General features: G+C 49.3%; 5 protein-coding genes across 11 annotated transcripts; 3 read left to right on the top strand and 2 right to left on the bottom strand.

The window, feature by feature from the left end:
- The first annotated feature begins 73412 nt into the window (after positions 1-73412).
- Positions 73413-83050, top strand: PRELID3B (PRELI domain containing 3B). 2 transcript variants are annotated; one of them, XR_007130038.1, is made up of 7 exons: positions 73413-73566; positions 77193-77361; positions 78565-78654; positions 79083-79153; positions 79269-79371; positions 81231-81384; positions 81698-83050. XR_007130038.1 is itself a non-coding variant. In XM_047745276.1 (6 exons), the coding sequence occupies exons 1-6, from the start codon at positions 73535-73537 to the stop codon at positions 81285-81287; spliced, it is 522 nt and encodes a 173-aa protein (XP_047601232.1). In that variant the 5' UTR covers positions 73413-73534; the 3' UTR covers positions 81288-82807. The 2 variants fall into 2 exon arrangements, 1 of the variants encoding a protein (XP_047601232.1); XM_047745276.1 differs by having other exon boundaries at positions 81231-82807.
- Positions 83051-83749: 699 nt separating this feature from the next.
- ATP5F1E (ATP synthase F1 subunit epsilon) lies at positions 83750-87154 on the top strand. Of its 3 annotated transcripts, none has more exons than XM_047745274.1 (3): positions 83750-83910; positions 85399-85525; positions 87037-87154. In XM_047745274.1, the coding sequence occupies exons 1-2, from the start codon at positions 83879-83881 to the stop codon at positions 85520-85522; spliced, it is 156 nt and encodes a 51-aa protein (XP_047601230.1). In that variant the 5' UTR covers positions 83750-83878; the 3' UTR covers positions 85523-85525; positions 87037-87154. The 3 variants fall into 3 exon arrangements, with proteins under 3 accessions (XP_047601230.1, XP_047601229.1, XP_047601231.1); XM_047745273.1 differs by having other exon boundaries at positions 87002-87154; XM_047745275.1 differs by having other exon boundaries at positions 86780-87090.
- A 3609-nt stretch (positions 87155-90763) lies between these two features.
- TUBB1 (tubulin beta 1 class VI) lies at positions 90764-96318 on the bottom strand. Of its 2 annotated transcripts, XM_047745271.1 has the most exons (4): positions 96179-96318; positions 92589-92697; positions 92008-92118; positions 90764-91902 (listed from the first exon to the last, which is right to left on the bottom strand). In XM_047745271.1, exons 1-4 carry the CDS (start codon positions 96233-96235, stop codon positions 90806-90808), a joined length of 1374 nt encoding a protein of 457 aa, XP_047601227.1. In that variant the 5' UTR covers positions 96236-96318; the 3' UTR covers positions 90764-90805. The 2 variants fall into 2 exon arrangements, with proteins under 2 accessions (XP_047601227.1, XP_047601228.1); XM_047745272.1 differs by lacking the exons at positions 92589-92697; positions 96179-96318 and adding an exon at positions 92285-92297.
- An 11884-nt stretch (positions 96319-108202) lies between these two features.
- CTSZ (cathepsin Z) lies at positions 108203-117375 on the top strand. Its single transcript, XM_047744847.1, has 6 exons — positions 108203-108370; positions 108730-108893; positions 113085-113264; positions 115320-115470; positions 115749-115911; positions 116775-117375. The coding sequence occupies exons 1-6, from the start codon at positions 108237-108239 to the stop codon at positions 116883-116885; spliced, it is 903 nt and encodes a 300-aa protein (XP_047600803.1). The 5' UTR covers positions 108203-108236; the 3' UTR covers positions 116886-117375.
- Positions 117376-117426: 51 nt separating this feature from the next.
- Positions 117427-129655, bottom strand: NELFCD (negative elongation factor complex member C/D). Of its 3 annotated transcripts, none has more exons than XM_047744844.1 (15): positions 129512-129655; positions 125714-125829; positions 125387-125496; positions 124442-124551; positions 123278-123385; positions 122381-122533; positions 122024-122154; positions 121197-121362; positions 120764-120898; positions 120193-120332; positions 119098-119212; positions 118627-118722; positions 118410-118550; positions 117935-118064; positions 117427-117842 (listed from the first exon to the last, which is right to left on the bottom strand). In XM_047744844.1, exons 1-15 carry the CDS (start codon positions 129629-129631, stop codon positions 117808-117810), a joined length of 1806 nt encoding a protein of 601 aa, XP_047600800.1. In that variant the 5' UTR covers positions 129632-129655; the 3' UTR covers positions 117427-117807. The 3 variants fall into 3 exon arrangements, with proteins under 3 accessions (XP_047600800.1, XP_047600802.1, XP_047600801.1); XM_047744846.1 differs by having other exon boundaries at positions 118627-118689; XM_047744845.1 differs by having other exon boundaries at positions 125714-125826; positions 129512-129632.
- Positions 129656-140189: the final 10534 nt, after the last annotated feature.

The raw sequence follows: 140189 nt of genomic DNA, 5'->3' as shown, positions 1-140189 counted from the left end.
ACCACTTCTCTCTTCAGACGGGGCCGAGCAGTGACCGCGGAGGATGGCAATCCAGAACACCGACGGGCCCGGCCCGGGGTCTGTCTCCCGCTCAGCGCCGGAGGAAAAGGAACAAGCAGAGGAAGAAAGTTTCTTTTTCCTGAGCAGTCGGATGATCACCTACCGTTGCCACCAACACAGATCACTTTGTGGCAAACGTCCTCCCTCTGCCACTCCCCACACCCAGACCACCGGCGCCGACCCCCGTGGGCAGAGGACACATGCCTTCCCAACAGAAGGGAGGTCTGTGTCGCCTGCTCTTACGTGCCCTGGTTAAGCTGCTGAGAAGTCCGACTTCCACAGCCTTTCAACCAGCCCCCGCTTTAAAGATGTTTCGCAGCACCCCTTCACCTGGTTTGTGTTCTGTGAATGACAAGCCTGATCAGCCCCCAGAAGTGTTCTGGGGAGCACACGCCCGAGCAGAGACGCGGGCGGGAGAGCAAGATCCCTCTGCTGCTCGCCGACCCCTCCCCTGTGTTGGCCCTGTCCCTGAATCCCCATCCCAGCTTTCTAACCTCTCCCTCTGACCCAAGGGCTACTGATGCCATCTGCAAAGCCCCCGTCTCCGCCCACCAGGCAGCCCCCCTTCCACACCAGCTCAGCCTGCCCGCCGGTCGGTGACGATCTCCTTGGACCTCCGTGGGCCCCTCCTCTCCATTACCACACCAGGCCGTGCACAGAGACCCTTCTCCTCCCTTAACAAATGCTCTGACTCGGCTGGGACTGCTTAGGAGGGACAGGGTGTTCAGGTCGGAATAGGCAAGTGGTATTTGTGCATCATTTATTTGCCATTCATAAAATTTCCACACATGGCTGGTGATTTTTCTCTCATTAACAGATGCCCCCAAACTTCCTGCCTCTTGTTCTGTGTTAAACTCCACGTCTGGGCCATCTGTGTGGCTATGCCATTCTACAGGGCAACTGCGTATGGGGGGGACGGAGATGCACCAGCGGAGCCAGGCTTCAGCCCTTGGGCACACAGGAGCTGCCTGGGGACTTCAGGTGACATCCTCCCTGACAGAGACCATGAAGCCTGCCTGGGAGGAAGACACAAAAGCTGCTTTGAAGATTACCAGCTGTGACACCCAACGACTGGAGATAGAAAATGACAGTGGGCATCATCACAGGCACCAGCAAGCCTCCTGGGGAAGATTCGGGGTCCTGTTGGGCCTCCCCAGCATTCCTCGCATGACTCCGAAGGGTAAAGACAGAGTAACAGGACTGTAGTGAAAATAAGAACAAGCCGTTTATTGCAAACTCACTGTAGGCTGGGTGCCGGGCTTTGGGTGCATGAGCTCACGGTGGTCCTCACCCTTTGAGGCCAACCTCATGAGGAGCCCCTCTCATAGAAAGGGTCTAGGAGGTCGGCTGGTGTATGCGCCATCACGAGGTAGTCAATGGTGTCACGAGGACTTGGGAGGCAGGGCTGACCGACTCCAGGCTGGAGCCGTCACCCGCTGCACCAGGACCCAAATCCTAGAATCCTGGGAGACCTTGAGCAGGCCCACCCTCTCTGGGCCTCAGTTTCTCTCTCAGCAGAAGGACAAGAGGAGCAAGGGAGTGGACACTCCAAGGCCCCTCCCAGCTCGGGGAAAATCTAATTCCTGGAACAAAACTTGGCGGAAAGCCACTGCTGACTCCTGAAGGGTGGCACCCGGTGCCGGTCCTTCACAAGGCTCCTGGCTGTGCAGTTCCCTCCCGCGGCAGGGACGGGCCATGAAAAGAGAAAAGCTTCGTGTTGCTCACTTGATAGCCCCTGACTCGAGCAGCCCTCACCTCTAAGAGACTGACAACTGCATGGAGGCAGGTTGTTGTTTGGGAGGGGAGCTTGGCCGGGCTCGTTTCCCCGTTGCCTCCTGCTTCTTCCTATTTTTTTCCCATTTTTCCCTCCTAGTCTTTGCTTTTCCAGACTCAGATTTTCAAACCTGTTGTCAAGGCAACACTAGGTTTCTCTCTTTGCACTCTGATGTCTCAATGGGGGTATCCATAGCAACAAGAATACCTTGTGTTTTCAAAGTCAGTGACCTCCCAACGCTTTGTGGGACTTGTGGAGGTAAATCATGTGCAGACCACTTTTCACCACAGCAACCAATTTAGTGCTGAGCACGCCTAACCAGTGACGTCTGTAGCGGTTAGCTTTCACTGTGTAACAAACACCCCTGCGTCATGGTGACTTAAAGCAACAGGCATTCGTCATTGCTCTGAAGGCCAGCTGGGGGTTGTCCCTGTCTCAGGGGCTCGATCTACTGTGTGCAGGAAGCTGCGAGTGGGTGGGTATACAGCCTACTTGTCTTGGCTGAGTTCTCAAACTTATCTGGGGGTCCTCTGGCTGTAGACTGGGTCAGGACGGCCTTGCATAGGACAGTCAGGCTCCCCTCTTGAGGGTTCTCCATTCTACAGTGAGCCTATGTGTTTTCACATGGAGGTAGCAGGCTTTGGAGGTAGAGGGAGGTAGGGAGGGAGAAGTCCAGGTAGGGAGGACTCTCGAGGCTTAAGCTTAGAGCTGACATGTGATCATTTCCATCGGCCAAAGCAAGTCTTAGCCCAGGCCAGACTCAAGGGGTAAAGCAACAGACTTTTTTTTTGATGGGAGGGACTGAAAAGCCACAAAGAATTGGGTGGGTGACCATTTTTGTAAACGATCTACTACACATCCCTCCACATTTCCTGTGGAGAGATTCAGACACAAGATGTAGCCTTGGCATGGAGGGAATGCATCCCTCCAAGCCACCCCAGATGCCCCCAGCTCACGGACATCTTCGCTGTAGCGCAGAGGCCATGCCCCAGAGTGTCTGGTGTGAAGGGTCACAGTGCACGAGGGGTTCATCAACAGCCCGACAGGGGAGGTGAAAATCCCCTTTTAATGAGTGCTCACCACATGCCCAGGGCTTCCCTCACTTAACAAACATTAGCTTCCTGTTCCTCAAGATTCTCTTGGTAGTAAGTGACCAAAGCCCCCCCCAGATGGGCTTCCTTCCAAAGGAATTTATCAAGCTGGGGAGTAAGGTCAGGCTTAAGCAGGTGAGCTCAGTTGTGACCAGGCTGGGGGTTCAAGGGACATCAGCAGCCACATCTCTTGTCTGTCTGTCCCTCTGATCGGGGACAAGATCCTTTCAAATGGCACTTGATTCGTGAGACATTTGGGCCCCAGTGTAGGAACCCCAACATCTCTCACTGCCCCGGAGACCAAGCGCATATTTGCAAAGGGAACCATTGGCCAAAAGATGGGGGGAAAGAGAGTTCTTGTACCTCAGAACTTCTTGGGCAATGCGCTCTTTTCCATGGGCAACTTGAGGACATCCTGTCCACCACGGCTCCTGCTGGGGAGGGATTAGAGCTCCTCAGAGGCCGGGAGAGAGTTAACCCTCTTCTGAGAGCCTGGATCTGCTGTTCAGTCACCCATCTCCCCATCTCCCGCTCCCTGCTCTCAATGAGTCACCAAAATAAGCTTTTCTCCACCATTTATCCTTCAAAAAAGGAGAGGCGCAGGGTTGCATTTCCGAATAAGCCATGTGTCCCAGCTTGAATCCCCCGGTGATTCATCCACTTCAAAATTCCCGCCTCCCCCCCACTCCATGAAATGTCAGGAGCTGAGTGTTCCCTAATCTCCGGTTTGAAAACCTCTTCTTTACAAGGTAGTTGCTTTCAACAGAAGCAAAAAAGAATATCACAGGGTATAGTCGTGACCGTCTGCAGAGGGAAGAAGCCAGACACACATGATTGATGGGCCTTTCTGGATGCGTTCTTTTCATTATTTTTTGAGGGAACTAGCACGGTGCATCTAGGGGCAGTGACATTGAATTTATATTATCTCGCTTGTGTGGGGAAAGCAGTGGCTGGAAATCGTCACCCAAAATAACCCCGGCCCAGCATCGATTCCTGTGACGCAGTGAGAATTCTCAGTCCGATCTTTGTTAATAAAGCAGTTTCTTATAAAACGTACTTCAGCCCGGCAAGTTCAACAACTATAAAGTCAACCAAAAAGCTGGGTGTCAAAATTGATTTATCTCCTGTGTTTCTAATGCTTTCAGATCATTTTCTAATTCACGAATGCGCTGATTTTCGGTGACGATGTTCCGTTTTTGTCTAAATTTAATAAGAGGAAATTGGGCTGATGAAAGAAAGCCTGAGGCTCAGGAGGCCTCTTGGGTCAGGGAGGGTATTATTGGCTATTTCAGCAAATGGTTACTTTTAATCCAGCTCCAAGCCCTTCATCTCTGGGGGCTTTGTTCGTTTGTTTCTGTTTGCTTCTGTTTGTTTCCTGCTGTAGGTATCCTTCACGTTTTATAACAGGGTTGCGAAATCTCCACATTTGTGAATGACATCGTGACCTTAGAACAGCCCAGAGATGTATCTCCACGTTCCTACCTGGTTCCCTACCGCATCCCCAACAAAGTGTCTGCGACCCAGAGCAGGCTGTCGATAGCTGCTGAATGAACGAAATCTACTTAAAAATGCTCCTTCACTATCCTAATAAGAATTGATAAATCTGGGTAATCCTAAATTCTCCAGGCTGAGTTTTCGTGAAGCACCCCAAAAGAGGGCAGCCTGCTTCTCAGGCTACAGGGACAAAGCTTGAGCCAGAAGACAGACCCTTGGTACATTTAAAATAAATAAATAAATAAATAAAATGCTGCCATCAATCACCCAGTCACCTTCTCTGTATTTCTCAGCATATTGGTCTCCATATGTCAACATACTGGGTTAAAATAATCACTGGAAGGCATCACTTTTGGTGACAGGGCTGGGATCAGGGCTGGCCAGCGGGAAAGCCGCCGCAGGTGCTCTTCTCATCGCCCAGGTCATAAATATTTTGGTGTGTGTCTCTCTCTTGTTTTACTCAATGTTCTCTAGACTGAATTGGGGTCCAAATCCCACACTTGGAAACATAAGGACTCTCCATGAGTCTGGGCTCCTCTTCTCTCATCCATTGGTGCGTCTGCCCCCACAGAGAGAAGGCACTCCAGCTTCAAGAACATCCAACGTCATTGTTCTTCTGGATAGAACAGGAAGCCTCTTACCAGTCCCCTGAAGCTGGCTCAAGGACCCTCTCCACGCAGATTTCATCTGAGCACCAACTCAGGAAGCTCCTGCCACCGGGACATCCAGCATCCTCTCAGGACATCACAGAAGGCAAGTGACCTCTCAGTGGCACGTGGCGCGGAGTTGTGCTTTACGGGCACTTAGCAGAGGACTCGAGGTTGATCTTTCCGGGGTTTCAGAAGCCCTGGGATGACTTTGGAGTGGCTCGTGTCACCGGAAGTGGCATATCTTGACATTTCACACCCTCTCTTGCAAGTGCTGGGGGGCAGGATTTTGGAGGGGGAATGGGCACTTGAGTATCCTGCTGACAATGGGCTCTCAGCTCCTTGGCAGCTCCTTGGCAAGAAGTCCTGTCCCCTCCGAATCAGCTGGGAAATAGATAACGGGACAGGAGCGGAGGTCACCACTGTGATAACCCCCAGGGTGAAGGAAGGCCGTGGGGTCATGGTGTTAGCGCATGAGGACGCTAACCCTCTGTACATCTCAGCCATTCCTACAAAGAACTTGACCCCCGGCCACTCAGCAGGAGAAACCTTGAAAAGACGCCCCCTCCCCAGTCAAGGCTTTCACCAGTCATCTGCTTCCGGAAGGTGCTCAAGCCCACTCCAGCTTCTCTTTCCCGCAAGTAAATGAGTTTAAAAGATTGCAGGTGCATTATCTCTACTAACAACAAAGACTTGGGTTTTTATCTGTTGTCAAGGCAACACTAGCAGTTCTCCCCCTGGCTCCTTCATGCCTAGATATATGTTTCCATAGCTACAGGAAACCCCTAGGTCTTCAAGGTAACACAAACCAGCCCACCAAAACTTTCAGGGCTGGGATTGTGGCTAGGGGCGAAACCGTGCCTGTGACCCCAGAAGCGCCTCTGTCTACCCACTCACCCTGCTCCCGGGGCTGGGGCTCTGCACTCTTCCCTGGTCCTTCTTATCCCTCGCACCTAGGAGCAGCTCCCTCTGTGACCTCTTGGGCCACCGCAGGAATCTGAGAAGTTAAAAGTCAGAGTGGACTCCAGAAAGGGAGAGCCCTCAAAGCACCAGACAGAGTTTGTTACACCCCACTGCCGGCAAAGTACGGGTTACCCTTCAGGGCTGGACACAACAGTGGCCCAAGGACAGGGAAACTGGAGAAACCGAAATGTCTGGAGCCGAGAAGCACCTCACACCAGACTCTGCAACACCAGTTCCCAGGACCCAGGATTCAGTATTTCCTTGGGATTAACTCACCTGGACCTGACCTTCCGGATGTTTCTATGACTGAGCTCCCCGTGTTTTGTCTAAGCCACTGGACTGATAAATCACCTCTTTACATCACTCTGCAGCATGTTTGGCCTTTCCCAAGGTTTTATTCTCTCAGGAATATTCTGGCAAATAGTTGGGAACTGCTGATCAGAGTCTTAGAAGTAAAATGGCGTGTGGGAGTGGGTGCGCGCGTGTGGGAGTGTGCGTGGGAGGGAGTGTGAGGGACCAAATGTAATGAATCCGTCACACTGTCAGAGAGAGAGTGATATGGCCAAGTTCAGAGACCCAGAGAGGAACCCTGCATTGGGCAAAAGAGCCCGACGATGAAACTCTTCCTTGTCAACATCAACATCTTTACCGATGGCTTCTTGCCTCCCTCCCCGCCCTCTGAAGCAGCCACCTGGCAGAGTGACACAGAGGACACAAAGACAGGAACTCCTGTGTTTGTTTACCATGACGGCCATCACTGATGCCACAGCTGTGGGGCTGGCACAGCAGACCTTTGCTCTCTCACCATTCTGGAGCCACAAGTCCAAAAGCAAGATGCCCGCGGGGCCCGCTCCCCCCTGCCCCCCCACCAGGGCCCTGGTCAGGGATGTGCTCTACCCTCGTCTCCGACCTTCGGGGGCAGCGGCTGGCAATCTCGGTGCTCCTCGGCTCCGGGCAGCTTCACCCCCTTCTCTGCCCCCACTGTCGCGTGGCCTTCCTCCCCGCCCGCGGGTCTCCTTCTCTGCGTCACTTCCCCTCTTCCTGGGAGAACACCAGTCACGGTGGGTTCCGGGCCCAGCCTGCTCCCGCGTGACCCCCGTCTCCCCTCTGCGTCTGCAGTGACCCTCCTGCCCAGTAAGGTCACGTTCTCAGGTTCAGGGAAGGACATGAAGTTTGGAAGGACGCGATCCAACCAAGCCCAGGGATCAAGGCCCAGCCTAGGGAATCGGCTGTGTCCTCACCAGGTCTCAGCTGAGCTCTGACCCTTCCTCCGGGAACCTTCTCTGACCTCCCCAAAGCCGAGGGGGCTGCCCCTCTCAGGAGCCCTCTGAGCACGCCGTCCTCCCCGGCACGGTGGCGGATGGTAACCGTCCACCTGCCGGGCTAGACCCCCCCCCCCCCCCCCCCCCCGGCGCCAGAGGGCAGGCGGCTCCATTCGGCCCTGGCCCTGGCCCCTACCCCTCGGGGCTAGGCCTCCGTGAGTGCTGCTTGCCTCTGACTTTAAGTGACAGAAAAGCCAGACTCTCCAGTGGGCGAACACAGAAGCAGATGGACTTTCTGGCCCGAGGGGAAGCCCAGGGCTGGGTCGCCTCCAGGCTCAGGAAGTCAGGGCTTGGCTCTGCCTGGGCCCTCCTCCCGGGTTCGCTGCAGTTTGAGACAAGGAGCGAGATGGCGGCCTCTGTTCGAGAGGGGCATGTCCCAGACTTTCCTGCTGTGCCAGGACGGCTCACACGTCCTCTGGTCGACCAGTCGCCGGCAAGGCCTGGCTTGGATCCTTCCAGACTATGAAGGAAGGATCTGTTCCAGGCCTCTGTCCTGGGCTTGCTGACAACCATTTTCATTTCATAGGACATTGTCCCCATCTACCTATCGGGGCTCAGATTTCTCTCCTTTATTAAGATACTAGTCGCGTGGATGAGGAGCCCACCATATCCCAGCATACCTCATCTTAACTGATAGCAACTGCTGTGACCCTATCTCCAAACAAGGTCACATTCTAAGGTACTGAGGGTTAGGATTTCAACACATGAATTTGTGGGACAGTTCAATCCATGACACCAACTTTGACACTTCAGGGAGGGAAATGATGCCTGCTGCTCAATGGGCTCTGACCACGTGCCAGGCATTGGGCCAAACCCTCAACATCCACTGTCCCATGTCCCTTTACAGAGAAACAACTGAGGACAAGTCACTTCCCTAATTGTCATACGACACTCGGGAACCCCAAGACCATTAAATTCTGACTTCGGGGCATGAAAAGCTGGCTGATGGCACCAGATAACGCTGGATTCACGATGACATGATAGAAGGGCCAAAATGTTCCTGGAGAGAGATGGGTTCAAGAGAAGGTAGCCAGGGAAGGCTTCACAGAGGAGGTGAGATCTGGGTCAGGCCTTAGAGAAAAGCAAAGCAAAGTGTTTGTGCCCCAGAACCAAACCAAGGAAATAGAAAAAAGAGCAGCCATTTTTTGAATTATAGAATAAAAGACTTTCTTTCCTTTTTTTTAAGTTTTATTATGGAAATGACAAAGCATATCTCAAAGTTGAGAGACTAATAAAACAAATCCCCATGCACCCACCATCCAGATTCTGTAATTTTCAATATTTTGTCCATCTGTTTTATCTACTCCTCTTTTTCTGGACTCTTTGAGGCAAATCCCAGATAGGATATTATTTTACCTATCAATACTGTTAGATTACATCGTTATCAGTTGGAGATACTTTTTACGTAAGCAACCAGCGCAGTTCTGCTCTCACGGCCAAGGACATTAACGAGATTATCAACTAATATCCAAGCAGATCCATTTCTTTCATTATCTCAAACATTTCTTTCCACAGCTCATTTACTGACGAGGCTGCAGACACAGGGTACATCGTGCTCTAACTGCTGTAGCTCTTAACTCTGTTTATCCGTCTCACCTTCCCTCTCTCTCCCTGCTCCGTCTGGTTTGGGTTGGTTTTTTGGGTGGGGGTTTTTGTTTGTTTGTTTTTTGGTTTTGTTTTGTTTTGGGGCTTGGGGGTTTTTGTTAGTTTTTGGTGTTTTGGTTTTTTGTTTTGGGGGTCTTTTGGGTTGTTTGGTTTGGGGGTTTTTTGTGGGTTTGTTTTGTTTTTTGTTGGTTTTGGGGTTTTTTTTATGTTTTGTTTTTGTTGTTTTTGTTGTTGTTTTGCCTATTTCTTTGTTAACAGAAATTAGACCGTCTGTCCTATAGAGAGTCTCACGTTCTGGGCTTGGCGTTGCTTCCTGCAGATGGCGCCTCACTGTCCCCTTGCCCGTCGTGTTCCTGCAGACTGGCCGTCAGCTCTGGAAGCTCGAGTACCTCTTTTTAAGGGAAAAACAACCATGAGCTCACACTGATATTTCCAATTCTGGTTTTAAGGTGACAGAGTTTTACTTTGGGATGTATATCTCGTTACTTTTAAACTGAAAGTCTGAGTTCCAAAAGATACGAATATAACACTTTGCTTTAACCCACAGTATCCCTGTAATAGTTTCAAAGTAGCCGTACCAATATTATGACTGAAAATAAGACTTTTGAAAACGACTGAAGATTCATTTACAGTTCCTTTTATCCTTAGGACGTACTCCACTAGGGACAGAGAGTGCAAAGACTGTGTTTTAAAATCATCTGAAATCAGTCTTTCGGCGGGTGTGGTTGGGCACCAATTCGATATTCCCTCAGATTTGTTTATATCAGTTTGCTGTCAATTTTTAAGGGTTTATTTCTATTTTTATTTTTAATTCTGTAAAGTAGGTGTAAGGTTCAGAAATCAATTCTGTAAAGTCAAGTAGGTCCCCACAAGCCTTGCGCCCACTTGTGTTCCCCCAGCTCCTCCCTTCCCACCCGAACACCCATATTAAGTAGTTGCTGACTTACCTTTCCGTTCTTTCTTTTGTTCTTTCTGAAAAATGGAAGCATATACACATCTGTTCTCCCCTTTTCTACACAGAAAGCAGAATACAATCGATGCTATTCTGCACCTTGCGGTTTTCCCCACTCGGTATACATGAGAAGTCACTCCACGTCAGTACGTCAAAATGTTCATTATTTTTTTTACAACCGCATTGTCCTCTGCCATCTGGACTTACCAGTGTGTTCTGCAAGTCCCCTATCGGCATCCATCACCACCTTTTTGCTCTCAAGACTAGCACATCGAGAACTGCTGTGTCTCTCTCTGCCTACTGTGATCTCTGTCGAATAAATAAAATCTTTAAAAAAAAAAAAAAGAGAACTGTTGTGTCTCATGAGAAAAAACACACAATTTCATCACTACTTCGTGGTGCAACTGAAGGATGTAGCGGGGAGAACTCCTCCGGTTTTTACCATTCACATGCGACAATTTGGACAAATTTGAGAGCAGCTCAATGAGAGGCTTCTTGGTTTCGAGAAACAGAACAGGGGTGGTCTAGCTCAGACACTGCCCTCCCCATGACCCCGCAGAGGGGCTCTGTGCAGGCGCCCTGCCTTGGTGAGCCTCGAGTCCCACACGTGCAGCTGGGGGTGCGAGGGCTGTGCCCTCCTACAGGGAGCGCGTCTCCTCTCGAGGTGAATGAGATGTCCCCCCACGGAGCACGCGACACTGCCCTGTGTGCTTGGCAGATCTACATATTACCGCCATCATCATTTCTCCCTCCTTTCAAACATTTCATCACAAAACTAGGAGGCTGCAAGTGAAGGGGGACGATCTCCCAAGCAGGGGAAGGGCAGGCACCCTGGGGTGCTGTCAGGGCAGCAGCCCCCCCCCCTTCTGCTGGCTGCAAGGGCTCAGGGAGGGGAGTGGCTGGAGATGGACGGTTCTGTGCTCCCGGAAGAGGACTCCTCTGCTCTCCCTTCGGAAGCAGAAACACTACCGACACTGTACCCTGGCGGGAGCACATCTAAATAAATATTGACCTTGCCCTGTGATTTCTTGGCCTTCAAAAGTCACCGGGCACCTCCATTCCCCCTTTGCCTTCTTTTGTGGACCGGTCAGAGCCCAAGTCCTGAGTTAATGAGGGCAGCCGTCGGTCCCCGGACCGGCTCCCAGGCCAAGCCATACTCATTCGGACCCTCGGTGAAGCCTGTTCACCCACAGCCCTGCAGAGCAGCCTGGGAGCTCTGGCCCAGGAACATGAAACTTGCCAAGAAAGAAGCTGATTCCTGCCAAGAGACAACATCCAGTCATCACCTCGGCTGACCTCGGTAAGAGCGGGCATGAGGGAGCCGTCATCAGGAGAGGCCGAGACAGAGGAGGCAGGTTCAGCCGGTTCTCCGGATCCCGCAACATGCCCCTCGGGCTTTCAGCTGGGTCTTTGACGTTTTCAAAGTCAGCATGTAATCAAAGGCCACTTCGAGCAGAACAGCGTCCCAGGCCCAAAGCAAAGACAGCAAAGCCACAAGAACAAGTGTGCTCGTTAAACACAGTGAAGTGGTCGGATCTGTTGAATCCCCAGCATCTGCCCAGCCCTAACTGACGAGCCCAAGCCAGGCCTTGCCGGCGACTGGTCGACCAGAGGACGTGTGAGCCGTCCTGGCACAGCAGGAAAGTCTGGGACATGCCCCTCTCGAACAGAGGCCGCCATCTCGCTCCTTGTCTCAAACTGCAGCGAACCCGGGAGGAGGGCCCAGGCAGAGCCAAGCCCTGACTTCCTGAGTCTGGAGGCGACCCAGCCCTGGGCTTCCCCTCGGGCCAGAAAGTCCATCTGCTTCTGTGTTCGCCCACTGGAGAGTCTGGCTTTTCTGTCACTTAAAGTCAGAGGCAAGCAGCACTCACGGAGGCCTAGCCCCGAGGGGTAGGGGCCAGGGCCAGGGCCGAATGGGGCCGCCTGCCCTCGGGCGCCGGGGGGGGGGGGGGGTCTAGCCCGGCAGGTGGACGGTTACCATCCGCCACCGTGCCGGGGAGGACGGCGTGCTCAGAGGGCTCCTGAGAGGGGCAGCCCCCTCGGCTTTGGGGAGGTCAGAGAAGGTTCCCGGAGGAAGGGTCAGAGCTCAGCTGAGACCTGGTGAGGACACAGCCGATTCCCTAGGCTGGGCCTTGATCCCTGGGCTTGGTTGGATCGCGTCCTTCCAAACTTCATGTCCTTCCCTGAACCTGAGAACGTGACCTTACTGGGCAGGAGGGTCACTGCAGACGCAGAGGGGAGACGGGGGTCACGCGGGAGCAGGCTGGGCCCGGAACCCACCGTGACTGGTGTTCTCCCAGGAAGAGGGGAAGTGACGCAGAGAAGGAGACCCGCGGGCGGGGAGGAAGGCCACGCGACAGTGGGGGCAGAGAAGGGGGTGAAGCTGCCCGGAGCCGAGGAGCACCGAGATTGCCAGCCGCTGCCCCCGAAGGTCGGAGACGAGGGTAGAGCACATCCCTGACCAGGGCCCTGGTGGGGGGGCAGGGGGGAGCGGGCCCCGCGGGCATCTTGCTTTTGGACTTGTGGCTCCAGAATGGTGAGAGAGCAAAGGTCTGCTGTGCCAGCCCCACAGCTGTGGCATCTGCAATGGTCGCCCACAGCCCCGTCCGTTGTCCCAGGACAGTATCAGTATCTGGGGGAGAGGAGGGAGGAAAGACCGTGGGCACATCGGAAACACAAGCATGTCTCCCAGATTTCCCTGAGCAAGAGGCCATCCTAGGAGCGGGTTCTGGCCCATAGATCAAGCGGGGGTCGCTGTTGGATTTCCAGGGACCCCCACATCCCCCCAGAAAAAAACGGTCCCTGGGCTTTTGCTCGGCTGGCTTTCCCCTACTTACTGCTGGAAGCAGAGGCTGCCAGAGGTCTGCTGCCAGCGCATCTCGGGACACCTTGGGAGCAAAGGTCAGGAGCTCTGCCCTGACCTTGGGCCTCCCGTCTTTGAGCAGCCAGGGCTCCAGAAACTCCTGGGTTCTCCCGGCAGAGGCGAGTCGGCCCCTACCATGCTCAGGCTGCTCCTGGGTGGACTTTCCGTCACCTGAGGTCAGCTCCCACCCTCACTGGCAGCTCCAAGCCATCAGGGTCAGGTGGATGGCGCAGGAAGGGAAGGGGCCCTGAGCCCCAGGTTCACGGAGCACCTGGCTCGGCAAGAGGCCAGAGAGGCCAGCAGGGGCGGACGCTGGAGGCTGGAGGTGGGGAGTCGTCCCCAGTCTCCCCACAATGCCCTGCCCTTCCCCTCACCCTACTCCCACCCCCTGGGCACTGGGTGTGCCCCAGCTGGTCCCAGCTCCAGCCCGCAGTCCTCTGTCCCGGGCTTTGTCTGGCAGGCGGAAGCACACTCTGCCCCCAGACCCCAGGCCCGAAATCCCAGTCCCCCACAGACCTCAGGAGCTCTCAGGCCAGGCCTGATGGGAGGGGGTGTACCAGCACCCAGGGCCCTTGCCCCTGGGGGGGATAGCTCCAAGCACCGAGTCCCCTGGCCCAACCCCACAGTGGGAATAGGCCACTGCACACCCTTGCACACGTCCTGCGTCTGCCGCAACAAAGGTCCGCAAAGGGGTGACTTCAAACAACAGAAATCCACTCTCTCCCAGCCCTGGAGGCCGGAACCCAGAGTCTGGGCATCGGCAGGGCTACACTCCCCCTGAAGGCCTCGGGGAGGTCCCTCCTGCTTCCAGGTTCGGGGAGCTTCCAGGCTCCTTGGTTCACAGCAACATCTCTAGTCTCTGCCTCTAGGGTCACATGGCCCTCTGCTGTGTGTCCCCCTGTGTCAAATCTCCCTCTGTCCCCTAGGGACACCTGCCATTGGATTTAGGGCCCACTCTAAATCCAGGATGATCTCATCTCAAGATGCCTAACTTAATTACATCTGCAGTTAATTATTTTGGAAATAAGGTCACACTCACAGGAACTGGGTATAGGATGAGGATATGTCCTTTTGGGGGACATAATTCAACCCCCTACACACCCTCCTTTTCCCTCCCTCCCTCACCTCCCAAAGAGGCTGCTTAACACCGGAACCCTCACCTTGGGCTTGACTTGTGGAGGAACCAAACCTGGACAAGAAGCTAGAGCATCACGGAGATTGTGGAGAATCTGATGTCCACTCAGAGAGGAAGGATGTGTCCATGTGGATGACAAGACCTGCTGAGAACCACAGATTAAAACTGATGAAAACTTGGTAAGTCCCACCTCGGAAATTCATAAGGCCCTGTTATGTTTAAGCCCCTCTTTGGCCGCTATACACACTGGACATCAGGGTGTGTGTGTGTTCACAGCACTGTTTTCTGTTTTTTTTTTTTTAAGATTTTATTTATTCATTTGACAGAGAGAGATCACAAGTAGGCAGAGAAACAGGCAAAGAGAGAGGGGGAAGCAGGCTCCCTGCTGAGCAGAGAGCCTGATGGGGGACTTGATCCTGGGACCCTGAGACCATGACCTGAGCCAAAGGCAGAGGCTTAACCCACTGAGCCCCCCAGGCGCCCCACAGCCACCGTTTATGGAACGTTCTCATGTACACAACCTCCTCCGTCCTTACAGGAGAAGAAGCTTGCCTGTCATTTACCCCCAGACGCTCCCGGGAGACTTGAGTGGACCTAGGCTTGGGGACGCAACTAGCACCCGCCCGTAAGACTGAGAGAAGCCGGAAAGAGTAAGGAGCAGAGGCGTGCGGCAGGCAGCAGGTCAAGAACAACCAGAGCTCTGGAAAACTGGACCAGTTAAACGCAGAGAACTTTCTCTAAGCTTCCTGGAAACCAGGGCAAAAAGAGAAACAACTCTCATTGTCCTGGGGCTCTCATTGTCTAAAGAAGAAAAAATAGATATGTTTGCCAAGAAAAGCAAATTTTGTCCAAGTCCTCGCTGTAAGGAGACTTTCATCCCAAAGGCTCTGAATAAGGGGCAAAGAACAGCCTAACTGATGGTATTTTTGAGAATGGTTTCTTAGAAAATGGCTCTTTCTAAACCTAGAGACTACGGATAGAAGCTCGGAGCATGATGTTAAATGATGCGGGCTAGAGCTTTAGGAACAGAGAGAGGAGCAGCCTGTCCGTCCCTGGGGGCCACCTCGTCCCGAATGACAGCCCGTTTAGCTGGGCTCTGAACAGACAGTGGAGACTTGGTGAGCTCTGTCTGATGCCCCGTGGTCTGGGCTGCTTGTTCAGAGACCATCACACGCTCCCGACCAGGGCTTCTCAGACTCAATGAACCCAACTTTATTTAGGGGACATGGTATAGAGTTCCCAACTTTTATTTTGCCAAATATAGGCCCCCCAAAATGCCCCGTGCACTCTACTGTCACCATTAGTTCTTTACAAGGGGGACAGTTTCATACCAGGAACTCAGGTAGCTCTTTATTTTTTTTTTTAAGATTTTATTTATTTATTTGACAGAGAGAGATCACAAGCAGGCAGAGAGGCAGGCTGAGAGAGAGGAGGAAGCAGGCTCCCTGCTGAGCAGAGAGCCCGATGCGGGGCTCGATCCCAGGACTCTTGAGATCACGACCCGAGCCGAAGGCAGCGGCTTAACCCACTGAGCCACCCAGGCGCCCCTCAGGTAGCTCTTTAAATTGAATAAATCCTGTTTAATGAGAAACCGGTAACCTCGTACTTTTTTTTCACTTGTTTCTCCATGGATATGAGAACTTGGTCTCAGACCAACGTTTGTGAAGCCCTGTCCATACCCCACCCCGCACCCCACGCCTGGCCGGAGACGGCAAGGCTGGCAATTGATTGAGGTTGACTCAAAGCCTGTTGTGTTCCTGGGTCCCTGGGGAGAAATAGCCCCAGTGATCCTTCCTGATAGCCCCGTCTTTGTGAAATCCTCTCCCCTGGAGACCCATGACTTGCTTCTAACCCACAGAATATGGCCAAGGTGGTGGGAGGTCACTCCCGATGAGGTTACATTATGCAAGGCCCATCCTGGCAGATAGAGAGAAAGACCCCCTTGCTTCCTTGAGAGGGTGAGCAGCCACACAGAGGTAGCCCACGTGGCAGGGGGTTGTTGTTTCCCAGGGCCACCATTACAGAATCCCTCAACCACCAACATTCCTTTATGTCTGTCTCTATGTCCAGATTTCCCCTTCTCATTAGGACATAGTCACTGGATTGGGGCCCGCCCCACGCATGACCTCCTCCTAACTTGATCATCCATCCTGCTTCCAAGTAAGGTCCTGGTCGCAGTTCCTGGGGGAGGGGCTTGAGATTTGGAGACACGATTCAACTCATAACCACAAAGGGGCATCTTCTAGGACCTGAGGGCAGCCTCCGCCAACACCCAGAGAAAGGCTGGGGCCTCCGTTCTAACACCACGGAGAGTGGGTTTTGAATTCTGCCAACCATCGTGTGAACTTACAAGGAGAGCCCAGACTCCAGGGGGAAGCGCAGCCGCACCAACTACTCAATGACAGCCATGCAAGACCTCCAAGTAGAGGGCCCAGCGAGCCCTGGCTGGATCCCTGCCTGCAGAAACTGTGAGACAGTAAATGCGTGTGCTGGTGAGCCCTTGAACAGGCGGCCATTGACTACCCAGCACGGAAAGCGAACACAGAAGGACCATCTAGCGTCTTTGGGAGGAGGACCACACTGTGTGATGCCCATGGGCGGTCTGAGGCCTTCCTTCTGGGACATGTGTTGATGTATCAGCAATGGTAGCAAGTTCAGTAAGGGGGCAAAGGTCCGAATGTCTCCACTTCACTCTCCTCCCAGTCCATAAGGGGAATCCATAACCCAGGTTTTGCACTCGCCTGCTGTGGTTTTGACCTCAGCGACAAGCATGGAAACAAGCATGGAGCAGAAGTTTGATCTGTGTCTGGGGGGTGGAGCTCCATGACGGCACAGAAGGGGTTCAGACAAGTGAGAATCTAGTGTAAAGCACTCTCCTCTGTCGGGGAAGGGGGCTCTTAACTCCTAGGAGGTTAGCCCACCACTGGAGCATCTTCTGGGCCAGCCGATGGGAAGAAATTGACTGTAACTAGGGACACGGAGGGAAGCCCTGGTGGACAAGGACTGTGGCCATTTCAAGTCAAAGTAAATCCACCCCAGACGTGAGGTCTAATTTCACTGCCTCCGAGGTTTTCAAAAGGCTGCTTAGTACCGTGATCCCTTTACCCTAAGCCTCCAAAACCCCAGGGAAATAACAATAACTTAAAAAAAAAAAAAAAAGAAAAAAGAAAAGAAAAGAAAGAAACTAAGCCAATAGTAAACCAAATAAAACTCTACCAGAACGTTTGCGAGAGAGAAGACCGAGAGAGAAGCTGAGACCAGGATGAAGCCAAAACCCTTGGCTAGCATAAAAGCCACCTGTTCCCATTAGGCTGGCTTTGCAGGAACTCGAGTCCATCCACCAGGTGAGAATGGTCCACTCCGCACCAAGCAGACAGCCTGGCCGCCAAGGGTCTGGGCCAAGCAATGCTCAGCTCTGCCCTGCTGGGGGTGGGGGGGGGCAAGGCTGCCGGGAGGCCTGCCAAGGAAAGGGCCACAGGGTCGTCAGAGCCGGGACCCTCTCGGAAAGGACACTGGGGAGCTCCATCAAGTTCCACAGGAGAAAGTGCCCTGGGAGTGGCATCGGGGAGTTGGTGAGAGACACACTTTCCAGCCTCTGTGGCCTCCGAGCCCTGGGCCTGGGGCTTTGCCCAGTGCGCTCCGCAGCCTTGCCCTTTCATTAGAACAGGAAAACACGTACAAATATAAGACTTTCAATTGGAATTGACTTAGACCTTATCTGGAGGAACATTCTAGTAATCTGGCAGGGATGGTGAATGTGCTACAGAAGAGTTGAAAGGGTTCCCTTCCCAGCTGTCCGTTCTTTCCTGCGCGACTGGAAGGCTGGTTTTCACTTCGAATCCGGTTGGAACGGAAGTTGCGGAGAAGACGAGGCTGAGGCCACCTGAAGAAATGGGAAGGCTCGGGACTGGAGCAGACAGGACCAGGAAGCAGTTTCTCAGCCTCGGCCACACTGCGTTCGGCTGCCGGTGGCCGTCCCGCCCCTTGGAGGATGCTCGCTTCGCAGCCTCCCCTGCCTCTGTCCCCCAGCTGCCGGCCACAGCCTCCCCAGAGCTGGGACAACGAAAATGTCTCCGGACTTGGCCCCGGCTGCAAAGCAGCCAAAGTAAACCTTCCAGCTGTGCTTCCGTCCTATGAAAGAGACCTCACAGCGGCCCTGGGCTCGGAACCTTCAAGAAGGTCAAAGAAGATTGTGATGGGAAATCACTTTCAAAGCTCTGAAGTTCTACACCCTTTGAGGTTATGGGGGGGTCAACCCCTGACCCCTGAAAACGTTTTCATATCTTGAATTTTTCATTTTTATCCTAGAAGCAAACATGAGGTTCTGGAGGAGAGATGATGGTGATTACGTAACAGTATTTAACTGCCCAGATTCCCATATCCAGTGCCCCACGGAACCCAAGGGGAACCAGATGTCACTCTGTGTGTGTGTGGGGGGGTCTGTACAGCGGGGCAGGAGCCCCCAAATCATGAATCTAGTGGGAGCTAGTATACAGAGGCTACACACAGAACCCTCCCCTCCAAGAGAGAAACTCTGTGCTCCCTAACGTCTTACAATCCTTTGGAAGACCCATAATTCCTTTAAAAGTGGGAAGAGGGATGTCCCTCCCCTAAAATAGGAATATTTGGCTCTGGGGATAAAAAGGTTTTTCCCAGATTTATGAGATCTAATTGATACAAAACATTATATAAATTCAAGAGGTACATCATGATGGTTTGATACATGTATATGTTGCGAAACGATTGTCACAATTAGCCTGATTAACACACCTATCACCTCACATGGTCACACACCATGTAAAAGGACATTTAGGATCTACTCCCTTAGCGACTTTCTGTTGTTGCAAACAGCAGGATTTCTTTCTTCTTATGGCTGCGTAATATTCTACTGTGTATATACACCCCGTTTTCTTTATCCACTCCCCCATCAGCAGACGCTTGGGTTGTTTCTGTCTGTCTTTGTCATTGTGAATAACGCTGCCACCAACGCTGGGATTTACAAACACATCCATCCTATGCCAGGGATAAATCCCACTGGCTGTTGAATTCAGGTTGCCGGTATTGTCTTGAGGATTTTTGCATCTGGATTGATCAGCGCTATTGGCCTCTCGTCTTCTTCACTTGTTTTGTGCCTACCTGGCTTTGCTATCGGGCTCAGGAGAACTTCATCGAACGAGTTTTGAAGCGTTCCCTCCTCTTTCACCTTTGGGAGGATTTGAGAAGAATTGGTGTTAATTCTTTAAATGTTTGATAGAATACACCAGCAAAACTATCTGGTCCTGGGCTCTCTTTTGTTGGCAGGTTTGCGATTACCGATTCAATCTCTGTCGTTATTGGCCTGCTCAAATCGTCTCTCTCTTCATGACTTTGTCTTGGTGGGTTGTATGTTTCTAGGAATGTATCCACTAGGTTATCCCGTTTGCTGTCATATAATTGTTTCTGTGACATTCCTTGAAGTAGCTCCCCTTTCATTGATAATTCCATGTACTTGACTCCTCTCCTTTTTTCTTGTTAGTCTAGCTAAACATTTGTCAATTTCATTGATATTGTTAAAAAACCAACTCCTCGTTGCATTGACTTTTTTTCTACTGACTTCCTAGTCACGACTTAATTTATTTCTGCTCTAATGTTTACTATTTCTTTCCTTCTGCTAACTTTGAGCTTAGTTTGCTCTCCTTTTTTCTAGGGTATAAAGGTGTTTACTTGAGATCTTTTTTTTTTCTTCATGTAGGTGTCTATTATTATAAACTGTTCTCTTAGAACTGCTTTCTGGCATCCCATAAGTTTTGGTATGTTGTTTCCTTTATCTCAGGATACTGAGATATGTTTCCTTTATCTCAGGATACTCTCTGATTTCCCTTTCGATTTCTTCTTTGACCCATGGGTTGTTCAAGGGTGTGCTGTTTAATTTCCACAGATTTGTGAATGCTCGCTTTCCTCCTACGATGGACTTCTAGTTTTGTACTGCTGTGGTCAGAAAAGAAACTTGGTACCTTGATTTATTTTTTTTTAAAGATTTTATTTATTTATTTATTTATTTGACAGAGAGAGACACAGCAAGAGAGGGAACACAAGCAGGGGAAGTGGTAGAAAGAGAAGCAGGCTTCCCGCTGAGCAGGGACCCGGCTCTGGGGTTCGATCCCAAGACCCTGGGATCATGACCTGAGCCAAAGGCAGACCCTTAACAACGAGCCACCCAGGCACCCTATTATCTTAATATCTTGATGGTTGTTGACAATCCTTCTTAAGTTATTAAGACAGGTTTTGTGACCCAGCATACGATCTGTCCTGGAGAATGCTCCAGACACACTAGAGAGAAGCATGTGTATTCAGTGCTGCTGGATGGAACATTCTGTATGTGTCTGTTAGGTCCAGCTGGTCTACGATGTTGATTTTAATGTCTCTTCAGAGGAAGCCAATAATCCAGGTTGAACACCCCTTAACTTCCAAAGCTTGTTTTTCAACGCGGATGCCACTAAGGTTTGCTCCTATGGCTCTGTGTCCAAACATGAAAATACTTCTTGGTGGCACCTAAGCCAAAAACATGGACCTCTTCTTTGGTGCCTCCCTCTCCTTCATCCTTCCATCCAACTAGGCCCATGGTCTGTTCATCCAGCCTCAAAGCATCTCTTGTATCTGCCTGTCCCATCTCGTCCCCCGACACTTCCTTAGTTGGACCACCAGAATCACCCGCAACAGCATTCTTGGCATCTTGCTGACCCCTCTCTCCTTGCTTAATTCATCAGCCACCAAGGATCATGTTCCTCATTTTCTGAGACTCCCCACTGCCCTTGTCAATGTTGACTTGGCGTGCCGGAAATGTACCAGTGGTACTACTCAAGATGGTCTTGCATGGCACCCAGTTAAAGAATTTTTTTGTCACAGTTGTGTTTTTCTTTAACCCACTTGTCACTTTCCTGATCTTCCATTTGTAGCTGGCTTGGACACCTCCTTTTGAAAATAAATGCATTTGTTAGTAAATGCCAAAAGGTGGGTTTGTTTCAATAGACACTCTAAATAAGTAATTACATGGGAAGTTTGTAATTCCTGCAAATATGGCAAAATGCATGAAAGACTGATGTTTGGTGATCACTGACCTATAGTCAAGAGCAGAAACACTTGGGAAGTCCTTCATGTTCCAGAGCTTTCCTTCTTCCTGACCTCATCACCTGTCACTCCCAGCTCATTGCCACTCCCTGTTTCACACACATTCCTCACTTAAGGGAATGCTTGGGGTGGTCTTCTACTCAATAAGCTCTCTGCCCCCTGCTTTCTCACAGTGGGCGTCTGAGAAGAACCGATGCAGGCAGTATGTATCCCTACCCAAAACTGTCTCATACACGTCTGGGTTTATTTGTTTACTGTCTCCCCCACTAGAATAGAAGTGTTATGACAGCAGACACCAGGTCTTTTTTCACCACTGAATCCCCAGTACCCAGGACGAGGCCTGGCACAGAGGAGTTGCCCATTAAATGTGGATGCTTCTTGAACTTGTAGTTCCCAAACATGCCAAGCTGCTTCCCATTGCTATGACATTGCAAGTGCTATTTCCTCTGCTTAGAATGCCCCCCCTTTACGCTTTTGGCAAACTCCTGCTCATTCTTCAAGACCTCTTTCAGATGTCACCTCCCCTTTGAAACCTCACAGTTAGGTGTACTCCCTTCCAGATTCCATGGCCCCACGAATATATCTGATAGTCATAAAGACAACAGCCGAGGTGTTCTGAACAGCAATGATGCACTAAGCATGCGGTTAAATGCTTCATAGGGAGTAGCTATGGATATCCCCATTTTATAGATAAGAAAACTGAGACTCAGAGAGGTTAAATCACTTCCCTAATGGACCACAAAGATACTGACACAACCAGGATTTGAACCGACAGGTCAGGCCCTGGTACTCACATTTACCCACAGAGGTAACTGGTTTTCCCTACCACCAACCACCATGGCCGGTATAGTACCATGGGATGACCACTGGTTTGCTTCTCTGGGCTCCCTATACAACAGGAAGCTCCCCAAAAGGCAGGAGCCTTATGTTACTGCTCTCTGTAACCTTACTGCTGGGACAAGGCCCAGCACACAAGAGACAGCTGACTAATGTCTGCGCAGTAATTAATTTTTATTTGATGACATCTCCTTGAGATTTCCTTTTTCATTTCCAAAACCAATATCAGCTTACAACTGAACCAAAACCAAAAACATTCAGCAAGCACATTTATAACCATATGAGCACAGAGTTCTCAAAGTTGTTTGCCATTCCTGATTTCACCCAAGGACGTCAAACACTGAGAATGTAAATGACGTCTGGATTGAAGTCAGAGAGAAGAAGTCACTGGACTGAGGATGACAAACAAGAAAACAACCACAACAGTATAATCTGTCCTCAAGCACAGCATCCGGAATCAGACGGGAAAGGATTAAGTTTTACAGTTGACTTACCTGCCCAGAAATTCAGCCCCTAGCTGAATAGAAAGAAGAAACCAGGCTATTTACTCCTAAATATTTTTTAAAGACCAGATTTTCATCCTATAAAATATGGCAAGAAAAGATAACAAGTTGATTTTCCACTCTGCTAACTGAATTTGGAAGGAGAGAAACATTTATTTTTATCGGTTTCTCATTTGCTCATGATGGTGCTTCCGAGGCTGATGGAAGGAGCTTGTAGACACCCAGTCACGAGGCACAGCGTGTCCCCGGGTGCCGTGAAAGGCCAAGTGAAAATTGCAGTCATTCTGCTCTGCAGAATGGACATTACCTTGCCTCTAGAGAGCCCTAGGCTGGGTTCAAATTACATTTAAACACCAAATTAAAATTTTAACTATAAAAAATAAGGGGATAAACAAGAGAAAATCATATTATAATGTTATGTTGGTAAAACTATGCCTGGGAGAAGGAAGTGGACTTTCCAGGTTGCCACGATGCTCGATGCCACATCCTTCAGCCACAGGTAGCACGGGGCCCATGCGGCATCTGTCTTCATCAAGGCACTGGTCTCTTACTAACATTGATGAAGGACCCTCGGATCCCAGACCCTCTCCAAGTCAAGTCACTGGAGAGTAAATTCCTGTGCAAGTTTTTCTCATGGCAACTAATGCAGGCCTCCAATTTCCTATTTTCCGGAGGACATTTTACATGAGTCTAGAGAAAGGCATCTGACCAAGCTGAGAATAGGCCAGCCACTGAGTTCACTTTCATCCAGATGTTCTGGCTTGTGAGGCTGATGCCTTGCTGGGCAGCTGCACCGAAGTGGGCTCCCTCTTCCATCTCAAGACCTTCCCCATCTCTCCTTGCAGCCCCTCTCTCCTCCCCGAAGGAAGAGGGCCCCAGAACTATTTCAAGACACTGAGGGTTTTGGGTTTTTTGTTTTTTTGGTTTTTTGTTTTTTTTTAAGCAGCATTGGAAAAGACTAAAGGACACATTTAAAAGAAAATTTGGTCTCAGGACTGATTTATGTAAAATAATAAATGGTGCCACTTGGCTGTTTATAGAGTTAGAGATAAAATTAGATTCTAGATAATTTCTTCTCGTGCACATGGGGCAACTCTGATGGATTACTGCCTTCATATGACTTAGAATAACAGTGGCTCATGGAAATTTACAAGAATACATTTCACAGCCACGTCCAATAATTTAGAACTCTACCTTGGGTCCCCAAAACGACTCAAATTTAATTCGGGAGCCATACCTGAGAGAGTAGGCTGATGAAGAGTATGAAGTAGTTAACAGTTTTAAAAAGTTACTTCAGTCCCACAGCTGAGCAGAAGGCATTTCTACCCAAGTTTTCCCCGGTGTCACCCTCACTGACACATTCGTAGCCTGGCCAAGGAGAAAAATGAGCAAGGCATGAGCGAGGAATGATTCTGGGGTTTGAAGAGACACACATTTCATCAGCTGGCCAAGGAACGAGGAGCTTGAATTTTAGAGAGTTGGTGCCCTTGGCCATTTTCCATGTTTTTACAAGAGGTTGGAAATCAGGCAGACCCGAATGTCCATGTCTACACAGGCCTTAAAGTGCTCTTGACACGGGCAGTAGTTGCCCTCTGGCGATAGCCAGCCATGTTGAAGGCGTCAGGGTATGTCACAAACACTCATTGGGTAACGACTATTCCCACGGCACCTTCTTCGTGCTGGAGGCGTACATGGAGGTCAGCCCCAGGCCATGGTCAAATTCAGCCTCTAAAGGAGGGTGCAAAGTGCTCTCACGGGGAAGGGGGGGGCAGGGAGTAGGGTGGGGAGGTAAGTTTAGAGCTAAACCGAGACCTGAAGAGAGTATAAGCTTGTCAGACAAAAGGGGATGGGGATGGAGGGGGTGGGATGGGGCGCAGAGCTAGTACCAACGGAGGGTGAATTTCAGGCAGAAAACACGGGGAGGTAGATGACTGAACTACGGAGCGGGAGAGGGGAAAGCATCGTCAGTGAGACTGAAGAGGCGAGGAGTCGCCAGATGCTACAGGTCCTCCCACCCAGCCCCGTGAGGGACACTGAGCTTCGCGGGAACAACGCGGGGTGACTCTATCCGATGTCCCTGGAGAAAGAGCCCTCCGGAATGCCCAGCTTGGTTGCTGTCATGCAGCTCGGGCTGAAAGCGCGGAGACATTCCCAGTCCCTTCCGATCATCCAGGTCCCCTACGCCCGAGAGGAGACAAGTGGAGAGGCTCCAGAGACATACAGAAGGCACAGTCAACAGACCTGCTGACCGGACAAACAGAAGGAGATGGAGAGCGAAGACGATGCCTGCCTTCTGGCCCCGGCGAGGGCAGGAGGGTTTCCCTGAAGCCGGCACCCACGAGGCAGGTGTCGGGGACTGGTCTCGAGGCCAGTTCTGGAGAGCCGGGCTTGGGGGGATTCGCAGGGCAGAGCCAGGAGAACCTCCTCCAGAAGGAGCCTGCTGCAAGCGATGGGAGTCCCCACCCCCTCCCTCTAGCCCGGGAGCGGACCCCAAACCATCAGACAGCTAAGTTCCGGTGCAACTCTCTTCCGAAAACGACAAGTCTTCTGGAACCACACGGCTTCTAGAAACATCCACGTAGGGCATCAGCTGCACATGCGTGGTAAGAGTGAGGGGAGGGACCTCACTCTAGGGGCGGGACTCCTGCTGAGTCCAGAAGAAGCCTTCCTCTAATGATGGAAGATGGGCAGCAAGGCGCCCGCTCACTCCATCTGCACTGGGTGGCGGCGCTTGGCCCTGTCTGCGCACCCAGAATTTGGAGAATTTACAGTGAACGTTGAGCAGTTCTACACAGCCTCCTTTCTCTGCGGTCCTCTCTCTCCAGTGAGAGGAGGCAGCGTGTGGACATGCTGGCAGTTGTACAGGTCCCTGGACCCCAAACCACCCCCAACTCTGCTCACCCCAGAGATCATCAGTCCGCAAGGGCTTCATGTCTCTTCCTGAGGAGCTCCCGGTTTCATGCCTGCTTTCCAGTCTCTAGGCCAACAATGAACAGCAGAAACTCAATGCAACCCACATACGTAGTTTGAGATTTTCCAATAAATACATGTTTTTGAAGTGAAATTTTAAATGTGGGGTTAGTGTTACTAAAATATTGTATTTATGCCCCTGAATCCAAAGCTTCTTTTTTTTAACTATCAAGATAGGTAGGAGGAGGTCCAAATTATTATCTGCCATCATATGCTCCGTGTAAATTTTTTTCCATTTAAAATTTTTGCTATGACTCTTATCCTGGAGTATTTATTTATGTTTTATTTGTTTTGTGTGTGTGTGCTAAAGCTTCAACATCTGACGTGACTATTACACCTATAACACTTCTCAGTGTGCACTAACCACATCTCAAGTGCTGGAAAGCCACGTGGGACTGGAGAATGCCATGACGGACAGCCCAGCCCTAGACCATGTCAGACTTTCAAGGCCAGAGAGCTAGCAATGGCAATGATGGCCACCGCGTAGGGGGCGGGGTGAGCCCATCCTGCGCAGTGTAACGCGGTAGGTACGTGCTCGGATTCCCCAGCTCCATTCCTGGCACCAGCGCCTGCTACGTGGGGCCAGTTCCCTAAAGTCTCTAGCCACGATTTCATGCTGTGAAATAGAAATCTTAATGCTACCCTCTGAATGTCTGTGTCCTCCAAGATTCTTATGTTGAGACCTAACCCCCGAGGGAATGGTATTAGGAGGTGGGGCCTTGGAGAGTGACTGGGTCTTGAAGGCGGATTCCCCAGGCAGCAGATACGTCAAGTTGGAAAACTGTCCGTTGAATTTCCAATGGGAACTTCCTGGTGACCTGCCAGGGGCAACTGATTTTTATGGCGATATAAAGCCAAAATAAGTCTGCTCATTGGGAGTGTGGGCACAGGGAGGAAGTGGGGATCCCCACTTTCATTTAGCGTCCATGGTTCCTTTAAAAACCAAGATCAGAAGCACCCTGTGGGCAACTGCTTTATCTGCAGGACCATAAATTGAGCAGCTGCAACTCACCCAAGCCCCCATCAAAAGAATATTCGACAGCAACTGGTGAATGCCAGCAGAGAAGCCATCCATACACAGACTCTACAGTGCCAGCAAAGTAGATAAAGGGCAAACAAAGGGGCCTTCAGACATGTCCACATTTAGATAACAAGAGGAAGAAGCTGGGGTTGGTGAATGAACGAGAAGGAGGAGGGAACGGGATGGTGGAATAAAAACATAGTACTCCAACCACTGAGTCCTGGCTCTTGGCTCTCGGTGGCCTAGGCCTTTTGTACACGATGCATCTAAGAAAGGATTTAATAAGCTTAGTTTCACCAACTGTCTCAACAATGTCTTTACAGGCAACTTTGTCCTGGCCCAGGATCCCGTCCAATATCGTGCCTTGCATCTAGTTGTCCAGAAACAACCAATTTTGTCCTTATTACCCTGAACATGGACTTCAGGACTAAATATCCCCTGGTCAGGTTCAAAGATGCTGGAGTGTAATGTAAATGCAGGTGTCTTAAGAGGTAGCAGGGATAACAATGAGCTCTCACCTTGCACCTGTGAGAATGGCTAGAATCAACAGCACAAGAAACAGCACATGTGGGCAAGGAAGGAGCAAACCAAGGCAGGAAGGGCTGTTGGTGGGAATGCAAACTGGGAAATATTTGGAAGCCTCGTATCTGATAGGAGTCAAGTGTCCAGTGCAGCCACGCAGGAAAACAGGATGGAGGGCCCACAAAAAAATTAAAACTAGAAATACCGTATGATCCAACATTTCCAATACTGGGTATTTACCCAAAGGAAACAAAAACATTGATTTGGAAAGATATATGTATGTCTGTGTTTATCGCAGCATTGTTTACAACAGCCAAATTACGGAAGCAGCCCGAGTGTCCATCGCTAGATGAGTGGGTCAAGAGGATGTGGTGTATGTATACAATGAAACAACACTCGGCCATAAAAAAGAACGAAACCTTGCCATATGCAACAACGTGGATGGATCTAGAGGGTGTCATGCTGAGTGAAATAAGTCGGGCAGAGAAACACTAATACCATATGATTTCACTCACATGTGGAATTTACAAAACAATAAACCAGACAAACAGCAACAACCAAAACCACTCTTCAATAGAGAATGCAAATGGGAGATTGTGGGGTTGGGGACCGGGCCATGAAATAAAGAAAGGAGATTAAGAAGAACAAACTTCCAGTTACAAAATGAATAAGCAACAGAGACGAAGAGTACAGCATAAGGCATAGAGCCAGGAAGACGGTAAAAATGTCTGATGACAGACCGTGACGACACACACCGAGATGAGCCCGGAGTGATGTATAGAATTCTTGAATGGTTGTGTTGTACGCCGGAAACTACAATAACACTGTGTCTTCATTATAATTCAATTTTTAAAAAGGAAAGAGGCTGGAAGGAATAAAAAAGAGGCAAGAGGATGTTAAGGAAGGCTTGGGATGGGGGAAGAGCCACCGAAGGTACAATGGAACCTCTAGTGTTGGGAAACCATTGTGAGCCCGAAGATGGCGGTACTCCTGAATCCTTGGGAAGGTGCCTCAGGTGACGGCTCTCTTGGGGTAAACGGTATTCCATGCTGTCATCGGTGTGACCTCTGTTCGGCTACCAGAAATATTAGGGAAACAAAGCCAAGATGACGGTGTAAGGGAGATGACAAACAGACAAACAGATCAATTCACCACCAAGTATTAAGTGACATGGATGCGGAGACCTCCATGCGCACCAGCAGAACTGTGGTGTGTCGCTGATTTGCTTTATTCTGGACACTCAGGAACTCGAAGCTCTTGGTTTGAGTCTCAAAGAATCAGTTCTATTAACGGTTTTACCCTACAGAACACTAGTTTCTCATTTTAGGTTTCTGAGAGGTTTCATCTACCCAACCGTGCATCCTGATAACCTTAGAAGCAGCCCAAATCTTTTCTTCCTTAGGCCTTTTTGGTGAAATATCTCTCTTTGTATCAATTCTATTTGGATAAGTCTCTTTGAGTTTCAAAAATCTAGATCTAGTCCACCTAGATCAAATACAAGGGGGCAAATGATGGCTGTGGCCCCCTCAGCAGGGGTGGATGCTAGAGAATGTCTCTAGGACCGTGGCCGCACAGAACTGGACAGCCAGTTCTGTCTCATACTCATAAAGGGAGTATGAAATGGAAGAATTGAGGGTTTGGTATCCAAAAGCATGGACAGGTGGCCAGAGCCAGGCCACCATACTATGCAAATTGCAGTTTCATTGTTTAAATAATTTTCCTTTATCTCTTGAGAGACCAGAAAATCATTAGGACTGCTTTACTTTTAGAAAGGAAGATCATTAAAGAAATAGATCAGCCCATGTCCCGTATCTTCGTAGATTGCACAGGAGTAACCCAATATATTGGAACATTCTCACAGAAGAACTAGCCTCTGCCCTCCTCCCAGGAAGGGAGCCAACCCTGATACACCCGCGGGCCTCCAGGCCCGTGCACCTGAAGCCAGTGCAACCTGCAGCAAGTTTCCAGGGAAGAAAAAATTAATACTATAGGGTCACCTGGGTGGCTCAGTAGGTTAAAGCCTCTGCCTTCAGCTCAGGTCGTGATCCCAGGGTCCTGGGATTGAGCCCCGAGTAGGGCTCTCTGGTCAGCAGGGAGCCTGCATCCCCCCTGCCCGCCACCCCTCTCTCTGCCTGCCTCTCTGCCTACTAGTGATATCTAATAAATAAATATATCAAATAAATATCAAATAAATAAATAAAATCTTATTTTAAAAAAAAGTCATAGCACTGAATACTTATACAGAGTAAGTCTTATTGTAGGTAAGTTAAACCTCAATAAGCCTGACTCTTAAAAGAGAGGAAAATGGGACAGTATGAAATTGTGAAGAAGGTGAAAAGACAAGCTATACAATGAAGGGAAATATTTGGAAATCTTGTATCTGATAGGATTCAAGTATCCAGAATATATAAAGAATTTCTACAACTCAACAACAAAAAGACAACTAAGTTTTTTTAAATGGGGGGAAAAATTAGTGGTCCTTCATAAAAATTAAACATAGACTCACGAGATGAACCAGAAGTTCTGCTCCTAGGTGTACACACAAAAGAATTGAAAACAGGCATTTAAACAAAACTGTGTGCATGAAGAGGAGTGGTGGAAACCAGCTTCTAGTTATGGAATGAATGAACTGCAGGAATGAAAGGTACAGCAAGGAAATATGGTCGATAGTATTGTGACAGCATTGTGTGGTGACGCTGTAGTGGTCACGATGAACATATAGAGTTGTTGAATCACAATGTGGTGCACATGAGACGTGACATTGTCAACTATACCCAAACAAACAAATAAATATTTTTTAAATGAAGTGTGTAATTTGCACATGAATGTTTATATCAGCACTCTTCACAGTAGCCAAAAGGTGGAAACCACCCAAATGTCCACCAATGACTAGATGAACCAAGTATGGTGTATCCAAACAATGGAATAGTATTCAGCCATGAAAAAGAATGATGTCCTGACACAGGTTCCAACATCCATGAACCTCAAAAACATGCCGAGTAAAAACAATCCAGGCACAGAACGCCACATATTATTTGAATCCATTTATGTAAAACTTCCAGAATTTTATTTATTTTGTTCAAGATTTATCTATTTCAGAGAGAGAAAGCACGAGCAGGAGAGGCAGAGGAAGTGGGAATCTCAAACAGAGTCTATGTTGAACACAGAGCCCGATGTGGGGCTCGATCTCACAACGCTGAGATCACAACCTGAGCTTAAACCAAGAGTTGGACCCTTAACCAGCTCTGCCACCCAGGTGCCACTCCAGAATTTTAAACAGCCATAGAGACGGAATTCAGTGGTGGTTGCCAAGCCTGGAGGGAATGAGGAATGAAGAGTAACTATTTGATGTGTATGGGGTTTCCTCTAGGGGGTGATGACAATACTTTAGAGCTAGATGATGTGACAGTTGCTTAACTCTGTGAATGTACTAACCGTCACTGAATTATCCACTTGAACAGTTAATTTTGTTATGTGAATTTCACATCAAAAGTAAATAAATTAAATTAAATTAAGGAAAATGATTAGCATTACTGATAAAGCTCTTTCCAAAATGTATTAGGCTATTCCCAGCTTTCTTTCTTATAGCTTAAAATCAATAAATGCCCTGGGAAACATGGTGGGGGTGTCTATCGCAGCCCATTCCCAAATTCTGAGCTGCCAGAGCAGGTCACCAGTAGCCTGTTGGGAGAAATAGCAAAAGGAAGCTTGAGCACTCGTTGCCCCTGGGTCATGGAGGTAGCGTCCCTTAAAGAAAGGGGATCAGATGCCCAACAGACACATGAGAAGATGCTCAACATCCCTGATCACCAAGGAGATGCAAATCAAACCTACAGTGAGATACCACCTCTCAACCGTCCAAACGGACGAAGTCAAAAACATGGGAAACAAGTGGTGTTGGCGAGGATGCAGAGAGAGGGGAACACTCATACGTGGTTGGTGGGACGCACACTCTGGGAAACAGTATGGAGGCTCCTCAGAAAGTTAAAATAGAACTATCCTATGAGTCGGCAATTGCACTACGGGGTATTTACTCCAAAGATGCAAAAATACTAAGTCAAAGGGATGTATACATCTCTATGTTTATCACAGCTTTATTTACAATAACCAAGTTATGGAAGCAGCCCAACTGTGCGTTGATAGATGAATGGATAAAGAAGATGAGAAGATGTAGTCTGTACAATGGACTATTACGCAGCCAAAAAGAAGAATGAAATCTCGCCATTTGCAATGACATGGATGGAGCTGGAGGACATCACGCTAAGTGAAATCAGTCAGAGAAAGACAAATACCACATGATTTCACTCATATGTGGAATTTAAGAAACAGAACAAATGAACAAAGACAAAAAGAGACAAAAAATACAGACTCTCAGCTATAGAGAACACACTGCTGGTTCCCTGGGGAGCTTGGGGGCAGGGAGGCGGGGGAGAGGGACAGGTGATGGGGATGAAGGAGCTCGCTTGTCATGATGAGCACCAGGTGATGTATGAAGTGTTGAATCACTATATTGCATGCTTGAAACTAATATAACACGGTATGTTAATTAAACTGGAATTAAAGTTTAAAACTTAAAAAAAGGAAGAAAGAAAGAAAAGAAAAGAGACCAGATACCCTAACTCCTTACCATGTCCGTGACACTCACGAGGCAAGGCATTCTCCCTGAGCCTGGAAGGCTCTAGAATCCTTGGCATTGACCCGACATCAGGATTGTGATTTAAACTGCAGTGCTTGGGAGCACCTAGGTGGCTCAGTCGGTGAAGTGTCTGCCCTCAGCTCAGGTCATGATCCCAGGGTCCTGGGATCCAGCCCCGCATCGGTCTCCCTGCTCAGTGGGGAGCCTCCTTCTCCCTCTCCCATTCCCCCTGCTTGTGCTCAATCTCTCTCTCTCTATCTCTCTCTGTCAAATAACTAAATAAAATCTTAAATATAAATAAATAAGTAAACTGTAATGCTTGTAAAAATTAATTAACTAATTAATTCATTAAATTTAAAACTGCAGGGGTTGTGGTCCTAGACAACACTCTCCAGCCGCCCTCTGAGCTGAAACCTTGGGAATTTGCTGCAAGGAATATGGGGAAAAGAATGAAAGAATTCTAAAAATAAAACCTGCATCTCCTGTCGGGGGTGGGGGGGTCAACAAAGGTCTAGGAGTGCTCCAAAGCCAGATCATCCAAGGTGGATAGAGAGATATGTGTTCACTGCTGGAGATGAGCCAGCCCCCAGCGGGGACATGGAGACTCCAGAGAAACAGTGGGCAGAAGGATACAAGAGGTGGACAATGCTGGTTCCCACTCCGTGCTCCCTAAATCAATGAGGACACTGCAAGGACGTCCCAGAATCCAGCCACCAAAAGCATAATAAAGTGGGGAGACACCAGGGGCCACCAAAAGACACATGGTCAAACTGACATGCATCAGGAAAGCAAGAAGACCTAGAAAGGTGGGCTCCAGGGACAGGGGGCAAGTGGGAATATCCATCTTTGCCCATGACCTTGGCTTACCCAGGGCTCTGGGGGATCCAGTGAAGCCAGAATCATTCAAAACAAATTTCCACCAAAAGTGGCATTAGTAGATTGCAAGTAGCTTGGAAGAAGAATGGCTTGTACTTCTGGTTCCACTTGCCCCTGAATGTTCAACTGGGATGAAACTCAGAAGCGATGTCCAACCATGGTGGTTTAGCTGGGAGACAAGCAAAGAACAAATCAAGATTTAAAATGGTTTTCCCGGGTCAAGGATGGGCCAAAATTAAGAAGACATGTAACAGGAGTGAATGTAAAGAGTTGGGTTTCTTTCTTTCTTTCTTTCTTCCTTCCTTCCTTCCTTCCTTCCTTCCTTCCTTCCTTCCTTCCTTTCTTTCTTTCTTTCCTTCCTTCCTTCTCATAAATACAATTAAAGGGTAGCAGCAGGTCTGCAAATGGTGTGAAGTGCCCACTTTGAGCCAACATTGGATGGTCATCTTGTCAGCTCATCTTTGGGACAGTCCTGCAAAGTAGCAGCAGGAGAACTGAAGGCGGAGGAGGTCAGGAAGCTCGCCCAAGGTCAGAGTGCTAGTATGCCGCCAAGCTAATCTCAGTCCCCGGAAATTCCAAACTGTACTCTCCCATTGTCCACAGACACTTCCTCGCAGGGTACACCTGAACCAAAGCACAATGCATGTCAGAAAGAGTTGGGGTTCCACTCAGCTGTAGGGTGTTAAAGCCTGTGCAGATCCAAGGCTACATCTATTAAAATAGAGGGTCCCAAGCTGAGGGGACATAACCATCCCAATGCACTTCAAGGATCCACTAGAGCATATGAGGGTCTGGCTTGAGAAGGAACTGAGAGCCTCAGAGTTGGGATTATTCCATGTCAAGATGTCTCTCAAGTTTCTGAGTAGAATCCTAAATCCAGGAATCTTCACTGACTACAATGGCCCCTGGGGAAATCTTAGAAACGAGGCGCCCCCTGGTGGTGCTCTTTACCAGGGAGCGTGGCCCATTCCAGAGCTTTCTACCCACCTACGGAGGTGTCCCAAGCAATTCATTTCATCTTTTTTTAAATTATGTTGTGATCATTGAAATTACCTTCATCGTAACCCGGATGACCGATGTCTTACACATCAGAGGATTTTATTAGAGATGTATTACAATTGCATCCCAAATCCAGAAACTAATAGTACAACCCAAAATTTCAGCTCTTTTCCATGAGATTCTCATAAGAAAATTTTTTTAAAAACAAGAGAATGCAAGCCCATCTCCCACTCAGTATAGGACTTCTCCAGCTTTATTTCGATCAACATTATCAGGATGCCTTTGACAGGAACATCTACTTCAGAGAGAAGAACGCTTTCCCCAGGGAGGTTAATCCCTTCCTACAAGTACCCAGCATTTTCGTAGCGGTCTTTAGGTAGTCTTCAGCTCCAAGCGGTGTCTTATTATTTATATTGTCCATTGTTCGTCCTATTTATTCTCTGCCTCATTTATTTTTATGGAAATAACTTGCAGAGTATTTAGTTCTGATGAATGATTTTGCTTATTTGCTTTTGAGCATTGATCAGCCACAAGTTCTAAAATAAACACGTAATTTATTCTGAGTGTAGAAAAGTAAAGAGATGTAAAATTAATTAATTTGCAAATTCACTACCATGGGTGATTCTTAAAGTACATATAAATCATCAGGATTCTGAATGATTCTATAAGCTAGGGGTCTACAGACCTTTGCGTAAAGAGCCAGAGAGGAAATATTAGAGATTTTGCAGGCCAGATGATCTCTGCCACAACCCCCTAACTCTGCTGTTGGAGCACAAGAGCTTCCCCAGACAATATGTAAGCAAACGCATATGGCTGTATTCCAATAAAACTTTATTTACAAAAACCAAGTGGTGGGCCAGATTTGGCTTGCAGGCCAGAATTTGCTAAACCCTACTATGGTGAACAGGTGTTTTTCCCATTGGTGCCTTCCATTTCAGGAAACACTCATAGAATATACATACGAAGAATGTCTAGAAATAATACGGAGTTCACAATTCTATTCCTATCACACTAGTATTGACTCGGTGCTTTCTTGATTATTAAAAATATTTATAAAGAGATTAAATCTTAAAATTATGAGTGCATCAATAAATCACATAATACCTTGTCATATGGTACATAAGTCACCTCTATCATTTATTAGCAAAAATTTACCCACTTCTTGTTATTGTCTGGCTAGCCTCTGAACAGACATTAAAATGATGAAAATATCATTCTCTTCTACTCATGGGGCTTCTTACTCTCCCAGGCATGCTCTATTCATCATTTCAAAGTTTTAGACAAGTACATGTTTTTTAAATTTTCATTCTAGTGTCTGTCTTGTTCTATATAAAACCTTCTGAAGAATCGTACAAATTTTATTGGAAGGCTTAGAGGCTTTCTGGTTGATAAATGCTTACATTATTCACATTTAATTTAATTAGTGTTTTGAAGGAAGTGCTGTAAAATCAGATTTAGTGTTTTTATGCCATTTGAAATTTGTTTCCTGTCCATTTCATGACACCAGGAATCAAGGCTCTTATTTTTGAAAGCCGTGCATGTAGCTGATTTTGATGTTTTAAAAATTATCTAAAGGATAAGACCCCCCCCCCAAAAAAAATCAAGATTTGTGTCTTTTTTTTTTTTTAATTTATTTGTCAGAGAGAGAGAGGGAGAGAGAGCGAGCACAAGCAGACAGAATGGCAGGCAGAGGCCGAGGGAGGAGCAGGCTCCCCACCAAGCAAGGAGCCCGATGTGGGACTCGATCCCAGGACGCTGGGATCATGACCTGAGCAGAAGGAAGCTGCTTAACCAACTGAGCCACCCAGGCGTCCCAAGATTTGTCTTTTGATTTCCCTTTTTTACTGTTAGGTTATTGGATTTTTAGCTGAATCTTCATTTATATGGAAGATTTTCATTTTGATCGACGTTTTTCCCTCATAATATATTGGAACGTCTGTACTTTGGACTTACATACTACAGAGTGACCCAATTGCTTTATGAATCTTGCAGGTGGGCTGGGGAAGTGATCCGTGCGTCAAGCAGATTCATTTCGGACGCAACTGTGCATTCACTCCGCCCGCGGGAACGTTCCATCTCACTTCTCTTGAACCAGAGAGTTGTCAACCGGGGGTATGACAATCCCACTACAGATCTAGAAGACACCAGCACAGAACATCTTGTTCCAAAGGTTCTCTTTTTCAACACCAGTGACACTTCCCTGGGAGAAATTGGAAAGTGAAGTGAATAGGAGAAAAAGGTAATCTGCCCCTCTGTAAATAATGTTACGAGGCAGGCCTGTACTCCCATGGTAGTTTAGAATTTTCTGTGCATCCTATGTCCGTAACTAAAGGAGTTCTGGAACTCAACCATCTTTGCATCTCTACATGACACTATGCTTTGGTTTTCCAGAGTTAAATACGGGTGATGGGTTGGCCAACCCAGTACCCCAAGGGAAGCCTAAGAGGAAGGTTAAAATCTAATAAGAAACGGGCATTCATCATAGGTCCCATTAGAGCTCAGTATCCAGAATTAATTTCATAACCAGAAAGAGTCCCAGGGGCCACCGAGAGCCATGGTCATGTCTGCCATAGAAGATACTTGCATTATTCTGCCTCTCAGCCATTGGAGCAAACATGTTTCCACTTCCTTTTGCAATGCCTGACCAATGTCAGAGTGAGATGAACTGATGTATTACCTGGAAAGGAACATTAAAAATTGTAGCTGTTTCATTTGGGTTGGTTTTGTTTGTTTGTTTGTTTGTTTAGTCGTATGGATGCTGCTGGGCGCCCAGCTGCAAATCCACACGGCCCAGCGAGGCAGGACTCTTCTCCAGGCCGCGGTCTCTGCCGACACAAGTCTCGAAACCCTGCCCGGGCCTCAGCCCCTCTTCTCTCAGGGCGGGTGTTGGTTTTGGCTGAGATGCAGTATGACCTCGCCAGGTTCCAGCATTGCAGGTGAAGCCATTTATGGCACTTAAAAAAAAAAAACAAAAAACACTGAATTTTAAATAATTTTAATGAAGACGCATGCTCCCCATGCTTCAGTACTGTCCGGACTCCTCTCGTCCAGGCCCCACCTTCACGATGGTGGCCGTGTTCCCACGATATCCTCTCTCCCATGATTTACTTTACATTCTCCCCAGAGCAGACTTACTCATTTTACCGAAATAGATTTATTTTCAAGGGAAACCACCATAAAAGGAAAAACCAGGACCGCTCACCTGGAACAGAAAGTCGCCTTATGAGCCTGTCGCAGTCTTGGGCCCAGGGGCCCTGCCTAGTCCTCCCCACATGACCGAAGGTGCTCCCGGAAGGCCGCATGCTCAAACACCAAGTGCTCCTGGCCCTCCTCCCCGACTCATCCCAAACCTCTCTTACTCCTTGGCCCTGTGAGCAGTGCCCTCCTGAAGCGGTCTGTGTTGACTGAACATTTAGGAAGGAACTTAGGGAGGACGTCCCTAAGAACCCGCCTCCCACCCCATCGCTCTCCTCTCCCCTCTCACCCTGGACAAGTTCACACCTATGTCCTCGGGCAAGTTGTTGAAACCCCTTGGACTTCAATTTTCTCATCTGTGAAGCGGGGACAGTAATGGTCTGTTGATCGATGGAGAGAACGACTTGGTGCCTGTACAGTGCTCAGAACAGTCCCCAGGATTTGGTAGATGCTCAAGGTGAGCTCACATCCATCTGCCATTTTGTAATGTGCAAGTCGGCGCGGCCAGCCAGTGACCGCGGGAGCGGCTGTAACGTGCACTTCCAGATTCACTCGGGCTCCTCCTGGGAGGGCTGAGATCCGAGCTGCGGCTGTGTGCCATTGCTGTTCCGGGCACGGGGCGTCCCCCTTGGGACCCGAGGGTGAGAACAACAACTTTCAGTCCACCAGGCGCTGGCCACCTGGCCTGAACTGTGGTAGAGATTCTTCCAATCCTTGTCAAGTGGACAGATAGCAGACTCCACTAATAAAAAAGAAAACCAGATGGGATGAAGGAGAACCCTCGTGATAACGATTAGTGACATCTAGACAAATAATCGCTGACACAGACAGAAGCTTAAAGAGTTGTAGTCGCTACGGACAAGCAGAAAAACTGAAATTTTCAAAACGCATTGAAAGAGCTCATTCTGTCAGAGAATAATGTCGTCTCTCTCTTGGTAATGCAATTGCTAGTCATGTGATCTCCCTGTTTTATGTTTGCATTTTTATCGAGTTTCCTTAAAGCATGAAAATGTAGATGTTTTCATTTGGGTAGCTTTCTTTAAACTGCAGTGTGAAACAGAAGTAGAACAATGGTAAATAAAATGTCATATTTTATTCCATCTTGGCTAAATTGATCACATTTTTATATACTTATGAATAAGAGAACAAGCTCTCTTAATGATGTTAAGTAAATTATATTTTTATTAAAGGAATATTTAAATGCAGTATGTGGGTTTATTTCCTTGATGTGATGTTTTCTTCTAAGGATATTTCCTTTGCGTGCGTCGCAATTGTGTTACTGTAATTGCCTCAATATTATCTCAACTAAAAGGTTTGAGTCTTTGAGCAGAATCACAGTGGAGCAGTCTGGAGATCCAAACGTGTTTGTTCAGCACGATGTATCTGGCTTCTCCCTGTGCTGTGATGTTTCACAGGACATAATTCACTCAAGAGTACAAACAAGCTCATGGAAAAGTTGGTCCGGCTATTCCTTACTTGTAGGGCGGGTGGCGCTCTCTGAGTCCTGGACCTGATCCTAGTGTTTGACTCCTGTTTTTATTATATTACCTGTACATTTTTTCCTTTTTTTTAAATGGCTTAGTCTTTTTTTTTTTTTTTAAGTAAACTCTGCCCCCAACGTGGGGCTCGAATTCTTGACCCCGAGATCAAGAGTCACACGCTCCACCTACCGAGCCAGCCAGGCGCCCCTAAACATTTTTCCTTAATACGAAGTATTACATGCTATTTATGACATATTTGGAAATACAGATATGAAAAGAGTTAAATCAACCCTAATCCCACCACATAATCCCCTAAATCCACCACCAAGAACCATCGCTATTAGTGGTTCCAAGTACAGTCATATACATAATATGTAATACACATATAGATATATTGCAGCAAGTATAATTAATTGCTATATCAATTTTTTACCTACTTTTACACTTTTCCCCCCTAAATATACGATGAGCATTTTCCCTTAGCATGAGATATTTTTCTCCATCACCATTCTTTTATACTGAGGAAAAATTCACAGAACATAAAGTTAACAGTTAACCACTTTCAAGTGAGTTCGGTGGCATTTAATACAATTGAAACGTGGGATAACACCATCCCTCTGGAAACAAGCCATTTTCACCACCCCAGTGGAAACACTGGACCTTTGACCCATCACTCCCTGTCCCCTCTTTCTGCGATCCCTGGTAACCATTGGTCTGTTTCCTGTCTCTATGGATTTACCTGTTCCAGAAATTTCATGGAAATAGAATCATTCGACATGGGAACTTTGTATCCGGCAGCTTGTACCGCGCATCCTGTTTTTTACTTTCATCCACTTTGTGGCGCGTGTCATTCCTTTTGACAGTCGAGTAGTACCCCATGGCTAGATCACACTTCGTGTGCCCATTCTTCTGTTGATGGACATTTGCGTTGTTCCCCCCTTTTGGCGATTGTGAGTAATGCTGCTACGAACCCCCATGGAATGGCGTGGACTTATTGGGTTGTACAGCCATTCTATGTTTAACTTTGTAAAGAGCTGCTGAACTGTATTCTGTGCTGGCTGACCCACGTTACCTTCCCACCAGCGGTAGCTGAGGGTCCCAGTTTCTCCAGTCTCTACCCAACCTTTTTGATGATGGCCAACCTTGTGTGAAATGGCATCCCATTGTGACTCTGATCTCTACAAGCCTCACAGCCTCACTGTTCATGCCTGCCTACCATGCCTTTGTGTATGATTGATTCTCCTAGTGCTCTGGTGGTGGATACGTAATAATTTTCTGCTTTTATAAACAATGCTGGAGTGAACATCCTTCTCTCACAGTCTTTACGCAAATTCATGATTACGTTGCGAGTATACGTCCCTCAAAGTGGAATCGTTGGAGCAAAACCAGAACCAAGGATTTGGACACATATTGACAAATTGCCTTAAAGAAATTTTGACTCAAACTTACACTTCCTGTCATATCTGACCTTTTCTTTGGTAAGTCACTCATTCCTGCCAAAATATGTAACAGGTTTAAAAAAAAAAAAAACAAAACTCACTACATTTATTAAAACCTCCCTGAACGGATCCCACATAAATCATCATTAATTTGCACATGTGGATTTCTCTCCACCATTTGGCTAAAAAGGACAATGAATATTGTCCTTTAAAAGTATTTGAGCAATATTACACCTTCTTAAATATACATGAAAAGCCCTTAATTGAGGCAGTTCAATTTATAAACAAACAGTCAAAGGTAACCACAAGGTTGTTCAGTTTAATGACTTGACTCATTGCTTTGATTAAATCCTAAAACTAGACAGTTTGCTTGTACAGTCCAATGCCACTCCCTGAAAATTTATTGGTCCCATTCTTTTGAGACACCTGTTCTCCCCTCTGCTGTGTGACCAGTAAATGTCAGATTCCTTTAACCCTTTGTTAAGGTGATGACAGTTTATGTGTCTATCACCATCGGACCATAAAGTGCCTTTTTGGTGATGGTCTAATTTCCCTTTGTGGAATGTAAAGTACAGTTACTCATGATATTGATGACCTGTGTCACTATTTACCAAAGAAATACCATCTCATGCACCTTGAAAGTCCTACGTGTAATTAGAATTTGAAGAAAAATATAGCCTATGAGTAAGATGAATAGCAAGTTTAATTTTTTTAAGTATCTGCTTTTGCTATTTCTAGGGTATTAGGAATAAATTACAGCATGAGAATTTGAGTATCCCCACTTCCAAAAAAACTTACCCCTGAATTGGTGGTATTTTTTTTTACAGCACATTATTTTATCAGAACAGTGTCCAATCCTTCTGGAACGACTTTAAACTGATATGGCATAATAAGGTAAGGCCCTATTTTCAAAGGAAAGTGTTACTATAATTCCAGGAATGTGCCGAGGCATAGAGTCAGGCAAACTATTTAGAAACATTAAAATAACCAATTCACAAAGATGGGAAGAAAGTGAAAGGTATTAAGGGGAAATTTGTAGCCTAGATGCACGGCATTAATAATCATTATGGTCATAATGAGCAAATAATTTCTGCCCTAGGGAGAGAATTTTTGATTTTGTGAGAGCAAACAAAATGATTTATAACTCATGCTCCCAATATATGAACCCTCTTTGGGACATATCTACTTCCCAGTGTCACAGATGGTCTTTCACTCCAGATGGGAACCAGGTAAAGACATCAACTACGAGACAATTTTTACACAGCTCATCAGTTTCAACTACTGGGACCTAATTAATAACTCTCTAATTAATAACTAATTTTCTGATTTCTATTCTAAAACAGTTTCCTCTTTATTAGGATTGAAATAAAGAACAACTGTTACTCTTTATATATTTGGTTTGGGTTTTTTTATTTATTTTTTTTTAAGATTTTATTTATTTATTTGACAGACAGAGATCACAAGTAGGCAGAGAGAGAGAGGGAAACAGGCTCCCTGCTGAGCAGAAAGCCCGATGCGGGGCTCCATTCCAGGACCCTGAGATCATGACCCGAGCCGAAGGCAGAGGCTTAACCCACGGAGCCACCCAGGCGCTCCTATATATTTGGTTTTATTAAATGTTTCAAGTTCCTAGTATTTTGTATTGTTAGTGTATTGACTTACATTGAATTGTTATTTTTTAAGACTATTTATTTGTTTATTTGAGATAGAGTGAGAGTAAGAGAACGCAAGCAAGGGGAGTGGCAGAGGGAGAGGGAGAAGTAGGCTTCCCAACGTGGGGCTCGATCCCAGGACCCTGGGATCAAGACCTGAGCCTAAGGCAGATGCTTAACCAATTAAGCCACCCAGGTGCCCATACTGCATTGTTACTTAAGCTGCTTCTACTGACAAAACCATTTAGATTTTTTTAAGATAAATGTATTCCAAAAAAGCTCATATGTTTTTGAAGAGTTGGTTCAACGAGCTTTTAAAAAGCATGGTTGACAAAATCAGAATTTCCTCCCTGACCTAGTGGACATTTCTGTCTCCTCCTCCCCCTTCTTTTCCTCCTTCTTCTTCTCCTTCTTCTCCTCTTTCTTCCTCTTCCTCCTTTGTCCCTTTCCTGTTTTTCTCTTCTTCTCCTCCTTCTCCTTCCCTTCATCTTCGTCCTCCTTTTCCTCCTGCTTTCTTCCTCTTCTTCCTCCCTCTCTTCCTCCCTCCCCTTCTCCACTCTAATAATACCTGCATCAAGAGGCCCCTGCCTCCCAGAAGGGAATGGAGGCGAGGAAGTCAATGAGCCCTTCCCAGCAGCCAGGACACGGATGCTCACCCAGTTCCAACCAACCGCTCGTTCCTGTCCATGGCTTTAAATTTTTAGGGAATGACCCTAAGTAGTAGGTTATTAGGCAGGATGGCAGGAGGGTCAGGAGCTGAGGGGTGGTGATGGCAGGTGCGCAGGCAGGTGACGGTGGGGGAGGTCCAGCCAGATGCTCCCTGCAGGTGAACTCGGCGTTCTTAGCTTCCCACTCCCACACTTCTTGCTCCCTTTCCAAGACGATTTTGCCAGCCCGCTCCTTGGTTCTGTGAACTGCTGATGTCCTTCCCAGAAATTCCTCTTCCTTTAAGTTAATCAGAGCCAGTTTCCATAGTTGGTAATCAGAGCTCTTGATTGATATTGTGTACGTCTCTGCTTACAGTTGAGGTACAAATCTCGGGCTTATCACTGATTGAATCTATTAATAGAGAAGACATTTGAAATGCAAATTCAATAAATATTTGTTGAGGAACTGTTCTGTTTAAGGCATTATTCCAAGGAATGAAGAAAGGCTAAAGATATTGTCAAGGTTTTTCTTTGAACCCAAAATCTAGTGAAGACATACACAACTGTTCACGCTACAGGGCAGACCATGCAGTCCTACAGGTGAGGTAGGTGAGGCCCAAAACCTATGGGCCTGTAGGAAAGAGAACATCATTCTCATTTGGCTGACCCAGACTCTGGGGAGGAGATGCAGGTGGAGCTGGACCACACCTCTGTAGGTGTGTCGGAAACTATCACCACGTTTTCTTATCTAGACAGTGATGCACTGAGAGCTCACAGAGCATGTTAAAAAGGAATAGTTCAGGGCGCCTGGGTAGCTCAGTGGGTTAAGCCTCTGTTTCGGCTCAGGTCATGATCCCAGGGTCCTGGGATCGAGCCCCACATCAGGCTCTCTGCTCAGCGGGGAGCCTGCCTCCCCCTCTCTCTGCCTGCCTCTCTGCCTACTTATGATCTCTGTCTGTCAAATAAATAAATAAAATCTTAAAAATAAAAAGGAATAGTTCCTTGAAATGATAGCATAGTAAGTCAGAAGAATCTTGAGCTAACACCCAGTGGCCCATGGAAGTCACTAGAAAGAAGATAACACCTGCCCTTTAGTGGACACCATGGTCCTGCACTTCCCAGATGTGCTCCAGGCTCCCCGTTCTTGCCCCCACCTGAGCTAAGACTGGAGGTGCTGAGACCAGCTGCCCAGTGCCATCACACGAAGAGTAAAACCTTCTTTCAGTGAAAGATAGGTTCTAGGGCTGAAGGTTGGGTGGGCCATTGTTGTGCCATTAACTCTTCTGGGCAGCACGGGCATTATTTTGAAAGCTCTCAGAATCTCCCCGGGCGTCTGGGTGGCTCAGTCATTAGGCATCCGCCTTCGGCTCATGCCATGGTCCCAAAGTCCTGGGATCGAGTCCTGCATGGGGCTCCCTGCTCAGCAGGAAGCCTGCTTCTCCCTCTCCCATGCCCCCTGTTTGTGTTCCCTCTCTGCTGTCTCTCTGCCAAATAAATAAATAAAATCTTTAAAAAAGAAAGAAATTAAGTCAGTTCTCAGAATCTCCCAAAATCCAAGTGCTCTTTGCCATGCTATACTAGCTCCAAAAAATAAAAGAAAAGAAAAGAAAAAGAAAACATGAGAAGTTTGAGTTTAGTCATGATGTCCTGTACTCTTGGGCCATATACACCTAATTCCAGCTGACCATACTGTATTTCAGCAATGTAAAAATGAAGCCATTTCTTTAATTAACATACTACAGCAAAGGAGAGAAATATTCCGGAATAATTTGCAAATTGTTACCATATGTTACATAGACCAAGAGGGGATACCTGATATTCTCTATTCAATATCTTGATATTCTGTATTTAAAATTTACTTGCTTGGAAAAAACAGATTTCCTTTGTAGGAACAAGAAAGTAAAATTTCAATGTTTGCTCTAAAAAAAGTGCCCCCCTCAAACTGAGCATGGGCATGCAAATCCAGACATAGGATCGAATGATAAAGAACAGGCACCCAGGGGGCGCCTGGGTGGCTCAGCGGGTTAAGCAGCTGCCTTCGGCTCAGGTCATGATCTCAGGGTCCTGGGACCGAGCCCCGCATCGGGCTCTCTGCTCAGTGGAGAGCCTGCTTCCTCCTCTCTCTCTGCCTGCCTCTCTACCTGCTTGTGATCTCTCTCTGTCAAATAAATAAATAAAAAATCTTTAAAAAAAAAAAAAAAAAGAACAGGCACCCAGGAGTCACAAAGACCCAGGTTCTAACCCAGGTATTGCCACTGACTAGCCATGTGACCTCCCCACTTTACAGATGACAAAGCTGAGGCACAGGGACCTACTACCTGGCAGATGGAAAGGCCCAGCAGAAACCAAAACAGTCTGACCCCAGATCCTATAGTCTCCACCCTCTTGACAGTCACAATGGTGTTGAGAGCTTACTTCCATCTTGTATCCCCTTATTGGGTTTCAAAGGATAAAGGGACAAACTGAGACTGCCCATTGCCCCTGTGATGTTTTACACAGTGTAACTGGGGGGGAAAAAATCACATAATAGTTGGGGGGGGTGTAATCTTCCTCTTTTCTTCAATTTTTCCCTCCAGTTCTCCCTAGCTCAGAAATGGCACTGCCAGTAGTGCCAAGTCAGAACCTCCATCATCCCTGATGCTTCCCTCAGCCCCAGGGCAGCTGTGTACAGGTATTCAAGCTGTGCACTGTACCACATCTAAAGGGCTGCCATTCACACTGTGGGCTAACTTACATGAGAACGAACAGGTGGCACAGAGATGCTGGGTCTCCCAGATAAGTTGTGGTACAGCAGAGAGTCCCCTCCTGGGAAATCGCATACCTGCATATGCTAAGGGGCATGCATATGCATGTACTTTCTCTGGGCTGTTCTCATCCCTACTGCCCTCGGCTCCCCACACCCTCACCTGACTTGAGCCTGACTTGGCGTTCTCCTAAGGAGCAGGGAGAGAAGGAAGACTGAGAGGGAGAAGAGCAGAGAAAGCTGTGCCTGTTTCCTCTGACCCCCTACGCCCTCATCCCCTGTCCCTTCCCACCTCAGGGCATCCAGCCTCCACGCCCTCTCCTGAACCTGCTCCCTCCTGCTGGCAGGAGGCCAAACCTGCTCCATCCTTCAGATCTCCGGTTAAGAGGCACGTCCTCACGGACCCAAGCTGATCCATCTCTGGGAGCATCCGTGTCGCCCTCTGCCCCCTGTTGCCCTCCCAAGACCTATCATGCTCTGTGATCAATGAAGTGCTTGCTTGTTCGAAACTCCTTCTCCTCGTAGAGGGCAAACTCTGTAAGGGGTGCCATTTCGGTTTTGTGCTACTATCTAGTCGGCACATAGTAGGTTCTAGGTAGTTACTAGCCGAATGCACAGAGGATTATAGTAGAACACTAGAAAACTAGAAGAATCAGCTCTTAGGAGAGGCTTACTTACTCCTCAGAACTTTGTAATTCCTTCCTAGAAGTTTCCTTTGGAGAAAAAAATTAATAGATGCTCCCTTCACACGGCCAAGGTGTTTATAAAGACGGCAAATCTGAAGGGTATGAACACAGGACCGGAATGAAAGCGAATCTGCTAACCCTCGTCGTGTAAATCCATGATCCTCTCTCCTCGTTTAGAAATGAAGACAGAATGCAAAGAGGCCTCCGTCTGCTTCTGAAGTTCTCCCCTTTGAATTCTGCTACTAAAGTAACACCTCTGTCTTCCATATTGGAAGAGGAAGCTGAAATGAAGGGGGTCTGACTCTTCACAAAGGTGTTATAAATTAGTAAGTAGAACATGGTTGTGAGCTGGTAAGTGTGAATCAGTCTCAATTATTTAGGGCTCTATTTTTCTGTTCTGAGACCCTCTCCTTGAAAAGGCACCAAAGTGAAAAATCCATTGTATGATCTCCTCGGGCTCTGTGGGAGCAGGAAGAGATGAAACGGATAATATCGACAAATCTCACACCTTGTTTTTAAGAAATACAGTATTCTTCAATTATCCAAAACGTCTAGCATGTACTTGGAGAATAAATGAGGCCATTTTCAAAATTATAGGTGAATAAAGAGAGCTCCTTTCTCATCAGAGCTTGACAATAGAGCCTGCACTTTGAAAGATTTTTTTAAATGTACCCCATAGCATTCTGTTCAAGTTACGAAAGTCGTTGCCGTGGAGCTTCTAGATGGGGCCAGGTCATGGAGTGCATTATCCTGGGACAGTATGGTTAATTCAGATGATTGATAGCTTGATCATTACTGATTTGTCATGGTCAAGGTAACTCTCTGCAATGCATAATTTGGGTCAATTTTTGTTATTATGGAAACTCTATTTGAAACTCCAGTGTCAGCGTAATTATGAGTCAGCCAAGTTGGATACTCTGTTTCAACAAGTGCTGTGAGTCATTTGAAATTATGTATCATTCATAAGCAGAAAACTTTTTAAATTCTGTTGTATCCCACCTACCTGTGACATTTTGATTCTCTATAGAGTGGGAAAAAAACAGTATACATTGTAATTTGGTGTCTATTTTTCAGGTAATTGACTTAATAAGTTGAAATGAAATCGTGTGCCTCCCAGTTTACATAAGAGATGTGGAACTAAGCACTAACTTTCTGAGAGTAGCATCAAAGTTCAGCATGGTAATTCTGAAAGTTGTGTTTTTCTCCTCCCCATTGGTGTTTAAAAGCTGGGAAGAGATCCACTAAGTTTTCCTATCTCAGAAGCACTCCAGAGTTGATCAGAATCAAGTACATTTCATAAATGTATATTGCATTTTAAGTGTAAAAGCATGTACGTGGAGGACTCACATTTGATAAGATGCACACTCTGGGGAATGCTCCTACATGCAGACCAAGGTAGCCGGCATTTCCTGTGGTCCTTCATTTTAATGCATTCCAAGCTTCCCAGCACAGAGCACCGATGTACTGCTTCACCGAAACCGGCTTGATTTGTATTCTTACTCTATAAGAATTCAAGGGATCAAACCATAATGCCTTCCAGACATAAGAAGAAGAACCACGTTTTCAGTAGAATATTTCTCAGCTGATCTGAGTTGTCCTTTGCTTCTTTCTGGGAGGTAGAAAAAGGCATACATCACCTTCATGTAATTGACATGACCAAGTTTGCATTCCGTGTCTGTAGATTCCATCACTGTCATCATGAACTTGTGAGAGCCTTCCCACGCCTCTTGCCCTTCCTAAGGCAGCGCATCCATTCCTGGACCCTTATCCTTCCTCTTTGCAAAACTGTGCTTGCTCCCTGACCGGAGAATTGTATTTTTCTAAGCTCATCTTTCCCTGCTCTTACCTCTCCCACTCACCTCCTCGAGAAAGAGATTAATGAACTCCTGATAGCAATTCCACACACACAACAGATTGCTGTGAAATTCCATTTATGCCTTGTTTTTCTTAAAGATAGCACTATCAAGCAATGTAGAGGATCAGGCCCTCTGTGACCAAGTAATCAGAAATTCCTCTGAGCCTGAAATCACCCTGTTTGGAAGAAGCCGGTAAGTGAAATCAAAGACAAAAGACATTACTCTACCAGTCTGGGTAACCAGGGGCAAAATGTCTTGAAGGAGGAACAATGGCATTTATTATCTGACTTAAAACCTACGGCAGAGTAAAGGGTAACTTTGAAGTTGCACATCTCATCAGTTAATGTTCCCCTCCTTACCCACCCCCCACATCCCCCCAACCTACCACCCACGCCCCCCACCACAATCACCAGATCCCCAGCCAGAGGTGCTGTGATCTCTGCCTCAGACTGTTAACTGCCTTCCAGTTTATTCCGAGCTCCCCCATCCCCACCACCAAGTCGTACTTGGTCATTGGCACCCTTGGCGGCCAGTCCAGGAGAGTGGTTCTTCTTCTTACCCAAGAGAAAGGGGTTTGTTTGGAAACTCCACACAGGAGGCTTCATAGAGGCACAAGAGCCAACATTTAAGCAGCAGACGAAGACGGAAGAGAAAATTACGAAGAGGAAGAGAAGCCAACATGGGCTTCTCGAGTCTGGGTCTCAGGAGTGCAGAAGGGCCGGGGACATGGGGACTGTTCATTTCCTAGTCACAGAGTGCAGCCAAGGGGGTGGCTGAAAACCACGGAATGTACGTTGGATTCAGGATCCCACGGCTCTGGCGTCCCCCACAGCTCCCAGCCTTCCTTGGCTTCAAGACGTGTCCTTCCAATGTCTGCCTCCATCCTCACTCGGCCTTTTCTCACAGCCCATCCTGTTCACGCAGAGTCTTCCTCCTCACCCAAATAACCTCATCCTAACTTGACGGTGGCTGCAAAGACCCTATTTCCATATAAGGTCCCATTCCTAGGTGCCAGGGGTAGACTTCAATATACATTTGGGGAAGACACAATTCAACCCATAACAAGTACTCTGGGGGAAAAGCATGGAATGCAGGTCTGGTCACCTGAGAGGTGAGAGCAACCTCCCGGGGGAGCCAGGATTGGAACCAGGTTGAAGTGAGCCAGGCACTCACCTGGGCACAACGTGTAGAGAGGCACCAAAGCCTCAGTATACAAGTAAAGAATAGTTTAAAGCAAAATACTTCAAAGTAAAAAATAATGCAAAAAAAAAAATCCAAGATGAACAAAACACCACCCTTTGAAAGATGGGTTGGGTGGTGTTGATTTTGCTCAGAGTCGTGGGTCCGGTGTGGCTCTGCACTGTTACCAAGCAGCTGAGCAGCCCCCTCAGCTGGTAGGATGAAGGCCCGGAATTGCCAGGGGCCATTTCTCACACCACAGGGAGAGCACAGATTGAGGAAGAGACTGGTGGAGATAAGGAAGAGCCCACAGGAGAAGAGGAACGATGTGGCTGCCATGTTGGACTTCCTGAATCTGGCCCTGCCTCCTTCTACTGCCTCCTTCATGATGACAGATACAGATCCCCCTTTACAGGACAAGGGTCAGTAAACCATGGGGATGAACTATTGCAGGAAGGCGACCACCGTTTATCTTACTTCTAGTGAGAAGTGAAAAACCCTTAAAAATCAGCTTTGGGGATTTAGCCCATTTCCACTTGGGGGACTTTGCCTACTTCCCAACCGCATCATTTAGTTTTCCTTTGTCAGGCTTCTTACTACAGTCAGAATCCTTTCTCCACCATCTTTAGGTCTCCTGCCCCTGCAAGCCAAGGCTGGGTTAACATCCAGCCCCCACACACGTGCTTTCATGACAGCTGCAAGGACTTTGTGTTTGCTCGGAACACTGGCAGCACATATAAATCTTTCCATCCGTTTAGCCCTTTACTGCATAATTCTCTAATCCTTGCAAGTAGACTAAAAATGAATTCCATAAATTCATGGAGGTCAAAGTTTATGTCCCAGTATGTTTTTCCCCATAGCACCAGAATGAGAACTGGACGTCTACAGGCTTCTCAGTAAATCTTCTGTTTGATTAGGAATTGGAGCTTTGATTTTTTTTTTCCTTTTTTTTTGTGAGATATGCACACTAAAGCAACACACAGCCAAATGCTTATAGTCATTTACAGGAGAATCTCAAAGCCCTGTTTTTAAAGTGAATTATCAGCTCTTAGCTTCTATTTTATCACATCCCAATGTTCATGCTGTGTTCCGTGAACAGCTTATCCCTGCATTGGCACGACTTCCACAAAGGACCTAGACATTTTTAAACCCATAAGTAACTAATCAAGGAACGTAGGTCAAGAGAATTTATTGTTTATTTTCCATGATAGTTTGCCCTCATCAACTATTTTAACCGAAAACTTTTTGAAAGCAGGCTTGGTTTCCTAAAAAAGTTTTTTAAAAGGAGCCCAAAACATTTACTTCCTCCTTTTCTTATCTGCGGTATTACAATGAAAAGCCAAAGGTTTTCGGGAGTCTGCTGGACACTTTCACTGATGAATCCTCTTGAAAATATCGGTAGGGGGGAAAAAAATCACATGCAACCTTTCTTGTTTTATCTTTTAGAAGAAAGCCTCTTTGGGAAAATTATCCTTTTTGAATAGGAGGCTAAGAGAAGTTGGTTCGGGTGGGAGTTTGACAGTTTCTGATTCATTTGTTATTTGGGAAAAATAAGCTGTGTGTCACATGTGGGAGCTAGAGAATCCAAGAGGATAGAAACCCGTGGCGGAGGGGGCCCATTTCCAAGACAGCCCGGGACACCGCCGGTGCCTTTTCCACAGGTGTAGGGAAGGGAAAGGGCATTTGCTGAAATCAGATGCTCTTAAGAGCCCAAGGATCTGAAAAGGCCACGAGCACCTTTTGGAGAATAGTGTTTATGTCACTGCACTGTTTCTGTCTCCTAGGACAGCCATCAGAAGGCACACACACTGAGCAAATCCAACAACAGAAATGTCCGGTCCCACTGTCCCCGAGGCTGGCAGGCCACGATGGGGAAAGCAGGGCCACCCTCCCTCAGAAGGGGAAGGATCTGTTCCAGGCCTGTCCTCCAGCTTCCCGAGTTTGGCTTGCTCTCCATGGCCCCCCTTGACTTGTAGACGCCTCACCCCTCCTCTGCCTTCAGCTTCACGAGGCCACCTCCCTCTGCGGGCGCCTGTGTCTATATCCAAACTCACCACCCCCTCACCGTGGAAGGATAGGTTGGTTTAGGTCTTACGCTAATGACCTCATCTCAACTTGACCATCTACAAAAAACCCCATTTCCAAATCAGGTCACATGCATGTGGTGGGTGGGATGGGGGGGCAAACTGTTTCTCTGTCAAGGGCCAAATAGTAAATATGGGAAGCGTTGGCGGCTACAGCGTCCCTGCTGCAGTGACCCCAACCCCCTGCGGTTACAGCATTGAAGTGGCTATGCACCCTAGGCACGCAAAGGGGAGGGGCTCCGCACCAATAATATTTTCTTTATGGACGATGAGATTTGCATTTCATGTAATTCTCACATGTCACAAAGTATCATTCCTCTGTTGATGTTTCCCAACCATTGAAAAACACAGCCACCCTCCTTAGCCCACGGGCTGCACCTGAAGGCTGGATTTGGCCCTGGGACCATGGTGCTTCGGAGCAGCCGCAGGCTTCTTCCCATAGGATTTGTTACACGGAGGTATATTGATTCCAAAATATGCCTGGGGCAAATCAAGAAGCAGGAATCTAATCCCTGTCTGTTGTGTGCTAGCAAAACGATTCTCAGAGACTGTCCTGGGCTGGCAGCAGCCTTGACAACCTTTTAAGAAGGGAGAAATCAGTAGAAGCCTCTGAATGCTCAGAAAATTGAAACGCCGGAGACAGCATTGAAAACCAAGGAAATAAACACCCCGCTCAGGTTAAAAGAATGGTTCATCATGTTTCCCATCAGGGAGCTGAAAATGTTTGGGGGGAAACGCATGATATCTTCCATTGAAATGCCGTTCCCAGACAGCCATGTCTGGAATGAACAGGAAATCGAAACAAGTCATTAAATGGCCATCAGAAATCTTTTATGTGAAAAGAATTTTTGCAAGTTTGATATCCGGTGTTTGAGCCTCTAATGAGAGCAATAAATGAAGAGCTTCATTGTTTCTTGGGTACTAGGGGCGAGAGATGAAGACACCCCCGGTCTGGGTCTGAAGGCTTTTTTTTTTTTTTTTTTTTTTTTTTTTTTTGTCTCCTCTGGGTTCCAGTCTGGGCTGAGAGAGCGTGAAGACTGAGTCAGACTGTCACCACCTGACACACACCCCCCTTCTCCCGTTCCCCCCCCCCATCCCTGCCGCCCCCGGCCGGCCCCTGCCCTCATTTCTATTCACCGAGATTACTAAACTCCTTGCTGACGTCCGTAACAGCCAGGACACGCAGGAGAGATTTTAACAAGTCCGTGTTCCTTGACCCACCTGGATGGCTCACTGAATACTTGACTTTTATCATTGTTGGCGTCATGCTGAGACCAGAAATCAGCTGCCAAATTTTGAAAGGATAACATTTCAATAAAAATATCTTGATCAGAATAATTTTCCATCAGTCTTGAGGTTTCCAAGCAATTATTTCCCGTTGTATTTACAGCCGATGTCAGTAACCATTTAAAGAGACCATTGGGATCTTAGAGCTGCAGCTCTCGGTAACTGAAAACAGATGAGACCGAGCATTTTCGGGTTTTAAGGAAAAGATAGAGGTTAGACTCTTTTGAAACCCAAATAAAAATATGTCCCAAGATAGCTCGTTGTTTTTTTTTTTTTTTTTTTTTTATTGAGATATAACATAGAGACAGTACAGTGCCCAGAACTTAAGGGCTTGGCTACGAAAACCCTTTAACTCACACCCATCATTGCTCAGGTGAAAGGCAAGATCGGGGTAACCCCTCGGACCCGTGCGGGTCAACGCTGTTGGGACTGTAGCCAGTCCTATCAGCTGTTTGATTCTTTCTAATTCATTTTTAAATACCTCATCTTCTCATCGTTTCCTCCACATTTGGCTCTTTTCTTTAGCATAGGAGGCATTATTTTGAAGCATTTTTTGCTCTCTCCAATGCCTGGGTCCCCTCTCTCTGCTTGTTTTGTTTCTTTGATCTCCTCGTTTATCGTAGGTCACATTTCTTATTTTGTCTATCATGGGGTTATTTTTTAGTATATGCCAGATATTGTAGGCCAGCCACAGCAGAGTCTCTGGATTATGTTATTTTCTTCTGAAACATGGCTCTTAAGATATTTCTAATTAATATTTTATACTCAGGAAAGTAAAAGCATTACTCTGTCATTTAGGTAGAATATATCTGACTTGTTATTTATTCTGAGTCGTATCTTTGTTGTTTATCCTTTAGCAATATTAAAGGTTGAAATTTTTCATCTAATAGATGGAATCAATTGTTCAAAATAGCTTGGAAAGAATGCAACCCTTTTTTCTTTTTAATGCTTCCTTTTTAAATCATTCTAACTCATGGCAGACTCCTACTTGTTTCAGTAGCATAGCTGTTTATCATAAATACATTTTATGCTTCTGAGTCCCTTTAAAGGAAAAGGGCAAAGACTCTCTTCTACAGTGAGACATAGAACGTGGCCTCCCTCTGAGAAGTCATGAGACTTCATTTGAAGAAACAATTATCTTTTTAGTCCCCCTAGACCATTATAAATCAGCTTGGTGATAATTAGAGAATTAGAGTCGTAATGTCCAGTCATATTGTCAGATTCTTTACCTTCCTTGATACCCAGATAATTGTCTTTTAAAAATGCAATGCAACCTAAAGTTTTTTGTTTCGTACTCATCATTTTGTAATCCCAGCCGAGGTTTCCAATGGATTTGTGCCTCTCTCTGTACAGATGGAGCTGGATTTTCCCTGCAACCATTCGTTCACAGCCTTTATTGATATAAGTTATTCCAACTGTACCCAACAGCATAAATTAATACTTGTAGCTGTCCCTCATTTGCAACTCACTGATAGTACCAAGTGCAGTAGGAGAAAAGAAAAGGTAAAATAAAATGTTCTTATTTTCTGTATCCCTTTGCTGATATACTATGGAATTCTACCTTGATGTGTTGTCATATGGTAAAATGAACCTGAAATGAACCTAGAATGGGCCTCATTAAAACCACGTTTCCGCCTCCATCTTACAATTTATGGCAACATCTTGATAATATGCAAAGACTAACAACAGAAACCGAAATTAACTTGTTTGTTTTTGTTATCAAGTTGTTTCAGGTTATTTTTTTTTAAATAGGCCCTCTGATCTTTCCTGTACTACTTATCATTTTAAAAATTAAAGCTAGCTAATTTTATCAAGAGACTAAAATTTAAAACTATGCTTTAAAGCAATACACTGTTTAATTATTGCTTGGTTTTTTATAAATAGAACATTTTTTATTCAATAGGTAAGTCCTGTTTTTGCATTTATTACCACAAGCTTGTGAATCACTAAAAGAAAGCAAAAAACCTAATTTCCCACAGGTGATTGTTTTTATTATTAATGTTACAGAATTGATTTTTGAGTTTAGAGCTACTGAGGTGGTCTGACTAGTTATTTAGGATTTATTAAATGCCAGCTGCGCGTCCAGCTTTGGTGCTGCTTAAATGTTATTTTTGCGATTATAGCCTTCTATACAGTGCCCGCTCAAGAACGTAGCCCCCTCGTTATGCAGAATACACAAAGACTTTCCTTGGGGGGTGTGGGGTTATTTGGAGTAGTTAACTAATACACTTCTATTTTCCATCAGAAGAAGAAAACCAATTAAATTAATGAAGGATAGTGCTGCTTAAGGCAGGCGAGCCATGTACGAATAAACCACCTGGGCGGTCAAGTCGGGGAACGTTTTTGTAATCACAAAGCATACATGGATCCTTTTGTCTTCGGGGTTAGCTCGGGCAGCTTGAGCAATGAAGGCTCTGTCGTCCAGACCCACTGATACCATGACCGCACACGATTTCTACTGCGGATCCTCCAGACCGATGTTGTCTGTCCTAGGGCAGGAACCTGTCATCACACCTGCTCAGGTTACTGCGATGGGGAAGGAGGCCGGGCGCCTTCGCTGCTCCCCACCCTTCAAGGACATCTTTGGGTTGTTATTAAGTTCCCTCTGTTTCTGATGAGTTTGTGGATACCTAAGGCGCTTGGATCTATTTCGATCTGTAACTTCTGCCTGGCTTGAGGTCGAGGGCAAATTACTGGCAGGAAGCAATATGACCTTCCGTCGTCCGCTTGTTTTCTCCCCATCGGATCATTTTGATTCACAGAGCATTTCACTATTTTTAAAGACTGGCTCCGGGCCTGACGTCAGGGTCCCTGACCCGCGCCCCTCCCGCAGCGGTGACTCAGCCTCAGCGCCCGCCCCCGCCTGCGGAGGGGGGTCTGCGGAAGCGCCCGCAGAGGCCAGAAAGACTCGTGGACCCCCCCAACCCCGGCCCCCGCCGATCACCCACCGGAAGGCGGAGGGGGGGCGCGTAGCTGGGACTGGCTGCGGTGCTCGTGGCTGGGAGCTGCGAGGGGCGGCAGGGGGGAGGGCGGTGTTGCGGGGTCTCTGAGCTTGGGGGAAACCGAGGCAAGGACAGCAGAGCCCCACGCCCCCGCCGCTTCCCTGCCAGTCCCATCTTTTCCCACCCAAAGTGGGGAGGGGGGTTGCGGGGAGGAGACGGGGGTTGGGGTGGAGGGAAGCATCCCCGAGTCCTATTTCCAGTCGGATTTTTCTGTCGCTTTGTTTACCCTGCTGCACGGAAAAGGGAGGTTATGCCTATTACCTTGGTGGTGTCAGATTTGCTGTTATGCATATTATATGTAATCATTCTAAAGTAATTTTCTTCCATTTGGGCCTTTTAGTGTAAAAAGGGGCGGGGGAGGGGGGAGTCTGCTTACACTGTTTGCCTTGGGAAATCTGTCCGCTCCCCAACTCCGTGGAGAACCAGGAGGGAGAGTCTCTGCAGATTTTACGTTGTAACATTGTATCTTCCCCATGGGTAACACAGCGATAGCTTTCTGCAAAATAATACCGTTCGTTTTCACTCCACCACTCACCAAAATTCTTTTTCCTGTTTAAAATTTCCTGTTTAAAATTACCCAGTTTTCATGTTCTACGAGTTGACCTGGGCGGAGGTTAAGCAGATGTATGGGTGTGTGAAGATTCATTGAGAGTACACGCAAGTCACCTTACTCTTTGGAAGTTATACACAAGACAAAAAAAAAAATTTTTTTTTAATAAAATTAGCTAATTTTTCCTCTTTGTACAACAACCATGTTCTTTCTCATTGTTATTTTCTCGCATACCTAATATTTCAAATCATTAGGGGAATTTTTAAAATTCGCCCAGAATCCCCTACTGTAATAAAAGTTTGTTTTCCCTATCTGCTTTCACTTTGGACATGTAGTTGTAATTGGGAAGTATATGCTGTTTTGTATTCTGCTTTGGTTCCCCATGTAATATTTTATCAAATATTTTTCTGTCTTTCGTGATCCTCATAATTTTCCATTTTAGTGGCTGCAGACTCTTCCGCTGAGTGATTACAACACTGTTTGCTCAGTCACTCCTCCTGTATTGGGCATTCGGGGGACTTCAGATCATTCATTAGAACAATTGCCTTCCTCCTGTAAACATTTTTGACATGCATTCGTCCATCCATCCAATGGGTGGAATATTAATTTGAGCCCCTGTTCTATGCAGAGGGCACAGAAAGGGAAGGCAAATGTGCAATCTCCTTGAAGGAGCGCTGAGAGCGGCGCCGCCGCACCGTCAGAACCGCGCATCGTAGCCTGTTCGTGTGTGCTGAGACCCATGGCATCATCGCCGCAGGACAGTCTCGTCCCCGGATATAGGTCCAGTTGGACGCGGAATGGATAGCTGGGCTTGCCTTCTTCAGCCTGGGACTACTGGACCAGACCCTGGTGTTTGAGTGAAAAAATACAGACGTTATCTGGTTTCATTATCCCAAGGAACTTGTGAGATAGGTATTATTGTTCCCGTGTTACAGATAAGGAAACTGAGGCTCATACCCAAAGGTACAAAGTACCCTGGAAATGCAGCCCTTTTCCATTTGCCTGTGCACCATGGCTTTTAACCTTCACTGCCACCCTGTGAGATACATTACGATAATCTCATCTTTGCAAATGAGCAAACTGAGGGACAGAAAACCATTCCCAGGATCACTCAACTTAAAAGTATTAGAATCCAGATTCAAACCTAGAATTTCCGACTCAACATTCCATATCCTCTTCATGACTGTGGTTTTTCTCAGATGTAAGATCACAAAGAGGCAGAAACATTCTTACTATTCTATTTCTCATATTGCTGATATATTCCTTTTATTTCTGTTTGAAAGAAAATTACTGCATGAAGCATACACAGTTACCAGTATGACTTCAGCTGTACCAGCAGCAAAGGGCATTATCTTTTTTTTAAGATTTTATTTTATTTTTATTTTTTAAGATTTTATTTTTTAAAGTCACCTCTAACACCCAATCAGGGGAGGGAACTCATTACCCCAGGATCAAGGGTCGCACACTCTACTGACTGAATGAACCAGCCAGGCACCCCAATCTTCTTAAACGCTTTTGCTCATGTGAACTATTTTAACAACACCTGAAGCTATCTCACTTAGCGTTTCTTTAATTCATAGGGAAGCCCAACCCTTTCTCCTGTTTTACTCCCTGCTCTGCTGTATATTGTCCACTTATGAAATTTGTCTCTTTGTTTATTGGACTCTTCATTATATTGGTATATCAAAGTGCCTTCTTTATTTTTTTAAAGATTTTATTTATTTATGTGACAGAGCGAGAGAGCACAAGCAGGGGGAACAGTAGAGGGAGACGGAGAAACAGGCTCCCCCTGAGCAAGGAGCTCCACACGGAGCTCGATCCCAGGACCCTGGGATGATGACTTGAGCTGAAGGCAGATGCCTAACCATCTGAGCCCCACCCCGGACGCCCCTGAAGTGGTGTCTTTAAATATTAACCCTTTGTCATATTTGGCTCCCACACTTTTTCCCAGGTAATTGTTACCTTTCTGATTTTGTTAATTTTCCTTTTATGAAAGTGGCATACAGTCTAATAGTAAAATGTTGTTTCCTATATTGCGTCAGCTCTCAGAAAATTGTATCCCTCTTCTAAATATCTGGTTAGAATCAAATACCTTTGTGTAATGTGCTAAGCCACCTGGCACTCCGTGTTGTATAGAATATGGAGCAGGGGCACCTGGGGGGCTCAGTCAGTTAAGTGTCTGCCTTAGGCTCAGGTCATGATCTCAGGGTCCTGGGATGGAGCCCTGCATCAGGGTCCCTGCTCAGTGGGAAGCCTGCTTCTCCCTCTCTCTCTGCCCTTCCCCCTGCTTCTGCTCTTGCTCTTTCTCTCTTTCCCTCTCAAATAAATAAATAAAATCTTAAAAAAAATAGAATATGGATCTAAAGCATATTTCCCAATTTCCTAATTTAAGCCAAAGCTAGATTAAGCTCACACCCACCAGTACAGTGGCACCCGGTGGGAATGGCCAGGACCGTTCTCATGTTCATGTCATAGTGTTGACACAGCTCATATTTTGGACCTCCCCTAGAATGTTACCCAATACCACAGATTAAATTATTGATTCGTTCATCACATTTTGTGACACTTTCTCAAATAGCTAAAAATGTACATATCGGTGTGTTTATTTCTAGCTTTTTTTCCCCAATAGGGGAAAATTGATGTATTTGATTTATTTTTCTACACCACTTGGGTAGTCTTTTAATTATTGTAGATTTATAACATAATTTTTTATGTGGCATGGCAGAATAAAATATTGTGGCATGTATACAATTTAGGGGACAGAGAAATATAGGGGGAGTATATTTATTTTTGTAAAATTTACAGGAACTATGAGAACTTAACTTTCATTGGCTTCATGGTAAATTCACCTCTGTCATCTGCCTATTTTCCACTTGTTTAAATTGTTTACATTTTTATGATCCTTTTATCCTAATGAATTTTATAATTATTTTCTTTGGTTGTTTTCATTTGTTCTATTTTGCATTACCTAGGAATTTTAATTCAACTTGGGAAGAAATATCATCCTTGGAAATTTTATTCTCTTCTACAAGACAACATTGTTCTGCATTCCATTGTCTTCTTTTGTCCTACAGTACATTTTTCATTATTTTTCATAGTCTATTTCTTGTTACATTTATTCCCAAGTAATAAATGTATAATTGGTTTCCTCGTTGTAATTTCTTTCTTGTTATAATTAATGAGATGCTAATGCTGGTACATTAGATTATAGACATTTTATATCTGACATTTTGCAGGTTTATTTATACTTTTTATCACCTGAAATTGGATATTTTGTCTCTATGGGCCCAACATGCATTCTTCTTATGTCTTAATTTTGGTTCTTAATTTATTGAGCAGACATTCCAAAACAATATTAAGTTAAGGCAACACCTAATTTTATTCTGCTTTTAAAAAAATGTCTCGGGGCGCCTGGGTGGCTCAGTGGGTTAAAGCCTCTGCCTTCGGCTCAGGTCATGATCCCAGGGTCCTGGGATCGAGCCCTGCATCGGGCTCTCTGCTCAGCGGGGAACCTGCTTCCTCCTCTCTCTCTGCCTGCCTCTCTGCCTACTTGTGATCTCTGTCAAATAAATAAATAAAATCTTTAAAAAAAAATGTCTCTAGGGTTGTCCATTGACTAAAACATTGTCTCTTCATTTAAAAAAAAATTTTCATATTTTAAGAAAATAGACTTCTAATCCTTTCTTTAAAAAATGTGTACTTGGAATATGTGTCGAATTTTTTAAAATTACATTTTAGCATGTATGGGAATGACTCTATGTATGGATTTTTATTTAATTCACTGATGTCTTATAATACTTTTTAATTGAACCATCCTTGCATTTCAGGGATACATTTAACTTTATAATGCAATGCCCATTTGGTAAGGCTTTATTTAAGATTTTCCCATAGATATTCATGACATTTACTGCTTGTATGGAATGTTACCCTTGTCAGAAATGTAATAGGTGTTTCTCTGTTAGGAATACGTCTTATAACATGGTATTATCTATTTCCTAAGTTATTTTTAAAAATTCACTAAGATTCAGAGACTTTTGTCTTGAAATTGTAACAGTTTTATGACTTTCTGATTTTCCCCTGCTGTTATCAATCTATAATGATTTTCTTTGTGTTGTGTCAATTTTAGGAATTTTTATTTTGAATGAAATTACCCATTTCTTTGAGAATTACAAGTACAGTAACATCCTTACAGGTAGTTATTTCTTATAGTTATTTCAATGCATTTCTATTTCTATTCTAATTTCTATTTTTATGTATTTTTTTAGTTTTTCTCTATTAGACTTATCAGAATTTGTCTATATTAATAATGTTTAAAGAATCAACTCTTGCTTTTGTTGACTTGTTTTTCTCTTTCCAATTTATGATTTTCTATTTTTATTTCTTTGTGGTTTTTATGCTCTGTGATATTAAGTTGAATTATTTATTGACGTTTTCTTTTTAATTTTAACAATAAAACATGTAAAGGTTTATTATCATTTCTCTAACCTTGATTTTGATATATGGTATATTATTATTATTTTCTAAATTGCCTGTTACTGAGTTCTTGATTTTCCCACTGTCTCACTTGCCCTTCAGGAGATTATTTCAAAATATCAGAATAATATTTTGTTTGTTGGTTCTTAAGACCCTTATTTTCAATTTTTACTTGTATTTTGGTTATAATAGCCTATAAAACCTGGGATGAAATTTATTGATCCAATTTTACGTAAACTAGGAAGTGATAAGTTTTGTGTAAGTGTTCATCAAATAAGTCTAAAGACGTTATACCCCATGTATAAACTACAGAACTTTGTTTACTTTTCATGGCTTTGATTATAAGGAACTCAATGCTCCCCTATAACAGATTTTTTGCTAGTTTTTACAGGAAGTTCTTATATTCTTTGCTTTGTGTGTTTTGTTGCTTTGTTATTAGGTGCATATAAATTGATAGTTATTATATCTTAAGTATGTACAGAGTTTATCTTTATATAACCACATATTTATTTAACTTCATATGTTTTATTTTGAATTACTTGATATTGTTATTGCAACCCTTGCTTTCCTATATTTACTATCATTGCCATATCTTTATGGAAACACTTAATTTTAGATTGTACGTGTGACTTTTTACTAAGTGTCTTATCCTTGGGCAGCACCATGTTGAAATATCTTTTAGAATCCCTTTTGAGCATCTTTGCCTCTTAGAGGAATTTCCACACAGTATTTTTCTTCTGGTTTTAGTTTCACTCTTTTTCCTTCTATAAAAGTTTTTAAACTTTTGGTTGAATTTGATTCACCTGAGTGATCATTTTCATAGCTGATATTTGCCTTTCTTTTAAGCCACTTTATAAGGATTTTAAGAGAATGAAAGGAGAGAAGATCCCTGGTCCTCCCTATATCCTCATTCCAAAAGAGCATAGCATCATCTAATGAAATTTAAGCACTTCAAATTTCCAAACTCCCCTCCATCACCTCCACAAATAGCTCTCTTTTTCTATTTGGGTTGTGTTTTCTGGAGTTCTATAGCTGTTCATTTGTCTTCCTTCAAATGCCTATTCCTATTTCTTATGTTTCAGTCTCAAGACTTATTATTCTGGTACAATATTTTTAGCTATAATTATCATATTTTAAATTTACTATTCAAGTTCTTTTTTGTCCCCCAAAAATGCCATATGTAAAGTCATCTTACTTTCCCCTCAATTCTTCTACACAACTCTACAGTATCCTGTCCTTTTTTTGAAATTTCAATAAACCATAGCCTTTTATTAATTCTATTTCATGAAGAACTTTGTGGAAAAAATGTTCCAAAAGCCAAATCCTTCTTGTTAATGAATGCTTTATAAAATATCCTTTCTCTAAAGGTCACTATTATTCTTGCACCAATTATAGTATTAGTGTTCACATAAATCATTGAATTATCACCTCCATTCTTTTCTAGTACTTTCTCACCTATTCTAATGGAAAATTTGTCCTGAGTAAATGATAAGTGTAATTTAAACCCTTCTTCATTTAACACCAATTTCTTAAAAATGTCACACTTACTTTTAACAACTATAATAAATAGCAATATTAGATTAACTCTCTTTAAAACCAGTTTTGTAACTGGTAGTTTTGAGGCATTACTTATTCACTAGTAGTGTGTGTAGTAGTGAGAAATAAAAAATTGTGGGAAATGGATAGCAAGGAGAGAGGCACAGAGGAGATGAATAGTAACCAGGAAGAAGAACCGTAAGATTAATAAACAAGCATTATTCTTCGTTAATACCAGAATTTCCAGCATTGGTGCACCCCCTACTGACTGAAGTCCAAAGGAGTCTCTTTTAAAATATATAATGCATGTCATAAATCAATCAAGTTACTCAGGAAGAGTCTTTATTTTCTTCCTAAGAAACTTTGCTGGATCTTCATTGGCTATAGGGTAACACCACAACTCAGTAACATGTAACTCAAAGCCACTCCACATCTGAAAGAAATCAATTTATTTACTAACAGACATTTATTTTTTTTAAGATTTTATTTATTTATTTGACAGAGAGAGATCACAAGTAGGCAGAGAGGCAGGCGGGGCGGGGGGGGGGGGGGGGGCGGGGAGGGCGGTGGGAGCAGGCTCCCCGCTGAGCAGAGAGCCCGATGCGGGGCTCGATCCCAGGACCCTGAGATCATGATTGAGCTGAAGGCAGAGGCTTTAACCCACTGAGCCACCCAGGAGCCCCCTAACAGACATTTACTAAGCGCCTAATAGAAACCCTGGAAGAGGGCGCCTGGGTGGCTCAGTGGGTTAAAAGTCTGCTGTCAGCTCAGGTCATGATCTCAGGGTCCTGAGATCCAGCCCTGCCTCGCACTCCCTGCTCAACAGGGAGTCTGTTCCTCCCTCTCCTTCTCCTCCTCCCTCTGCTTCTCTTCCCCTCATGCTGTCTCTCTCTCTCTCTCAAATAAATAAATAAGATCTGAGATCGTCAAAAAAAAAAAAAGAAAAGAAAAGAAAGAAAAGAAAAAGAAACTTGGGAAGACATATAAATGAACAACACAGAATCCCTGAGTCTTAAATTCTCACAGCAGAGACAGACAAGGACACAGGAGCTTCTGAGCCTCCCGTTCTCTACTCCCCCTCCGTGCCCGCATCCGCCATGACAAAGCAGAGTGCAGTCTCCACCTGGAAATGCAGTGAACTTTCACACGCGCCTAAGGTCACCCACACTCTTCTTTCTCCCTAGAATTTCCTGCTACCTCTTCTCTCCCCTTGAAAGGCTATTTTTCCTCTTCATGATCCAACCAACAAATCATTCTTCAAACATCTGAGTTTTTCTAATTTTACATTATTACAAATAATTCTGAGATCTAGATCTTTGTCCAAATTCCTGGATATTTTGTTGCAGTAGATTCTTTCGTTGGGAATCACAAAGACAAAGAGGAATGTTTAAGGTTCTGCCCAGGAGCATCGTACGACTTCCTTTACTGAAGTTTCCTGTTACGTTTCTCTGAAATTATTATGATTCTCCTCCTATAGGTCCTATGTATCTCTTGTTAAGATTTCTTCCCACACGGGACGCCTGGGTGGCTCAGTTGGTTGGGCGGCTGCCTTCGGCTCGGGTCATGGTCCCAGTGTCCTGGGATCGAGTCCCATATCAGGCTCCTTGCTCGGCGGGGAGCCTGCTTCTCCCTCTGTCTCTGCCTGCCTCTCTGCCTGCTTGTGATCTCTCTCTCTCTGACAAGTAAATGAATAAAATCTTTAAAAAAAAAAAAAAGATTTCTTCCCACGTATCGCATATTTTGGGTTATTTTGAATGATTTGCCATCATTGCTTATCAAGTATCTTTTGCTGGTATGAAAGGAAGCTATTAACTTCTGCAATTTTCAATTAATTTTAAATAAAACTTTAAAGGTTGTATCTGTATCAGCTTTTCAAATAAATCACAACCGCCCAAAGTAAAATTTTAGTAGGTATACAACCGACGCTATGTGCTAATAAATCCTGTTAAAAATGTAAATACCTGGGGTTCCTGGGTGGCTCAGTGGGTTGGGCCTCTGCCTTTGGCTCGGGTCGTGATCCCAGGGTCCTGGGATCGGGCCCCGCATCGGGCTCCCTGCTCAGCGGGAAGCCTGCTTCCTCTTCTCTCTGCCTGCCTCTCTGACTACTTGTGATCTCTGTCTGTCAAATAAATAAATAAAATCTTAAAAAAACAATGTAAATACCTGAATGTACCCGTGCTGAGACACCAGTTGGCTGATGTGAATAAGTGAAATTATTTGAGGATTTCATCTCATTCAGAGTTGTAGTCAATACCAGCTGAAGAAATGGGGACCCTCTGAAATCACTTCTCACAGAAGGCATTTTCAACGCTATTACTCTCAGTGACGAGACAAACTCAGAAAAGGGGAAAGCCTGGATATGCAGATACAGTTTTACTTTATTCCAACAAAGACTTTTCCTGAATTCCAACAATTGTCAACAAATGGGTTCTGTTACCTCTGTTTCCCCATCTGCTAGGTGTCTGCAATGTTTGCAAGAAAGGCCTGTGTTATTCTAAGATCTCATTATGATATATCAGCCCGCAAGTTCTCGTAAACGTTTTCATTGTTGTTCAAAGAAACATGCAGGCCATAAAAGGGGATGTTTTCTGCTGGAGCAAATGCTTCACTTTGCAGTCTTAGCCTCCAAGAAAAATGTCTTACTTTCCTCTCTTCCATGATGGTTTAAGTACATGCACTTGTCAAATATTTCTCTGATGAAAAGTGGAAGTGGGAGCAGCAGGGCGGATGGCGGTACGTTTTGGCATGGAACAAACTGGCGGCACACGGGGAGAGCGGTATGCGAGCAGCCTGGTTATCTTCCCGTCCATCGCTCAGGCACGTCTTCTAATAGGGCCGCGCACTGCTTTACTAAGGACATATGGCTCAGCATTTCCTTCCGGCCCTGGGCCCGGGCAAACAGCTGTTCTTTCAAAGGAAGGCATTTTGGGCTGTGGGCACATCCCTCCCTCCAGGCCTGCTCTGGGCCCCCAGCTGGGCTCCTGCTCTGTTTCTCTCTGCTCTGGCCTCCAAGACCAGCCTCTGAGACTGACCCAGAGCTGCTGGGGGCATGGCGCAGACTTGCGCACTTGTTGGTTCTCCCCCCCGGCCCCCTGGGCTCTTTCCAACTTATGGACCTTCATGGTGTGCCTTGCAAGTTCCTAGTTCTGAGAATTGTCCAGTTTCATAAGCCTGTCTACACTCTTGTTGACCCCGTTGATGAATAGGACATGGCATCACCTGCTGCTGGGGCTGGACTTTCTATCATGTCTTTATTCACTCATCAATGGCTTATTGAGCAGCTACTTGACGTCTGGCACTGTGCTCGGTCAGGGCTAAGCACTGGACACACAGCTGTGACGAAGACAGACATTCTCTCCAGAGTGTTCTTCTGTGCAGCGCTCTCCCCAGAACAAAGATCAAACCCCTGGGTTCTTGTAGGCCTCTGTACCCCTCCAGTCCTAAATGCTGGGGTTTCACTTGCTTTGTAGTCTAGAAGGGGATGAGTTCAGTTTCTACTTCATGGAAAATTCACTTGGCAAATTTCCAACATGATGTTGGATATGAACAGAGTTTCTGTTCTCTCAGTCAGTCAGGAAGCACCCATAAAGATAGAAAGGTCACACTCTTTTGCTTTGTTTCCGCTGGTTTGTTTGGGAGAAGGTAGGAGAACATACGATGGGAATGGGAGTGGATATCTCGATAGCATCTCTTCTTCAAGATTTCCCAACAGGATGCTCAGATGAATCAAGAACGTGCCTCCCCACAGCCAGCAAGACTGGCCTCCCAGTGTTCTGGTCTCCATCTTGGATGCCAATAATCCAATTCAGTCTTCCTTTTGTTAACTGCCTGAATCAGCCAGTCTGGGTATATCATGGCAAAACAGAAGACAACAGGTTCCCCGGTGAGCACAGGAGAGATATCTGCTGGCCCTCCAGGCCCTTGCTATTGGGCTGTCTGGTATAGAGACCCCCAGGCCTTTGGAAAAATACCATCCGAATATTCCTGTTGGACCCATATTCAAGAACCTTCCATCCATATGCTCATAAGCTCCTCAGTGTACCCCATACCTTGAATCTTCTGATCCGTCGCCAGAGGCGTTATCCATTGCGCCACTGGCCCTGTGCTTGTACCCCACACCTTGATGCTCTCTTTCTTTACTAGGAACTGAATCTTGACCATGAACACATTTTCTTTTTTTTAAAGGATCAGATCAGCTCTTACAAGATGGTTCATGGCCAACAACTGACTTTTCTTCCACCTTTCCACCCTTTTGTGCTCGATTTTAATACAATTTCAACAATACGCCCAGAATGTCGCACTTCTGCACCACGGACCTTTTAAGAAGATGATAATAAAGGAGAGGTTGACTGGACTGCAAATTCTCTGAATAGAATCCGGCAGGCACTCATCGCACTTCTGGTCAAGTGGAAAACATTCCGGCTCGCCCCCACCCCTTCTTGCAGAAGGAATCAGGGTAGCCTGGCAGGTCGGACTCTGGACTGCCAACCGTCGTGCGCTCCTGCGACTGGCGGGGCCACCTACCACCTGGCAGCCAGGAAGTGCATCACGCAAGTAATTAAGCACGAGTCCGGCTGGGAAGCGCAAGGCACCTGCGATGGGAAAGGCACTGCGATGTCTCGACCCTCCTTGACTAGTGGGGATAATCGCCCCAACTGCCTTCCTGTGCAAGGTGTCCCACTGGCCAATGAGCAGGTCTGTGGGATGTGCTCTGGGCTCTACCCTTGAGAAAGACCAGATATTCATTAAGCTCACAGCACTGCCCAGCACTCATTATGAAATGGGATGGACCCCGGCGCGGGGTGGGGGTTGATCTTTTGAAACGGTAGTCAGCTGCACAGCTTTCAGGAAGCGGATTGTGGCTGTAATTGTTCTCTCCCTCGGTGTTCACGCTGTTGGCCACTGAAATGTTATATCTGAAAGGTCATCAAGATAAAGTCAAGCAAGAACAGGCCATACAAAAAAGGAGCTGTCTGAATCCGACCCAGGCCGAGATGCAGCTGGATTTGTAATTCCCCGTTTCCAAGGTCCCCTGTGGATGGGGTACTTGGAAGGGGAGAGCCCCCTACAAGGCCTCATCTGTTTCTGAATTGGTCCATTTGCCTCCAGCAAAGATAGAGAACTAATTTGCCTCCAGCACAATGCGGGAGACTGCCAAGCTCCACAGACAGCAAAAAGCCAGGCTCTGTCTCCTTTCACAAACCTAATTACGCCTCTCAGAAAGGGGGTGAATCTCCGTGCAGATTGTACCCCCTCTCGTTTTTTTGAGACAAGAGGCACGGAGTTAATTTGCTGTTTTGGCCATGGTCACCAAACAACAGGCCACTGTCTGGGGTGACTTCAAATAAGAAATGTCCTTTACAAGGGTTTAAAAAAAAAAAAAAAAAAAAAAAAGGAAAACGCTCCTAAGTATGGCCACGCAGATGTTGCCCTGAGGGGGTCCTTATTCTTCAGACACCAGGTGTGTGGCCCGCGCAGCGCCTCCACCTGCCCGTCTCCTGATGGGGTAATGGGGACCGAACAAAGCTCGTCAGACGAGCATGAATGGTCGCAGAAGCTGCTGGTCACAGGGCACGTGGGCCACGGTGACATTTCTATGCTCCCGGGCAGGACCTCTGGCCAGGCGGACACTTTTGTGCAGGGAGTCCCTGAAAAGCAATCTGTCCGCCCAAAACTGCCTGCCAGGGACCAGTGCTCGTTTGGAGATGGACGGCCTAGCTATGGGGCGACCACCAACCGGGACAGATCAATCCAGCTTGGAGGAAGGACCTTTGATTTCTCAGGCCAAGGAGTTACTGGAATCGTCCAAGTCCTCCTAGGAGAAGAGAGTCGTTTCCTATGATAGGAGTTTGGGCGTCACTTGGTTAGATCCTTAGGTAAACAAGGGGGGGAGCATATGGATAGGAAGTTATGCTCAATTACCCGAAATCTTCAGTTGCTAATGGGAGTGAAATAGAATTTGACTGAGACACTTGCCTAATTAGAAGTAACGTGAGATCCCTGACTTGGGGAGGGGGGGGGGGGGGGACGTGGGACTGGGATCTCGGAGGTGTATGCTCCTCCTGCTTTCTCCCCTCTGCTCTTCCAAGGCGGGTGGAATCCCCTCGTGCTCCCCCACCGCAGCCCCGCATGGGAGAGGCCGCAGGACAGGGGAGTCTCGGGCTGGGGCAGCCTCCGGCTCTCGATTTGTTGAGGGCCACGGGTCAGCAAGTGGAAAGCTGGAAGTGCGCGAGGGGGAGGGCATCTGTCAGCCTCGGATCCCCCCCACCCCGCACCTCCTCCCTCCACCCCTACCCTCCGCCCACACTCCCAGCATCTCCCCCGAACCCGGCCTGCATGTCAGCCGCCCCCGCGCAGACCCTCGGGAAACCCTCACTCTGTAGCGTGTAACTGATGCCCAATACGCCCACTGAGTCCGCCTGACACCGACCCCGAGACCCGAAAACACGGAGCGCGGCGGAGGTCTCAGCCTGGGGACTGCGGGGAACGTGGCGACCTAAGCCCGTCCACGCCGCGCACAACCCTTCCCTGCGGGCGATGCGGACCGCGATCTCGCTTCTCTGTCCACCAGGAGACACGCGCGCACAACCTGGGCTCAAGTCAGACTCTGGGCAAGGCCTTAGGACCCAGCACGAATCAAGGGTCGGTTCCTCCACGGTCTTTCCCACCGGCGGGGGCACCCGTCACGCGGTGGCGGGAGAGGAGACCCTCACGGAAACCGCCAGTGAGTCCAGCGTCTCCCCATGGGGTCTCCCAGTCCCCAGCCACTCACACGACGGCCTGAGGATGCTCGTTGGCTTCGAGATCTACGTCCCTTTGTGCGTTTTCTCTTCTCAGCGGCGAACTGCCTTCGTTCCCACGGAGGCACCGCGGGCGGCTGCGGTGTCCAGTGCCGCGGGGGTGCCTTGACCATGCCCCTCCGCGACCTGCTGAGATCCAGCATCTTCTCCCGCAGTTTCCTCTTCACTCTCGTGGTTGTGTTCAGCCCGCGGACCACCAGGGAGAGGCTAACCAGCGAACACGGGGGCCCAGCAGGTGACGCGCCAGGCTAGTGTTTGCCGATGACTTCGGCTTCGTCGTGCGCGTTCTCCTGTGCTGATGATTCCATGATTCCACGCGGCCGCCTGACAGCAAGGACTCAAAAATGAGAAGCTACGGGAGACGCTCTCAGTTCATCTAACAGAAGCTGCTACAGTTTGAATGACTGGATCTGTCCCCAGCCCCACCCCCAAAGTGCCATGCTGAGAGCTCAGTGTCCAGCGTGACAGTGTTAGGAGGTGGCCCTGGGAAGGTGCTCAGGTCACTAGAGCAGAGCCCTCAAGAATGGGACTGGTGCTCCTACAGAAGAGGTCCAAGGTGGCTCCCTTGGCCCTTCCTCGGGGGGAGGACACAGCAAGAAAACAGCGACCTGAACACACTGATGTCCTATTCTTGGGCTTCCAGCCTCCAGCCTCCAGCCTGCAGCCTGCAGAACTGTGAGAATAAGTTGTTGTGTAGAGAACCCCCAGCCTGCGGTATTTTGTTACAGCAGCCGGAACAGACTAAGCCGTAGACACACACACACACACACACACACACACACACACACACACACAACAGAAGGTGCATCTTGAACGCCAGCAGGAGCGTGGAGGCAGACACAAAGGGCTGTGCTGAGTTCGGGAAGAGGCCTCACGGGAGAATATTTGCACAGTCTCAAGACATGAGTAAGACTTCAGGGCAAGCAAGGGGAAAGTGCTGACCAGAGAACAGCGTGTGCGAAGTTCAAGGGTGGGGAAATGTGTGGCCCTGCAGGGGACAGCAAGTGACTGATGTAACCAAAGGATTCAGTTGAGTTGGGGGATGGAAGGACAAAAGATCGAGTCCAGGGGCACCTGGGTGGCTCAGTGGGTTAAGCCTCTGCCTTGGGATCAGGTCATGATCTCAGGGTCCTGGGATCGAGCCCCGCATTGGGCTCTCTGCTCAGCGGGGAGCCTGCTTCTCCCCCACCCCACCCGGCTGCCTCTCTGCCTACTTGTGATCTCTCTCTCTGTCTGTCAAATAAATAAAAAATAAATAAATAAATAAGATCTTTTTAAAAAAAATCGAGTCCAGACAGAGTTCAGTTGAGTTGGGGGATGGAAGGACACAAGATGGAGTCCAGACAGAAAGACTGGGCCGATTCTAGGAGCCTGGAAGCTGCGGCTGGGGCCTCCACACTGCCCCACTATGGGCATTTGTCGGCAGCTACTTCTTGGCTGCCCCGGACTGTCTCTGTCCTGGGTGTTCACAGCATCCCTAGCGTCTACCTCCTAGACACCAGTAGCAGCCCCTCCCTATATATGACCACCAAAAAGTTCTCCGGACACTGTCGCATGTCTCCCAGAGGAAATCACCCCTAGTTGAGAACCACCGTGTAGTATAAGCTCTGTGTGGATAGGAACGGCCTCGAACAGGTGATCTGGGGCTATTTGTTGAATGAATAAGGGAGCAAAGGCAAGAAGGTTAGAAAGAGAAAGAATACATTTCTGAGCGCAGAAGAAATACAGAGGATTAATTAGAATACAAAACTTTTTTTTTAAGAATATTTTATTTATTTGTCAGAGAGAGAGAAAGTACAAGCAGGGGGAGCGGCAGGCAGAGAGAGAAACAGGCTCCCCACTGATCAAGGAGCCCAATGCAGGGCTTGGTCCCAGTCCCCTGGGATCACGACTGGAGCCAAAGGCAGACACTTAATCGCTTAATCGACAGAGCTACCCAGGAGTCCCGAGGATATAAAACATTTAAACAGAAGTGGAGGCAATTGGAAGAGGTCCACGGTGAATTCAGAGATCAAGGTGATTGCCCAGAGGCTCCGAGGAAAAGGGGGGTTTGCAGTTTGCAGAGGATGAATAAGAGTCAAAAAAGTATAGAGAGGGTCGCCTGGGTGGCTCTGTCAGTTAAGGGTATGCCATCAGCTCAGGGCATGATCCTGGGGTGCTGGGAGCAAGCCTCCAGGCAGCTCCCTGGCTCCCTGCTCAGCGGGGAGTCTGCTTCCGACTCTTCCTCCGCACCCCACCCCCCACCCCGACCACTCGTGCTCACACTCTCTTGGTTTCTCTCTCTACCTCAAATTAATAAAATATTCTTTAAAAAAAGTATAGAGAAAGCTTGGAGATGGACCTCAGAGTACAGCATCCCCACTTTGGAGTATATGAAAGACAGTAAGAGCCCACAGGCTTGTTGTTTTTTTGTTTTGGTTTGGTTTGGTTTTTTTATAAATTTTTTTTTAAGATTTTATTTATTTGCCAGAGAGAGAGAGAGAGAGAGACAGAGTACACACAATCAGGCAGAGAGGCAGGCAGAGGCAGCGAGAGAAGCAGGCTCCCTGCCGAGCAAGGAGCCCGATGTGGGGCTCGATCCCAGGACCCCGGGATCATGACCTGAGCCGAAGGCAGTGGCTTAACCAACTGAGCCACCCAGGCATCCCTTGTTGTTTTAATAGTTGGGAATTTAGTGTATATTTTTAAAAATACCAATTTTCTGTTGACAGTAGCTCCATAAGTGTCTTTGCAAAGAAGCTGATAGAAAAAAAATAAGTAACAATGGGGCAGGTTAGAGAGAATGGGGAAGATGGCGTGTGAAGTTTAGAAGGACATGAAAGGAGCTGGGGCACAGTTGAAGTTGAGGCAGGTGACCTCAACCTCCTGTCCTGTTGGGCCTGTCTCAGGGTCCCACCACCAGCAGTCCCCAGTAGCCTCGTATTCTGCCCACCATCTTCCGTGAAGCCTGCCCCAGTGACTGCAGCTCAAGGCCCTGGTCTCTTCGCTCCAAACACCCAATCTTCACTTTAAATATCTTCTAGCAGTTTCTTGATTTATGTTTTGCAACCTTAGCCAGAAGTTCCTTGATGGTTGGAATCACACCTACATTCTTCCCTCCCACACTCCACCCTCCATCCCCAGGCACAGGGAAGGGCCGGAAACCGGCCTGTTAGGTGTCATCCCTGCCGTGAGTGCCACCAGAGCCAGTCACCTACTTAATATCAAGTCAAAGGAATGACCTGCTAATAATTTCCTTATTTCTGTGACAGGCACAGTCAGTGATACAAATCTTAGGTATTTAAAAACCAATCATTTGTTTCCTCTGAGTGTTTCTAAATGAGTCTCTGGGAGATAACCTACGTCAGGGTCTTGCTCTCTAAATCCAAGTACGAGGTGGTATCATTTTGACCTTCGGGAAACACATAGAAAAGATACTTGGGTCCTAAATCTCCATCCTTCCATGCCCCTGTCCCCATCACTCACTCCAGCTGTAGCAAGTAAAATGACTAGACCGATACAGTATGAGCGGGGGACAGGTGTCATTTCATGTTCATGACTTTTAAGAACAGAAATCTTGAACTAGAGGGAAGAATAGCATTCTTTAAAATAAACAGAATAGGAATCCTGGATGGTGAACAGCTTCACGGAGCTCCAGGAATAGCAGGGGACAGGCTGTACTGTGTTGTCGGGTCCTGAACCAGTGTTTTAAACACCTGGCAACATTAACTTCGCATCTTAATCAAGGCTGAGCCGCTCTCAGGCACCTTTAAAGCATTACCTCCCCCAAGAATTCACTCCAACTTTCACAGGGCTTTTTTTTTTTTTTAAGTCCTAGGTACCACAAATTGCACTTAGCAACTACCCAACCATATTATTTCCTTCCTGCCTAAGGTAATTTTTCTGTTTTTCTATATAAAGGACTTCAGCTATTTTAAAAAAATTATCCTCCTTTCTAAATTAACCTGGCTTTTGTTTGTTTTTAACAATCGAAGGAGCTAGGAACCAGAATGAGGCAGTGCCTCTAACTGGCTTCTAAGTAACCAGAGGTAAAGATTTTGTTCCACAGCCATCATTTAAAATGGCAAATTGTTCTGCTAGGGACAGGGACAGGGACCGGAGGGGGAGGAGGGGAGGGAGGGCTTAACTTGAAAACTAGGCCCTGCACTTTGTCCACTGGACAAGGCTGACCTGCATACGGTGTCACGTGGCATTCCTGCCTGCCCCTCAGTTCTTAGTCATTCACTCACTTAGGCAGCCAATAATTATGTAGGCGCCGCAGTCATTGAACAAGTCTGGCAAGAGCCTCACCCTTGAGGGCTTGCATTCCAGTAGAAGTTAAAACAGATAAATATGTGATTTCAGTAATTCATTCATTCCACAAATAATTATTTTATTTTTCAATAAATAATTACTGAACCTTTACTATTTACCAGGTACTGAAAATCATTTATTGGGCAAACAGGAAAGATCCTTGCCTTCAGGGACGTACATTCAAGTGGAAGTTAAACAAGTAAGAATCTCAGAGAGTGATGCCTGCTAAGAAAAAAATGCAGTGGAACGTTGTGATGGAAGATCTAGGGGTTGGAGGATGGCTAACGAAGAGTGATGGGGGGAGCTCGCTCTCAGGGGTGACGTCTGAGATAAGACCCATCTACGAACTCAGGGCCATGTTTTCCCTTCTGTTCCAACTAGTACCCAAGCTTCCTAAATACACCCTTCATTCGGGCATTGGTCACACAGCCTGGTGTTAGTTTCTGTGTGTCTACGTCTTCCACCCACCCAGAGTCGTAATTGCTGGGAGATAAGAGGAATGAGCACAGAGCTGGTTGGCTGGTTGGTTGGATGACTTCGGGGTCCCCACAGTCCAGGCTGAGACAGGAGGTGGCTGGCTGGTTGGATGACTTGGCGACGCCCACCATCTCAACAGAGACAGGCGGTGGCTGGTTGGTTGATGACTTGAGGCTTCCGCAGTCCGGGTAGAGACGGGCAGTGGCTGGTTGGTTGGTTCCTTGGATATATTTGGGGACCCACAGTCCATGTTCAGAGTTCTAGGAATGTTCTAAGAAGGCGCCATGAACATCTGCTCAACTACACAGCACAGTACTGTCCGTGTAGGCGGGCCTACGGGCCTGGCAGCGCAAGGGAACTAGCACGCGAGCGAAGCATGGCCAGGACGCCCAGGAACCCTCTGGGCCCGACCCAACTCTGTGCAGAGGTCAGCGCTCCCGGCGCCGCCCGCGAGGGGGCGGACAGCCGGCCGCGTGCCGCGCCTGCGCAGCACAGCGCCCACACCGGCGGCCCCGGGCGCTGCCCCGGAACTGCGCCGGCGCGTTGCGCCCGGCGCTAAGGGGCGGGGTTTCGTTGCGCCGCGCGCTAGGCTGGGGCAAAACCCGGGCCGGGATAGGGCGTGGGGCAGCGCGTCGGGACGTCCCTCGCGTCGGGCCCGACGGCGCGTGCGCGCTGCGCGGCCGACGGGGTGTCTGGGGGGCGGGGCGGGGGCAAGTGTGGCTTTTCTGCCTTATTGTCCCCTAGCGCCGGCGGGACACCGCGCAGGCTGCCGGCATCATGAAGATCTGGACTTCGGAGCACGTCTTTGAGTAAGTTTGGGGCGTGGGACGGGTCGGCGATGCGCACGGGCAGTTCGGGCCCGGAGTGGTGGTGAGGCCGGGGCGCCCCTCAGGAAGCTTCCAGGCGTCGGTCCCAGTGGCGGGGGGAGCTGGGCCTGAGTCCCACGGAGCCCGGGTGGGCGGGGACTCGAGGGCTGCGGCCCCCGCGGTGGAGAGAGCCCGGGACTTCCGGCCTCGCCGCCGCCCCGGCTGGGAGGGGGTCCGGACACGGGCACTGGCGGGCCGGCCCCGGGGAGGTCCCCGGGCTGGTGGGGGCCTCGCCCGGCACGAGGTCCTCGACTGCACCCGGGGTGTGACGGGCCCTTGGTGCCCCTCCCGGCCGTGCCGAACCCGGTGGGACGGGGACCCGCGGATTCGAGCAGGAAGCGTGGGTGCTGTCGGGAGTCCGGCCGCCCCGCCGCCTCGGGGTGGAGCGTCGTCCCGGGGGAGCTCGGGCGACCGGGACGCGAAACTTTCCTGGCATTTCGTGACCTGAGGAGCGGAGCCTTGTGGCAGTGGGATTCCAAGGTCCAGCGCCGGCTCCCGCATACCGACTGACCTTGGGCTGCCCGTCGTGGGAGACGCGGAAGGCGGTGGTGCGGGGGCCCGAGCAGGGCTTCGCGGCCACGCTCAGTGACACCTCTTGGTCGGAGAGGTTCTTAGTGACACACTTGTCCTTACGGCTGGGTGTCGGTGACTGAGCCTCGTCCGGGTCCGTGATTCCGGATGCGAACGAACGCGCGTGTAAGCGGCTGTGTCTGGTCTAATCCTGGCGTGAAGGAGCCGCGAGTCCTCACAGTGGACGGACGGCCGCCCCCCCCCCCCCCACGGGCCCGTCCGCCCTCCCGTCGCTGATGCGCCGGGTCGCCCAACGCCCGAGCTCCGGGGTGATTGACGTTTGGGTCCATTTCCGAGCCCTGCGCCCTGCTCCGCCCATCTTGCCGCCGTTGCCACACTGTTCTGATTTCCGTAGCTTTACAGTGTGTTTTCGTTTCACCGTTTGGTTATTTTAAACCGTGTTCCTGGGGGCAGTTTTAAAGGACGTTTTAAACCCTGCGTACTTAGTGACTCAGACTCGTGCAAGAGCCCACGGGGCCCTGGGAAGCGTGGAACGTTAAAGTCAGGGGAAGATTCCTTTTCCCGTAGTGCTCACAGTCTCTGAGAGTTTGTCATCTCCCTGGCGGTCTTTGTCTGGTAACAGTCTTTCAGCCCTCGGGCCACAGACGCTCCTCGCTGGCCGTCAGGTCCGGATGTCAGCGCTTCAGAAGTTCTTTGAACTTTGCATCTCCTTTTTCTGTCTCCCCTAAGGCACTTCTCCTCCTGCTCTCTCTCCAGCGTTCAGCGTCCGTGTTCAGGGACATCCTGGTAGTGGCCTTCTTGTCTTGAATGTCATCAGTGACTCTTAATCTTTTCGCCACAGACTCTCTGAGATCCCATGAAAGCTCTGGGATCCTTCTCTCGGAGACAGACACATTCAGACAAACGCTGCACGTGCCCTGGGAGCGGCAGCCCTGATCCCGATTGTCCCCCAGTCCTCTGGGCTTTTCAGTCAGGATTTCAGCTGGTACATGCGTACTTAGGGCGCCCGGATCTTACCCTGGGCTCCAGCATCTCTGAAACCTCAAATCCGAGTTTTCAGGTCTTACCAGACATCTCTGCTCACATGCCCTGTGGGCTCCTCAGACCCAGTCCTGGAATGGAAGTGACCATCTCCCCTCCCAAATCTTACTGTTGCCAAGTGTTTCTTAAGGACACGGCTGTCTACAATATCAACGACCTCATTCTCTGTCTTACCCATACACGTTCAGCACGTCCTTCTGGGACTCCATATAGTTGGCATCCAGGGGAAGCCATTCATTGGTTCCTTCAACAAGTAGGAATGCCCACTGTGTGCCCGCACTCTTCTTTGATCGGTTACATACCGGGAGGTCAATCAAGACGTTGTTGCTGCCTGGCTGGAGTTAAGTATACCTAAATGTCCGCCTCCCTCATCTTACAGGCGAAGATACTGGACAGGTGGGTAAGGTTCTGCCTGCCCTTTGGTGTCCTTCTGAGTATCTTCTGGTGAAGGGTTCGGATTAATTGCTGGGAGACTCTTAACATGCGTCCTTTGTAATGTTTGAACTAATTATGTTTCATAAAGCAGTCTTAGTTCAAGTTAACGCAACACCAGTGTTTTCAAGTTGGCTCAAAGTAGAGAAGGACTGTGTTACAAATAATACATGCCCACCCCGAAGCCATGTGCAATCATTAATTTTTTAGAGGGGATGGGGGGAAGAGATATGCGCAAGGAAGCCAGCTAACTAGTGTATGACTAGACGGAGACAGGGACAGGGTTCATCTGATTTTCATTTTAGATAGTTGCCTTGGTTACAGTCTGAGTGCTCGGCCTGTATCACTTCTATCTGTGGGGAGTGTTCAGATTTACAGAGTAGCTCCCTTACATACCTGCATTGATTGCTGAATAAGGCTCGAGATTAAAAACTGAATGAGGTTCATTTATGTAATAGCAAAAATGAAAGCATTAAAAATAATGTCGCTGGTTGTCCACGGTTCTGGGAAATGAATGGTGTTGAGATTGTCCCTCTGTTGGCAAGAAGTAGTTGTTGGGCTTCGTTCTCTGAGAAGTTGAACAGGATTAATGGCCTACCTATTTTGCCTTTAGAAAAATAAGTAATGCTGTGTGGTTTATCGGTAAGTGTGGTTTGAAACATTCTCTCCAGATCTCTTTTCTCCTTTCAACGAAGACAAGAGCGCAGATCGGGTGGCGTCAGACCACAGGTGGGCTCAGTCACCTCCAATACTCATTGTCCTTAATAAGGGGCTCTTTTGAAAGGGATGGCTTTTGTACTGCCGTCTCATTCACACAAGTTGTGAAGTGAACAAATGTACATCACATGGGCTTTTTCAAGAAGATAATTTTAAGAGAGCATATGAGAAAAGAGTATATTAGAAGCGCCTTAAAAACACTTCATGGTATTGAGTGACCTTTTCAAAAGAAATCAGAATCACTCCTTTGGGGAGAGCAATGGATAAAGATTGACTGGAGGGGCCACTGTTATTTATTACCGTAATGTAGAAAAAAATATATTTTTAATTTACAGTATTTAAATCAGTAATACTTGGGATCTTTTTGTAATCCCTAGAAGAATTTACGGTGTCTGTAAGTTCTTTTACTTTCGTTACATCTTTATAGCTTTATGGAATTGGGGCTGGACATAGTAATAACAATGTTTTTCTGCTTGTGTTCATAGAACATATTTTTTTGAAATGCATTTTTGTGAATTAGTGATTCTTAGAAACAAAATTTACATGTGAAAGTGAACGTGGGTAAATAGGAAAGATTGTTTAAGAAACTCTAATGCGTTATAGGCTATTTATATCTTCATAGACCTCAGTTGTACCATACAGCCTGTGTGCTGGGAAAATACTGAATTCTGTACATATTCAAAATGGAAATTGAGCTCCCCAAGTCATGTTTTAGTCAGTGTTTCAGAAAATAATTTGCCTAGTTAAGTTAATTAAACTTCAGCTGTAAAGAATGACGGGATGGGTCGTAAACCAGTTTCATTTCTGTGCGCATTTCCACGTGCTGGGTTTTTCGTTCATGCCGGCAGCCACCCGTGGGAAACCGTTGCGACGGCCGCGATGCAGAAATACCCAAACCCTATGAACCCAAGCGTGGTTGGGGTTGACGTGCTGGACAGACACGTGGATCCCTCCGGAAAGCTGCATAGCCATAGACTTCTCAGCACAGAGTGGGGACTGCCTTCCATTGTGAAATCTGTAAGTGTGTCTTTACTCCTGTGGAAATGTGACTGCTGCAGAGAAGTTTTCTAAACCACATTAGAATTTCAGATAGGTTGTGGGAGCCGATTCTGAATGTCATTTTTGCATCAGTTCAAATTGTATTATAATAAACTTGAGTTAGGAGTGTATAATGAATTGGAAATATTATTACAGTCTTCACGAAGGCGCCTGATAAAACCTTCTGAAGGAAGCCAGCTAATGCCCTGTAATCTAAAAGGAGTTCTGCTCTGCTCCTCCTGCTTCTGCTGGCCACTCCAGACCAATAGTAAGATCTGGAAGCCACGGGATGGTGGCGATGGTTAGCGGACAGGGGCTGCGGTCAGTGATGGGTCCTGACACTAAGTGAGGAGCGTGTTCACAGGCTCTGCTATGCCAAAGTTGCTCCAAGGTCTGAGACTCCTCCCTATACATTTAAAAACAGGAATTCTATTCCGTTACACGGGAGCAGGCTTTAATGAGCCAATTTAACCAGCGAGAAACTGGAGTGCCAGAGGATCACAGGGTGAAGGGACTCTGGTATGATAAGCAGACTCCGTTTTCTTTCTCCTTGGGGAGGGTACATCCACTCAGAAAACTAAAGGACACATTTTTCAGCAGGAACGTCCTGATTCCTTCCTTTGTGCAAACCACTGTGTGAGACGGTCGGGACACCGAAGTGAGCAAGGTCGGGAGGTTGGCTGGGGTTCAGGCGCAGGAGCGACGCTGGGTGGGATGCATTATTATCCTCCATCACGAGATGGCTGTTTGTCTGTCTGGAGAACGAGGCCATGGCACCCTCTCCCTCAAGACTACTCTAGGAAAATATTGACATATTCTGGACCTCTCTTTTCTCCAGATGCCACATTTACCCCAATATTCTGATTTCCACATTTCAGGCTCCGGGCTCCATTGTCACACCTTGGCGGTTTCAGGATATGCTTTATTCTGCACGCCTTCCCCCTGGGCTGGTCGCTAACTGCCTCTGGGAAGGGTTTTTGTATCTGGCAGTCTCATCTCCTTCGTGGTGTCTGTTACCCCTCAAATGGGCCTCCTTTCTGACCTTTGATTCCTCCTGCTTTTTTTACAAAACAGATTTTTTGGTTCAAGATAATAACACGTTTTTGCCTTCATACAAGATACTGATACACTTGTTGAGAAATCCCTCTTCCTCTGATTACTAATTGTGAATGTTTTATTTAGCTCATCGGCGCTGCAAGAACTAAAACATACGTGCAGGAACATTCCGTAGTTGACCCTGCAGAGAAGACGATGGAACTTAAATCCACTAACGTAAGTGTGGGCTCCCTTTTGTTTTGATTTTAAACTAGAAGCTTAATTTTTTTTTCTCTTTTATAGTTGATGTACAGGTGAATACAGGCTCTTCAGCGTAGCTTAAGAAATCAGTGGTGATATGCTGTGTTTTTCTTTCCAGCTCCTCCCTGGAGCAGTGAGGCCACTTCTTGTATCTAGGGGACAGCACCCAATAAGATGAATTTGGGATCATGTGCATATTACTGCTGTCATGCTTTGGTTATATGTATTATTTTTATAATAAAAAGGAAGCAGTGAATAGTGAAATTTAAGTTCTGTATTTGCAGTGATATCAAAGTGGTTTATTTGTTATTTGTGTTTTTACCTAGCAAGATTTTTGGGTTGTGAATTAATTTGCAAATGCTTTTCATTGTGGTTTCTAAAATGATTTTGTTTTCATTCTGTAGATTTCATTTACAAATATGGTTTCAGTAGATGAGAGACTTACATACAAACCACATCCTCAGGACCCAGAAAAGTGAGTAAAAAATGTTTTGAAAAACTTAGAGGGTGTTTTAGTTTTTTTTAAATCATATATTTCTTTAAAAAGATGAAAGGTCATTCCAAAATTGTGTGAATGGGTTCTGTTCCAGAACTGTTCTGACTCAAGAAGCCATAATCACCGTGAAAGGAGTCAGTCTCAGCAGTTACCTTGAAGGACTCATGGCAAGTACGATATCTTCAAACGCTAATAAAGTAAGTCACACTGCTCCCTGATGCTTCCTCCTGGGTTTCTTGTCTTAAAAGAGCTTAGTGCTGAACATGTGTGTCCTGGCAAACTGACTCTCGGCCGTGGTGCGCTGAGAACCCATCTAGGCTGTTTCTTGCACTGGCTTTGCAGTGCAGCACCCCGGGATTTGTGCGCAAGCCGTAACTCTTACCAGCCTTCCAACTTGGACAATTAAGTCAACCTTTCTGTGCATCAGTTCCCCATCTGTGAAGTGGAGATCAGTTAGCCATCTTAGCAGTTGGGCTGGTAACTCTCATGAAGAGTAAATGAGATAACATACGGAATGCATGTGCCCAGGGCCCAGCACGTCGGAAGTGCTTGGTGATATGTCATTGCCACTGCTTAAAACACCAGTTCTCAACCTTTTTCATTATCCTCTCTGCCCTGCAACCCTCAGTTTCGTTTTAGGCATTTTTTACTCTTAACAACCACCATGAAAAGTATATTTAACACCATGAAAAGTTTTTAACACCATGGATAGATGGATGAAAGGATGAATATACTATGTACATAGAGAGTGAGATTTTTCCACCTCTCCCCACCCCCAACTAATTTTGCCCCTTGGAGAATGCATGATTTAAAACAATTTAAGTTTAGAGAAAGAGATTCTTAATGCACTCTTATTATAACACATGTTTAATGTAATCAGTCATTCAGCAACCAAAAGATACTTACAAATGCCAACTCTGTACCAGACAAAGTGCTAGGCTAGACTAGGGATACAGCAGGGAACACTGCCCTCGTGGTATTAAGAAGGCAACTTTTTTTTTTTTTTTTTTTGAGATTTTATTGATTTGACACAGAGAGAGATCACAAGTAGGCAGAAGAGAGAGAGGGGGAAGCAGGCTCTCTGCTAAACAGAGAGCCTGATGCAGGGCCCAGTACCAGGACCCTGAGATCATGACCTGAGCCGAGGGCAAGAGACTTAACCCACTGAGCCACCCAGGCAGCCCGTAAGAAGGCAGCATTAATTACATCATTAGAAAAAGAAAAGTAGGGGCGCCTGGATGGCTCGGTGGGTTAAGCGTCTGCCTTCCGCTCAGGTCTAGATCCCAGGGTCCTGGGATCAAGCCCTGCATTGGACTCCCTACTTGTTGGGAAGCCTGCTGCTTCTCCCTCTCCCTCTGCCTGCCATTCCCCCTGCTTGTGTGCTGTCTCTCTCTCTCTCTCTGTCAAATAATAAGTAAAATCTTTTTTTAAAAAAAAGGAAAGGAAAAGTACACAGTAAAAGTATTTCTTGAGTGTTCTGTTGAGTGCCGAATGAGGGGCGTGTTGGTTGTTAGGGGTGTGCCAGGAAGCCTCTCCCGCAGAGGGGCTGCATGTGCAAAGGCCCTGAGAGCGGAAGCAGGAAATGCTTCTTATTTCCTCAAGGACTTGCATGAAGCACCAGGAGAGAGCAGTTGAAGAGGAAGTTAGGGAGACTGCATCTTCCAGGGCCTCATACAGGACTTTGCTTTAAAATAATGGACCAAAAAAAAAACCCAAAACCAAAAAACTGGGTTTGACCTTTTGATCCCCCAAAAAAGGATCACTCTAATCAGAAATGAAATGGTCACGATCATTGAATTATAGATTATTTTGAGAACATCTTTTGCGTGCAAAATAAAAATGAGTTTATAGATCAATTTCCAGTTGCCCAAGGAATATCGATATAATATTTCAATATTCGATAGTAATATTAAGAAAAGAACAAAGACAGAAACCATCCATTCTGGTGAGGTTTAGTTATATTTGTATATGCTCCTTGTTACTTCCTGATGTGCCGTTTATTTGATATGTGCTTTGCTCTCACTTGGTAACAATACATATGTTGGGTTTTTTTAAGGGCCGAGAAGCAATGGAATGGGTAATACATAAATTAAATGCTGAGATTGAAGATTGACTGGCTTCGGCGAGGGGGAGCATAAGGACACCGATGGCAGCAGCAGCGTTTGTGGAGAAATGAGGATGAAAATCAGTGCCCGACATCTGCCCCCCAGGTCTCTGCAAACTGGCCGTGTATTTATTTGTTATTTAAAAAATAAAACTGTATTTTAGATAGAGGGTTTTTTTTGTTTTGTTTTGTTTTGTTTTCTGTTTTTGTTTGTTTGTTTTTAAATAAGCCAAAGAAAAGCTTTAGGACTTCTAATTAAAACAAAGAAGGTTCAGGGTCTCTAAATAAGCGGGATCGTCTGAGAGTAGTATTGTTTGAAATGACCAGCTGATTTTGAGGATTCCAGTATTTTTGTGAAAATTTAACAATTTTTGAAAAGTACTTGGGAAATCATACTGCCATATTAAATCTCCTTTAAGGTAGAATTGTAAAGCTTTTCATGCATTGGAACTCTACCTGGCTTTGGACCAACCCCAGAAAAAAGCAGAGCCACCTAAACACCTACAGGTACCCTGCTGTGGTAAGCTGCAAGAGCTTGCATGAGGAAATGCTCTCTGAAAGGAGAAATTCTAGTTTGAGAAAGCATATTAATTTGTATAAAATAATTTGCCCTTCTATAAACCACCCTTAAGAACCACAGTGTTTTTTGTTTTGGTACTTAAATGACATTTTTGGAAATGAAGATTATCACTAAAATAATACAGGACTCCAACAAACAAGCAAAAAGGGATTTTAGCCTGTTAAAAGAGTACTGTATTAATTTGCCAAAGTTGAGTGACTTAGGAAAGGTATTACCTTCCTTGGATTTGTACTTTATGACTTAGTATGCTATACCGTGGGCTGGTGACGTTCACTGAAAAATAAAGTCATTACCCAGATTTTGCAGCACTCTACACTGAACAGAAGAACAGCTGTTCACATCCTTTAGCATTTCACATTTGCCTAACTTATAAATTGCCATGTGTCAAAATCATGGCTCTGTAATTGCTAAAGCATGATATGTCAGGTTATTTGAATATAATTACTTTTTGAAGTCATTGTGACCACAAAACATCTTTTTCACATGAAAAGCTGTACGTCATTTGAAATTACTCAAACGATGTCTTTCTGAGGCATAAATCCCAGGTACTTATGTGTTTTAATAATACAGTGCAACTGCGGGGGATGGGGGCGGTGGGGAGAAAAAAGGAATAATAATGAGAAGAACAGCATTGACCTAAACCAACCACTATGTGAATTGCTTTGCAGCTTTTATTTGTGGGAAGTCGATTTTGGATGCTAAGGGGCAGCTTCAGTCTGGAGAACAATCCAGTAAATGTATTTCATATTGTGTAGCAAGCAGTTACGGACCAGGAAAGACCGTCTTTGATACTTGCAGTTGTTGCACACAGAGTATTTTTTGTTAAAAGGTGATTAGCTCTTGCCTTTATCTTACTGTGCTAATGTAATAAACTCATCAGGTTTCCTGTAAAGGAAACCAGTTAGTATATATACATAAACCAGAGAAATGGTATAGCACACTAGTGTTTTTCTACTTAAAATGTTGTTTAGCTTAAGACTTCTTAGGACATGTGTAAAAGCAACTTCAATAAGGTTTTTGATTATTTTTTGTAACCGGACATGGTTTTTACAAATGAAATAACATTTCAATTAAACAAAACATAGCGAATACTGATCTTTGATTAAAAAGTTGCTTTGTATAATTTCTGTAAATTATACTTGTTCTGAAAAAGGTGTAATGCCCTAATGATAAAAAGATTTCTAAACAACTATTTATCCTGTTTGATTTTTTTTTATCCTGCTCTAATAATAAAATTCTAGGAATTTTCATTTTCCAGTGTAGTGAAGTAGCTGATAGTTTGAAACCTCCGTAGCGGGCAAGCAGATGTCTTTGGGGGGGCTGAACAGGGACAGGGTCTCCAGGTTACACTCGGCCTGTGGGGCGTCTGACCCCACCCAGCATTAACGGTGGGAGTTAGGTGTCTAGTTTCTGAAAACTTCTTGTAACGATGCGTTCCCTGCCCTCAGCTTCTGTGTACACACGCGCTCCTGCGCCCCCCGCCTCCGCCCGTGCCGCCCAGCCCAGGCCGTCGCACGTCGCGGGTGACCCCGGAGGCCCGCGCGCTGTCTGGGCCGGCTGTGCCGTTGCCCGCTGCCCCTCGGGGGTGGGGGCCAAGTGCTCCCCGCCGACGCCGGGGCGCGGCCATGACCTCGGGCTGCGGGAACAACCCTGCCCCGCGCGGCCCCCAGCTGCCCCTTCGCCCCGCCGCTTCGCCGGGGCTACTACGGAAGCCCGAGGGGCACACGCTCGGGGCAGCCGCGGAGCCAATCGGTGGGCGCGGCCGGCCGGCCCGCGCGGGGATTGGTACCCGAGGACCCCGCCGCCCGCCCCCATTGGCTCCCGGCGTCGGGGCGATTCCGCGGCGGGGCAGCAGGGGCTGCTCGGGAGGGCGGGCGGGGCAAGAGGCGGCGAGATTGGCAGGTCCGGAGTCCCGCCTCTTCCGGTTCCCAGGCCTGACCTTCCTGCCGCTGGGCCGTGCGCCGAGCCGACATTGAGGCGTCCCCGTGATTCGACCCCACGCGCCCACCCTTGCGACATCATGGTGGCCTACTGGCGACAGGCTGGACTCAGGTAGACCCGCTCCTCGGGGCTGTGGGGAGCCCGCGGCGGGCCCGGGGTCGGAGGTCACGCCCCGCGCGGCGGGGGTGGGGGTCGGGGTCGGGGAGCGCGGACCCAAGATGGCGGCGCACGGCCGGGTGGGGGCGGGGGCGCCTCGAGAGCGCGGCGCGTGGGCGGTGGGCCCAGCACATGCGGTGCCCCCACCCCCGGCTCCGACGGGGCGCCAGAGCCCGGGGGCTGAGCCCTGCACGCGTGACCCCGGCCCGGGCCTGCGTGACCCGCACACACGCGTTGTTACTGCACACAGTCTCGGTGCACGGCACAGAGGGCAGTGGGGACCCTCGGAAGCTCACGCGGGGAACCCGTTTGAAGACACGATCTCCAGGGACGGGGGAGCCGTGGACGCCGCCCTCACACGTGGTGGCTTCGTGCAGCCCCTGGGCCATGCACCTCGGCCTGGGGCGCTCCCCGCGTGACTTGACTAGAGTCGCCCCTTCGTGGGGTCAAGCACAGTTTTGTCCGGGTGGAAGGTGGACGGTCCGGTAACAGGGACCATTTCCTAAGCACCTACTCGGACAGGTGTGGCGGCCCTGCTCGACCGTCCTGCCAGCCGTCGGTGGGGCAGCATCAGCACCCGGTTTCATCCTCTTGTGTCTGCAGGTGCATGAAGTAGTGGAAAAGCTCGAGCAGCCTTGAAGGTCAGCCCAATTAGTCAGCACCCCGGGAGGCATTGGAACGCCTGCCTCTGGCCCAAAAAAACAAATCTGAAACATGAGAAAATAGACAGTAGTACTTCCCACCCGCTTCCTGTTTTCAAAAAGTGTAAAAAGTGAGCTGACATTTTTTGGAAAATAAGATGTTGGTGGGGAGTCCATCTACCAAACAGGAAGCAGGCTGTTAGATATTTTATTAGAATTGAGGATGTTCTGTAAGGACTTTTTGGTTTTATTTAGAAACCTTGGTTGGGAAGTGTCTTCAATAGCAGACTTGGGAAACAAAGTCCAGTATTTTCAAGAAAACCTTTAAATAATCAGAACTGTTGAATTCAAAGTAGTTCTTTCTTAATTGTATATATTTTACCTTGTAAGAATAGTATAAGGAAAAAATTTTAAGTAGAGAAATTATATTTTTATTATTATTGTACTTACAGCCTCTCATAACATTTAGTCTTTTTCTTGTGCTGTGAGATTTTTAAGAATCACTAAGAATCTTTTATTTTAAATTAACATATATGAAAGAGAGAAGATGGTATAAAGAAGAAAAACCAAAGATGACCCATTCTAATATGTGCTAAAACTTTGGTACATTTTTTTCTGGCCTTTTTCTCTCTGTAGATTGCTTCTGGCATTTGTCATTTTTAAATCCAATTCCACGATAATGTACAATCAAACCAAAATTTAAAATATGGAAAAAGAAAAAAACAAAACAAAACCAGTAACAACGACCAGCCTGGCTGGATCATTGATAATTAATTTTATATCATCTTTCATTTCCTCCCAGCTACATCCGGTACTCCCAGATCTGTGCAAAAGCAGTGAGAGATGCACTGAAGGCCGAGTTCAAAGCAAATGCTGAGAAGACTTCTGGCAGCACCGTAAAAATTGTGAAACTGAAAAAAGAGTAATCTGTAAGTTACTGATTTGTTAGAAGCTTGCACCTTAAGTTCTTAGAGCACTTTCAAAACGAAGCAGTTCTAGTTTTGAATTCTGTCCATTTTTTGGTCAGTCAGTACATTCAGATGTTAGTGGGTAATGGCTTAAAGCATACAGGTGATAGGAGTCCTGTGGCATCAGAAAGGAATCTCGTTTCAGGCCCTGACAAGCAGAAGTGATTGGCACATTGATTTTCAGCTCATTTAGCAGTGCTTAGGGGGAAAGCCACCTTACTTTAATTAAACCGGTTTCATTTGTCTGCACAACATCAAATAATTCGGAGGATAAACTCCCCACTTTTTGTCATTGCTGTCGGAGTTCCATAACGGTTCAGGGGCATGACAAATTGCAGTTTTTTGCATCTTCATTTCCCCCACATCTGCTAATGTCCTCACAAATGACTACTTCCTGAGCGTGAGGTCTATAAGCATAGGCAAGGGTCCTGCAATTTTATGAAGCAGGAACATGTGCAAGACCCTGCAGGGACAACTGTTTCTGCTAAATTTATGGTTCTTTCCCAGGGCTTGGTTCATTTTACTTCTCCAGAGATGTGAGCCATGTAGAGTTATGTCCTGTGCCGTAAAAGACTCTTGTACAGTAGATCAGTTCTGACTCCGTGCTCCCAACTACTAAAGTGATTTGATCTCTGAGCCTCTTTCTTGACATTGTTATTTCAAAGAGAAGCAAGGCAAATAACTAGAGAGGTGTTTTCCAGATTTCACTTTCTTGTTTTGTTTAAAAAAAAAAAAAAAGGCGTCTGACCTGTAGAGACAAGGAAATGTGAGCAGCATGGATCGTTCAGCACCTCGTGGTTATGAGCAGTTTTACTCATTGGAGCTGTCTCCCCTAAGCACTTTTCGTTTCCATTTTGAATTAGTAAATATTTTATTATGAGTCTGAAGATGCGGTGTTTTGAATGTCTCCCTTTTTCTAGAGGTGCTCTGTCTCAGCTCATCATTCTAAGTAATGAGACCTGGTTTTACGTTGGGTGGTTTGGTTTTAACACTGAGCTGGCTGAGAAAAGCACGGAGCCCCTGCAGCGGAGCCAAGCCAAACTCCACATCGAGCTCCTTCAACCTTGTGATGTCCTTGGGGTCAGGATGTAGTATCCCACTCCAGTAAACAACACAAAACCGCTCTCCCCCTGTCCTGCAGGGGATGCTCCCGCCCCTGGAGCACAGGGGACTTTCAGTGTTTTCAAAAAGCAGACTAGTTTCTTTATTGCCCAGAGAGTACTTGGTGCGACTTAGAAGAGAAGTTCCTGTTCAGCTAAGGCCGGGCACGTGAACCAGCAGTTTTTACAGCCAAGAGTCAAAGGTCAAACATGAACCATGTGAAGTGAGGCCAGAGTTAGATTACACAGTTAGTGCAGGGGAGTCATTGCCATGTTCATGTTGGATTTTTAAGAAAACACAAAGGACTAGCAATTGTTGAATTTTCTTTCCTCCTAGACCCTGGGTAAAGCTTGAAATGCTACATTTTCCAAGGTGAAGATGCGTGGGTCCAGGTTACGACAGATTGAAAACGATCTCCCTGCATGGAAAAAAAATCCTTGTTTTGTTCTAGATTGACAATGCCAATAAATTAAAATATGGTTCACTCTTGCTGTTGGTTTTTGTTTTCCTTTGGACTTTTTCTTCACGGGAGCTATCTGCACCTGCTGGATTTAGGACCTTAGGAACTGCCTTTGCTTAAGGTTGGGGGAAGCAGGTTTAATATCTGGTGAGCAGAGGGAAACAGAAAAGATGTTTTAAATGTGTCAGGATAGAAAGTTCTCTTTTTCATATCATTTGACAAAATTAGCGTCTCGTTGAGGCTCTCACTGTCCCTTATCTTCAACTTGCAGAAGTGGCGGGTGGCTTAGTACCCGAGGCCTGGCTCTCCCGCGCAGCTGGCTTAGCCATTTGCCTAAATGACAATAATTACCAAAAGCATAGATTAGAAGAAAAAAATAGTAGATTGCAGTCTTCATTTTTTATTGTACATTTAAAACCTGTGGAGAAGAACTGCTAATGTGTTTCAGCAAGAAATGTGCTTCATTGTTTTGTAAATGAATCTCTGTCCTGAGAGCACTCCCTGTGGGAGGTGGGAGACCGGCCGAGCCGCCCAGTACCTTGCTTCTGGAGCTGACAGCCCCGCTGAAGTCCCGTCTTTAAGACTTTTGCCTGCACGTCTCGGGCATGAGGATGGCAGCTGCCCCATGGTGTTTGCACAGTGACTCTCTTCCTTAAATGCTCAGGCGTGAAGACTTGCTGCAAGTGTCTTGTTTTTATCTTCCTTTGAAACTTGGAAGCACTCCGCTGAGTAAGACACCCACTGCAGAGTCAGCTGCTGGATCTGAGCTGTTCCGGAGAACGGAGAAATAAAATTTGAACGGGAAATTTTGAGGCACGGTTCAGCTCCATACCAGCACCAGTTCTCCCCTTGGTACTTGGGCCAACAATAAGTTTGGGGGCCCAAGCAGTGCCGTGCTGAGGAGGTGCCCGAGAGAATGTCTTTGTTCTCAGCCTTCTGCAGGCAATTTCCTGCCCCAGGACACTTGACCTGGAGGTTTTATTTAATTCTTGGCCCAGGACAGGCAAGGAGGAGCTCCTGGATGGAGTCTGAGAGCCAGACCACGGGGCAATAGCCACTTGAGGGCTGCCCCCCGCCCCCCCCCGGGAGCTCTTGGCCTGGGCCAGTCTGCTGTTCTAAAATCAGGGCACCTCAGCCGTCAAGGTACTAGGAAGGATCTTTCATTACAAGGATAGGAATCAGTGACTCTCAAGGCTGTCAGGCCTTTTTCATAGACGAACAAAGCTGATGGGCAAAGGGCTGAAATTCTTTGCAGCTGGGTAACTAGAGAGAAGTCATCGACAGCAGATAGGGTAATTAAGGTGAGACTTAGGGCCACGACTGGTGATGGGGAAAGGGGTACAGCAACTAGATAAAAGGCAAGTTCACTGCCCAGCAGAGATTGAGCCTCTCTCTCTGCTTAAAAATCCTGAACTGATACTGGGAGAAAGTAAACTTCCCAGTAACAAGGCCTTCTGGTCACCTGGCAAGACTACTTTGTCCAGACGACCAGGGGACCCTGACCAGACCCGGCTATGGGTATTACACTAACTAGTTGAGTGATTTTTGAGGGATCATTAATCTCTGCTCGTGTAGGGTCCTTGTGTGTGGAAGGAAGTGGACAAGCTCTGAGATTCTGATCCCGTGTCTCTGTCACTAAGACCAGTATCGCCATGGCAACCATACCGCTAAAGGAATAGGCTCAAAATCTGAGGGGACAGATTTCTCTTGGTTTCTAGTGGGTTTTTTTGTTTGTGTGTGTGTGTGTTCTATTTCTACCATACAAAAGAGTAGGATGGTGAGATACATTTTGAAATATTTTTAACTACTCAAATTAATCAGTCTGGGTGGTTAGGCTCCAAGAAAAGGAATTTATTTAGTCTGAAATAAAGCAATTTAGCCATTTAAAATTGAATTTCCTTGTACTTTAATGATTACTATTGAGCAAACAAAAATCTTGACAGCAATATAAATCAGCAGGGTTTTTTTAATTTAGATCTGTATCCTTCCTTGTATCCATTTGATTGCCTTTTTAGATTTGAGAAGGAAAGTTCTAGAGGAAGCGAGTGTAAATTCTTATAACATCAAAAGTCATAAGTCTTTTTAGCTTCTGAGAAATTATGAACTTCAAACAGTATATAGTTACATTTTCTTAATAAATCTTTTGCTTTTAGTGCTTGAGCCACAAGAAAAATCTGTTTAAAACGTTTTTTCTAAAGTGTAAATAGGGGGCATGTCACGATGCCGACGCAGGACCTCATTTTCTCTCTGTATATTTTCGTCACTTCTCACCATGCACACGTGGAGTGACGTTTCTCGAATGAGCAGCCAGTGTCCTCCATCGTCCTGCTTCCTTGCTGCAGATTACAAACACGAATTGGGGAGACGAGCACCTAGTTGCCTGCAAGTAAATATTTCCTGCAGGGAGGGTCAGACCCTCTTCCCATTGCCGGCTGCCCATGGAGAGCTCAGTGGTAATTCTAGAAGGCCATTAAGACTCTTATGGCCCTGGAAGGCATGGCTGTGCGTATGTCAGAAATAGGTAAACCGTAATTAGAAAGTTATGGACGATTTGATTACACTCCTGTGTATCTGGTCCTGTCGTCGTAATGTGAGCAGATTAAACTCGGGTAATGGTCAAAGCTGTGTCATCATGCAAACATTTATGGCAACTTCTGCAAATTAATTTGAACTGTAAAAGTTCCCTAATGAGACAGCGTCCTCCGTGAGGAGGAAGGACACTGCGACACTGCAGCAGCGGCCGAATTCCTGCATTTGAATCGTTGCCCAGTGCACCCGGTGCCCTTTCCCAAAGAGCTGAGGCTACCCAGCGCTTCCAGGTGTTTATGAATGAAAGTGAAAAGGGCATTTTGAAAGAGTCTTTACGAGGAAAACCGAAAATCGTGATTAATGAATTCCCAGAATCCAACACCCTTTAGAAACAGGGTCTACAGTACACAAACGTCTGTGCTAAAAGCTGGCTATTCAGAAATAAAGAGCAGAGGATCAGGCTTGGTGACTTTAGCCCATCACGGGTGGGGGCATGAGTGGCCAGGTATTTTGGTGAAAAGCACTGCCACTTTTTCTTTTTCCAACCCCTTTTCCCTTTCCAGTTAGTTCGCTGACGTGCCCACAAGGTCTACACGATTCACCAGTGGATGCTGACTCACACTTGCCTCGGCCACACAGCTCCCCACGTACCAATTAGTCACCTGGCTTTCAGGAGGCCAGCGAGCATCAGGAGGTGGGATGCTGGGCAGCGCGCTCGACAGAAGCTGGGGTTTGACTTTCAGCAAGGGGCGCTCGACAGAAGCTGGGGTTTGACTCTCAGCAAGGGTGCCACGCGAGGGTTCCAGGGTGCTCTCAGCGCCAGGAGAGGGTGGAGAGTGGACGTCAGCCTTGCACCCTGCGCCCACGTCCTCTTGAAGCCACGCGCAGCGCTGGGCGTGCAGTCACTGCCGGAGCAGCTCCGCTAAACAAAGGCGCTGTGCTTCCCGATGAATGCGCTTTGCTAATTAAAAAAACCAGTTAGTAGAGCGTGCAGCGCATAGCGAAGTCTTTGACGGTTAGCGAATGCCCGAAGGCCCCCAACGCCCCCAGCTCCCTCCCGGGTCCCGGTCCCTGCGCCCCGCGTGCGTGTGGGCACCGGGTGGCCGCGGTGCACCCGGTGGGGAGCCGGCGGGCCCGGGCTGCTGCCGACCTCACAGGGCCCCACGAGGCTCGTGCGGCGCCCCTTCCGCCTCCATCTCCGCCTCCCCCGCGAGCTCCCCGTCGTCCTCCGGACCCGCTCTGGCGTCTTGCAGTTGCTGGTACTCCGACACCAGGTCGCGGATGTCGCTCTCGGCCTCGGCGAACTCGCCCACGTCCATGCCCTCGCCGGTGTACCAGTGCACGAACGCCCTCCGCCGGAACATGGCCGAGAAGCGCTCCGCCACGCGGCCGAGCAGCTCCTGCACGGCCGTGCTGTTGCCGATGAACGTGGCGGCCATGCTCAGCCCCGGGGGCGGGATGTCGCACACGGCCACCTTGACGTTGTTGGGGATCCACTCCACAAAGCAGCCGCTGTGCCGCGTCTGCACGCTGAGCATCTGCTCGTCCACCTCCCTGGTGGACATGCGGCCGCGGAAGATGCAGGCCACGGTCAGGTAGCGGCCGCGGCGCGGGTCGCAGGCGGCCATGGCGTTGCGCGCGTCGAACACCTGCTGCGTGAGCTCGGCCACCGTGAGCGCGCGGTACTGCCGGCCGCCGCGGCTGGTGAGCGGCGCGAAGCCGGGCGTGAAGAAGTGCAGGCGCGGGAAGGGCACCATGTTCACGGCCAGCTTGCGCAGGTCGGCGTTGAGCTGGCCCGGGAAGCGCAGCGACGTGGTGACGCCGCTCATGGTCAGGGACACCAGGTGGTTGAGGTCGCCGTAGCTGGGCGCGGCCAGCTTGAGCGTGCGCAGGCAGATGTCGTAGAGCGCCTCGTTGTCGATGCAGAAGCAGGCGTCGGCGTGCTGCGCCAGCGGCGGCAGGGACAGCGCGGCGTTGTAGGGCTCCACCACCGTGTCGGACACCTTGGGCGACGGCAGCACGCTGAAGGCGTTCACGATGCGGTCGGGGAAGTCCTCGCGGATCCTGCTCAGCAGCAGCGTGCCCATCCCGGACCCCGTGCCGCCGCCCAGCGAGTGCACCAGCTGGAAGCCCTGCAGGCAGTCGCAGGCCTCGCTGGCGCTGCGCACGGCGTCCAGCACGCGCTCGGCCAGCTCGGCGCCCTCCGTGTAGTGGCCCTTGGCCCAGTTGTTGCCGGCGCCAGAGTTACCTGCGCCGAGGGAGGCCGCTTACCGGGCTGCTGGGGGCGGGGTGGGGGGTACCACGAGGAGGCACCCGCCCCTCCTCCCGAGGGACCCCTGCCGGGACAGCCTACCGTAGATGAAGCTGTCCGGATGGAAGAGAGCTCCCAGTTTGCTGGATCGGATGCTGTCCATCGTCCCGGGCTCCAGGTCCACCAGCAGCGCCCGCGGCACATACTTCTTACCTGTATAGAAAAGTAGGAAGAAGTCAGCAAACTGGTGTTTTTCTAGAAGTTAATGTTTCATCAAAACAGAACCTTGTGATCCCTGTCGGGAGAAAGGTATTTCTAGAAGAAAGACATCTGAAGTAGTACCCTTGACCCCCAACAAGTGCACAGATCTGTAAGATACTTTGGAAATACGTTATCCATCAGTTTCCGTGCTGCTGTGTTGTCTGGCCAACGACCGAGACCCTGCCTCCGCTCGAAGTGATGCCAGTTTTCATTTAAGATTTTCATCTAAACAGGAAGGTTGGTGCTTGGGCAGCGGGGGTTAAGACATGTATCTAAACCACTCAGTGCCTTCTTCCCCGGGCCCTTGCCCCACACCGGACCCGGGGACCCGCCAGTCTTAGGATCCCGCTGTACCTCCTGGACCTCACCCCGCCCGGGCTCCCGGGGCAGGAGAGCACCGCCAGCAGAGCACCGCGTCCTACCATGGGCCTCGTTGTAGTACACGCTGATCCTCTCCAGCTGCAAGGCACAGTCCCCGCAGTAGCTCCCGGCCACGTCGATCCCGTGCTCCTCGCCAATCACCTCCCAGAACTGAAAGCAGCAGGAGGGGAGGTCCGTGTACGGAGGGACCCCAGAAAAGGGCAGGAGGGTACCCGTGACCCAGCGGATTGACCGGAGTGACAGGAAGGGAGGGCTGCTGGGCCTGCCCCGAGGGGTCCCTCTGACCGCCCCTTCCCCAGACGCGCCTTCAGGCCCGATTTGTCAGTGCCCACTCCACGGGGTAACTTGCTCTGGCTGCCAGTAAACATGAACATGAAGACTGTGTTTTATACCCACCTGAACGCCTTAAATAAAATGCCAACACACCAAATATTAAATTGGATTTTGCTCCTACTAAATGGAGGCTGTGGTAGACATTAAAGCTGTCGTTTTACAACTCACATCAGACCAGGTATCTCTAATTTCACCTTCTAGTGCTTCAAGCTAGTACAGTATAGGTCCCATTAAATGAAAACAGACTGAATTCTTATCTGATCTCACAATAATATCTCCTTCACTTGGGGATTTATTTTCATGCAGTTTTCCAAAAAGCCCATAACTAGGACATCCGGGCCCAGGTTTTAGCCACGTGCATTTTTCATGATCAGGTCGGCACACAAGTCCGATGATACACAGCTCTTCCGACTGTTGGAAACATATGACACTTTCAGTCACACATACAGTATTTATTAATATAGCTGTGTGCAGAGCTCTTAACATGGAAACAGTTTCTGAGATGGCCCCTTCCATTGCCCTAGAGAAGGACATATTCAAGTGCAATGAAAATATATTCATTTATGTTAAAATCCCCCAGGGTGTTTTCCTAGCCATATCTTAGAAGTGATGGCCCTGCTCTGGCCATGGTCTCATTAACCAGACTCTATTTTATAGTAAATTACCAGCACTGTTCAGAATCTGAAAGAATAAATTTGAGGCACCTGGGTGGCTCGGTTGTTAAGTGTCTGCCTTCGGCTCAGATCATGATCCCAGGGTCCTGGATCAAGCCCCGCATTGGGCTCCCTGCTCAGCGGGGAGCCTGCTTCTCCATCTCCCACTCCCCATGCTTATGTTGCCTCTCTCACTGTGTCTTCTATCAAGTGAATAAATAGAATCTTTTTTATAAATCCTCTTTAAAAAAAAAAAAAAAGAATAAATAAGTTCTCTAACACCGCAAACTAAATGTCTCTCACAGTTCTTATGGCCCCAAATAATAAGTCACCAGGGCTCTAAGGACCAGACAACAGGATGCCAGAGGAAAAGCTAAGACCCTATCTGGACGCTGCACTTCCTCTCCCACGCCTCCCTCCCGATTATCTTCCCACTTCAGAGTGCCGGGGCTGGTGCCTCCCACTTCTCTCTGTGTTCCACTTAGGAACATCTCATCACCGCAGCACAGAAAGACAGCAACTTCTTTTCAAGCAGTGATATTCTTTGCCCCAGGTCTTAAACACCTAGTTTTAGTTTTTTAGACTAGTTTTTCAAAGCCGCCTTATTCCCAATAGCTGAAAGTTGGAAACAACCCATGTGTCCACTGACAGATGCGTGGATAAACAAAGTGTGGCCTGTTCTCGCAATGGACTGTTACTCAGCTGTGAAAAGGACGGGCATCTGGACACAGGCTGCAGTGTGGCTGAGCCTTGAGGACATAATGCTCAGTGACACAAGCCAGACACAGAAGGGCAGATATTGTGTGATGTCACTTCTATGAGGCCCCTAGAAGAGTTCAGATTCGGGGGTCCCTGGGTGGCTGAGTAGGTTGGGCATTTGACTTTTGATTTTGGCTCAGGTCATGATCTTGGGGTCATGGGATAGAGCCCCGTGTTGGGCTCTGGGCTGGACCTGGAGCCTGCTGGAGCTTCTCTCTCCCTCTACCTTTCCCCCCACAGCCCCACCTTCCACTCACACTCTCTAAATAAGTAAATAAATTTTTTAAAAATTCAAATTCTTAGACAGTAGAAGGATGGGTGGTAAGGGCTATGTGTGTGTGGGGTGGGTGGAGAGTTAGTATTTAATGGGGACAGAGTTTCAATTTTGCAAAAGGAAAGGCATTTTGGAGACTGGATGCAGAACATTGTGAAGATACTTAACAGTATTGAACTGTACACTAAAAAATGACGAAGACAATGAATTTTATGCTGTTGTTTCACCACAATTTTTAAAATATAATTTTTTAAAGATTTAACTATTGGGGCGCCTGGGTGGCTCAGTGGGTTAAAGCCTCTGCCTTCGGCTCAGGTCATGATCCCAGGGTCCTGGGATCGAGCCCTGCGTCGGGCTGTCTGCTCAGCGGGGAGCCTGCTCCCTCCTCTCTCTCTGCCTATTTGTGATCTCTTTCTGTCAAATAAATAAATTAAATCTTCAAAAAAAAAACCTTTAAAAAATTTAACTGTTAACTTTAACTTTAATTAAATTTAATGCAATTAAAACTTTTTAAAGATGTATTTATTTGTTTGTATTTGTTTACTTTAGAGAGTGAGAGTCGGGGTGGGGGGAGGGCAGAGGGAAAGAAGGTTTCAACAGATTCCCTGCCGAGTGCAGAGCCCATGTAGGGCTCCATCCCATGACCCATGAGATCATGACCTGAGTCAAAACCAAGAGTCGGATGCTCACCAACTGAGCCACCCAGGCGCCCCAGTGCAATTACATTTTTAATGCCATTCCTACTAGTGAAATTTTGAAATGGCAAAGGGAACCATCAGATGGCTGTTAACACAGTACAAGTGTGTAAAACTAGGGTTGAAATTTGGGTAGGAGATCTGTTGGGCTGTGTCATCTCTCAGTGTCAGCCGCTGAATCCGGCACTGTGTACAAAAATTTGGGTGGGGAGGAGACACACTCATGTATAGTCCAGAGAGCGCATATTCATTATTTTGGTGACTACACCCTAAAACGTTTAGGGTTAGCTCTTTAGTCTCTGATAGCTTACTGAGTGGGACAGATGTGGATCTCTTCAAACTTTGTAACATAAACAAGGGAGGGGATGGAAAGGCATCTCAGTGATATCATGTAAAAAGTTGCCCAATAGGGGTGCCTGGGTGGCTCAGGTCATGATCGCAGGGTCCTGGGATCGAGCCCTTCATCGGGCTTTCTGCTCAGCGGAGAGCCTGCTTCCTCCTCTCTCTCTGTCTCTCTGCCTGCCTCTCTGCCTACTTGTGATCTCTGCCTGTCAAATAAATAAATAAAATATTTTTTTTTAAAAAGTTGCCCAACAAACTTTAGGAAACTGTTTTGGGACAAACTACCACCTTTCGATATGAAAGTTCATTGTTAAGGTTGTGAAAGTAAACAAGGTTCCCCCGTACGAGGCCTAGGTGGCATGGCAATAAAATTGACATGAATTCGGTTAACCCTTGTAGCCTGTGCTACCTCCTGCGTCTCCTTCACCGCGGCCATCGGTCAACGAAGCCAAGTGTTCAGCGAGTACATGCGATCTCCTGGGCTTGCTGCCCTCCCCGCTGACTGCGGATGTGTTCTTAGTTGGCTACCCCAGGGACCGTAAGAAAGCTAGTCCTAGTGATCAAACTTTCCTTACCTTGGCTCCGATCTGGTTCCCGCACTGGCCGATCTGAATGTGTACGATTTCACGCATCCTTGCGTCCAAGTGTAAGGTCTTCACGAACCGTCAGTCTCTGGGAGAGCCGCCCTTGGCCGGTGGGAGCCCAACTTGACTCTGGTCACTGAAGCTTGCTCAGCTGGTCCCTGTGTAACTGACCCAAGGGTGTGTCCATCACCCAGAGGCCCAGCCTCTACTCTCTTCTGCTCTCTGCCTGTCACCCTGGTGAAGGGGGTGTCTCTTCCTCTCCCAATACAGATTATTGCCTAGTCACTTCCTAGACTTCAAGACCAAAGACTGCCTTTATGCACAGAGCCTGGAGGTCTCACACCAGGTGTGCTGCGGCAGACTCTGGACTCCAGCACTGGCTTGGGACTCCCAGATGATGGGGCTCATGGCGTGACAACCAAGCCACAGCTCCCAGCTCGTGGGGTGACAGGACCACCTCCAGAGAGCGCTCCCTGAGCCGGCCAGTTGTGTTATTAGGAACCCTCTGTCTAAACTCACTGGCTGACAGATGAGGCCATGACATCCCAACGTGTGAAGTGACTTCATCGTCACACGGCCTGTGAGAGACATCCCTCCCCGCTTTAGACCCGGCCATGGCTCCCGTGTCTTCAGCTCTGTTTCCTGAGGGGTGGTCTCACGGTCACTGGTAGCACTGAGCTGTCCTTTGGGGGAACATGGGTAGACAGTTTTTATTTTTATGTTGTCTACTTTCATGTTAATAGGAAAAAAAATAATTAGTATTTATAACAGTAAAATGTTAATGAGAGGAAGTTTCCTTTGAACTTGGCCAAAGTTGTAAAGGCACGTGTGATTCTTCAGCATTTGGGAAGAAAGCTGTCAAGAGACAGAATCTCAACTCCATGGCTCACCGTCAAGGCCTCTCCCAGCGTGGCCCCGCACTTCCCCTCCAGCCCCTTTCCCGGACTTTGGTCCTCAGAAAGCCGGTGTTGTCAGGGCCCCCGATGCCTCCACTCTGGGCCGTCAACAGGTTTGGGGCCACCTGCCTGCACCTTCGCACCAGCGTGGCTCTCCCCCTGCCCTACGTGCCAATTCTGCTCTTCCAGAAACAGAGCTTCTGGCCATGCCAGGACCTCTCCCCTGAGGCCCCAGGACAGCAGGCCGCCACCCCAACAGGCACCTGCTTCTCCAGGCCTCTCTCCAGTGTTTGCCAAGCTCCCTGGGCCCCCACCCTCAGAACAGCTCCAGTAGGGACCTGCCGTGTGCCGAGCACACACTGGGAGCCAGGGATATGGAAATGAAGGAGACTGATGGGGACATGGCCCCCAGGGTGTGGATTCAAAGGCAGGACTGCAGGCACTCGGACCTGAGTCCCTGGGCGCTCCCTCCCCTGACTCTGACCGAACGGACAGGTGATGGCAGCTGAGGGGTCCGCCCTGCCCATCATCACCGTGAATGACAGGCAGCTCCTAAACCCTGTGCACTTTCCACAGGCCTGGTGAGGCCCAGGATGGGAGGTCAGTGATCCAGACCAGAAAGTCACTAACTGCTCTGTAGTAGCCTTTTTACTGGAAAAGAGCCTCCACTTTTCCCAAAGGAGTTCAGGTACAGAGTGAAAGGCGCTGGAGTGTTCCTGCAGGAGAAAATCAACATGGATGGGGAGGAAGGACTTTGTCCCGCGGGCGCCAGCCCAGGGCTGCTCCTGTCCACTGTCCAGTGACCTCATGGGCCACATGCAGAACGAGAGCTCCACGTGAGCCTGGGTCGGGGACACAACCAGGGTAGAAGTTGTCGTATGGGACACGACCAAGACAGCTGCGAAATTTGAGTATAGATCTTGGGGATTAAATAATCACATTGTATCCACATCGTATTTCCTGAATTTGATCATGGCTGGGTTACACAAGTGGAAATTCTTCTTTTCAAGAGATAGTAGGAAATATTCAGGGTCAACAGTCCCCTTGCCCGCAGCTTGCTGGCAAACCTTTGGGCAAGAACAGTAACAATGTGATGAATGTGGAGAGGCGGGTTAAGCGAATGCGGCAAAACGTTAACGATTGGTGCGTCTTTGCAAACGCAGTGCGAGACTGATACTCTTGCAACATCTCTGAGTTTGGAATGTTTTTCTACTCCAACCTGAATGACCACATGATTACACCTGCTTCTGGTCCAAACCCCCCACCCCACCCCACCACGACCTTAAAGAGAAGAAAGTGTCAATTCAAGAGGAAGAAATGTGCATGTACCTAGCAGGATTTTTTTTCACAAGTTAAATAAATACATACACAGAATAAACCTTTCAGCTTCCATGACAGTCACCCCCTCACTCCACCCCTACCTCCGCCTCTTTGCTCTTCCCTCTGGCCCCTCACCTGCCCTCCCAGCACCCCCACCGCCCGGCTTGTCAGATCCCGGGTGGGAGCCCCGGGCTGGTGCCAGAACCTAGTTTACAACTACCACACGGGGCTCCCCGTGTTTGCTAATTACGAATCCTCACGCCTTCTCTCCCCGAGGCCCGGGAGCTGGCCCCGGAGCTGCCCGTGTCCTTTCACCTTTGTGTCCCCAAAGTGCCTGATACAGGAGAGGGTCTCGGGGAATTGCTGGGTGCGCACCCGTAGCTGCGCCGGGCCAAGCAGCCTTGCTCAGGATGGCAAGTTTTCTTAAAGCCAAGAATGTATTTATTCACGAGTGTGCCCTGACGGGTGGAGGGGGGCATGGTGCCTGAGGACTTTTTTCTCTGGCCCCTAAGAGGAGGTCCAGGCTGAAGGTATAAACTGTTCCAAGAAAGCTGGATGTCGGGAACGGACTGCAGATGGGGAGATGGCGTGAGCTCTTACCGGGAGCCATGGCTGGCTGGGCTGCTGAAAGGGGCATTTTTGACCTTCCTGTGTTCATTCTTTGCTGTATGAGAGGGATCTAGTGTGTTGGGGGTCCCCCCGGCCCCCGCCAAACCTCCACCCTGGAGCACATTCCTCTTGGTCATCTTAGTTTGCTCAGGGAGGGAAAGGGCCAGATTTCCAGATGGGCGCTTAAAAGGTTTTTCTGTTAATGGGGCAGTTGGAAAAAAGAAAAAAAAAAAAAAAAAGGTGGAGGGGGAAGAGAGGAGAGGAACCCTGTTTGCTTTGATTTCCCAGCTCCACGGGCAATGTTGACTCAGTCTGGGTGGCTGTCCACTGTGAGGGGCGGGACAGGTCTGGGCAAGGAGGCTTAGCAGCCCCAGCCACTCAGGGAGGCCCACCTCCTCCCGAAACTTGAATTTTCCCATCTGTCTTATGGGATGATGGCCCTGAGTCCCAGGCTTGTTGGGAAGACAGAGCATGCCAGGGGTGAGCCCCCGATACCCCTTTGCAGGCAGTGTTTTTCACATGGGCTTTGCAGGACGGAAGCAGATGTGTGGACAGCCCCACTCACTGGACACCTAGGAACCTACCGTGTGTCAGAGCCCAGAGCGCTGTGCTGGGGCATCAGAACTGTGTGGACAGAGCAGAGGGGCAAGTAATGGGTCCGCACCATCTCTAGTCTATTGTCCTCATTTACCAAGGGACCTGCTCCCCGGAGGAAGGAGCTCTCCTCTGCCTGCCAACTAGCACAAGCCAGGGCAGTGCCGGAGGTACGTGCCTTTCCCAGACCCAGAGAAATGGTCCCTTTCCGGGGTGCAGGTAAACCGTCCCTTGAGAGACCGGCCTTCCTCAGGGTCTGTTCTCAGCCAGGCTGGTGACCGCAACCCTGAACTGCAACAAGGAATTAGAGGCGGCCGTCTGTGATGAGTGGTAAACGCCTTTTCTCTCCACGAGGAAGGACCGTGGCAGAGGCAGGTTGGGAATGAGTGCTCAGGGCTGATTTAGTGAGCACTGCCCAAGAAGGCAGAGGGCAGGAGCGAGAGCTTCCCTGAGTGGGCATGATGCTGCACGATGAGAACACCGGGATGAGGAAGAAGGACAACCAGGCTCATCCTTTGCAGAAACACCGTCTCTCCCCTGGTGGGCCGTGGCCGTCCGTCTATGAGAAGACAGTGGGAGCGAGCCTTTTCCTGCACGACACTTGGCTCTATTATGGGAACAGGAGGAAGATGATAAGGAAAACCAAGTGTCACCCAGAAACCCGAAATCGGCTGCTTACAGACTTCCCCCAGGAGCTGTCCCTCAGTGGTCAGACGGAGCTCCCCCACCTCCACTGGGCAAATGAAATATAATTATGAGAAAAACAGAGGACTCAGAGATTTCATTGATTTCATCCGCCCCTGATTCTTCTACTTCTGAGTGCACCAAAGTTCCTTGAATAACTCAGAGAAGATTGTTGAATTATAGTGTTTGCTTGTGATTCAGAAGCAGAAATTTTTCCAAATGTCTTAGCAAGAAACTGACATCTGAGGGGCCATTATGAGTGAGTCAGCGGGTGTGGGCAGACCATCAGATGAGCTGAGCTCTACTCTCGTGTACTCTGCCCCGCTGTTCTCTTACTGTACAAGAAAGTTCTGGGAGGATGAATAAGTAAGTGCAGGAGCAAAGACCTCGGAAGGTGTTGCTGGTTTTCCCTAAGCAGAGCTGCCGGGCCACACGCAGGTCAGAGCCCCACCCCCAGGCCGCAGTGCTCTGTCCCACCCCCACCACGTGGACCCGCTGGGCTGCCCTCCTCTACTTCCCAGCCAATGTGTGAATGCTGTGCCCGCCTCTGCAGGACACCGAGAGTCCGCATCCCAGGCCGCGGGCATCTCTGGTTTGCAGGAGGAGCGCGCACAAGCTCGAGTGCGCACCGCGGCCGGAGCAGGGCTGATGGGACGCATTAACCTTTTCCACCGCATCTCTCCCGTCTCCCAAAGTGTGCGGCTCCTGATAAGCAATGTGCTGTGGCAGGAGCAGAGATAAGCAAAGTAATAGTTCACTACCCGGAGCTGAAATCAAACATAAATATATACTTTTTGAAGCCCGGTGTTTGTCCAAGAAACCCCTGTTGTAAAGTCTCAGAAATCCATCCGTTTACCCGACAAATATTGGCTGAGTACTATTTGGGGGCTCGAGGGACCCTGGAAGAGTGGGAGGTTTGGGCCCTGCACCCCAGGGACACGGAGCAGGACAGAACCACCCGCTTCCAGTTGGCCTTTGCCAAGTTCTTGGTCATCTCACACGCACTGCCCCCTTGGGCCTGCTCTTGAGCAAGGCGACGGCTCTCTCCTTTGTGCAGTGGAGTCTAAGTTTTGGGGAGGGAAAGGGCAAGCTCAGATCCCAGGATAACATGGCAGAACCAGAGACAATCACAGGTCGTCGGGCCCTGACATTGAGAGGTTCACGCTGAGGAGTCAAGAAATGGGCTGACCAGACGGCCTCCAGCTGGACGTCCAAGGTGTCCGGACTGCACAGCTCACCTCTCTCCTCGCCTCTGGTCTGTAAGTGCGTTGGTCCCCTAGCCCCACCTCCCAGGTATGTGGCCCCACCTGTCCACTCTCCCTGCCCCTCTGGGAGCATCCCTGCCAGCTCTCCCGTCTGTGACCGCGGGAGCCCCTACAGCATCCCCCTGGCTCACCCGGCCTCCTTCCATTTGTCCCTCCCCGTGGTCACCAGAGGGATTGCATGAAACAAAACTCAGACCTTGTCCACTGCCTCCTGGGGAATGAGCTGTGCCCAGGATAAAACCAACCCTCTCCGCCCTCTTGCCACAGCAGATGTGTGGTTGTTCAGACCTCTGATAGGAAGACACCTGTCAAGGGCACACAGAGGGGGCGAAGGAGAGCCAGATGCAGGCCTATCCTAGAGAGGAAGGGAGAGAGAGGTGGGCTGTATAGGGCAGGCAGCGTGCGAAGTATGGCCTGGATTGTAAAGCTCCAAGCTGTGGTTCCCTACAGTTGCGAGGTCTGGGAGGGACATTTAGGGTCCTGTTTGCTCTACAGTGACTTCCCTGCCTACCTGCTGGCCAGCCACCTCCGCGGCTGTGCCCCCCACCGGCTTCTTCCAGCTGATCATGCTTACCCTTGTGTGTGTGTTTCAAAGCCTTCGCATACATTCTTCCTTTTGTTTTAAAAGTCCAGCACTTTCCATGGCTATGTCCTCATCATTCAATCCCAACTCCTTGGAAATGTATAAGAATTGTCCCTGACACACCTGCACCCCAGGGTCTGCAGTAACATCCCCCACAGCTCAGCTGTGGAAAGAGCCCAGATGTCCCTCAACAGGTGAACGGAGAAAGATGTGGTATATGGGGTGCCTGGGTGGCTCGGTCGGTCGGTTGGGCATCTGCCTTCAGCTCAGGTTGTGATCCCAAGGTCCTGGGTTCAAGCACCGCATCGGGCTCCCTGCTCAGTGAGAAGCCTGCTTCTCAGGCTCCCTCTGCCACTCCCCCTGCTTGTGCTCTCTCGCTCTGTCAAGTAAATAAATAAAATCTTAAAAAAAAAAAAAGAAAGAAAATACGGTGTGTACACACGCACACAATGGAATATTATGCAGCCATCCTAAAATGAATCTTGCCATTGCAATGACGTGGATGGAACTACAGGCATTACGCTGAGTGAAATAAGTCTGTCAGAGAAAGACAATTATCATATGATCTCTCTGATATGAGGAAGATGAGTGACAGGGCGGGGGGGTGGTTGTGGGAGGGAAGGAGGGAAAAAATGAAACTAGATGGTATTGGGAGGGAGACAAGCCATAAGAGACTCTTAATCTCATGAAAAAAACTGAGGGTTGCTGGGGGCAGGGAGGGATGGGGTTGCGGGGTGGTGAACATTGGGGAGGGCATGTGCTATGGTGAGTGCTGTGACTTGTGTAAGACTGATGATTCACAGACCTGGACCCGTGGGGCAAATAATACTTTATATGTTAATAATTAAAAAGCTAGACTAGAATTAAAATAAAAATATATATAAGTATAAAAAAAGTAACAGGGAAACAGGTGAAATTAGTTTTAAATATGTTATATGTTATTTAACCCAATAAACCCCAAATATGATTCTTAATGTGTAATAAATTAACGGTAATAGTAAATCAATAATGAAATAATTATGTAAACAAACAAAAAGAACTGTCCCAGACCAAACTCCCCAGAGGGTGGTCTGTCCCCAGCATTGCTCTATGGGACTCAGCACTGCTGTGTCCCCAGGCCTGGGACAGTGGTCGAGCACAAACTGGGAGCTCAACCAGTGTTGGCCAACCACCCGACTGGAGAGAGCAAGCGGATTTGACCCGGTGAATGCCCAAGACCCCTCTGGTCACGGGCCGCTCCTGATGGCCATATGTGACCTGCCCAGCAACTCTGATGCATTCTCAAGGTGTGGCTGTGGGTCAGCCCCTCAAATGTGGCCCAGGGAGCCACGTTTCCTCCCAAGCAGACGTGTGCAACCGGGAGAGGCTGTGGTGATGATGACATTCAGGGACAGTGGCAAGAGAGGCTACATGTGCCCCTCACTACCCCACTGAAAGGCCTTGGCCACAAAGGCGTCTGGGAAGTGACAGGAGTGCGGCTGGAGAGGGGCTGCAGCCGGCAAGGAAGCCAGGGTGCCCAGCAAAGCCAGACTTGTCAGTGTCCACCAAAACAAACGCACTATCCAGGATGTGGCCAAACTCAGGAGTGTGGAATAATAGGAAATGTGTGCGGCTTGGCGGGTGGGAGCCAGACAACATGGCACAGCAGGAGGAAAGAAAGGATTTGGAGGCAGCTCCACAATAAATGAAAACTCATCTCGTGTTGTTCTTCTTCGGGGTGAGAGAGGGGCCAGCCCTGGTCTGACCGTGGGGTCTGCATACTCTTCGCCTCAACGAGGGGGGAGATCACCCTTATTTTTAGAAATGAATTTTTGTGTTGGGGCGTTGGGTCACACGTTTGCCAGGAGACTTTATGGGGTGAAGAGAAAAGGACTGACACCTGCCCCCCACAGGCCTCCTGTCCACGGACGGCAGGTCCCTGGAGCCTGTCTTCCCACCCGTCAAACAGGGTATGAGCCTCCCACCTCACCTCCACAGGGTCGTGCCAGGGATCAAACAAGGACAGACATTTCCCAGAGTGGACCGTCTTCCAGAATGTCATGACCTCCGCCTTTAAGCCCCATCAGGGAGCAGGGATGACCTGGTTATATCCAGGAAGATAGACCTCAGGCACCCTTGTGTGTGTGTTTCAAAGCCTTCGCATACATTCTTCCTTTTGTTTTAAAAGTCCAGCACTTTCCATGGCTATGGCCCAGAGAGACAACTTTGTCATGGTTTTGGGAGAGCCTCTGAGCTCTCGGACATCTGCTCGAGGCCGCTCCAGACTCGTCGCTGCTGGCCTAGAGGAGCTGAGAGGGCAGTGCCAGGAGCCAGGAGCCAGGCGCAGGCCCCGGGGGCCTCGGAGATGAGGGGGGCTTGGGGCCCTGCCCTGAGCCTCCTCCAGCCCAGGGCCAGAGGAGAAGGGTAAGTCATTATCTTCAAAATGCCCTTGGGCTGGGGAGTCCGGTGGTTCTGCTCTGAGGAGAGCAGGGCCTGAAGGTCGACTCCACTGGGGCCTGGGGCAGGGGTTGGGGGCATCTGGTTCAAACAGGTTCCCTGGCATGTCCTTCCTTCCTCGTGGTCCCCAGGAACCTTGCAAGCTTGCCTATGAGCCCTCACTCGGGCCCCGGGGCCGTGTGCGCTGGGCCGCCAGCCCTCGGTGCGTCTGAAGGGCCGAAACTTGTGTTGGGTTGTATCCCTGGTCATCCCCTTGACGGAACACTTTTAGGAACCTCTGCTGAAAGGAATCCACCCCCGCCCCGTGCCCGTAACCCCTGAAGGGACGCAGCCAGCCTGCTCAGAGAGCGGTCAGCTAGGCCAACAGGCTCCCACGGACCACAGCCAAGTTCAGAGGGAGAAAGAGCCTGTGGTCCTTGGGTCTGGGCCATCACAGGGGCTGCAGACGCTGAGTGATCACATCAGACCTCACTTCCTTCTTGCCTTGAAAGTTGTGGTTTTACAAGTCCAGACTCCCTCCCGCTCCCGGTGCCCTGTTTTCCATCATTTCCTGGGTGTGAGTTGCTTCTGTGTCAGGAAGATCCTGGTAAGCCACCACCGGTGGGCTCCGGAGGTCCTACATATTACCAGTCTGAGAACATTCCCGCCTGTTAAAGGGTTGAATGCTTCCTGACCTTCTTACCTGCAATGTCGTGATGTATAAGAAATGTTTATTTGGTCATTCAGATGATCACAATATATTTCTCATACATATTTGGTCTTTGTCCACAGTTTATGACTCGCAAGTCCCTAAACCCTTGGAATTTTGAAAGTGGTTAAGGGCGATAAAGATGGGGAGATGGGGTTTGGGTGGTTTGTTGGTTGGTTGGTTGGTGGGTGGTTTTTTTGTTTGTTTGTTTTTTCAAGATTTTATGTATTTATTTGACAAAGAGAGAGACATAGTGAGAGAGGAACTAAGCAGGGGAGTGGGAGAGGGAGAAGCAGGCTTCCCGCAGAGCAGGGAGCCCAATGTGGGGCTCGATCCCTGGATCCCAGGACCATGACCTGAGCCAAAGGCAGCCCCTCAATGACTGAACCACCAGGTGCCCCTGTTCGCTTTTTTCTTAAGCAGCCTCCACGTCCAGCCTGGAGCCCAGTGGGGTTTGAACTCATGACCCTGAGATTAAGCCCTGAGCTCAGATCAAGAGTCTGAGGCTCAACACACTGAGCCCCCAGGGTGCCCCAAATTGTCTTTTGTTATATTGATAGAAGCGACTTTGTACCCTACCCAAGATGGGCTCTGGTAACCCAGAGGGCCCACTGTATGGTTAGTGGGTTACAATTTCTGATCCCTTTAACCCCCCAACCTCCTCTGAGGAGGGGAGGGGCCCCCGGAAAGGGCCTCGAGGCCCCACACCCTTCCCCCTTCCTCGCCTTAGTTCAGTGGCTGTTGATTCTTATCCTTTCATACTCCGGTAAGTGTGAGTATCTCCCTGAGTTCTGTGAGCCGCTCTGGCAAATTAACTGAATATAAGGAGGGGGTCTTTGGAACTCCCAGCCTGTAATAGATCAGTCACAGGTGACAACCTGGGGCTCACAACCGGCCTCTGATGTGGGGGTGGTCTTGCAGGATGGCGCTGTGGGGTCCGGAGCCGGACAGTCTGGACTGCGCTGAAATCTCCGCCCGCCAGCTAGTACCTGAGAATTGCTGGGTACTCGGGGGCGAGGGGAGGGGGACCCACGTCTCATGCTGGCACTGGGTCAGGGAACCTTTAAAGACCACCCCTCTGTCTGACCCCAGGCCGCAGCAGCCTAAGGATCAGTCAAGCCCAGCAAAGAATCTGCAGGGCCTGGAACAAGCTGAGAATGTGGGCCTGGGGCAGGCCAGCGTGGGTGCTGAGCCTGGGGCCTTCTGAGCACAGGGCTGGGGGTGGGGGGCGCCCAGGGCATCTTCAGAACAGCCAGTTCTCCCAGTGGCTGTGTGAGTTGTGTCCGGGGTGGGGGGCGAGAATTCCTGTCCCCATTCAAAGGCAAATGGGACATCCTAATGCAGGGGAAGGGGACAGGGGTCCGGCACTTGAGACAACGACGGGGCGCTAAGAAGAGCAGGTGTCTGGTCACTAGACGACTCTCCTGCCCCACAGATGGATCGTTCAGATAAAGTTGATCTCTGCTAATAACCCTCATTCTGGGAAAGACCTTATTTAGCTCCTTCTGTGGAGTTGGGGGAGGGACAAAGTCTCTCTTGAGCCCTCAGGGTGTCAACTACCTTCAGCTCTGAATGCGCTTCATGCCAGAGTGGCCGTTAGGTGACCCGCCCTCGGCCCCTGCGGTGGAAAAACTTGTAAGTCAGCACATTTCCCCCCCAATATTAGGGATGTGGCCTTGGACCTCACAGCCCAGCCATTGCAGGGGAAGTGCTGAGTGAGCCCTCCCCATCCCTCTGTTTGCCTTGTTGTAGAACACCTGACTGGCCTTTGCACCGTCTGGACCGTGACAGTCTGGGGGTCCAGGAGGCTCTGCAACAATATTTGTCACCCGTGGTGTTGTCACCACTCTGTTCTCAAGCAAGGATGGGCTTTTAGCTTCTTCTTCAGTGGGAACCAGAAGTCCTCCTTTCAGGGAGACCCCACCGGGGACATGAGAGGGTCAGCCATGGCTTCCTTCCCCACATGGGTGACCTGACTCACCTTAGTTGACATGATGTGGAAGGGGAAGTCTGTCCACATATCTCACACCCAGAGCAGAGCAAAAGGTTCTGAGGCCAGGCCAGGGGCACCTGATGGGGCAAATCCACCTCTGCGGGCCTGGATTTAGTGCCCCCCCCACTTCACCCCGCCCCGCCCCCCCACACCCAGCTCAAACTTGAGTGTTTCCTTGGCCCTTCAGGAGCAGGACTACATTTCTGGACTGGTAAAGCAGGGCCAGGTCTTTGCCAGACCGGCCTCTCAGCACCGCTGGGGTCCTGGGGCCTTCTCAGCCCTCCCGAGGTGCTCATGGAAATGGCAGGGAGCCCATGGGCCTTTGCATTCCGGATTGCCAGCTTGGCTCAGGCAGAGGAGGGGCCGCAGGAAGGCGCGAATGCCCATTCACTCAGTGGAGAGCGGAGCAAGGTCATTTGAGGACCCCACGCTTGTGAGGACCCTGGAACCCAATGCCTGGACCTTGCCTTCCAGGAAGAAGGAGGCTGTGTCCAGCCTGCACGGGTGACTGCCCCTCACGAGGAGCAAGAGGGAGGGAGGGAGACACTGTCAAGTCATAAGACCAAGGCCTGGGGGACCCACTTCTGCTTTTGGTTCCCCTTTTGCCCATGACGTATTTTGTTAGCGGGAAAGCTTTTCAAGCATCTTGGGGGTTGGAATGTAGAAACAATTATTTATGAGCCATGAAATCCTCCCTGAGCGGCCTTTTCTAGACGGGTCCCCCCTTCCCGCGCTGCGGCGGGTGAGTCCCCCTCCAGGAAGCGCCTGGGCCTTGGGGAAATGGGGCCCAGAAAGCCAGGCCGGGGCCGGGGACCTCCAGGGCGGGGCGGCCGGCCAGCAGGTGCACTGCGCGGGCGGCGGGCGGGGTCAGGGTCACGGCCCGCGGCCGGCTCCGCCCCGGGGGTGGGTCACCGGGCGCGGCCACCTTAAGGCCCGGGCGGGGCGGGGCGGGCGCAGCGCGAGGCCGGCGGGCGGGGAGCCATGGCGCCGTCCGGGCCGCTGCTGCTGGTGCTGCTCGTGCCGCTGGCCGCCGCGCGGGCCGGGCCCTACTTCCGCCCGGGCCGGGGCTGCCGCCTGCCCCTGCGGGGGGACCAGCTGTCGGGGCTGGGGCGCAGGTGGGCTGCGGGCGGGTCGGCCCCACTGGGGGCTCCTGGGGGCCCTGCCTCCTCCCCGGGGCTCCAGGAGCCTGGCGCCGCCCTGCCTCCCTTGACCTTTGAGGGTCAAATCGGGCCGCTGTGTTGGGGGGCACTCTTCTTTACGTTCGCCGGGTTGGACCAGCCTGGCCTGGGGCCTTTGGGGCGTTGCTGGGGGAGCAGTGTGGTTCCTGCATTTGGGGGTGCCCTGCCTCCTTCACGTCCTGGGGGGTGGTCTCCCATGGAGCTGGGCTCCCCTGGTGATTCCCCCGCTCATCCCCCGCCCTCATCTTGGGGGAAGGGAGTGGGCACTGATTGTGTTGGTGCTGATCTCTTCCCAGGACCTACCCCCGGCCACACGAGTACCTGTCCCCATCCGACCTGCCCAAGAGCTGGGACTGGCGCAACGTGAACGGGGTCAACTACGCCAGTGCCACCAGGAACCAGCATATCCCCCAGTACTGTGGCTCCTGCTGGGCCCACGGCAGCACCAGTGCCATGGCGGGTAGGCTGGGGTCCGCAGCCCCTCCTGATTGTGGGCTGCCAAGGCCGGTCCGGACGGCCTCCTGGGCAGCACAGGAGGCCACCGCGGCTGTGATTCTGTGCGGGGAGTTTCTGAGCCGGGACTGGGCATGCGGTGGGAGGTGTCTGAGCCGGTCAGGCCTCGGGGAGCTGACCTGTGCCCCCTGCCGCTCCTCCCCAGGCAGGGAAGGCCAGAGTGACTGATAGAAGCACGATCCTGTTTCCATCACACAGGGTGGGCCTGCTTGGGACCTGACGCCTGGTGATAATGTGGCTCGTGGGTGCCTTTTCTGTCCCCAGAGCTTGTGACCCCCTCCCCCCTGCATTTGGGATCAAAACAGAAATCCAGACTCACTCACCCCACCCCCCGGCCAGGGATGTGCTCAAGTAAGTGAAACTGCTTTCCAGCAGCACTTCATATGTGAGCTGCAGGCCCGTCCTGGGCGTGGGATACTGAGCAAGGCTGGCTGGTTTTCTCATCTGGCCCTGAGCCGTCTGGCCACAGTGAGGGGAGGCCTTGGGAGAGGACGGAGGAGAGACGTCACCCAGGCTCAGGCCTTCGATCAGTCCCAAGCTGGCCTGGTAGCGTAGGGGAGGGGCTCTGCCATCTCCAGTGGCTGCCCAGGGGTCCCGGAGTCTGCAGAGGCACTGGCTGTGCAGTGCAGAAGGGACTCTCTGGGAATCTGGCCCCAGGAGGGCAGGGGCCCACTGCCTCTTCCCTGGTGGGTAGCTCACTGGGCAGGCCTGGTGTCGTCACGTGAAGTGGGTTAAGAACAGGGTGTCTCTGTAGAAGCCTCTGAGCTGCCCTGTGACTGTTCCAATTTTGTAGACGAGAGAGCTGAGGTTCCTGGCCAGGGGGTCAGGAGACTTGGCCACGATGGGAGGTATAACCCAGGGGGCTGGACTTTGGGCCAGGACCTCTTTTGGACTGCCTTTAGGTTGAGCAGAGGGTGGGGTCTGGACTCGAGGAGTGGCCAGCTGTAGCTGGGGTGCCCAGTGGGGTCTCCCCTTAGGGACTGATAAGCAGACTGAGGCCCCCATTTTATGGTGTGAGAGCCCTTGAGGGAGGCTGGGGATGCCGGCTGCCTGAGATGCAGATGGACTGGGGTCCCTGAAGGGTGTGGAGTTAGAGACTGAACCACCGAAGCCACTGGGAGACCTCGGGCCCGGCGGGCTGACGGGGTGTGGGCAAGCCTTGAGACAGAGGGTCAGGGCACAGGCTGGGCCAGGCATGGCGCTCACAGTGAGGAACTGAAAGAGGGCCTTTGTGGCATCCCTAAGGGTGGGGGATGGAGGGAAAGGCCGAGAAGGTCAAGAGGGCGGGCCCGGACCTTGTTCCCTTTCTGGATGGTCAGCCCTCCCGCGTTTCTGGAATGGACTCTCTCTTGGGCAGACAACTGCTTCTCTCCTCTTTCTCCTCGAACCTCTTTCTCCCCGAGCAGCAGGGCCCTGCTTCCTCTTTCCCTGAGAAAAAAGATGCCCCTGAGAGGGGACTTCCACGGGCAGTGGCCCAGCTGCCACCTGACGCAGCTGCTCCCAGCTCGCCTTCCGTCCTGTCCCCGGGTGTCCGGCACCCAAACCCCTGGCCCCGTGCCCTGTGCTGGGCCCCGGGTGTCACTGTGAACAAGTGTGGGGGGGCCTTCAAGCCTGCGCCCCCTCCAGCTGGACTCCTGGGAGGGTGTCTGCAGCCCCTTCTTCCCTCCTTGAGCCCACTCCAGCCTTGCTCCCCCTCCCGCTCTGTGGGCACCATCCTGCCAAGATCACCTGCGGGGGCTGCCCCGCGAACAGGGCAGTGGTCCCCCGAAGGCCTCGGCCTCAGCACCTGTGCTCCCTCATCTGTCTGTGACACGCTTTCTCGGCCCTTTCTCTCAGCACCGGGGTCTCCTCCTGCCTCCGGGCTGTCCCCCCATCGCTGTGCCCACTCCTCACCCTCCTAGTTGTACTTCTGTGCGTCAGGGTCCCCCGGACTTGGCCTTCAGGGGCACCCCGCCTTTCCACCAGCTGCCCGCTCTCCCTCTACTCGGACACCTGACTCCTCAAACCCCAGGCTTTCCGCCCTTGCTGGGTTCAGCAAGTCAGGACCCCAGCCTTCCCAGGACCCACACAGAAGCCTCGCCTTTGCCCCTGAGGCAATCCTGGGCCAGACCGGGTCAGCTGTGCCTTCCAAGTGTGTTCTGCAGCCCCGTCGCTGCACCCCCACTCTGGAGCCCTGGCTCCCGCACCTGGCCCCGCCCTGCCTGCTCCGCTCACTCCCTCGCCCCCCACCATCCCCTCCGCTGGACGCAGCCTGCTGAACCCCAGGTCGGAGTGCGCTGCTGTTCCGCTTGGAACCCTCTTGAGATTTCGGGCAGGTAAAACCCAGAATGCTCACCTCACCTACGAGAGCCCCTGTAAGCTGGCCCCTATCCAGTGTTGGGACCCTGTGCCTCAAGGCTCTGACGGTCTCACTGGGCGCCAGGTGCCGGCGTGGGGAACGGCCTCATGCGTGGCAGAGCGGAGCGGAGCGGGAACGGGATGGGTGTGGAGGGGCGTCCCTTGTGTTCGGGCCACGTAAGGAGTGTATTAGACCCTCGGTGGCTGGGTGGGGCAGGGATTGGATACGTGATTCAGCCGTGGACCGGGAGGCCAGCAGAGGGTGGGGAGTGGGCTCCCCAGAGGCATGGGGCATCCGAGGGCAGATGCGCCCCAGGAGCCCAGAGCAGGACGTGCTTCCGGGGGATGGAGTGGCCCCACTGCCCGCCGCTGCTTGGGGGGAGGAGTGGGCGGAGGAGCCCTGGTTGGGGAAGCAGGGGTCAGCGCTGGCAGCTTCGTGGGAGGAGAGTGGAGGCCAGTGAGGTGGGCTGGGCCTCAGGGAGAACGGGGCTGGGAACGGAGAACCGGAGGGCTGTCGGGAGCCTCACTACGCAGCGGACAACTCCCGTGTCGGGACGAGGGTGCATGTGGGACGTGCAGGGGCTCTTTGCTGCTGTTTCCAGGCTCGCAGGCCCGCACGTGTGTGCAAGTGCTGATGTGGGAGAGAGAGACCTGGGTCCACGTGGGCCTAGGGTTGGGGGCAGGATCAGGCCACCTGTCGTCCCAGGAGGTGGGGTGGGGACCCAGAAAGCCCGTTGGCCGGTGGAGAGAGGAGGGGCCTGTCATTGAGTTTTCCAGTGAAGTTTGGGGGTGAGGGGCTGGGCGAGGTGAGAGGGGTCACTGTGGGCCCCTGAGAGAGCCAGGCAGCAGGGGCCTGTGGTCAGCATGTCAGCAAGCATCTCCCAGGATGGGGGGACACCCTGTGTGGCCACAGCGCGTAGGGAGACCTGGACCAGTGGAGGTGAAGTGTTTGGAGATGGCTGTGGGAGAAGGGGCTGGTGCCAGGCCTTGTGCGGAGTAGGGCGTGAGTGTGGAGATCCTCCCTTGGGGAAGCTGCCATGGAAGCGACCTCCGGGGGAGGGAGTCAGCAGCCAGAGCTGTTTGTGCCCTCAGTGGGGCCACTGATACGTGCTGAGCACCTGCTGTAGGCATGAGAGCTGCGGCTGGGACCGAGCGCTGCAGGAAAGGAACACGGGGAACTCTCGGGGGGGGCGGGCTTAGCAGGTGACAAGGTGTCAGTACAGCTGGGGAGGGCCTGAGAGGTGTGGGTATGGGGGGTGCGGAGGCTGGTGACCTGCAGCCAGCAAAGGGGTGTCTGCAGGAAGGGGCTTTCTAGGCCAAGGAGCGGCCAGGAGACAGGGAGGAAGGTGCAGCGGGTGGCAGGGGCCTTGCTGGGATTGCTGGGGTGTTCCAGAAGGCCGGGCCGGGCGTGGGGGGAGGGCTGGTCAGAGAAGCAGGAGTGGAGCCACAGGAGCACCGGCATCTGGAGCACCCCCGCCAGGACGTGGGCGAGTTGGGGGAGCCGGGGGGTGCTGCTGGTGTGGGGCGTGCCCCAGGAGCCAGGACCGTCCTGTTTCTGGCTTGGTCTTTGGACCCGCAGCTCTCGTCCTGCCGGCTCTTCTGCAGGTGCTTCCTGGGCACGTGCAGCTGGACAGACAGACCCAGCCCTGCCCTCGTGGCAGCCAGGCAGGCAGGGTAGGCAGACATACCTGTGCCTGGAGGGGCCGGGGAGGCCCCTGGAGCGCCGAGACTCCCAAGCCTGGGTCGAAGCCCCGGCCGGGCGGGCAGGTGGGCTGACCAGGCGCGGTTGCTGTCCTCGCAGACCGGATCAACATCAAGAGAAAGGGGGCGTGGCCCTCCACCCTGCTGTCCGTGCAGCACGTCCTCGACTGCGCCGACGCGGGCTCCTGCGGCGGGGGCAACGACCTGCCGGTGTGGAGGTACGCCCACGAGCACGGCATCCCGGACGAGACCTGCAACAACTACCAGGCTAAGGACCAGGGTAGGCCCTGCCCGTCCCGCACGTCCTCCTCCGGGGGAAAGTGGGGCTGGGGGGCAGGGGGAGAGCCGGATAGAGGTTGGAGCCGCCGCCCCCAGTGGGGCAGGGAGAGCAGGCAGGTGCGGAGCCTGCAGTCCTCGTTGGGAAGTCCGGCCGGAGACTCGGAGGGGGTGTCTCCAGCCTTGTGCCCCCTGTGGCCAGCACCGGCCATGGCATTTGGGTTCTACCATGCTGGCATTTCGGTGCTTTCCCAAAATGGGCCCTCGTCAAGGCAAGAGCACATTTTCTAGGAGTGGGTGAGGACGGCGGGCCAGCAGCTAGGTAGATGGAAGCCTCCGAGCGCGGCTGGAACCCGGGATCGGCCTGCCGCCCAGCCTGGGCCGCGCACGTGTGGGTGCACTTGGAGTGGAGGTTCTGTGTGGGCCAGCAGAGCCCTGGCCTGGAGTCTTGGGAGTTGGCACAGTCCTTCTAGGCTGCTCCCCTTAGAAACCAAAGGAAAGAAAGTCCAAACCCCAAACCCATAATTGGCAGTTTGAAGGCACCTGTCCCTGTCTGAGTGCCCTCTTGGCCAGAGCAGAGAGCTGGGGTGAGCCCCATGGGCCATCGAGAGCAGTGTTGGAGGAACCGGAGCTCAGGGGGCTCTTCACCCCCACTCTCTCCTTCTACCGAAGGCTGAGCTCCAACAGCCCCCTGTGCCTTCTCAACGCCCGAGCAGGCTCTGGGCGCCATCACACACCCACAGGGTGCCCCCGCCTTGCCTCTAGACCATACTGGCCAGCCAGAGAGAATTCCCCCAGACTGGTTGGGTGAGTCTTGTTGAAGTGGTAAACACAACGAGGGTCAGAGAAGCAAGGAGAGGCCAGATGAAGGGGAAGTCTCTGCAGAACTGGGAATCAGGTGGTCCCCGGGGCCATGCCTTGACCTGCACTAGTCTCGTCCGGCCTAGAACCCCTGGAACCCATGTGACAGGACCAGGTGCGACTGAGCAAATGGCTGTTGGCAATACACGGTCTTGCCTCCGTATCAGCAAATGTGGCCACATAGCCATCCCTTTCCAGTTGTATTGGGCACAGGGCATTTGGTGTCCCAGGGACAAATGAAACCAGCAGCTTCGTCCTTAAGGAGTCTGATGTCCTGGGGGCGGACTCTGGACAGATGGGAAATTGTAACAAGTCGGTACCCCAAGAGTGATAAAAAGGCAGGATGGGGGATGTCAAGGGCCTGGGAAGGATGCAGGGGATGCTGGGGTCTTACAGAACTAAGAGCCTCCCCCCCTTTTTTTTCTTAAAGATTTTATTTATTTGACAGAGAGAGCACAAGTAGGCAGAGGGGCAGACTGAGGGAGAGGGAGAAGCAGGCTTCCTGCTGAGCAGAGAGCCTGATGCAGGGCTCGATCCGAGAACCAAGAACATGACCTGAGCCAAAGGCAGCCACTTAACTGACTGAGCCACCCAAGGCACCCCCGCCCTTTTTAGCCTAATTCTTAATACCTCCCCACATTAAAAAAGAGAAAAATGCTTATTTTTTTTTTCTCTAAATGTATTGGCCTGTTCACTAGGCAGCAATACCATTATCTTCTTGAAAGCTAGTAATTACACTCTTTTCAGCTATGGAGTCTTGTGAAAAGACCCGTTCTTGGCCTTTAAAGGAAAAAAAGGAAGCTAACTTTTGAGTGCCTACTAGGTGCCCATTGCTGTGTGTCTGTCTTTCCTGCGGGGGGAAGGGCTCTTCACAACCGTCTCACAGCCGGACAGAGCGCCCTTTGGCAGCCCCCGATGGCGAGATGATTGCTGTTAGTGACATCGGCGGGGACGCCTGGGTGGCTCAGTTGAGCAGCTGCCTTCGGCTCGGGTTGTGATCCCGGGGTCCTGGGATAAGGGTCCCATGTCGGACTCCTTGCTCAGAGGGGAGCCTGCTTCTCTCTCTGTCTCTGCCTGCTTCTGCTCTGACAAATAAGTAAAACCTTAAAAAAAAAGAAATGGGCCAAGTGGAGAGAGGGTTGGGACGTGGGTCTTTGTGACAGTGGCCTCATGCGGACTTTGCCTGCTGTCCCCCCAGAATGCAACAAGTTCAACCAGTGTGGAACATGCACGGAATTTAAGGAGTGCCACTACATCCAGAACTACACGCTCTGGAAAGTGGGTGACTACGGCTCCCTCTCCGGCAGGGAGAAGATGATGGCGGAAATCTATGCCAATGGCCCCATCAGGTAAAGGGTGTGCGGGGGGGGCTGCGGCCGGGTCCCTGAGGCCCCTTTCCTGGCGCGGCTTCAGCGTCTGCAGGAAAGCTGACACTCACTGGACGGTAGCAAGGGTGGCACACTTATACCACACACACACACAGACACACACACACGCATGAGGGAAGGACAGCGTGAGTTCAGGCAGGATGGTCCCCACGCACGGTCCCAGGCGGCCCCCCAGGACTGTCAGTCAGGGGCTAAGTTCTCCCCACCAAGGTGCTAACCCTTCAACGCCTCGCGCTCAGCTGCGGTATCATGGCCACGGAGAAGATGGTGAAGTACACGGGAGGCATCTACGCAGAGTACCAGGATCAGGCCTACATAAACCACGTCATTTCTGTGGTCGGCTGGGGCGTCAGCGATGGCACGGAGTACTGGGTTGTCCGGAATTCGTGGGGGGAACCGTGGGTAAGATGTTCGCTGATACCCCCCTCCCACCAATCCCCAGTTTTTACTGGCTTTCTAGTCGAGAACCATGGCCCCGAGCAAACGGACTGCTCACGCCAGCCCACGGGCAGCGCTGGTGACATCGGGGGCAGGGAGGGCGGCTGTCACCATCCTAGAGGTCACGGTGTGTGTAGCCGTCTGGCGCCAGTGGCTCCTCCCTGTCCCCCCCACTCCCCCCCCCACCCCGTGGCTACCAACAGTGTCTGCAGACACTGCCAAGTGTCTCCTGGGGGCCCCCGCCCTGGCTGCGGAGTGGCTGTTCTGGAACTTTCAGTTCAGCTCCAGTGTTGCTTTGCAACTGTCTCGTCCTTTCTGCTGTCAGTCTCGGCTCTCCTAACAGTGTTGAGTTTTTTCAGAAATACTTTTGAGTTGGGTTGCAAGTCTGGGGGAGATAAATTAATTGCCAGAATATTCATTTCTAAGACTCAGTATTAACCATTAACGGCTTGAAACACAGAAATTCACTACTCTGAAGTGGGGGAGAGTGATTAATGTTGAAGTGATAAAATGTCTGTATTCCTGATGAGAGGACTAGACACCGGGGATATTTGCAGGTAGTCAAGTCAGCTGGCCCGAAGAGTCCGCATTCTGGCTACACTCATTTGCCTCTGGCTTATAGGGCCGGGCACCCTGCTTGTTAAATATTAAACCAAGTAAAAGTATTTCACAGGAGGTATTTCTGAGTTGGGTCCCACACAGGGACAGGAGCAGCTGAGCAGGCGTCAGGCCTGAGGCTGTGAGGGCGGAGGGTCAGCGTGCGTGTGGACGGCTGGAGCCGCGGGAGACGGGGGTGGACAGCTAACGTGTGACCCCTCTTCCCACAGGGGGAGCACGGCTGGATGAGGATTGTGACCAGCACCTATAAAGATGGGCAGGGCGCCAGTTACAACCTCGCTGTTGAGGACTCCTGTACGTTTGGGGACCCCATCGTTTAAGGGACAGGTCTCCCCAGAAGAGCAGTGTTATCGTGAACCATAATCAGGGGGTCCTGTCGCTCTGGGCACTGGGTTGGTTCCACCACGGTCTGAAGGGACTGGGGACTGGCATCAAACGTGTCTGACAGCTGGTCGTGGCCCTGTGTGCCGAGAAGGGGCGCCTGTCGGCACACAGCCTGCCGCGGCACCGGCCAGGAGCGCACTCCTGGGAGTCTGCAGCGGGATGGCTGAGAGCCCCGTGCCGGCCACTGCCCTGCCCCAGAGTGTCCGCCTGGCCACGGTGTGATCCGCGAGGCCGTAACGATGTGACTGCCAAGCTCCTCCATCCCATAGGGTGTTTTCGGTCTGGCAGCTGTGGTCCGTGATGTGGTGCAGAAGGACGGACTTCTCTCCAGTTCTTATGTTGCCTTGGGATCAGTGGTGGGGGTGGAGGGAGAAGACGGCCGTTGGAGATTGCCCAAGTGATGAATAAAGTATGTGACCCCCCAGAGGAGAGCCTGTGTGTGCCTTATTTACACACGAGAGTAATGATACCAGGACCGCCACCTGCCAATCCAGAGAAAGGCTTTTTAATTTATTCTTGGAAAATTACGACAATGCCAATAAAAGATCAATTAACAGTTCTTGTGAGAAGAGTCACCAGGGAAGGTGGTTCCTCTACAGATCTCAGGTTCTGAGCTTCCCGCCACCGCAGGAGGGACCCAGCTCCTGTGCTGGGGGCGAGGAGCGCGGTCAGTGGGGTGCGGGGGCAGCTCCGACTCAGGGGAGCCATCTGCACTAGCCACCGTATGAACACCCAGCTCCTCCCTCCACAGCCCAGTCCCACGATGTGGACTGGCCTCTTCAGCAAGAGCTTCTGGAAGAGCTTTCCCGCCGCTGGGCTCCCGGAACATTCTGGGTCAGCTCGGGACGACAGTCAAAATTAGTTCACGAGGATGAAGTTGGACTTGCAGTGAGCTTTCACAGACAAAAGGACAACAGGCACAGGGTTAGAAACAAGGTGAACAACCGGGAAAGTGGTAGCAAAGAGCCACGCATGGCAATCCTACCTATGAATTCTGTCACCGGGTCATGTTCACCTTCCGTTTTAATGGTCCCGGCAATGCTGTCGTTTTCCAAGATGGGGAGGAAAAGCTGCACAAAGTCAGAGGTGTACGGAGGAGCGATGACATCCAGCACCTAGGAGGAGAGAACACTGGCTCACTCCCCGCACAGCCTCTGAGCATGGTCCCACCAACACCTGATGAAATGGCAATGAGTTTGGAAGAACCACCTTCCCTCCCCACCCCTTCCGCTTCCCGGTGACAAGAGGGTCTCCAGCACTAAGACGGCCAGGTGATTATGGAGGTAAAACATAGGAAATGGCTCCTGCAGGCGGGAGGGGCTGGTATCTAATCACCCCGATCAGCACGATGACCAGAAAGCACAGTTCTCAGAGTCAGGGACAAAATGAACTAAATTTAAGCCCAAAGGCACAGCTCGTGTTAAAGGTATGGAACCCGAAACAAAAGGCCCGCTGCTGACCTCCGTTACAAAGTAGCGAATGAGCGAGATGTCAGTGTCCAGCTTCTCCAGGCACTTGCGGATGTAACTGACAACAGGAAGTACATGACCTCGACTCAGCAGGTGAACCATCCTGTCCAACAGGGTCTTCTTCAACTCAAGCTAGGAGAGCGGGGCGGACGGGCCGTCAGGGCGGGCCCTGGCCCAGCCTCCGCGACGCCCGGGGCGGCCGGCTCACCTGCTCCATCACGTCCAGCTGGGAGTGCTCCGTCTCAAAAAGCTTCACGAGCAGCTGCAGCACCTGCGGGTGCAGGAGCTGGTGGCAGGTGCTGATCTGGAGGCGCCGGGGGGAGCCGCACTGAGCCCTGCGCCCGCAGCTCCAGGCTCCCCTCAGTGCGGAGCACCCGCAGCCCGGTCCCAGCCGGCTCCTGGTGGGGGCCTGCGACAGCGGCCTCAGCACCCAGCCCGGGGCCCCGCCGGCTGCTACACCATTCCGCAGCCTTTCAAAGCCCTTGCGGACAAGTGGAAATCTATGGAGCTAATAAGACTAGTTCCCTAAGAGGAAAATCCTCGTGGAGGGCAGAACGCGGCCGGACGCGGCCGGCCCTGCACAGAGCAGCTGCTGTACTCAGCAGACGTCCGGGCAGGATGGGCCCGAACAGGACAAGAGACACACAGACGGCTGCCCCAAGCCCCGCGGCCCTCCTACCTCGTCCAGCAAGGCCAGGTGCACCGGGGTGTGGTCGGTCTGCAGCTGGAAGTACCTGGGCTCAGACACGGTCCAGTCCACCCACTTCAGCACACCCATGGCTACCACTGGAAACCTAGAGGCACAAGTAAGGCACAATGCTTCCTCTACATGGAGTTTAAAACAAACAAACAAAAATCCCAAAAAACAAAAAACACCAACACTAAATGGCTGGGCAGGTTTAAAAAACCACCGCCAGGCCGTGTATCCCAGCAAGTCACTGCCCATACGCCCGGCCAGGGAGATGCTTGTCGTGAGACAGTCTGCCGAGGCAGCATCCTCTCGACACCATACGAGAACCCCAGCTCCCTTACCGGCTGGCTTCAAACCACTTTACTGGGCTTTTTTTTAAGATTTTATTTGAAAAAAAGAGAGAGAGAATGAGAAGGGGCGGGGATCAGAGGGAGCAGCAGACTCCCTGCCGAGCAGGAGCCTGATGTGGGACTTGATCCCAGGACTCCAGGATCATGACCTGAGCCAAAGGCAGTCCCTTAACCAACTGAGCCTCCCAGGTGCCCCCACTTTATTGGTAGAGAAGGACAAGACCATTGATGCAAAACACTCAGGGAGCTCGGATTGGGTTGAAGTTCTGTTTAGCGAACTCTTTCCTTGTCCCGAGCACAAATCACCAGGGGAGAGACTCCAATACCCAAGGGCTCGCCCTATCTGTGAGCTCTTCTAACCACCGTGTGCGCTCGTACCACCGCTACGGTCACAAGTCCCTTTCAGCTAAGCAATACCTGGTCAGCCTAACGTGTACTGTAAACAGACCCTTTCTTTCCAAGCAGTTTTTGTAATTCTGGTGGGTCTTCCTTTTTCTGGGGCTAATTTACGAACAGACTTCTGGCAGGGAAGCACCTGACAATTACTCATGCTGCTAAAACAGACCAATATACAGACCTATACACCTTTTTAAAAAAATACATAAAATCAGTAAGTATCTCTGAAGCTTTTTTTTATTTAATTTTTTTTTTTTTTTTTGAGCTTTTAGTAAAATGAAAACCCAGACCACTCCCTCCAGAAGGATCCAGTCTGAACGGGCTGGATTTTGCTCACCTGATGCACTGGTAAAGCGTGCTCAGCTCCGCCACCAGTTCCGAGGCCCCTTTGTTCTCGTTACAGCACAAGTTGTGAACAGTCTCCACGGCTTTGGACGTGGACTTCAGCTCGTCCTTGTTGATGCCCACACGCTTGTTCTGAGAACACACACACGAGCCCGTGAATCCCGATGGCGTGTGTCGCTTTGCAGGGGGGCGGGGGGTGATCTGCTACTGGCCACCTCTCCCCGCAGACCCCTTCCCATCCCTGGAGTCACGAGTCAACTCAGCCACCACACTCCACGGTCAGCCGGCTTCCAGAAACAAGCCAGGGAGGTGGGGCCTGGGGCTGAGGGAGACCTGCTCGGTTTCTCTGGCTGCACTTTCCATTCTGGTCTGAACACATGTTACAGACGCTGTGCACATTTCCTTGAAAACTTAGCACTTTGACTATTTCATGCATGAGCACTAGAAGAGATGTTTCTGTCCCAAGTGGCTCATCACTTCTTATAGCCCAAATTCCCAAATAATACCAGAGACGAAGCTCCTTGCCTCCTGAAAAGCCCAGGAATTCTCAGAACTGACAGTACCTTTTTCCAGGTCTCAACGACGCTTGCCGCATAGGCCAAGATATGGATGTACTTGTGCTTGTGGTCCTGGTTGATTCTGGCCCCAGGCTTGAACAGCGACTGCATGAACAGGCCCAAGAAGGCCGGCACCCGGATCTGAGGGACACACGGCGCCATTGGAAAGGAATGCATGCAAGAGAGGTCCGGTAAGTCCACATACACTTATGGAAGCAGTGGGGGCATGCCCACTCACACCCACCCTCCCATGCTCAACCAGCAGGTGTCCATGTGTGCGAGGGCTGAGGATGTGATGGGGAAGGATGAGGAAAAGAACAGAAATGTTTCAACACTGATTTGTACTCAGGGACTTAAGAGAAACAGAGGCTTTGCAAAATAACCCTTCCTATTGGCATGGCGGGTACCCCAGCTTATTACTAAAATGAAAGCAACTCACGAGTTCAACAGGAGGCGGGTCCATGCTTGTAAACATCTTGAACAGGACTGTGATGTCGGCAGGATTCAGGGCTCCTTTGGACAACATAGCCCCAAGGGCCTGACAGGCCCTGGGATAGGAGGCAGCTGTGCCCAGTGCTAGTGTGATCTGACTGGCATCATGACCTCTTGATGAACAAAAGCATATATCCCATTGTTAAGAAGGCGGTGCCCTGCCCTGCTCTGCCCTCTCCTTCTTCCTCTGCCTCTTCCTTTTTTCATCCTGAACACTTGGGAACGTCTGGGTCCCTCTGTTTCTTGTATTTCTGTCATTCACCAGGAACCTGACCAACCCATAAAAACAGCCTTTAGAGCTAACTGGGAAAGAAAGACTGGACGCAGCTCACAGACTTTCCAAAAGGAGCCACACTTTTAATGTGTTATTAATACTCCGTTACTGGAGAATAAAGCTCATGAGGGCTCATTTAGTTCTATAAGATACAGACTACAGCATAACAGTGAGACTACTGGGTAACTATTTCAGGACCACCATTATTGGCTACTGATGAATCCTAGTAAATGAGAATACAAGTTCACAAATTCAGTGAATTAAACAATCATCAATTACTTTGCAAAATACTCATCAAAGCCAAACTTCAGAAAGCAAGCTCTCTACAGCTACTGAAAATTACCCCGACTTTCCCAGCTGTACTAGGTAAAAGGAAGTTTATCTGTCAAAACAGGAGGACCCCGAGTCTCTGGTTGTGGAGGAAGGGCAAGGGGAGCGTGGGGAGAATTTCGTGGGGAGCACTGAGTTAGGACCAGGGCTGGCAACAACACGGCCCTCACTTCTCCTGGGCGAAGCGCTGCACCTCCTGGGCGATCCTGCGCACGGCGGAGCCCCCCTGCTCCTCCTGGGCCAGCACTGACATCATGGCCTGGGCAAACAGGTACGTGTGCTCCCCGTGGCATACCATTTTCTGGAAAATTGCAGGGAAGAGAGTTTGGGGCTTCACAATTGCAGCACTGACAAACGTTGGCAAAAGAGCCAGACCCCCAACCTCTCCGTATGCAAACTAGCTGTGCTGGGACAGGTCTTCTGACCTGCATTCTGTCCACAGGGAAGAAGCATTTCATTCATGTCTGAATGGGCATGGCTCAAAGCAGCCTCCTTCTAGTCTGAGATACACAAAATAAAGGACTTACGGCAAACTCAGGGAGATTTTTTTCAAGGTTTTCCTCTCCTCCATCCAAAATCGTAGCTAGAGAGGTACGGAGTACTCTGGAGAAGACCTCCAGCTGCTGGCAGGCTGTGGATACGCTGGTTATCTCCCCTTGGTACCCCGCATCAGAAATAAGCTATAAGACAAAAACAAGAAACCGAACAGAGCGTCGACGGGCAGTGAGCGCACCCCACAAGCTTGCCTGCGGTGTTTGCGGTGAGGGGCCGGGCAAAGGCTGCTCTCAGCTCTCAGACCTTTATTCCAATCCTGGCCTTGCCACTGACCAGGACTGTGGCCCAGACTAACCATCCTGTCTTGGTTTCTTCCTGTGTCACATGAAGGAGACAAACCAGGCATTCTTTCTCTCTCTTTTTTTTTTTTTTTAAAGTAATCTCTGAGCCCAATGTGGGGCTTGAACTCATGACCCTGAGATCGAGAGTCACGCGCTCCAAGAGGCAACCAGGCACCCCAAACTGGGCATTCTCAAAGATTCCTCTCAGTACAACCAGACTCTGTAAGTATGTTCCTGCCAAATTCTGAAACACAGTTCATGTTGGATCCAAAAACACAGATACGGGGGCGCCCGGCTGGCTTGGTCAGCAGAGCATGTGACTCCCGATCTCAGGGTTGTAAGTTCAAGCCCCACACTGGGTGTGGACATTACTTAACAACAAATTCTTTAAAAAACAAAACAGAAAAACCAAAAACCCCACAGATATATATTCTATGGTTTTCTTTCTAACTGTTCAGACTTACTGAAGTGGTGGAGACCCTAGCAAGAAAAGCAAATATGAGGCTGCAGAAGAAACAGACCACCTCGCCACCCAGCCGAGCCCTCGCGCATCAGCACTCCCACCTCTACGACTCTGGCGCCTCCTACCTTCACGGTGAAGTTAAGCATCAAACAGTCTGGGTGGGCTTCAGCCAGTTTGTAAAACAGGTCTCTCCATGTGGTGTGTGCGATCATTTGTTCAAGCCAAGCCGGGGTCTGCCGACAGACAGACAGACAGACGGCAGCGTAAAAGGTCAAGCTCGGGCTTAAGTGAAGATGATAGTGTGTAAACAGCCGTCAGGCGCTCCAGCTGGAAGGGCCCCCGAGAGCATCCGGCCCCGGCCCTGCAGTCCTGGCAGAGGAAGCAGCCCCAGAGCCGGTGACACCACCCGGGAGGCTAAGCCGCAGCGCTAGGGCCCTGAAGGCCCACTCACGGCTTCCGCAAGCCTCTGCTGCACACGAGAGAACAGGGAAGGTGCTTCTGGGAGACACACAGGAGTCTAGGGAGGCACACGGAGAGCGGGGCTGCAGCAGACGCACGAGTGACACACATTCATCGTCTGCGTGCCCCTGGCAGGAGAAGACTCCAGGAGCTCAGCGGTTTCGTCCGTCACCAGGTATGGTGGCCACAGCTCCCCTCCTGTGTGACTAACAGACCCAAGGGCTGACTCTGGGTCCACCTCCCATGTGTCCCAAGGCCAGGCTTCCCACTGGACACTCCCAGCCACCCACTGAGTGTGGCAGGGCTCCTTGGGCAGGCCTGTGCCCTGGACACCTGGGGCTCGGTTACAGGGGAAGGTGGTTCGAAGACGCCCCACTGACACTGCGGAAACTTCCTGAAAACAGCACTGTCACCTAGGGTTCTTCGCCCCCAACCTTCCTTCCCTCCGTCCCGCCTTCGGGAGCCCCATCTGCATCCCAGCCCCCCACCCCTGCCCATCTCCTCACCCACACACTCCATCATCTCCCACACGCGGAACCCCCTCCTGGTGTCTTCCCCCTGGGGCACCTGGACGACTAGCACAGTCCATCAGCCTGTGCGCTAGTCTGCTCTTCCTCCTCCCCAGATCACTGCCTGGGCGCCGCTTGGCTCGCGAGAGCTCCCCACCCTGCGCAGAGCACTGAGAGCGCAGCTCTGATACCACACAGCTCGTCTCACACCCTGATTTTAGGACCCAACTGTTCACATTACTCACGTAACAGCACGCTCCACTGTATACGTGGAACGAGCCAAAGATCCTAGGGATTAGAGAACGAAGACAGACTCCTCACCTCTCCTTCTTCAGTGAAAATAGAATCTGCTTTGCGGGGGTCAAAATGTTTGATCAATAAACTCTTCAAGTGATTTTCCACCGTTTCCTGGACCTGCACGGGTTCAACACCTGCAAGAAAATGAAAATAACCAGGTGGGAAAAGGCAAGCCATCGGCCCGTTGCTCTGCTTTAGGAAAAGTAGACAGGTCGGAAGTCTGCGTGTGAATCCAGGACCACAGAACTGCTTCTGACCACTTGGAAGCTGGGACGTTTCATAAAAATTACCGTTTCTTACATATTCAATGGTAAGACTCAGAAAGGAGCACAGGGCGGAACACACAGGATGTCTGCCTACACAGAAAGGAGCAGGGCATCTTGGCAGCATTGGTAAGGACAAGGACAAATGCCAACACGGACAGGCGGGAGGATGGAGAGACAGACCCTCCACGGCGGGAGAGAGCAGAGGGCAGCCACAAGAGGCACACCGTCTCTCAGTGCTGCGGCAGCAATGAGCCCCCTGCCTCCCGGGCAGAGCGACCCCCTGCTGTCGTTCTCACCTGGCTCGGTGGACTTGCAGGCTCTGCCTCGATCATATTAACTAAAAGCCATAATCATACCCAGTCCTACGTTATCCATCAATTACGCTGGCTATAACAGATCTCTTAAAAATGACACACTGAACATATACACGCTGTATAATCCCGTAATTCTACAACATGGTAGGGCAAACAGCTCAATGAGAATCACATTCGCAGGCTATCTGTAAGCCTCAATTATTGAATCAAAGATGAGAATCAAGCAGATGAAGATGGTTAAGAAGCTCAGCTCCGACCTACAGAAGTCTTAAAAACCAGGAAAGCAAACAAGGCCTTTCCAATTCGCCAGCGTTGTAGCGATGCAAAGGTCTGTAAGAAAGGCAGGCAGGGGAAGTGGCCAGCCAGGATGGGGGCCACCCACAAAGCACCTGTCTGAATGAGCCACTCAGCCAGCAGGTTCACGGTCTGGGCCACGGCCGTGTAGTTCTCAGATAAGAGTTGGATAACGTTCTCCGGAGACCCTCCTGCCTGAAAATACCTAGAAAAAGTAACAGAAAAGCCATGGCACTCAAATGAATGTAGATGGGCATGGGGATCCATGACAAGAGAGCCAGGATATTCAGATTTTTAAAGGAGGGGGGGGGACTAACAGCCTTCCGTTCCAAGACCACATTACTCTCACTTTCGCACCCTGTCCTCCGGATCTCTGAGTTGCCCCCAGCCTCCTCCCCATACCAGTGCCTTTTCTCACACACCTCTTCAGAGTGTTAAAGATGGAGGGCTCCATTATATAATCCCGGGTAGAGAATTTATGGAGGCATTCTTGCTGGACCTCCGCATCATCTTCTCCCTCTCCATAATCATCCTCCTGCTGGGGGAAAACAGCCAAGCGATGTTTTCATTAACACAAGTATCCCATAATCTCACCTTCAATCCGCATCACCCTGTCCCTTTTGAAAGTATCACATATACATCATTTCGTCAGCTTCCATGACAAGTCTCACGAAGTGGGCGGGACAAGTAAGGGGCAGCTACGAAAATGGATGGACTTGTGCCGTGCCCTCACCCGGGCACACGTGTGCACAGTGGCCACACAAGTCACCTAAGCTGGCGGGGTGGCCGTTTCCTCCTCTATTAAAGGTAATAATAGTGACTGCTCCCATCCGTCTGTTGTAAGGACTCCGTAATCTAATTTCTGGAAGAACTGAGCAGAGTACCTGACATTTAGGAAGAATTCAATAGATACTAGTTATCATGTTCACGACTATTTCATATGTGCCCTTTAATGCTTCCCTCCAACAAAGGCTGATGAAGCGATTCCTGAAGGCAGAAGCCATCAATACACTGTTAGAAAGTGAAGGTCACAGACTCGCCTTGCATCGGCAGGCCTGGCTGGAGACTAGTCCCTGTTCTGGGCAGAAAAAATCTTGGGCAAGTCACCGAATCTCAGAACAAAGCTGGGTGGTGATGTGAGGACGTCAAGGTCCGTCCAGCACGAACGCTGACATCCCAATGAACAAGCAGATGCTTTGTTAACACTTGCTCTGTACTGAGCACCGTACTTGTCACCAGGACACCTGGGCCATATAAGACAAGATACCGCTTTTTCTGCCAAAGGACTTCACAAACCAGGAGACCAACCTCCAGGTGACTGACATAATGGGGTAAGACCTGGACCAGGAATCAGCAAACTACGGCTCAGGGCCAAATCCCATCCTTCTGTTTTTGTAAATAAAGCTTTATTAGAACCCAGCCATACCCATTAAAAAAATTTAATTTTACGTTTTGTCCATGGCTGCTTTCCCCTGTAACAGGAGAGTAAGCAGTTGTGACAGGGACCTGCAGAGCCTAAAATATTTACTATCTGGCCCTTTCAAGAAAAATCTGCCCACGCCTGGTCTAGACTAACATTCTGCAGATACTGATTTGGAAACAGGTCCTGTCTCTGCAGACTGGGGGTCTTCTCTCAGACCTTCCTTGTCTGGGGAGCCACGAGCAAGGCTGTGAAGGAAGGCTGGCCTTCCCCCTGAGACTCAGCCCTGGGTGTCTGTATTATTAGGATTCTTCCCTGGGATCTATACTCTTCCACATCTTCTCTTGCGTAATGCCATCTCCCTGTTCATAAATGTAGAATTTAGCCTGATCTCTCTCTCGAGCTCCAGACTCAAGTGTCAGCAGCCTATTCTCATTTCCATCCTGATGCCCACTAGTTCTCCAAACTCGTGACCCCTCAACAGATCTTCCTACAACCTGTATTTTAGTAAAGGATTCCATCATCTACCCCAAACCCAGAAAGCTAGGAGTCACCCTCAGTTTCTGCTCCCTCACTCCACCCCCACACCCCATCACAAAGACCTACCAATTCTGTCTCCCACACATCTACCCAATCTGGCCCTCCTTCCCATCTCTGCCATTCCTTACTTTGTGCATCACTTGCAATAGCAACAACCCCTACTGAACCCCTAATGGCTCAGTCTCACTCCTTCCTTTCAGTCGTCTTCCGTACGGATGCCCCAACAGTCTTCATAAACCACAAATCCCACATCTCTCTCTTGCTTCAAGTTCCCAGTCTCCTGCAGAAAAGAAATCCAACCTCTAGCACGACTTGAACCTTTCGTGGGTCACCCGGCCAGTCTCACCCCTTGCCAGTCCCCACCTGCAAGCGGAAGCCAGACTGAACTCTGCATTTCAGCAGCTCTGGGCTTCTAGCATCTGGATCTAGTACCACTGTAGCCTCTGCAATCTTCCTGCCTCTCAAATACAGTAACGTGGCATTGAGTGAACAGAATTGTGTCACAGAAATTGACCTACCACCATCTTTCAAAAGCCAGCTCATGTCACCCGTTTTCTTGACTTCCTCTTCCTCCTCCAAGCAGTGAGAATGAACATGAAGTGAACCCCTCTCATCACCGAGAGCCTATGAGGGCCAGTGCGCTCAATTTTGATCACGATTAAAGTTCCCCAACCTCCTGCCATTCCTAGCGGCCTAAGCGAGGGCATTAACCGGACTATCAGGCTACAAAGGGAGGGCACGGGTCTAGCCGGCCCTTTGCTATGCCTCAGCTGTGACGCTCTGTAACTTGAAGGTTCAATGTGTCAAGTAACAGGACATTTTGAACAGGACGCGTGAAGCCATCACGCTGGTGGCCCAGCAGTTCGATCAAGTGGCAGTGGAGAGGAAAGGACCTGGATTGGATCCCCATCCTTCCATTTACTAGCTTCACGGCCTTGAGCAGGTCCCTCGTGCTTTTTGCCTCACTTTCCTCATTTACAAAATGAGCAGATGAACCCCCGACTCCAAAGCCCAGGAGTGGAAGGAGATAACGCGGGGAAGCGCCTAGTCGGCACAGGCTCTCGGCTACATCTGCCTCCATCCACCCTGAGAGCCTCCAAACACACAAATCTTGTGGTTTCACTCCCTGCCCCAAACTCCTGAACAAGTCACACTTGTCAGCAGCCATCAAAGGCCCTTCAGAACGTGTTGCCTTGCAGAACCTCCTGCCACCGCGTCCACCGGGCAGCTCACCACACAGGCCTCCTTTCAGCCAGGCACACAACACCCATCTTTGCATCTCTGGACCTCTGCTCCGAGGCCCTCCCTGCACCCCTGCCCCCCTCCCAATGGCGCACACCCCACTGCGTCCCCTCTTCCTTCAAAATGTGAGTTCAGTACTTCCACTCCTGACGTTGGCCCCTGTTAACAAGCAAACCCCCAGGCTCCCCTCCAAGCCAGCTGTACGGTCCCCCCAGGAGGGACCTGAGAAGCTGCGCTTGGAACACACGCCTGGGGCGGGTTTTCAGATTACAGGAAGCTTGGGCCACACTGGCAGAGCTGGTGCCCCCAGCTCTGATTTTCCAACCTGGTTTCGGGGGGAGGTGGGGACGGTGGGGACCACGCCTCCTCAGCCTCCATACCCAAACCCTCCAGTCAACCATGGAAGATCCTTTGGGTGTCACCTCGCCCAAGGACTGACTGAATCAGCCCAAAGCACTGGAAAGTATGGTTTACAAACATCAACACACGTGGAAGAGAGACCAGAGTCCCACTCTTCCCCTCACCATGCTGACTTGGGACTTTTTCAAAGATCTGAGTTGTTCAAACTTGGGGCTCCGCGCCCAAGACTTAGAATTTGCGCCCTACCCGCCTCTGGGGGCCAGGAAGCACCGGCGCCTGGCACTAAGGGGGGCCCCAGGGGAGTGGTCAGCGGGCCCCTCGGGTCACGACCGGGTGGTCAACACCGCTGAGGCCCAGACACCGGGGAGGGGTCCTCCTGGCCCCCCTGGCCCGGCCCCGCCCCAACTCGTTTGCAGAGGAGGGAACCGAGGCCCAGAGAGGCCTCGGCACTCTGGGCGGGCCCAGCTGGCCTGGGTGCAAAGGCGGGCGCCGGGCGCTCCGGGGGCGCAGGGGGCGCGCTCCGGGGCGGGGAGGGGGCGGGGCACGCTGTGCTTGAACCACACGGCGACCGCGGGGCCGGCCGCGGCGGGGGCGGGGCCGGCCCGCCGGCGACGGAGACCAACAGTCCTCGTCGGGGGCGCCCGGCGTTCCCCCTCACCTGGCCACCGTCCGCCTCGTCGCCCCACTCGGCCGCGCTCCCGAAGTAGTCCTCGTCCATTATGGCGCCCGGCGCGGGCCCAGCCATCCTCTCCCGTGAGCGCACGCGAGCAAAGCGCATGCGCACCGCGGGGGAGGCGGGCAAGCGCACGCGCGGTCCCGCGCCCCCGCCTCCTGCGGCCGCGCGCCTGAGCCCGGGAAAGGGGCGGGGCCCAGAGAGCGACTGCTTAGTCGTGGCTCCAGGCACCCAGGGTTGGGCGGGAGGCGGCGGAGGCGGGGCCTGAGCGAGGGGGTGGGGCCCAGAGAGCGGCTCCTTAGTCGTGGCTCCGGGCACCCCGAGTTGGGGGGGAGCCGGAGGAGGCGGGGCCTGGGTGAGAGGGCGGGGCTTAGAGAGAGACCGGAGGCTCGTGGCTCCAGGCTCGCGGGGAGTATGGAACTAACGCCCCGAAAGGATCCAGTAACACCGCCTGAGTGGGTCCCAGGAGTTTTGGCTCCGGATAGAAGTTTAAAACCAGGCTCACTCTTGACCTGGGTTCGGGGCCTCTCTGCCCTCCTTCTTCCGTGTGACTTTCGGTCCTGAGAGCATCAGTTTTCTCATCTGACAACTGGGCACAAGAGCAGGGCTGACTTATGGAGCACAATGTCTAGGGCCCACGAAAATGTTTCCATTTCTTTTAAAATCGTTGTATCAATAAGTAGTATAATGGTGAGTCCAGCCCGGGTTATATTTGTATATTTGATATAAAGAACTGACACCATGTAATATGTAATCTTAAATATTTCTTTATGGAAGAAGGGACTACACAGGCAAAAAGTGCTCCCAAATGTCATAATGCAGCCCTGGAAGAGAGGGCCTACCTCGTGGGGCAGTTGTTAAGGATAACTGAGATGATGCTTTCTAAGCCCACAGCATGGTTTCCTGCAGGTAGTAGGAGATATAAAAGTGACAGACTGCTGATCATCATGGGAAGATTTGAGCAGGGAGGCTAACACCGTCAGAACTGGATGCTTTGAGAGATAAAACCCATGCACCGGTCAGGAAGAACATTAGAGACGTGAGCTCTAGAGCAATGGTAATGGTGACCATTTCCAGAGGGCTTACCAGGACCTGTGATTTCATTCATTCCTTCTCTCATTCATTCAACTCTTGTTGCCCCATCATCTGGCCCTGTGCTACTCCTGCAGCTCATTGGTGTACAAACTGGACATGATCTTGGTCCTGGAGGAGCCTGCATTCTAGTGAAGGAGCTGAACAGGGAACAAACAAAAGTAATGACAGAGGGTAACAGTGTTAGTGCTCTGGGTTACAAGGAGAGATGCCAGCTTTGGACCACCGGACAAGACTTCTGTGTGAAACTGGTATTTGAGCTGAGAGTCATACGACAAAAGGAGTCAAGGGAGCTTGGACCAGGGAGCGAACATTGTAGGAGCCAAGGCTTGCCATGTGTCCTGGGAATGCAAAGGCCGCTGGCCCTGGTACCTGGCCAGCCAGGGAGCCTGGGTGAAGTGGGCAAGGCTGTTGCCAGGATGTGTGACTTGACACTTTCGAGGGGCCGAGGAACGGGCCCAGGAAGATATTGCTGAGCCCTCTAGCCTATGGGCATGGGGTGGCACGCCATGGAAATAGGGAGGAGAACATAATGCATTTCACTTGGGTACGGATTGGGGTGTGTCCAATTGGTGCCGTCAGAACACCCATGCAGAGATGTCTTGCAGGTGGCTGGAGGTGGAAGTCTGCGGCTCAGGATTCCATGAATCAAGCTCTAGCTTCTATTCATGAGATTAAAGAGCATTAAGTTAACGAGTGCCCCTGCTGTTGGCTTGTTTCCGGGCTCGTTTTCACTTGCTTTCTGGAAATGTTGCAAAGAGTGGATGGCTACTAAACTCCTACTACCTCTCCTCTTGGATTTTTTCTTTTAATAGTGCCTGACTTGAAAGCCGGCAAATTAGTATATGTGTAACTAATTACTCCTACAGAATCAGGGATTATTTCACTCACCTCTCATTCAACCTCAATAGGTTACTCATTATTAAATGGATTAACAAACAACCTTTAATGAAAGCATCACATTCAGTCTATAAGTCACAATGATTTAGAATAATTGAGTCTGTAGGTCTTGCCTCCTGAGATATTGTTGGCCTGTTGTTTTTTGAAAAGCCTTATCTAAAATGTCCAAATTAGCTTGCTTTACTTAAAGTAAATAAAGTTATTGAAGATATTTTCCTGTTTAAGAGAAACTCTGGTGGAGAATTTCTATGGAAAGGAGAAGTTGGTTTCGCTTAATCCATTCAAGAAGTGCTTACTGAGTGCCTACTTGGTGTTCTCTGTCCAGCTTCAGGGCTATAAACCACAGACACAGCCCATCGATCTAGGGCTGATGACAGAAAAGAAAAGAACAGGGTCTCAGGTGATAGTGTAGAGGGGAGCAGGCTCCAGGGGAGGTCAAGGAAGATCTTCCTAGGGAAATTATGTTTAAGCCCAGACTTCAGTCTGGAATAGAGGACAGAAAATGGGGCACAGCTTGAAACATGGCTGGAGGTCAGACATGAAAAGGGGGTTTGGGGGGGAGGGAGAGAGGCAGGAGAGGACCTGGAAACTTGAAAGCAGTTTGGACTTTATCCCTAGGGTAATGGGTGATCGTGGAAAGCTTTGAAACACAAGAGTGACGGGATCAGGTAGAGGGTTTTCCGAAGGTCATTCTGGCTGCAGTGGAAGAAGGATGTGAAGGAGCAAAGTAGAGGTTTGGGGACGAGCAAGGATGCTGTTGGGCGGGTCCAGGTGAGACTGGACGGTGGCTGAGAACTGGAGGTAGGTGTGAGGACAAAGCAGATATGTGGGACAGCGTTAGCAGGTGAGATGGGGGGGAGTGCAGGGTCCTACCAGTGAGTGTATAACTAACACCCAAATGCTTTCTTGCTTCAGCCTGCTCCTGTCGGTCTTGTCTCCTTCATGCCACTGAAACACACCTGCCGATGTCAACAGCTTGCCCTCTCCAGAAACATGGCCCCATCTTCATCTGGTTGGTGGTGCAGAAGTAACAGGCACAGATAACTCCGTTCTCGAAATACTGTCCTTTCCAACGCAACCCTCTCCTGGTTCTCCGCCTACCTCCTCAGCTCTTCCTTCTCAGACATCTCCCCCTGAGATGTCCCTCTGTCTGTTGTCTAGATTATGCAGGTCCTCGGGACCTAGGCTTGGACCCTCCTCTGCTCCAACTCTCTTCCTGGGGGGAATCTCACCCATCCCACGTCTTAAAACCATCTGGATGTTGAGAACTCCCACGTGTATCCAGCCCTGTTTCTCCTGCGATCGAACTGGCCTAACTGTCCCTTGGTGACCTTACCGTTAGGTTTTCCTGTGGACATCTCCACATCTGCATGAGTATCCCAAATGTGGTGCTTCTGTAGTCTTCTAACCTCAGGAAATGGGGCCATTAGCTCTGATTCTGTGCTGCCCCACCCCCATCCAACACTAAGGCAAATTCTGTCATCAGGTCTGCTCTAAAAGCATACTTCAAATCTACCCACTTCTGACTCCATGGCTCCCGCCTAGTCCAGGTCTGCACCAACCCTCGCTCAGACCTCTGCAACAGCCTTGAACAAACCTGACTAAATCTATCCTTGCTCCATCAGTCCGTGCTCCAAACATCCACAAAGCTTTTTCTTGTTTAATTTTGCGAAATTACTTTATCATTAAAAAAAGCCACAGATTGCAAAGCTCCCCTTATTTTTTGCTCTGATTTGTGTCCTTAGGGTGCAAATGAAATGGACAAAATCTTACTGAACTTCTCGACGCAAGGTTCAGCACCAAGGTTGGTGGGGGGTGGGATAGGGACATGGTGACCAAGGGGAGGAGGCCACCGAGGAGCCAAGAACCCGTGGAGCAGACATGACAGGCATAGAGCTGCTTTAACATGAGCGGGGAGGTGGCGTGCTGGGAGACAGGTGTGGATGAGTTCTCTCAGAATTCAGAAGAGGAAGCTCTTATGGTCACTGGCTGAGATGGGACTGTTCCATGGAAGAAATGGTTTGGGCAGATACTTGAAGGATTTGAACACGTTGAGATCAGAGGAAAGAGCATTTTTAGGAGAAGGAGCAAGAAGGAAAGGCCTGGGGGGGAGAAAAATGTCTCCATTCGGTCCCACAGGAAAGGGAGAGAGGTAGTTGGAGACAAGGCTGGAAGGTAGCATGAGGTCCCAGAATGCCTTGAATTACATCCATGCTACAGACTCTAGCCTTCATCCTATAGGGTACAGGCAGTGGAAGACCATGAAGGCGTTTGAGCAGGAAAATCACACGGACAAAGCTTAATATGATGAGAATATCTGACAGCTTTGCCTACAATGACTTAGAAAGTACAGTTCCCACCCTGGAATTTCCTTCTGCTTCTCCAGAGAGACTCATTTGCCATCACAAAGTTTTCTAGTACTCCTCTCTTTGAGAAGCAGTCCTTAATTTTCCTTCACCCTGAGTGTGGGCTGAACTTAGCTATTCCCTTCTAATGAGTGCAGTGGGCCAGGGGAGCTGTGAGGCTTCTCAGAGTAGGTTCATCATGGCCATATGACTCTTGCATTACTTGTTTTGGAGGAAGACAGATGCCAGGTCATGGGCAACCCTCTGGAGAGATCCAGATGGTGAGGAATGGAGGCCTCCTGCAAGAGCCAAAGAAGTGAACTTGGAAGTGGCTCTTGACCTCCAGTCCAGTCCCAGGTGACAACTTGACTGCAACCTCATGAGAGAACTCGCATCAGAAGCATGGAGATAAATTGCTTCTAAATTTCTGCCCTACAGAAACTATCAGATAATAAATATGTGTTGTGTTAAGCCAACGAATTTGAGGCCATTTCTTATGAGGAATACTTAACTAATACAGGTACCAAGAGTGTTTTTTAAAAACGTAAAATCAGGGGCACCTGGGTGACTCAGTTGGTTAATTGTCTGCCTTCAGCTCAGGTCATGGTCCCAGGGTCCTGGGATCAAGTCCTGCATCGGGCTCCCTGCTTAGCGGGAAGTCTGCCTCTCCCTCACCCTCTGCTCCCTCTCTCAATTCATACTTGCTCTCTCGCTCTATCTCAAATAAATAAATCTTTGTTTTAAAAAAAAGTGGATGAAACTGTCAAAAATGCCATTATAACCCACTGGAAATTGGTCAAAGGCATGCAACAAACTGAGAAGGTTTATTAATAAAATTACTAACCTTCAGTTAAGAACAGTGTGAAATCGGTGACATTTTTGCCTGTGGATATTCCTCTTTTTTTTTGTTTTAAGGTTTTATTTTTAAGTCATCTCTGCACCCAACATGGGGCTCAAACTCACAACCCTGAGATCAAGAGTCACGCACCCCACCTGCTGAGCCAGCCAGAGGCCCCAGGATGCTCTTATTCCAGAAAGCAACAAGGGAAAGACCAAAAGTGACAAAGACAAGAAAGGAACAGAGAAAATATCCAGAAACAATGACAAAAGAAGTAATAAAATGGCACTAAATACATAACTATTGATAATTACTCTGAAAATGTAATTTTTGGAGGACTACATGGACTAAATATTCCCATCAAAAGACCTAGGGTGTTGGAATGGATCAAAAAACAAAAACCAAAAAACAAGACCCATCTATACAGTGCCTATAAGAGACGCATTTGAGACTTAAAGTCTTCCTGCAGATTGAAAGCAAGGGCATGGAGAAACATTTATGATGCAAATGGACATCAAAAGGAAGCAACAAGGGATATACAATTAATACCTGACCTCTCATCAGAAGTAATGGAGACCAAAAGCAGTGATGACATATTCAAAATGTTGAAATAAAAGAAACTGTCAAGCAAGAATTCTATAGCTAGCAAATAAAAAAATGAAGGTGAAATAAATACATTTGCAGATAAACAAAGACTGAAAGAATTTGTTGCTAGCAGACCTGCTTTCCAAGAAATACTAAAGGAAGTTCTTCAAGTTGAAATTAACACTAGAAGGTAACTTGAACTCATGAGGAGATATGAAGAATACTGGAAATGGTAAATATACAAGTCTCTATAAATAGATTTCATCTCTTCTCTTGCTTTTTAAAAATATGTAAGACTGGACAAAGCAATAATTCTAACACTGTGTGATCAGGTTTATAATGGCACAAAGGATGGGGAGAAAAATGAGACATGCTTGGAGAAAATTCCTGTATGTTACTGAAATTTAGTATTCTGAAACAGATTGTGCTAAATTAAAAAGCATGTTGTAATCTTTAGAATAACCACGAATAAAATAACTCAAAAAATAGTAAAAAAAAAAAATTAACTGCCAAATCTAAGTGATTCATGAAAATATATTTAATATAAGACAGCAAAGGAAAACAAAAGAGAGACATATGACAAATAGAAAACAAATTATAAAATGACAGTTGTAAATCTAATCATATCAGCAAAGTCCTTAAATGTGAACAGACTAAATACTTCAAAAGACAGAGATTGTCAGAATGGATGAAAAAGCAAGACCCACCATAGATTCAAAGACACAAATGAATTGAAAGCAGAGGGATAGAAAAAAAGATATGCCATGCAAACAGTAACCATAAGAAAGCTGGTTTCTGTATTAATATCAGACAAATAAGGTCACTTGGGTGGCTCAGTTAGTTGAGCGTCTGCCGTTGGCTCGGGTCATGATTCCGGGATCCTGGGATGGAGCCCCATGTCGGGCTCCCTGCTCAGCGGGGAGTCTGCTTCTCTCTCTCCCTCTGCCCATCCCTCCTGCTTGTGCTCTGTCTCCCTCTCTCAAATAAATAAATAAAATCTTAAAAAAAATCGGACGAACAGATCATAATGTTTAAGCCTTTAAGACAGATCATAATGATAAACGGTCAATACATGAGTTAGATATAACAATTATAAATGTATGTGCACATTATCAATCTCTCATGATTAACCCAAAGAAGTGAAGGAAAGGTTGACTTAACTGAAAGGAAAAATGGACAACCCAGTAATTTTAGTTAGTGACTTCAGTGCCTCACTGTCAATAACTAACAAACAACTGGGCAAAAAAGTAAGCAAGAGTAGGATTGCAAGATGGCACAGCCGCTATGGAAAACAATATGGCGGCCCCTTAAAAAATTAAAAACAGTATTACCATGCGATCCAGCAATTCCATTTCTGAGTATATATGCAAGAGAATGGAGAGCACGGTCTCAAAGAGATACTTGCATTCTCATGTTCACAACAGGCAAGAGGTGGAAAGTAGCCCAAAGGTCCACTGATGGATGACTGAATAGACAAAGTGTGGTGGGCACATGCAGTGGAACAGTCCAGTCTTAAAGGGAAGGAAATCCTAATCCCATGTGACAACATGGATGAACCTGTGGACATTACGGGAAGTGAAATAAGTCAGTCACAGGCAGGTCAATACTTTATGAGTCCACTTATAGGAGTTACCTAAAATAATCAAACTCATAGAAAGAAAGTAGGATGGTGGTTATGAGGGCTAAGGGGAGATGCTTTTGGTGGGTGTAGAGTTTCAGTTTTGTGAGATGATGAAGTTCTGGACATCTGTATCTCAACAATATTAGATGAATGAATATATTTAACAACACAAAACTGGACCCTCAGAAATGGTTAAGATGGTAAATTTTCTGTGATGTGTTTTTATCACAGTTTTAAAAAATCACCAGAGATATGGAAGACTTGAACAACCCTATCAACCAACTTGACCTGACATTTATAGAAAACTACCCAAAGGCTAAAGAACACATGTTGTAGGGGTGTCTGGATGGCTCAGTGGGTTGAACATCCAGCTCTTGGTTTTGGCTCAGGTCGTGATCTCATGGATCATGGGATGGAGCTCCAACTGGGCCTCCATGCTCGGTGGGGAGTCTGCTTGGGATGTTCTCTCTCCCTCTCCCTCTGTGCTCCCCCTCCGCCACACACTCATGCTCTCTCTTTCAAAGAAAATAAACAAATCTAAAAAAAAAAAAAAGAATACATATTCTTTTCAAGAGCCCATGGGATGTTCTCCAGGATCGACCATCAGACCACAGAACAAAACTCAAATTTTTAAAGACTAAAACCATACGAAGAAGTACATTCTCTTGTCACAACAGAATTAAAATGGAGACCCTAAGCTGAAAGATAACCTAGGAAAACCTAGAATTTTTTGAAATTAAACAAACTTCCTAAGTAATTTATGGATCAAAGAGGAAATCTCAGGAGAAGTGAAACAATAACTCTGAGGAGAATCAAGAACACAGCATAAGAAGAGGTATGGGATGGAACAGAGCAGCTTATGGTGACATTTATGGCCATAAACGCCTACCTTGGAAAAAAGGGAAAGGCCTCCAATCCATCACCTAATCTCCCCCTTCAAGAAATTAGAAAAGAACAAACTAAACAAAATCCGGCAGCACTTAAGAAGGACCAGAGCCCCTGAGCAGGCAGGATTTATTCCAGGAACACAAGGTTGCTTCAGTGTCTAGAGATGAATTAATTCATCTGTGTAGGCGAATGGCACGGCCACTTCTCATCAGGGAGATACGTAAAGTTCTTGCCCCCCATGTGTCCCTCTTGGCACATTTTCAACTCCTCACCGAATGTCCCTGACCTTGAATCCTTTTACTTTTCTGCGTCCTCAGTGTCATGAAGGTGTCGGTCCTCTCTACCCTGGATCCCAGGCCACAACCCCCTCCTCGCCTCCTCTGTCTTCCATTCCACTGCTATGGGGCCTTTGTCCTGTAGTTGTTTGTTCTGTTTGTTTTAGATCTTACTGTCCCCGATCTGCTAAGACATCTCAGTGGCTTCATGTTCACGTGCAGGCGCGCGTGCACACATGCACAGCCCCCACCCCAGATTGTGTGGGGTTGTTTCCAGCCTTGTGACCCCTGTCAGTTCTTCAGCACGTCACCTCTCCAGCCACAAAGGCCTTGCATTTGCCGTGTTCTCTCTGCTTGGGTTGTGATTTCCTCTTTTCCTTGGTCTAGGTAACTTTTCTCCATCCTTTAGTCCTCAACTCATCTGTCGTTTCCCTGGGGGTAGCCTTCCTGACTCTCCAGAAGAGGGCGGGTTCCCCTACTATGTCTCATCATGGACCAGAGATTCTCCACCAGGGGCACCCCCCACCCTGGTGACATTTGGCAGTGTCTGGAGATATTTTTAGTTGTCACAACTGAGGGGTTGGGTGGGGTTGGGTCATGGCATCTAGTCTGGGTGGGGTTGGGTCATGGCATCTAGTCTGATAGTGGGATCAAGTTCTGAGTGTGCGTCTAGACACCCCACAAGGTGCAGGACAAATCCCACAGCAAAGAATGATCCGGCCCCAAGTGCCCATAGCTCTGAGACGGAACGCCCGGTAGCGGACCTCTGTTCCTCTCCGCGGCAGTGTGTGCCTCCGTGCTACCGGTCACTCAGCGTGTTTCTTTGCTGTCTGTCTCAGCTTGACTGTGGGCTTCATGAAAGCTCGAGTCATGATGGTCCTTAGTCACACAGGGTCCTCCAAGCCTGGCACAGCACCGCATTCCTTCCCTGATCTAGATACTAGGATTCGGCCGTAACTTTCCCCCTCTGTTTTCTAAGAGCATCTTGATTTTCCTGTGGGCAGCACATTCTCTCTTTCGTTTGTTTTTGGTAGGTCTGTCTCTTGCGGTGCCTCACCACACCCCTGACCCTCCATCACTCCCCCCCGCCCCCCCCCCAAGCCATGAGGCGGGCACATGACCACAGCCGGCTGATGAGACCCCTCCCGTTTTTGAAAGGGAAGTTGGAAAATTTCATAAGTAAATAGGGAATCAATATTGGAAGCGGGCCACGCTTATTCCTTTACATCTGTCTGTGGCCGCTTTGATGTACAACATCAGAGCTGAGCAGTTGCAACAGAGACCGCGCGTCCTGCGGAGCCGAAAACATTGACAGTCTGGTCATTTACAGAAAATATTTGCCAACCCCTGATCTAAAGCAATAATTCATGACTTCTCACTGCTGAGGCTGCCCTGGACCTCTGTGAGGCCAGCTGCTTCACTTTTCCTTCGATTCTGTCACCTTTCCAGTAATATCCAGCAACCCCATTTGCCGCCCCTCCCACCCCCATACACACCTTTTTGGCTTGGGTGTAGCCTGGGTAGGTCTCAGAAGTCACCTAAAAAGGCTTAACGAATGCAGCAACCCAACAGATGTGGGTTAAGGGGCTTAACATGGGAGCAGGTTGAAGGGTGCTCCCCCAAAAGATATGCCCATGTCCTGATCCCCGAATCTGTGAATGTGACCTTATTGGAAAGCAGGTCTTTGCAGTTATAACTAAGTTAAGGATCTCAAAACGAGATCATCCTGGATTATCTGGGTGAGCCCTAAATCCAATGAGTAGTGTCTTGGAAGAGACTCAGAGGGGAAGGCGCCCGTCAAGATAGAGGCTGGTCGTAGAGCTATTCTGTGGCAGACGCAGTCAAGGACTATCAGAGCCAGATGTACACAGAGGAAGCAAAAACAAAAACAAAAACAACCCAAACAAACAAAAAAAACCAAAAACCAAAAGAAAAAAGGATTCCTTTAAAGTCTTTAAGAGAAGGATGGGACCACCAGCAACCTGATTTGGGACTTTTGGCCTCCAGAACCACGTGAGGATGCATTTTCTTGTTTTAAATCCCCAATTTGTAATAGTTTGTTACAGAAGCACAGGAAACAGCAGTCATCGCATCTCCTAAAGCTCTTGGGGTGAGACCC

The sequence above is a fragment of the Lutra lutra genome, chromosome 9 (genome assembly GCF_902655055.1).
Source record: "Lutra lutra chromosome 9, mLutLut1.2, whole genome shotgun sequence".
Lineage (NCBI taxonomy): Eukaryota > Metazoa > Chordata > Mammalia > Carnivora > Mustelidae > Lutra > Lutra lutra.
The sequence above is the reverse complement of the archived record's forward strand: the minus strand, read 5'-3'. Positions and strand labels throughout refer to the sequence as shown.

What these genes read in the sequence shown, in the direction of transcription:
- PRELID3B (XM_047745276.1), top strand. Translation starts at nt 73,535, where the DNA reads ATGAAGATCTGGACTTCGGAGCACGTCTTTGA. An exon ending in TGGAACTTAAATCCACTAAC is followed by an intron (nt 78,655 to 79,082) that starts GTAAGTGTGGGC and finishes TTCATTCTGTAG; the next exon opens with ATTTCATTTACAAATATGGT. An exon ending in CATCCTCAGGACCCAGAAAA is followed by an intron (nt 79,154 to 79,268) that starts GTGAGTAAAAAA and finishes GTTCTGTTCCAG; the next exon opens with AACTGTTCTGACTCAAGAAG.
- CTSZ (XM_047744847.1), top strand. Translation starts at nt 108,237, where the DNA reads ATGGCGCCGTCCGGGCCGCTGCTGCTGGTGCTGCTCGTGCCGCTGGCC. An exon ending in CTACCAGGCTAAGGACCAGG is followed by an intron (nt 113,265 to 115,319) that starts GTAGGCCCTGCC and finishes CTGTCCCCCCAG; the next exon opens with AATGCAACAAGTTCAACCAG. An exon ending in ATTCGTGGGGGGAACCGTGG is followed by an intron (nt 115,912 to 116,774) that starts GTAAGATGTTCG and finishes CTCTTCCCACAG; the next exon opens with GGGGAGCACGGCTGGATGAG.
- NELFCD (XM_047744844.1), bottom strand. Translation starts at nt 129,631, where the DNA reads ATGCGCTTTGCTCGCGTGCGCTCACGGGAGAGGATGGCTGGGCCCGCG. An exon ending in AAAATCTCCCTGAGTTTGCC is followed by an intron (nt 122,155 to 122,380) that starts GTAAGTCCTTTA and finishes GCAATTTTCCAG; the next exon opens with AAAATGGTATGCCACGGGGA. An exon ending in CCCGGTGACAGAATTCATAG is followed by an intron (nt 117,843 to 117,934) that starts GTAGGATTGCCA and finishes TGTCTGTGAAAG; the next exon opens with CTCACTGCAAGTCCAACTTC.
- TUBB1 (XM_047745271.1), bottom strand. Translation starts at nt 96,235, where the DNA reads ATGCGTGAAATCGTACACATTCAGATCGGCCAGTGCGGGAACCAGATC. An exon ending in GGAACCAGATCGGAGCCAAG is followed by an intron (nt 92,698 to 96,178) that starts GTAAGGAAAGTT and finishes TGCTGCTTTCAG; the next exon opens with TTCTGGGAGGTGATTGGCGA. An exon ending in TCCGGACAGCTTCATCTACG is followed by an intron (nt 91,903 to 92,007) that starts GTAGGCTGTCCC and finishes CCCTCGGCGCAG; the next exon opens with GTAACTCTGGCGCCGGCAAC.
- ATP5F1E (XM_047745274.1), top strand. Translation starts at nt 83,879, where the DNA reads ATGGTGGCCTACTGGCGACAGGCTGGACTCAG. An exon ending in TGGCGACAGGCTGGACTCAG is followed by an intron (nt 83,911 to 85,398) that starts GTAGACCCGCTC and finishes ATTTCCTCCCAG; the next exon opens with CTACATCCGGTACTCCCAGA.